This window comes from Vipera berus (assembly GCF_964194415.1).
Source record: "Vipera berus genome assembly, chromosome: 13".
NCBI classification, from domain to species: Eukaryota; Metazoa; Chordata; class Lepidosauria; order Squamata; family Viperidae; genus Vipera; species Vipera berus.
The window spans coordinates 16,206,275-16,343,389 of NC_138216.1; the positions used below are offsets into that span (position 1 = coordinate 16,206,275).

The 137,115-nt window shown below is 45.0% G+C and overlaps 2 protein-coding genes across 2 annotated transcripts; both read right to left on the minus strand.

The window, feature by feature from the left end:
• Nucleotides 1-54,718: 54,718 nt before the first annotated feature.
• Nucleotides 54,719-74,314, minus strand: TEKT4 (tektin 4). Its single transcript, XM_081337846.1, has 6 exons — nt 73,630-74,314; nt 71,547-71,617; nt 64,883-65,026; nt 63,256-63,478; nt 61,997-62,151; nt 54,719-56,461 (listed from the first exon to the last, which is right to left on the minus strand). The coding sequence occupies exons 1-6, from the start codon at nt 74,161-74,163 to the stop codon at nt 56,245-56,247; spliced, it is 1,344 nt and encodes a 447-aa protein (XP_081193972.1). The 5' UTR covers nt 74,164-74,314; the 3' UTR covers nt 54,719-56,244.
• Nucleotides 74,315-78,869: 4,555 nt separating this feature from the next.
• Nucleotides 78,870-111,085, minus strand: HAPSTR1 (HUWE1 associated protein modifying stress responses). The gene is made up of 4 exons (XM_081338114.1): nt 110,632-111,085; nt 109,919-109,999; nt 99,656-99,931; nt 78,870-82,392 (listed from the first exon to the last, which is right to left on the minus strand). Exons 1-4 carry the CDS (start codon nt 110,906-110,908, stop codon nt 82,148-82,150), a joined length of 879 nt encoding a protein of 292 aa, XP_081194240.1. The 5' UTR covers nt 110,909-111,085; the 3' UTR covers nt 78,870-82,147.
• Nucleotides 111,086-137,115: the final 26,030 nt, after the last annotated feature.

A 137,115-nucleotide genomic window follows, 5' to 3' on the forward strand; every position in this document is an offset into this window, starting at 1 on the left:
CAGCGTCACAGCTAGAAGCAACAAGGGGCAACTTACAAGGCAGATCCCTTCCTTAGGTGTCCAGGGTGTGGCGGCCACCACCAACGCTTGGACTGTAGGTTCCAGACAGCCACGTGCCGGGCCTGCAGAAAGACTGGCCACATCGCACCTGTCTGCAGAGATCGCCAGAGGGACCAGCCATCAAATCGCCAGTCGTACATCCTGACCAGGAGAGGTACCGGGGCCCCGGGACAGTATAGCATGGGGTTTTGCTCCAGCCGCAGAAGCATTTGCTGTACAGGAGCTCACCGCCCCATTAAGCTGAAGTTTAGACTTCAGGTGGAGTTGCAAGGGGTCCCCTGCAAGATGGAGCTGGACACGGGCTCCGCCGTAACTATTATTTCACTATAGACATTTAATTTCATCTGTAATCACAGTAAGAGATGGGCCAAGCTGAGGCCTTCTGACATTATACTAACTGATTTCCAGAATGCCAGAGTCACAGTCAAGGGTAAGGCCACACTAGCCATTAAATTTAAGGGGTTTTCTGGGCACTTGGACATTGTCGTAGTAGGGGGTCAGCGAAGGAGCCTGATCGGGCTCGATTGGTTTGATGCATTAGGCATCCAAGTAACCAGAATCAACCGGACGCAAGTCACGAGTCTAGTGACAATATGCGAGGAATTCGCAGATGTGTTTGATTCAGTTCTGGGGACATACACAGGCCCGCCAATAACATTTAAACCACGATCACTCATTTCAAGGAATCAATGCCAGTATGCCTAGCGTGTGACGTGTCTCCATATGGGGTGGGGGCAGTCCTAAGTCACTTAGAGAGAGATGGAACTCAAGTTCCAATTGCTTTTTATTCAAGGACACTGTCCTCCGCTGAGCGTAATTACACTCAAAGAGGCACTGGCTATAGTAGCTGGAGTAAAAAAATTCCACAACTACTTATACAGCAGGGACTTCACGGTCTTCACAAACCATAAACCGCTATTGGGGTTATTCACTACAGACAGACACCCCACATCTTATCCCCTAGGATGCTAAGATAGTCCGTTTTTTTATCGGCTTACAGCTTTAAGCTAATTCACAAACCCAACAAGGATATGGGCCATGCAGATGGGCTGAGCAGGCTTCCACTGCCGCAAATTGAACCAGGTCCAGCCCCAGCGGCCCGCGTTTTGTCCATTCAGGACTTGCCGGAGTTTCCCCTCCACGCGGGGGACATTGCTGTTGAAACGGCAGCAGATAAGAATCTAAGCAGAATGCTATCTTGGGTACACACGCGGTGGCTAGATAAAAGCCCAGGTCCTGAGTTTCAGAGCTATTTCACAAGGAGACATGAGCTCTCAGCTCATAAGGGTTGTATTCTTTGTGGGAACAGGGTCATAGTTCCCACCTCATTAAGGGACAGGGTTTTGCAATCGCTTCATGAAGGTCATCTGGGTATTGTTCGCATGAAAGTTTTGGCAAGAAGATATTTATGGTGGCCAGGATTAGATAAAGCCATTGAGGCTCAAGTGCATGGGAGTTATACATGCCAGCAATCGAGGCCTGAAATGCCGCATGCTCCCGTTCACAGGTGGGAGGAGACACACACTCCCTGGTCGAGGATTCATATAGACTTTGCTGGGCCCTTTCAGGGACAGCTTTTCCACTCTAAATGGCTGGAAGTTATACCAATTGCAAAAATGACTACTGCTAGGACCATCCAGGTGCTTAGGAAACTCTTTGCAATGCACGGGCTGCTGGATGTTGCAGTGTCTGATAACGGGGCCCAATTTACTGCGGCAGAATTTCAGGCATTCCTGAGGGCAAACCTCATTAGGCATGCGACATCGGCTCCATTTCACCCATCTAGTAATGATCAAGCCGAACGTATGATACGCACCACGAAAAAGTCATTGAGGCACATAGTGACTGGGGACTGGCACCACAGACTGGCTGACTTTTTGCTCTGCCAACATTCCACGCCATGCACGGCAACGGGGAAAAGCCCAGCAGAGGTGCGCTGGAGGAGGCGCCTAATCACAAAACTGGACAGGTTGTACCCAGACCGGGTGGCAGCTGAGGCCTCTCACCCAAAACCCCCCAAGGGGGCTGCAAGTGGGCGACGGGGTGTGGGCCAGGAACTATGGGCATGGGAACTTGTGGGTGCCAGGGAAAATCACCAAAACGTCGGGCCCTCTCTCATACGAAGTGGGCCTAGAGGGCGGGCGAGTCATCGGTCGCCATATCAATCAACTTAGAAAGCATTTCCCAGAATGGTCACAAAGTGAGGACTTCGTCTACACAGCCCGGAGGGCAAGCTGGTAGGCCATGAAGTGCTTTCCACGAGGGTTCGCAAGCCTCCTGCATATTTACAAGATTTTGTTCTAAAATAACTGAGCTATGCTGTTGTCTGTATCATTATTGTGCTGCTAGATAGGAGACCCTCTGTATTAGCCAGTATGGAAAACATGTATATTGCACATTACTGTTGCACCTCTGTAAACTCGTATTGCTGTAATTATTCTCATTGTTGTTATGTTTGTACATTCTAAGGGGGAAGGGTGTAATGTATTGGGCTTTGTCTTGTTAAGGGAACATCACATGGGTTAATTACTGGGAGGTTGTTTAAGCAGGGAAGCTGGCTAACGGCTCCCAGCTCCTCAGATAACCCATCTCCAGCGCCGCCATTGGCTGCCTCTAGGGCGGCAATAGGTTGCTTTAAACCTATTGGCCACCACCTAGAGGCCAGGGTATAAATTGCTGCATTCGCAGCCCTGTTTCTCAGTTCAGATACTGCAAGCAATAAACAATGATCTTTGCTGAACTCACTCGCCTTGTCTTGTCATTGAAGTCACGAACCCGGTATCTAACAGCAACATTTATGATGTTTATTTAGCACAATGCAGGTAGTCCTCCATTTACCAAAACAACTTAGCCCAAAATTTCTGTTGCTAACTTAATAACTGCAACGATTCACTTAAGAACTGTGGCAAGAAAGGTTATAAAATGGGGTAAAACGTAATAAGTGTCTCGCTTAGTGATGGAAATTTTGGGCTCAATTGTGGTCATAAGTAGAGGACTACCTGTAATTATTTAAAATTGTTTTAAACATTATTTTTGTCATTCACGTTTCATTCTGTCCCTCCTTTTGCATCCTTTCTTTAATGATTCTGTTCCACCATTTCTTCAATATGAGTGTCCCACAATTCTTGTCTCACAATGATTTGGCTGTGACCCACTTTCTTTGCAGCTTAGAAGCCCCTTTTTTCCTCTCCTTCCTTTCTGCCCTTTCATGAGCTTGATGATCCAAGAACTTTCTGGTCCAGTCAGGGATCTGAGCCCTGCTACTGAGAAAACATTTTTCTAGTCTCCAAAAAAAAACAACAACATTGGGTGTCACAACTCAGCTGCCAGTCACACAGAGAGACTTTCCTGGAGTGTGCTGGTACTCATCCGAAAGTCATTCCTTGCTGGTTTTGGCTCTGAAGAAGTGATAGAAGAAACCAGTCTCAATTTACCAGATGGTGTAAAGGGTGGAAAGATCTTGGAGCTCCTTCTGGAAAAATTCAGATTTGTCTGAATCCAAACCCTGTTCTGTGCTGGTTCAGCACGTCATCATGAGCAAAGTTTCCATAAGAATTCTCAAAAGTCTACAGCTGTTTACCTGGGAGTGGTCTTGCCAGCCACCGGCAAAATTTGGATTCTTGAGTGGACATTGACTCAAAGAGGGATTCAGAGAAGAGCAAATTGGAGTAGCTGATCTCTCCCAAGTAGATTCCATTTTGCAGGATCCAATCTGGTACCAGAGGTTTAGTCTGTCGAGTTTTCAGACTTGGGCTGGAGCCCATTCTCAGGGAACTTCTGGTGAGAGTCTGAAAGCTCAGAAGGCTGAATCTCTGGCCCTGGTGAACAACCCAGATTGGCTCCTCAACATTGTCTTGGGACACATATATTTGCCTTCGTTCATGAGATTCCTTTCTCGTGAAATCTCAAAAGCAGGACAAGATGGTTTTTTGTTTGCAGAGGTTCTGAGCACCACCAGTTTGTGGGGTTTTTTTCAAGGCCCCAGGAGCATTTTGGCCACAAGGATCATCTGAATACTTCACAGGCAGAAAATAGCCCAGAAAGGGGACAATGTGGGAAAATCTGGAATAGAGAAATAATTCTTACTCTTTTATTTGATTGGATTAGATTTGCTGCCATGACTGGAAAACACTAAATTAGTACTAGATTATATTTTGGATGGGTGCCTTCATTTTAAGGGGATCCCTTATTATCTTTTTAAAAGACCGTGCCAGGTTGCGTTCATCTGCCTTGGAGAATGGCTTGCCTTCAGAAGTTGTGGGTGCTCCATCACTGGAGGCTTTCAAGAAGAGATTGGACAGCCATTTGACTGAAATGGTATGGGGTCTCTTGCTCGAGCAAGGGGTTGGACTAGAAGACCTCCAAGTTCTATATTCTAACCACTGGAACAGAGGAACCCAGGAAAGGTCCTCCATGCAACATAATCCATCAATGAAACCTAAACAAACAATGACTAAGACAGTCAAAGCATCTTAAAATCAACATTTACTCTCCTTGGTGGCTTCAAGGTGGCCTGACTGCAACAGAGAAGTGGTTTCATCTCTAAAACCTATTTGCTTGAGCACATCCATCACATGCATACTCACTTCATTGCTCATTATATGGAGTCGTTAGTACATATGGCATTGAGGACATGCCCTTTATCACTTGTGATGTGGTTGCATTTTCCCTGAATGACCAGATAAGCAGTCTGAGGCTTTACCTGGACTTATGGCTCTAGCTTAGAGCAATGGGTGGAGGACAGGAGCAGGAGAGCCTTTGACCAGCTTTATCCTGGGCAAAGAAAGTGACTTAGGAAGTCATCTCCCAAATAGACTGCTGCAATTCATTCTACTTGGGACAGTCCTTTTTTTATTGAAAAGTTTTTCAATACATTTTATCTTTAACAAAACAACCCCTCCCAACCCACCCACCCCTGCCCAACCCAGCCCAACTCTCCCTCCCTCCCCTTCCCCCCCTCCCCGACTTTACTTGGGACAGTCCTTGAAGACAACCCGCAAGGTACAGCTGTCAGAATGCAGCTTGTCATCTACTAGCTGGTGCTAGACAGTTTAACAGTGGGTGCTGAATGGTTGCCCACAAGCTTACAAGCCCAGTTCAAGGTCCTTACCTGTACAGCCTTTTATGACTCGGCTCCTCCCCATCATCAGGAAAATCTTGTCCAGGTGGTATCTCCCCATTCACTGTGTGCCAGCTTGGGACTGTCCTAAAGGCACTCACCCCATGAGAGATTGTGGGCAGCGGTCCAAATATAGTCTTCTCAGTAGCCTTTTCCTCTTCCCTCTGGATCCCTTTGGCCTCTGAGGTTAAGAGAGCCCCAACCTGGTTAAGATTGAAGAAGAGTTTTCTTCTGCAGGGTCTTTGGTCCAATGTGTTGTGATTCAGCGTCAGCCTGTGGTTTCGGCAGCTGAATCGGACAATTCTGAGGAGGAGGAGGAGGGGTTTGGAGAGCCTTTGGTTGCAGATGCATTGCAGAGCTCTCAGCCAGGCCCCTCCCGTCTTGTTCCTCCTCAGACCCAGCTGTGTGAGCCTGAAAGATTAGACGAAGACGATCCACAGCTGGCTTTGTTCAAGGACGCTCGAAGCAGGGGGCAGACAAGCAGAAGTGAACAAAGAAAAGCAATGAGGCACCTTGGGAGGAGGCAAAGAGAAGCCACGCCCTGAGACTGTTGTTTAAAAGGGGAATGTGTGGGAGGTGCCGGTTGCTGAAGGCAACCGTTTGAAGAGCTTTTGATATAGTCTCGGTCTGTATTTGTTTTACTCTGTTTTGAACTGTTTCGTTTAGTTTTTGCAAATAAATTTGGTTGACTTAATTCCAGCCTATGGAATATAACAAAGGTGTTGTCCCTGACATTTCTGCAGTGCCGGTTGTAGGCTGGAAGAGAACACAATGAAAGTCTCAGACCAAATCAAGGAACTCCCTCCCCAGGAAGGCTACAACTATACTTTATTTTTATTTATTTTATTTATTTTAATTCCATTTATATCCCGCCCTTCTCCGAAGACTCAGGGCGGCTTACAAGCTTAGCAGTAGCCTTCATTCTATGTATATGCCTGCTTATTAGGGCTTTCACACACACCCCAAGCGGCACTATTACAAAGTCAGCTTAATTGCCCCCAACAATCTGGGTCCTCATTTTACCTACCTCGGAAGGATGGAAGGCTGAGTCAACCTTGAGCCTGGTGGGATGCGAACCTGCACTAATTGCAGGCAGCTGGTGTTACTTAAGGAGGCATTAGCCCACTGCTCCACCAAGGCTCTTTAATGAGTTAGGCTATAGAAACAGACTCTTGCAAACCTGTTTGTCTTGGACTGTCCCTTCTCCCATTGAGTTAGGGAGAATCCAGACCCAGCTCTTTTTGATCTGATCTCCTAGCGAGCCTTAAGAAATTTTCATTTTCATTCATTTCTCTAAAAGCTTCTGAATATTCCCCTAAAAGCTACCTCCATGGCCCTTCACACAGACAATTAGTCATAGTTTTCGTATTTCTAAGCTGCCTAGCGCCATGCAAAGAGTGGCATACTATACAGATGAATCCTATGTTTGTTTGTTTGCCCACACACATACTTCTATGAAAAGTTGTCATGCATTCTTCCCCTCCTGGTGCACAATGCTTATCGTTTCATTTGAGTTCTTATTTAGTTGGCGATAGTACCTTGCCAAAAAGTCTTCTGATCAGAGGTTGAAATTACATCCCTGTGCATGGGGAGGGGGAACTGCACCTGGATGAAGGAAGGTTAAACAAGGTGAATCCTCAGATGAGGATTAATCCCAGAGCTGTAGATTACGTTAAGTAGATGAAAAACATTCAGGGAAGATGGCAATGATGTCACTAGAAATTGAACTCAAGTCAACAATACCATTGCGGTTGTTTGTTTTTTTTAAAAAAAAATATCTCTGTACAACATTTGCACAACATTGGAGAGGTGCTATTAGTCAAGGTGGAAAAGATGGGGTCAAAACAGCAGTCATGTCTATGGAGATTCTCTGTCATCCCCAGGTCATGGTTGTCCCAAAGGTGCTTTTTCAAGAGGCAACTGGACTTTCCTGTTTTTCTTTAAAGACATTTTTTTCTCATCCAAGAAGCTTCTTCAGCTCTTACTGGATAATGGGGAATGGAAAGATTTTTGTTCCTTGCTGACAGCTGGTCATTTGCATTCTTTTAGAGAGTCCTTGAGGCCATTTGGAGGTTTATCTGTGTCCTCAGGGTCACCTGAGCAGTGCAAATGTGTGCGGAGGGACACAGGGCAGAAATCCTGCAGCCAAGAAGGCTCCACACCCATTTGTACTACTCAGATGACCTTGAGGACACAGGTAAACCTCCTAGTGACCTCAATGACCCTCTAAAAGAATGCAAATGACCAGCTGTCGGCAAAGAACATAAATCTTTCCATTCCCCACCATCCAAGCAGAGATGAAGAAGCTTCTTGGATAAGAAGCAGAACATCTTCAAAGAAAAACAAGAAAGTCCAGTTGCTTCCTGAAAGAACACCTTTGGGATAACAGCAGTCATGGTTTGCTCTTCCACATCTTTGGATCTCCTGTCTTCATGCCATACCCTGATTCCAGACTTTTTCTGTTCTGAAAGCTGATACAGTATCTGCTGTAGAGAGAGCTCTCATGTTATACATGTTTTAAAAGACAGGCAGAATGACAGTTTGTCATGACTACCGTAGCAGTTTCCAGACGAGGACAATTTATTGGAAATGCACCAAAGGTAATTGCATAGGTTTATGATCTATTTGAGGAGCTGTGTGGTTTGGCAGGGGAGAATTTGAAGAGGATTTGCAGAGCTTTACTGACTTCTACAGCCAGGTGCAGATTAATGGTTTCCCTCTTGTAGGTGACCGGTGCTGCTCATTATATTTGTTGGAGATTTTGAAACAAAGTCCTATCATCATCAAAGACATGCAGGTCATAAGCAGAAGATCTGAAATCATGGCACACTTTGAAGAAATGTTTGATTCCTGTCTGATTCCAAAAAGCTAAGTGCAAAACCAGATTATTATTTTAAGAGTAGGTTCCCTCAATGTTCTATTATTTATTATTATTTTATGTATTAGATTTTTATCCCACCTTTATTGCTCTATAAGTAATTCAAGCTGGTGAGCAACTCTATGTCAGAACTAAACAATCCACATTCTGATTTAGTCCTAATACACCTGGCCACAGATTGATTACATTCCACATTTCAGAATAGGTCAGTTTGCTTGTGGTGCACTTTTAAGCAACTGAATTTACTCTTCCTGGACCGTTTGCATTACAGGTAGTCCTTGACTTATGCCCAAAAATGAGCCCAAAATTTCTGTTAATTGAGACGTTTGTTAAGTGAGTTTTGCTCCATTTTATGACCTTTCTTGCCACAGTTGTTAAATAAATCACTGCAGTTGTTAAGCTAGTAACAAAATTGTAAAGTGAATCTGGCTGTCCCATGGACTTTGCTTGTCAGAAGGTTGCAAAGAGTGATCACCTGACTTGGGACACCACAACGGTCATAAATATGAAGCAGTTGCCAAACATTTGAATTTTGATCACATGATCAAGGGGATGTGTTGTGATTCAGGGTCAGCCTGTGGGTTCTGCAGTTGGGTCGGACGACTCAGAGGAGGAGGAGGGGGGTGTTGAAGAGCTTGCTGATGATGGCCTTGAGGCTCCGCAGAGCCCTCAGCTGGGCCCCTCCCACCTGGTCACGATGGAGACCCAGCTGTGTGAGCCTGACAGCGTGGATGAAGATGACCCACAGCTGGCCCTGTTCAAGGACGCCCGACGCAGGAGGCAGTCAATCAGGAGTAAACAGAGGAAGGCAATGGGGCACCTCGGAAGGAGGCAGAAAGAGGCCACGCCCTGAACTGTATTTAAGGGGAATGTGTGGGAGGGCTGGTTTGCTGAAGGCAACCGCTTGGATAGTTCCTGTTTCATAGCTCCTGTTTCATGGTTGGTGTCTTGTCTTGCTCTGTTTTATGTTAATAAATTTGGCAGGCTTTATTCCAGCCTCTTGCCGTTTGTAAAGGGGTTGTCCCTGCTTTTGCTGCAGGGCCGGTAGCAGGCTGGTACAGAACAGGATGCTGCAAAGGTCGTAACTGTAAAAAATAGTCATGTCACTTTTTTCAGTGCCGCTGTAACTTTGAACAGTCACTAAATGAACTGTTGTAAGTCGAGGGCCACCTGTATTTGTGTGGCTTTTTTGTGTTAGATATCTTCAGAAACACAAGGTGCTTTCAGAGGAACCTCCTTCATTTTATCCCTACCGCAAAAACCCTAAGGGGAAGGCTGGGTTGAGAGAGGGTGGCAGTCCAGTGTCACCCAGCCAATCCCCAGGGCTGAACCTGGATCTGATAGTAAAGCTATTTCTATTTGAATGCACATTTTTTGAGTGTCCAAGAGTGAGGTGAAGATGTAGAATTATGAATTAAATTCTCAGCTGGGCCTGAGAAAGTAAGAGACACTGAAAGTCCTGTCAGTTGTTTGGGGCTATTATACACTGGGTTAGTTGCTTGATTGATGAGACGAGGCGAGTGAGTTCAGCAAGAATCATTCTTTATTTATTTATTTATTATTTAAATTTGTATACCGCCCTATTCCCGTAGGACTCAGGGCGGTTTACAGGGAAAAATTAAAAATACATAACATACAAAGTTAAAATCGATTAAAACTAAGATTAAATTAAGTCCCTGAATTTAAACTAAAACCCCATTAATAAATAATTAAAACCCCTCAGTCTGGGCCAGACAGCTCAAAAAACCAGGTTTTCAAGTCCGTGCGAAATGAGCGAAGGTCGGGGGCAGTCCTAAGCTCCGTGGGAAGTTGGCTCCAAAGGGCCGGCGCACCCACAGAGAACACCCTTCCCCTGGGAATAACCCGCTGGCATTCCTTGACCGGCGGTACCCTAAGAAGGCCCTCCCTGTGGGAGCACACAGGACGATGGGAAGTTGATGCCGGCAGCAGGTGTTCCCTTAGATAATCCGGACCCAAGCCATTCTTTATTTGCTTACAGGAACTGAACTGGGAAACAGGGCTGCGAATGCAGCTATTTATACCCTGGCCTCTAGGTGGTGGCCAATAGGTTTAAAGCAACCTATTGCCACCCTATAAGCAGCCAATGGTGGCACTGGAGACGGGTTGTCTGAGGAGCTGGGAGCTGTTAGCCAGCTTCCCTGCTTAAACAACCTTCCAGCAATTAATCCCACGTGATACTCTTTATTGAGACAAAACCCAATACATTACACCCCTCTCCCCTAGAATGTACACACATTATAATAACAAAAGGAATTATTACAGCAATTACAAGTTTTACAGAGATACAAAAAGAACTATGCAAAAGTACACCTTTTCCGTATTTGCTAACACAGAGGCTCTCCTGGCTAGCAGCAATTCAATAACATATAAAACATTATAGCTCAGTTATTTTGGAACAAAATCTTGTAAATACACAGGAGGCTTGCGAACCCTCGTGGAACACCTGGGAGAGCCGGGCACTCCCAGGTCTACCAGCTAGGTAGACCAGGGTCCATAAGTTCAAGCGAGTCTGGCTGACTCGGAAATCTCTGGCTGGCCTTTCGCAGAGTTAGCACAGCGGCTGTAGTGTTCTGGTTGACTTTCTCCGTCAGGGGCCCCATGTTGCACTCCTGGGCTTTGCCCCTCTATGACCACCTCCCCATTGCTCTGACTGCTTGGGACCTCAGAGTATGTGGATTGATCAACCTGGCTGTCGGTTTGAGGTCCATGGATGGGACCTGGGATGAAGTCCTCACTTTGTGGCCATTCTGGAAAACACTTCCTAAGCTGATCAGTATGGCGACGGACGACTCACCCACCCTCTAGGCCCACTTCGTATGACAGAGGGCCCAACATTTTAGTGATTTTCCCTGGCACCCACAAGTTCCCATCCCCATAGTTCCAGACCCACACCCCGTCACCCACTTGCAACCCCCTCGGGGGTCTTGGGCGAGAGAACTCTGCTGCCACCCAGTCTGGGTGCAACCTGTCCAACTTTGTGATTAGCAGCTCTGCTGGGCTTTTGCCCGTAACTGCACAGTGTGGAATGTTGGCAGAGCAAAAAGTCAGCCAGTCTGTGGTGCCAGTCCCCAGTCACTTATGCACTTCAGTGATTCTTTCATGGTGCACACCATTCATTCGGCTTGTCCATTACTAGATGGATGAAATGGAGCCGATGTCGCATACCTAATAAAGTTTGCCCTCAGGAATGCCAGAAATTCTGCCACAGTAAATTGTGCCCCATTATCAGACACTACAACGTCCGGTAGCCCGTGCATTGCAAAGAGTTTCCTAAGCACCTGGATGGTCCTAGCAGTAGTCATATTTGCGATTGGCATAACTTCCAGCCATTTAGAGTGGCTGTTGACCACTATAAGAAATAACTGTCCCTGAAAGGGCCCAGCAAAGTCTATATGAATCCTTGACAAGGGGGGTGGGTGTCTCCTCCCATCTATGGACAGGAGCGTGTGGCATTTCAGGCCTAGACTGCTGATACGTGTAACACCCATGTACTTGAGCTTCAATGGCTTTATCTAATCCTGGCCACCATAAATAGCTTTGTGCCAAAGCTTTCATGCAAACAATACCCAGATGACCTTCATGAAGCGATTGCAATACCCTGTACCTTAATGAGGTGGGAACAATGACCCTGTTCCCCCCTAGAATACAACCCTTATGAGCTGAGAGCTCGTGTCTCCTTGTGAAGTAGCTCTGGAACTCAGGTCCAGGGCTCTTTTCTAGCCACTCCGGGTGGACCCAAGACAGCACTCTGCTTAGAGTCTTGTCTGCCGCCGTTTCTGCAGCTATGTCCCCCACATGGAGGAGAAACTCCAGCAAGTCCTGAATGGACAAAATGTGGGTTGCTGGGGCCAGATCTGGTTCGATATGAGGCAGTGGAAGCCTGCTCAGGCCATCTGCATGGCCCATATCCTTGCCAGGTTTGTGAATTAGCTTAAAACTGCAACCCGTTAAAAAAATGGACCATCTTAACATTCTAGGGGATAAGATGTGGGGTGTCTGTCTGTCTGTAGTGAATAACCCCAATAGCGGTTTATGGTCTGTGAAGACCATGAAGTCCCTGCCATACAAGTAGTCATGGAATTTTTTTACTCCAGCTACTATGGCCAATGCCTCCTTATCAATTTGTGCGTAATTACGCTCAGCGGAGGACAGTGTCCTGGAATAAAAAGAAATTGGGACTTGAGTCCCATTGCTCTCCAAGTGACTTAGGACATCCCCCATCCTGTATGGGGATGAGTCACACACAAGGCATACCGGCATCGATTCCTTAAAGTGAGTGATTGTCAAAGTGATGGATAGTAGAGCCTTCAATGCCTGAAAACTGCTTTCGTGAACACTAGTCCAGTTCCATGCAGTATTTTTGTCCAAGAGCCGGTGTAGTGGCTCTGCCACTGCAGCCTTGTTAGGAAGGAATGCATGGTAAAAATTTAGGAGGCCTAAGAATGCCTGAAGCTCTCCTTTTGTTTTGGGGCTGGGTGCCATCTGAATGGCTTTCACTTTTGACTCAGCAGGGTGGATGCCATCGGCATCGATACGGAAACCTAAGAACTCAGTTGAAGGGACTCCAATACTACACTTATTCTTCTTAAGCTTAAGGCCTGCTTCGTGCAGCCTTTGGAGGACAACTGTAAGCCTTCTTGCCAGCACCTCAGTGGACTCACTGGTGATGAGCACGTCAGAGAAATAGGGGCAAACCTCCTGAATGCCCTTGAGCGTTAGCTCCATAATGCCTTGAAAAATGCCAGGGGCTATGCTGATGCCTAGTGCATCAAACCAACTGAGCCCGATCAGGCTCCTTCACTGACCCCCTACTACGAAAACATCCAGGTGCCCAGAAAACCCCTTAAATATGACAGCCAGTGTGGCCTCCCCTTTGACTGCGATTCTGGTATTCTGGAAGTCGGTCAGTATAATATCAGATGGCCTCAGCTTGGCCCATCTCTTGCTGCGATTGCAGACAAAATTAAATGTCTCAATTGATCTAATGGATACGGCTGAGCCCATGTCCAGCTCCATCTTGCAAGGGACCCCTTGCAGATCCACCTGAAGTCTAAACTTTGGCTTAATAGGGCGGTGAGCTCCCATGTGGCAAATGCTTCTGTGGCTGGAGCAAAACCCTACGCTATACTGCCCCAGGGCCCCGGTACCTCTCCTAATTGGAATGTCTGACTAGCGATTCGATTGTCGGTCCCTCTGGCGACCTCTGCAGATGGACGCGATGTGGCCAGTCTTCCCGCAGGCCCGGCACATGGCTATCCGGAACCTACAGTCCATGCATTCGTGGTGGCCACCACACCCTGGGCACCTAAGGAACGGATCTGCCTTGTAAGTCACCCCTTGTTGCTTGTCGCTGTGACGTTGTTTATTTTATTTTTATTTTATTTTTTATTTTAATTCCATTTATATCCCGCCCTTCTCCGAAGACTCAGGGCGGCTTACAAGCTTAGCAGTAGCAGTTGTTGGTCGTTGTGTCTTTGTAGCTTGTCAACTTCCGTGTTGTCTTCGGGGTCTTCTGCATATTTGGCATCCTCGTGGTGGACGGCTTCCTTGTGCTGTGCTTTTTTGGGTGGGCCACATGGCTCGTACAGCCCCGCCGGCAGCTTCATCTGCCATGATCTCTTTCAGGACGTCTGGGAATGACAGAGTCTCTTTCGTGAAAAGTTTTTGCTGTAACTCGATTTCAGAGACCACAGACAAGCCGGTCTCGGAGCCTCTCCTCTACATCGGAGAACTGGCACAGGTGTGCGGCCTGCCTCAATGCCGCAATGAATTCAGATGCCATTTCACCTTGTTGCTGAACCCTCTGTTCGAATGCGTGGCGCCAAGCAATTACCGACAGCTTGGGCTGGAAATGGTCGCCGAGCCATTTCTTCAAGTCCGCAAATGTTACGGACTCCAATGGCATTGGTGCAAACAAGTTCTCCGCGATGTCAAACATGGCTGGGCCATGCACACACAGGAGTGTAGCAGCCTTCAGGCCGTCCTCGGCAACTTGATTCGCTCAGAGATAGTTCTCGACCCTAGATAGGTACGAAGACCATCTTTCTGTGTGAGCTATATCAAATTCCTCCAGCTTTCCGACCTTTGCTATTTCTGCTGGTCTTCATGGCTGGGGCTCATGGTCTTCTTATCCTGCTCCTCCATATGCCCAGGGACTGGTCCTCTGGGCACGTGATCGCTAGCATGGCTGTGCTAGGCCGACTGTGCTAGGGGCGGGGAATTGCTTTTCCCACCAGGCGTGTTCAGCCTCTCCCCTAGTGACTCTCAGGTCTGTTGGAGAAGCAGGATCCCACCTTTGTCGCCAGTATTATATACTGGGTTTGTTGCTTGATTGACGAGACGAGGCGAGTGAGTTCAGCAAGAATCATTCTTTATTTGCTTACAGGAACTGAACTGGGAAACAGGGCTGTGAATGCAGCTATTTATACCCTGGCCTCTAGGTGGCGGCCAATAAGTTTAAAGCAATAAATAAACAAAGAAACAAGCAAGCAAGTAAACAAACAAACAAACAAGCTAGGCTGATGTTTCTCATATTTAACAATTTTAACATTTGTGGCTTTTGGAAATATATAACTTATCTGGCCCCTTCATGGATTACTGCCTTGTCGTGGCGAAGGGGCTTGTGTAATTCAATGAAGCTATGAGCTATGCCGTGCAGGGCCACCCAAGACGGACAGGTCATAGCAGAGAGTTCTGACAAAACGTGATCCACTGGAGGAGGAAATGGCAACCCACTCCAGTATCTTTGCCATGAAAACCCTATGGACAGTACCAAAAGGCAAAACGATATGACGCTGGAAGATGAGCCCCTCAGGTCGGAAGGCGTCCAATATGCTACTGGGGAAGAGCAGAGGGCTAGTACTAGTAGCGCCAGAAAGAATGAAGCAACTGGGCCAAAGCCGAAAGGACGCTCAGCTGTGGATGTGTCTGGTGGTGAAAGGAAAGTCCGATGCTGTAAAGATTTTTTCTCCATAGGAACCTGGAATGTAAGATCCATGAATCAAGGAAAACTGGACGTGGTCAAACAAGAGATGACAAGACTGAACATTGACATCTTAGGTATCAGCGAACTAAAATGGACAGGAATGGGTGAATTTAATTCAGATGACCATCAGGTATACTACTGTGGGCAAGAATCCTTCAGAAGAAATGGAGTAGCCTTCATAGTCAATAAAAGAGTAGGAAAAGCAATACTGGGATACAATCCTCAAAATGACAGAATGATCTCAGTTCGAATCCAAGGCAAACCATTCAATATCACAGTAGTCCAAGTCTATGCCCCAACCACCAGTGCTGAAGAGGATGAAATTGACCAGTTCTATGAAGCACTACAGCACCTTATAGAACTAACACCAAAAAATGATGTTCTTATCATCATGGGGGACTGGAATGCTAAAGTAGGAAGCCAAAAGATAACTGGAATAACAGGCAAGTTTGGCCTTGGAGTGCAAAATGAAGCAGGGCACAGGCTGATAGAATTCTGTCAAGAGAATACGATGGTCATAGCAAACACTCTTTTCCAACAACCCAAGAGACGGCTCTACACATGGACATCACCAGATGGTCAACACAGAAATCAGATTGACTATATGCTCTGCAGCCAAAGATGGAGAAGCTCTATACAGTCAGTAAAAACAAGACCAGGAGCTGACTGTGGCTCAGACCATGAGCTTCTCCTTGCAAAGTTTAGGCTTAAACTGAAGAAAGTAGGGAAAAGCACTAGGCCACTCAGGTATGAATTAAATCATATCCCTGTTGAATATACAGTAGAGGTGACAAATAGATTTAAGGAATTAGATCTGATAGACAGAGTGCCTGAAGAACTATGGACAGAGGTTCGCGACATTGTACAAGAGGTAGCAACCAAAACCATCCCAAAGAAAAAGAAATGCAAGAAAGCAAAATGGCTGTCTGAGGAAGCTTTGCAAATAGCTGAGGAAAGGAGGGAAGTGAAAGGCAAGGGAGAAAAAGAAAGATACACCCAATTGAATGCAGAATTCCAGAGAATAGCTAGAAGAGATAAGAATGCCTTCTTAAATGAACAGTGCAAAGAAATAGAAGAAAACAATAGAATAGGGAGGACCAGAGATCTTTTCAAGAAAATTGGAGAAATGAAGGGAACGTTTAATGCAAAAATGGGCATGATAAAGGACCAAAATGGCAGGGACCTAACAGAGGCAGAAGAGATTAAGAAGAGGTGGCAAAATTACACAGAAGAACTATACAAGAATGAGCTTAACGTCCCTGATAATCACAATGAGGTGGTCACTGACCTCGAGCCAGACATCCTAGAATGTGAAGTGAAGTGGGCCTTAGAAAAGCTGAGCAACAACAAAGCTAGTGGAAGTGACAGTATTCCAGCTGAGCTATTCAAAATCTTAAAAGACAATGCAGTAAAAGTGCTACACTCAATTTGCCAGCAAATTTGGAAAACTCAACAATGGCCACAGGATTGGAAAAGATCAGTTTACATTCCAATTCCAAAGAAAGGCAGTGCCAAAGAATGTTCAAACTATCGCACCATTGCACTCATTTCTCATGCTAGTAAAGTCATGCTTAAAATCCTACAAGCTAGACTTCAGCAGTATGTGGATCGAGAACTACCAGAAGTGCAGGCAGGATTTCGAAGAGGCAGAGGAACTAGAGATCAAATTGCCAACATACGCTGGATCATGGAGAAAGCTAGGGAGTTCCAGAAAAACATCTACTTCTGCTTCATTGACTATGCTAAAGCCTTTGATTGTGTGGATCATAACAAACTGTGGCAAGTTCTTAAAGAGATGGGAGTACCAGACCATCTTATTTGTCTCTTGAGAAACCTATATGCGGGCCAAGAAGCAACAGTGAGAACTGGACACGGAACCACTGATTGGTTCAAAATTGAGAAAGGAGTCCGGCAAGGCTGTATACTGTCGCCCTGCCTATTTAACTTATATGCAGAGCACATCATGAGAAAGGCAGGGCTAGATGAATCAAAAGCTGGAATTAAGATTGCCGGAAGAAATATCAACAACCTAAGATACGCAGATGATACCACTCTAATGGCAGAAAATGAAGAAGAACTAAAGAGCCTCTTGTTGCAGGTGAAGAAGGAGAGTGCAAAACTTGGGTTGAAACTTAACATTAAGAAAACCAAGATCATGGCATCTGGCCCTCTCAATTCCTGGGAAATAGATGGGGAAGAAATGGAGGTAGTGACAGATTTTATTTTCCTGGGCTCCAAGATCACTGCAGATGGGGACTGTAGCCAAGAAATTAAAAGACGCTTGCTCCTGGGGAGGAAAGCCATGGCAAATCTAGACAGCACACTAAAAAGCAGAGACATCACCCTGTCAACAAAAGTGCGTATAGTCAAGGCTATGGTCTTCCCAGTTGCAATGTATGGCAGTGAAAGTTGGACCATAAGAAAGGCTGAGCGCCAAAGAATTGAGGCCTTTGAACTGTGGTGCTGGAGAAGACTCCTGCGAGTCCCTTGGACCGCAAGGCGATCAAACCGGTCAGTCCTAGAGGAGATCAATCCTGACTGCTCTTTAGAAGGCCAGATCCTGAAGCTAAAACTCAAGTACTTTGGCCACCTAATGAGAAGGAAGGACTCACTGGAGAAGAGCCTAATGCTGGGAAAGATCGAGGGCAATAGAAGAAGGGGACGACAGAGAATGAGGTGGCTGGATGGAGTCACTGAAGCAGTAGGCGTGAGCTTAAATGGACTCCAGAAGATGGTAGAGGACAGGAAGGCCTGGAGGAATGTTGTCCATAGGGTCGCGATGGGTCGGACACGACTTCGCAGCTAACAACAACAACAACAACTTATCTGGCCTGGAAAAGGCAGTATTTTCTACTGATCGCAGGATGTTCTTTTTTGGTACAGATTTTATGGTATTTTACAATAATATTTTGTATCTGATTATGTCCTTGCATTATATGGTATTGTTAGTAATGTTATCTTAATTGTTTATTTCTCTGTTTTCTTTTTGATCATTTTTAGTTTTACAGATTGTTTAGTTTAATTTTGCTATTGTAGTGCATTTTGGCATTTTGCCTATATTTTGTACTCTTCTAAAATAAAATAAAGTAAGAGAAAGGCTTTTTTCTATGCCTACCAAGTGGAAGAATGCTGTTATTGTTCCTTTATACATAGTAAAAAGTAGCGAGTGCGGAAGAATAAAAAAAACTAGAGGTGAATTAGTTTATTAAGATGATATATAGCTCCTATTAGCATAAACAAATATTATTGATACAGTCTATTTAACATTCAAGCAAGAAGCTATGGAAATCACTGTGGAATTAAAATATCAAATTAAATTTATTTTTAATGAGACAAACAAAGCTACATTATTATGTAAAACAAGGTTGGAGATATTAATCTGCATGGGAAAAAACTGTTCTCTATAGAGTATGTGATTATTCTTATTATGTAATCAAAAATTTAAAAGTTACAGAAAGAAATGGGAGGTGCAACTGATAATTTCTGGGAAGATTTAAGAGTTATTTTTAGACTAAAATTCAAAATTTATTGAAAATAGAGTCTTTAATCTTCCAGTTGAAGGTTTGCAAAACCACTGCAGACTTTCACATTTTGAAAACTACTTATCAGGCAAAATGGAAGAAGACAAAATATGCCTCATTTTCAAACAATATTTGCACTCTCTCAGAGGAGAGAAGAGACATGGAAAATAGCTTTTATCAGGCAAAAGACCTTGTTAGCTTCTGATAAGAGAAGATAGTCCTCTACTGTACATGACTGGGAGCACATGAATATGTAGCATTTTCCAACTTTTTCTCTTGTGTATTCCTGTGCTTAGTCTTCCTGAATAAATTCATTTCAGTATCCATTGTGCAAGCTGCAGACTGCCTCATAAAACTGAAAAATCTCACCGGACAAAGTTGTCAATCAATCAGAATAGAATTGGAAGGGACCCTAGAGATCTTCTAGTCCAACCCTGTGCTCAAGCAGGAGACCCTATACCATTTCAGATAGGTGGCTGTTTAGTCTTCTTAAAAACCTCCAGTGATGGAGCACCCAAAACTTCTGACAGCAAGCCGTTCCCCTGGTTAATTGTTCTCACTGTGAGGAAATTTCTCCTTAGTTCTAAGTTGTTTCTTTCCTTGATTAGTTTCCATCCATTTGTTCTTGTCCTAGCTTCAGGTGCTTTGGAAAATAAGTTGCCCCCTCTTCTTTGTGGCAGCCCTCAAATAATGGAACACTGCCGTCATGTCTCCCCTAGTCCTTCTTTTCTCTAGATTGGTCATATCCCATACCGTTTGTTATGTATTGATGTAAATTACTTGAAAACCGTTAGTAATAGTTAACTGCTCTGTCTGTTTAAACTCCAGGCTGCCTGTCTGCAGAATTGTTAGTTTTGTTTTAAGTGGGAAATATTGCTTTAATTCTATTGGCTGCCGCCTAGTGGTGATCCGTATAAATAGAAGTTAAGCGGCAGTTACTGCTGCTTCTGTGTTAACCTAATAAACGTGTTGCTGTTTATACCAATTGCCTTGTCAATGCCTCACTGATCCTGAAACATAACAGTGGCAACAAAGGTGGGATGTGCTGCTAAGGGAGAGAGAGCCAGAAGTCATTAGGGGTAAGACCAGGCATCAGTGCCCTGGTAGGAACCACGTTCCCCCCTCTGCCTGCTAGCAAGCCACGCTGGAGGCACCCACTATTATGTATTAATGTTAAAGTGTTAAAGTTATGAGTTCATGTTGACCACATTGCGTGAGGTAAATAACCATGACAGGAATATACGCGGCAGCTTTTGACAGCTCTCAGCTGTCAGCACGGCCGCCTACTACGCAAGTGCAGCTGCCATGAGGATTCCAAGCTGTCAAATCCAGTCGCAGCCGATTGGACCAGCTTTTCAGGCGGGAGAAGGACGACCAACTGATTGGTCCAGCCAGCCAGTGGCTAGCTATAAAAGAGCTGAAGCCGGCCAGGTGATTGTCCGGTACCTCAATAAACAGTCAACTTAAGCCTGCTGTCTCCGCATGATCCTTACAGTCAAGCCACTTCACTGGCGATGAAGGTGGGATCTGCTTCGCCGAGCTGAAGTCACCAGCCGAGGAAAGGGAACTTTCCGGCGGCCCAGAGCGAGTCACGGCTGAAGTCACAGGCACAGAAGTTATAACTTCCCCAGATGCGGCGAAGAAGTAATACGGACTGAGACAGCATGGTCAACCTCGGACACATCCGAGAGTTCGACATTCGTCACCCAGAGCATTGGGAGTCGCACATGGGTCAAGTTGAGGGGTTCCTGCTGGTCAGCAAAATCACCGAGGACTGGTCCAAGGCGGCAGCCCTCCTGTACCTGAGCAGCCCGGCCATATACGACGTTGCCGTCGACCTCTTCAGCTCGGAGACGGTAGCTGAAGTACCCTACGCGGAGCTGACGGAAAAATTCTGCAAGCATTTTATCCCAACGCGCTCCGAGCTATTCTGGAGGGTACATTTTGCACGTCGGCGCCAGCTGCCAGATGAATCTGCAACTGATTTCATCGCAGGAGTCCGGCATGCCGCCCGAAGGTGCCGATTTCTGGATCTGGAAGACCGGATCAGGGACCAAATTGTTATCGGGCTGAAGGATGAACGTCTACAAAAGAAAATCATCGCGAAGCCCTCCCTAAGCTTAGCAGAGGTCACCTGGGAAATTCTGGTGTACGAAGACAGCCACCAAGGAGACCTCTCCCTGGCCGGGAACGGACAATACGGATCAGTGCATCAAGACGAAATAGCCCACAGTGACAACGGAGAATTTGAAGATCTGACCGATGTGGACGCAATTCAATGGCGACTCGAAAGACTTCAAACCCATCGCAACGATCACGGGGAAAAGGCAAGAAACAAAAATGACAACTACCTGAAGAACAACCCCAAAGAACCGCGGTCCACCTGTGCCAGCTGCGGGGGAAGCCATGCCACAGCCTCCTGTCGATTCCGCAACGCCAAATGCCATAACTGTGGAAAAACTGGGCACATCAGAACCGTATGCCAGAGCCGGAACCTCAAGAATCTCCATGAACTTGAGGCAACCTCCCAAGGTATGAGACCCACATCAGCCTCTAGCAAAAAGCCCCCCGGGTTCCTAGTGCAGGCGGTAGACAGGGACAAGGGATCACAAGGGGTCCACCAACTAAACCCCAAAGTCAAAATTAAAGCCCAACTACAAGGGGTCCCCTGTGAAATGGAAGTGGATTCCGGCTCCTCGGTTTCCCTAATTTCCTTAAAAACTTTTAGGGAAATTTGCCGATATAACTGGAGGCGTATCCCATTAACCCCCCCCCCCCAGATACACCTGGCTGATTACCAAAAAAAACCCCATCCAACTGAAAGGGAGGGCCAGAATTATAGTAGAATTCAGACAATTCCAAGGACCACTTAACGTTTTAGTTACTCAGGGGGACCGAACTAGCCTAATCGGCCTGGACTGGTTCAAGGCCTTAGGCATCGCCATAACGGGAGTAAACACAACACAGGCCGCAAGCCTCGAAGCTGTCTGCAAACAATTTGCAGACGTCTTCGACGGTTCGCTTGGGAAATACACTGGGGCCCCTATCTCCTTAAAATTCAACCCTGAGGTCCTACCTATAAGAATCAGGGCCAGGAGAGTTCCGTTCACCCTCAAAAAGAAAATTGAGGACGAACTGGACCGCCTGGTTAAATTAGTAGTCCTGGAGCCTACTGACAGGGGAAGCTGGGAAACCCCAATTGTCACCCCGATCAAACCACACGGCCAAATTCGGCTCTGCGCCGACTATAAGGCCACCCTTAACCGAGCTTTAAATGCACATGCTTACCCAGTCCCTGCGGTGAAAGACGTCCTCTCTTCCATCCGATCCGGCGAATGCCCTAAGAAAAATCATCAAGGGGAACTGGCACCGAAGGCTAGCCCAGTTCCTATTAGCCCAACATGCCACCCCCTGCACAACCATGGGAAAATCACTGGCAGAACTACGTTGGGGGTGACGGCTGATCACCAGGCTCAACAGAATGCACCCTGACAGAACAAATGCCGACGCAGAACAACCCCTTCCGCAAAGATCCTTGGGGAATGGACAGACCGTTTGGGCAAGGAACTACGCAGGGGGACCTAAGTGGGTGCAGGGGGTTGTCATAGACCAAACGGGGCCCTTATCATATCTTATAGACACTGGTCACAATGGTCACATCCGACGACACATCGACCAACTAAGAAAACGGAACTCACAAGCCCTGCAGCAAGAGGGGAAAGGGCTCTACAGGGACCTGAACAAGAACCCACCAACCAGGCACTACCAGAGACTGCCCCTCAGCAACCATCTCTTCAGCCAGGACAGGGGGAAGGGGAGCCAGGTGCAGAAACACCTCTCCGTTGCTCCGGGCGAACAAGGAAACCACCAGCCTACCTACACGACTTTGAATGGGCAGGCAACAAACTACAACAGAGGGGCAGGGCAGACACCTGTTCAGGGGAAGGGTAAGGGGTGTTATGTATTAATGTTAAAGTGTTAAAGTTATGAGTTCATGTTGACCACATTGCGTGAGGTAAATAACCATGACAGGCATACACACGGCTGCTTTTGACAGCTGTCAAAAGCTGCCGCCAGCGAATGCGCAGGTGTGGCAGCTGACAGCTCTCAGCTGTCAGCGCAGCCGCCTACTACGCAAGCGCAGCCACCACGAGGATTCCAAGCTGTCAAATCCAGTCGCAGCCTAGTGGTGATCCGTATAAATAGAAGTTAAGCGGCAGTTAGTGCTGCTTCTGTGTTAACCTAATAAACGTGTTGCTGTTTATACCAATTGCCTTGTCAATGCCTCACTGATCCTGAAACATAACAGTGGCAACGAAGGTGGGATGTGCTCCTAAGGGAGAGAGAGCCAGAAGTCATTAGGGGTAAGACCAGGCATCAGTGCCCTGGTAGGAACCACGTTCCCCCCTCTGCCTGCTAGCAAGCCACGCTGGAGGCACCCACTATTATGTATTAATGTTAAAGTGTTAAAGTTATGAGTTCATGTTGACCACATTGCGTGAGGTAAATAACCATGACAGGAATATATGCGGCAGCTTTTGACAGCTCTCAGCTGTCAGCACGGCCGCCTACTACGCAAGCGCAGCTGCCATGAGGATTCCAAGCTGTCAAATCCAGTCGCAGCCGATTGGACCAGCTTTTCAGGCGGGAGAAGGACGACCAACTGATTGGTCCAGCCAGCCAGTGGCTAGCTATAAAAGAGCTGAAGCCGGCCAGGTGATTGTCCGGTACCTCAATAAACAGTCAACTTAAGCCTGCTGTCTCCGCATGATCCTTACAGTCAAGCCACTTCACTGGCGACGAAGGTGGGATCTGCTTCGCTGAGCTGAAGTCACCAGCCGAGGAAAGGGAACTTTCCGGCGGCCCAGAGCGAGTCACGGCTGAAGTCACAGGCACAGAAGTTATAACTTCCCCAGATGCGGCGAAGAAGTAATACGGACTGAGACAGCATGGCCAACCTCGGACACATCCGAGAGTTCGACATTCATCACCCAGAGCATTGGGAGTCGCACATGGGTCAAGTTGAGGGGTTCCTGCTGGTCAGCAAAATCACCGAGGACCGGTCCAAGGCGGCAGCCCTCCTGTACCTGAGCGGCCCGGCCATATACGACGTTGCTGTCGACCTCTTCAGCTCGGAGACGGTAGCTGAAGTACTCTCAGCTGTCAGCACGGCCGCCTACTACGCAAGCGCAGCTGCCATGAGGATTCCAAGCTGTCAAATCCAGTCGCAGCTGATTGGACCAGCTTTTCAGGCGGGAGAAGGACGACCAACTGATTGGTCCAGCCAGCCGGTGGCTAGCTATAAAAGAGCTGAAGCCGGCCAGGTGATTGTCCGGTACCTCAATAAACAGTCAACTTAAGCCTGCTGTCTCTGCGTGATCCTTACGGTCAAGCCGCTTCACCCACATCCTAAGGATCCATCCCTAGGATCAACACAAAAGCCCTTAGCAGCACAAGGCATTGAGGGATCGGTAATAATTTACCATAGTGAAGGGCGGCAAGCTGTCGGAGTTTGCCATGTCACAGAGGTGGAGCTCGTACGTTTCACGAGTCGAGAACTATCTAAGGGCTAACCAAGTTAGTGAAGATGGCTTAAAGGCCACAACACTACTGTGCATGTGTGGCCAGGCGACGTTCGATATAGCCAAAGACCTAGTCGTTCCAGCTACACTAGAGTCGGTCGCCTACTCTGAGCTCAAGAAAAAGCTCAAGGAACATTTCGAGCCGAAGCTGTCCGTCATTGCATGGAGACACGCATTCAAGCAAAGGGAGCAGCAACCAGGAGAGTCAGCTGCTGAATTTGTTGCCACATTATGACAGGCATCCCATCTTTGCAACTTCACAGACCTCGAAGAGAGACTGAGAGACTGTTTGGTATGCGGGTTGAGGAACAAGGACCTTCAGCATAAGCTTTTTGCAAAGGAAACTTTGTCGTTCTAAGATGCCCTGAAGGAGATAATGGCTGAAGAAGCTGCCGGGGTAGCCTTCAAAGCATTGCAGCCCTCCAAGAACACTCCCAGCCCAGAAACCATCCACCATGAGGACGCAGAAAGAGCTGATGACCCTGAAAGGGACATTGAGATTGACCGGCTGCAGAAACTACCAGAAAGAGGGCAGCTGCCATTTGAGAAGACAGTTCGTTTCACTCAATGTGCAGGCTGTGGAGGCCGACACAGATGCTCGGAGTGCAGGTTCCATACAGCAATGTGCCGGGCATGTGGCAAACAAGGCCACATCACCGCCATCTGTAAAGGTTGCCAGAGGGACATTCCACAAGAAGAAATTCCCAGGAAAGGTACCAGGGACAACACAGAGTTGGCTATTGCTCCAATAGAAGGAGCGTGTTTAGAACGGGTGCACATCGCCCCCTTAAAGAAAAGCTTAGACTCAAGGTCAAGCTTCAAGGAGTTCCATGCCACATGGAACTGGATACAGGGTCAGCCCTATCTATTGTGTCTCAAAGTACTTTTAACCACATTTGCTGTCGCAGCAGCAGAAGAATTAAACTCAGGCCGTCAAATTTCCTGCTAAAGGAATTTCAAAACTCCCGCATAGCGGTTAAAGGAGAAGTTACGCTCAGAGTACAGTTCAAAGAGTTTGAAGGTCCCTTGACATCGTAGTAGTTGAGGGCCAATGCACAAGCCTCATTGGGCTAGACTGGTTTGATGCTTTGGGCATCCATGTGACTGGCATTAACAGAATGCAAGCAGCGGACCTGTTGGCAGTTTGCCAGGAATTTGCTGATGTTTTCAGCCCTAGTTTAGGCAAGTATAAGGGATCCCTGATAGCCCTCCACCTTGATCCAACCATAACCCCCATTAGGATCAAGCCTCGCAGAGTGCCTTTTGCCCCCAAACCAAAAATTGATGCAGAGCTAGACAAGCTGGTGCAACAAGGTGTGTTGCAGCCAGTAGATAGCAGTGTGTGGGAAACCCCCATAGTTACACCACTTAAGACCAACAGTGAGGTGTGCATTTGTGCAGATTATAAGTGCACTATAAATAGAGCACTTCAACAACATGCATATCCAGTGCCTGTAGTCAGCCACATCTTGGTGTCACTACAGGGAGGTCACGTATTCGCTAAGTTGGATTTGGCACAAGTACAAGCAACTGCCCATGGATGATGCCACGGCAGAAGCGCAGACCGTTGTAACCCACAGGGGGGCATTCAGGGTGTGGCACCTACAGTTTGGAGTCAGTGTGGCCCCAGGGCTCTTCCAAAGCATAATGAGCACACACTCAAAAACATTCCAGGTGTGTGTCCTTATTTCGATGACGTCCTCATAGCTGGGGAGTCAGTAGAAGTATTGGCAGCTGAGTCTGATGATTCTGAAGAGGAGGAGGAGGAGGGGTTTGGAGAGCGTTTGGTGTCAGAGGGAGGCCCTGATGCACTGCAGGACTCTCAGCCTGGCCCCTCCCATCATGTTCCTCATCAAACTCAGCTGTGTGAGCACAAGGTATTGGACGTAGATGATTCACAGCTGGATCTATTCAGGGATGCTAGGAGCAGGAGGCAATCCAGCAGAGTAGAACAGAGAAAGGCAATGAGGCAACTTGGTGAGAGAAGAAGAAGGCAATGAAAAGCCACACTTTGGGACTGCTGATAAAAGGGGAAGGTGTGGGAGGTGCTGGTTGCTGAAGACAACCGTTTGAAGATCCTCTGCTAGAGTCCTGGTCTGTTATTTCTGTTTAACTCTTGTTTGAACTTTTGGTTTAACTCTTGTTTGAACTTTTGATTTCTTTGTAAATAGATTTGGTTGGGTTTTTCCAGCCTGTTAACTATAAAAAGGGGTTGTCCCTGGCATTCAAACAGGGCTGGTCGTAGGCTGGAACAGAACACTGGAACTCAGCCAACTGATTCTTATTCATGTCCTATGAGGTTTCTATAGATCATCTCAGGGACATCCACGGAGTTGGTGGAGATTAAGAAAGTCAAAATGGTGTCCCCCGTTGCATAATCCATGCCGTATCATGCATATGACACATGTAAAAAGGGAGTACAGCATTGCCACAAGATCACAGATACCATCTTGATCCTGTTCACCCATGGAACTTTAGATAACCAGATCCTTGATGACCATGGTCATGGAGAGAAAGTGGCTACGTTCTCGTGGTGCACCTAACTAAGCTCTGCTTACTGGAGCTTTTCTCCTTGGCTACAGTTGATTGAGTCTGGACATCAAGTGGAATCCTGAACTATGGTTGGCAAATTGCAGCGGTTGATAAAAATAAACAAAAAAATAAACAAAAACCCAATCATATTTTGTAGGCAATTTTAAATACAGGAACAATGTTTTAGAACTAAGAACAGTGCCCAATTGCCATATTATTACTATCATCATATAGATAGTCCTTGATTTACGATCATAATGGAGTCTGCTCATCATGGTTGTAAATCATGACAGTCGTAAGCCAGGTCACTCATGTGACCAATCCAATTTTATAACTTTTTTGTGGCAATCGTTAAGCAAACACCACAGTTGTTAATGGTTCACTATGGGCCGGTTTTGCAAAAACCCGGAAGTAAACAAAATTGTCATAAAATGCAGTCATGTGACACTGGGACACTATAAACAAGTGTAATTATGGCCTGGTTGCCAGGGGCCCACAATGCAGTCACATGCTCATGGGGGGAGGAGCAGCAGCTGTCAGAACTTTGAATCGGGGTTATAAGTACCCTCGGAAGTAGGCCATAACTTCAAATGGTTGTTAAGTGATCAGTCACATGTCAAGGATTATCTGTTATAAATCTAGTTTATTCATTTTTGTTTTAATTTTTAAGATGGGGGAGGGAGCAGGAAGCCTGGGAACCTTCCAAGGAAAAGCCTGCAGGTCACTGGACTCGCGGTCTACCAGATCTGGTTTGCAAAATTATGGATCTTTATCTGTTGGCAGGAAAACAAAATCAGAAAACTTTTTGGCCACCTTCTAATGGTCAGTTTTGGCAGCCCTAGGAGGCTATATACTGAAGATCAAGCATAAAGCTCAAAGAACTCTGCTGCATCTCTAGAAGAATTTGAGCAACCCTCCATGAATAAAACCAATCATTTAATTTGGATTGGACAAAAAAAATAAGGACACTCTTTAAAATTAGTTTTAACCTGTTTATCACAATCACTCAAATGCTGCTTGTTGGCAACGGCTCAGTATGCAAGCAAATGAGAGAAAAAGTTACAGCAAATGTTGATTTGTTCACTCAGTGTTTGGGCAAGCCTGACCAGATCTGAAAAGAAATGATCCCTCTCCCCTTTTAAGTTGCTGTCCATCCCTCCAAGGTCTCCAGACCTTCAGATTTGAGATTCGCTTCCTTAAGATATACATAGAACAACTCGATAAACAGAAAGAAGTTAGCCAAGGTAGATTTGCACATGCATACATAGAGCTCTTGGAAAAAAATCCGGAGTTCTTCCAGCTTATGTGTGTGTCCTTAATAAACCTTGTCTTGTTTTTAAATATGAAAAACTTGATTTTGCTAGGGTGTGGATATCTGCAGTTCCTGCCAAAGCATCTGTGAAAGACATCACTGATGGACCAGCCACTTAGACAAACTCTTCAGAAAATTGTTCTCTCCTACACCTGCTGATGCAAAGGATCTATAAAAATGTCAGCCAGACAAGAGAACATCCTCTTTCTTTATCCAAGATGCCTCCGGCTTAACCCACCTCACTCAGTTTTTCCTGTCTCTTTGTTTTGCATGAGAAGTGGAATCATGGTCACACGGCACTCTTCCCCAATTTGACTCTTCCAAAATAGGGCTTAAGGAGTAAGTGATCATTTATAAAGATGATTAAGTGCCAATAGAAATAGAAACAGCAAATAAGATAAAGCAGAAATGGTTAAATCGACTGCTCTATTCTAAGAGGAGAATATATTTATGTTTTTCGTTTCATTTCACTTCTGGATTATGTGCTTGTGATGAAAAAAAATGAAACTTTGACTTTTGGTTTTGCCAATTTGATAGATTTGTCGTTATAGAAATGGCTAGTTGCCTACTACTACGGCGGTCCTCATTGTTTCCAGCCTGGCAACTCACCTGGTGCACGTGAAGCTCCAGTCCACAAGCACCCTTCGCTTGTGTGGTGAGCTTCATGTGCATGTGCTTGCCCATCTCTCCTGCGGCCTGGTTTCCAATAGGCCGTGGCCCGGTAATAGGCTGCAGCCCGGCAGTTGGAGACCCCTGTACTAATATGTAAAAGTAAAAAGTTGAGGTTGTATGATAAAAGTAGTCAGAAGTCAATGCCTTTTTCTTTCTTCCCTTGCATCCTCCTATTTTCTTTTCCCCTTTTTTCTTCCCTTAATTTCCTATTTTTATTTTACTTTGTATTTTATACACTGATAAAACAATAAAGGTTATATAAGATTGTGAGGACATGCAAAAAATGTTTTGATTGGAGGTACAGTGGTGACTTGAAATATAATAATATAATAATAAAGTTGGAAGGAACCTTGGAGGTCATCTAGTCCAACCTCCTGCCCAGGCAGGAAACCCTATACCATTTCAGGCAAATGGCTGTCCAGTCTCTTCTTAAAAACTTCCAGTGTTGGAGCATTCACCACTTCTGGAGGCAAGGATTTCCACTGGCTAATTGTTCTAACTGTCAGGAAGTTTCTCCTTAGTTCCAGGTTGCTTCTGTCCTTCTTAAGTTTCCATCCATTGCTTCTTGTCCTGCCTTTGGGCGCTCTGGAGAATAGCCTGACTCCCTCTTCTTTGTTGGGTCAGATGACTTCCTGCCTACTGAGGGAGCAGAGGCAGTGCAGATCAAGTCAGCTGAGGAGCATCAGAAACGCATCCACAGCCTGGAAACTGAAATATTACTGTCTTGCAGGGACCTTCAAATGTAGCACAGGATGTCTGATGCAATTTTAATTGGAGAAAAGCCAATTTTATGCCTGGAGATCTATGAAACTGCCAATACTGTACTTCCTTTGAGGATCAATCTGATTTTTTTTAAAAAAAATTCTTTTAATTTTAAAATAAAATTTAGAAGGGAGCTGTCCAGTGCAAAGCAAAGCAAAGTTCCAAACAATCCAATATTTCCCATAATGCTTATATACCTCATCGTGGTTTATCAGAGAATAAAAATATCAAATAGCCTTGTTAGGAAGGAGTACCTCTGCCCAAAATGGAAGGTGAGAGAGGTGTCGATCAATGTGGAACATAGTTCAGTGAGAGACTGTGGGAAGGCATGGCTTAGGGCGGGGTATTAGCAGGACCGCTTTCCCCCATTGTTTCTCCTCAGCACTCCAGATCTGGCAGAGGAGGCGTGCTCCAGGCCCCCTTCAACAATCAGTGTCATATTGTTGGACAAGGCATGGTGGCTCAGTGGCTTAATGACACTGAGATGGTTTCTGCTCCAATGGTTCGAGTCCTAGCACTGTGTGTCGGGGTGAGCTCCCATCACTCAGTTCAGCTTCTGTCCACCTAGCAGTTCGAATGCGAGTAGATACAGAGGTACCACTTCGGTGGGGAGATGGGTTGGTGCTCCATGCAGTCGGTCAGATTCCTGCCCTCTGAACTTTCCTGGTCGTGGTACCCGTTTGTGAGGCAGCTCTGGAGTGGGAGGGGCCCTTGGGTGACACTGCAGGAAGAGCTGCTCATCTTTCTCTCTGGTGCAAAGTCAGCTCACCCTCTTGTGGTACATCTTGGGAAGCAAATGTGTACTATAACAGGGCTGGTACTTTGGCAAGCCAAACTATTAATCTGCAACAGCACTGTGATCTCCTGTCTACCGTAACAATGCCATACACTAATAACAATAGCTACAGAGTCAGCCTGTTGCCCCCAACAATCTGGCTCCTCATTTTACCAACCTCAGAAGGATGGAAAGCTGAGTCAACCTTGAGCCGGTGAGGCTTGTCATCATCATCGTCATCATCATTATCATTATCATCATCATCACCACCACCACCACATCTTGTTGGATCTTCTCAAGTCATGCCTTCACAGTCTCCATGCTGGTCCTGCTTGTCTCAGCAGCCTTGTGGGAGTTTGAATGACCCCCAACCTGATAGCCTTTCACGAGACTCTGAAAATTCACCCATTTTCCCCCCCAGGGATTCAGACTAGAAGGTTGAGTGAGCTCTGCTGGAGATGTCATCTTTATGATTTGGACTTTACAGTTTTAATCTTGAGCATCATGGCTTATATGTTGTAGTTATTGTTTTAATCCTTTTTCTCCACCCAGAATCACTGGTGGGAGATCAGCAGCCATATAAATTGAACCCCAGTGTGTTCCCCAAATCCATGTGCTCCATTCGTAGCTGGGGGGAGGATGGGGTATTAATTGCATGCCCACAATTGAAGCCTTTTTCATGTTTGCTATCTAAATGAGACCTCTTTACTGGCAATCAAATTACCCAGCTGCAACCAGATTTTGCTGGGCAGAGAGAGAGATTGAAGAAAAGTGTAAGATCAGCCCAGAAAGTTCAGGCCAAGGTCCATCTCAGTCCAACATTTTGTTTCTCACAAGGTTTCCTCAGATGCCTTTTAGATGCTCACCAACAGAAGATGGAGTCTCGTTGATATTTTTAGAATTAGAATAACAGAGTAGGAAGGGACCTTGAGGGCATCTTGTCCAACTGCCCACCCAAGGTGGAGAGCCTACACCATATATGACAGATGGCAGTCCAGTCACTTCTTGAAAGCTTCCAGTGATGTTCCATTACAACTAGAAGTCATCTGCCCCCAGCTCAGGGGTGACAATGGTCTCCAAGACCTGAGGTCTCCAAACCTGGCAACTTTAAGACTTGTGGACTTCAATTCCCAGAATTCCCCAGGTAGCATGTCCAAAACCATTTGTTATTCATAAACCCATTCTCCATGAATTTATTCCAATATCGTTTAATAAGAATCTACAAGACTCTACTGGATCAAGCTGATGTCCATCTTGATCTGATGCACAGTTTCTCACAGCAGCCAACTGGATACCTCTGGTATCTTCTCCTGTGGATGGAGACCTATTCTTTGTCTCCTATGGTTCTCATGCTCTGGATACTTGGAGACATTTGCCCCCAATCCAGAGCAAATATTAGACCTGTTGCCCATGAATGTTTCCAAGCCCCTTTGAATGCTCTCATCCAAGTCAAGACTTGGTTAAAACAATCACAATCTCATGTTTAGGCAATAGTCTTTCCTCTTGTTGATACTCCAAAGCAATTCTCCACCCACTTTTCATGCATGATGCCACATCACAGACGTTAAGCTGATTCTGGATTGCCAAACTGACTCCATTTTTTTCTTGGAAAAGTCGTTATCTTCCTTGAAAGAAATTGCTATGGTCCTAATTACTTCTGATCTCATATTTCCGATGCTCATTTTTAAATCTCGGCAACTACCTCCAAATTGTATTGCAAGAGGTTTTTTTTCTCTTTTCCATAGAGTTATTGAATATTAAATGGTGGCACTGCTCCTAGACTGCAAATAAGGTGTGATTCAACATGCATACATTAGCTACACCCAGCCTGGCTGAGGTCAACTGTTCCATGATCCTCATACAAAAGTGCATTTTGGAAATAAATTGGATCTGACCATGGCAACTGATCTGTCTATCTTGAATAAATGCAAAGGCAATAATGAAGAGAACTACAAATCCCTCACAGCAAGGCATGATTAGCACAGCAAGAATTCCAGAGACCTCAGTAAGAGGTTTTAATGCAAGGATTAGGAGTAAAATGCAGAATCCGGGACCCTATGCTGGGAGCATGAGGCTCTCTCTTATTATGAAAGTCTCCCAGCAGGCTATTTACATTATGTTACCCATAACCAAATATAGCATTTTTTTCCTGCTGCTAGATTCAACTGTCTCTCATCAATGAAGGCAAATATACATATCTCAGGATAATGTTGCAGGATCCAATCTGGATCAGTCACTGGGACCACACATTCAGCGTTCTCAATTTTTGGAGTCATGTTGAAGCCCATCTTCAGGGAAATTCTCTCTACTAGAATGTGTGCTTTTGGTTATTCTATGCATAATATTTAAGTGGTGCCTGGTTGTGTGTGGCTTTTTAGTTGTTGAGTGGGGTGTTGATGGCTGGCTATTAAGTCGTTGGCTGTTGTTTCCTTGTGCTGCCAAGTCATAGGCTCCTGAGCACCTGATAAGCTGGCAGTAAATAAGCACTCCTGTTGACTGACAAGGCACCCATTTCCCAGGCTTCAATCATTTTCCTGGCTATTTTTGTACCTGCTTGGCCAACAATCTTAGTAGCTGCAAAATTGAATGTATGTCCTTGTTCATTGTAATGTGAGGCTACCAAAGAGTTTGGGTCTCCTTGTCTGACAGCTTGCTTGTGTTCTTGAAATCTGGTGCTTAGCTTCCTCCCTGTCTGTCCTACATAATCACCAGGGCGATTTATGGAGGGGATCCCGTATGTTTCTACACAAGCGGTCACTGGAAGCCATTGAAGAAAAACTGTGAGTATAGGGATCATTGGATCCATTGAATATAGGGCATTGAAATCTACTCTTTATGATAGCATTAGTAATAAATTTATAGGTCTTTTACAGATATTCCCAGGTAGGATAAAAGAGTACATGTTTATTTATTTTATTTATTTTATTAGATTTATATACCGCCCTTTCCCGAAGGACTCAGGGCGGTTTACAGGGTATTTAAAACCAAACCAGTACAAAAGTTAAAAACAATTTTAAAAAGATTAAATCATCCCTAAAAATAAAAACCCCAGTTAAAAATTCTCAGCCTGTGCCAGAGAGCTCAAAGAGCCAAGTCTTCAGACCCCGGCGAAATGAACGAAGGTCGGGGGCAGTCCTAAGCACCACAGGCAGCTGGTTCCAGAGGGCAGGCGCACCTACAGAGAAGGCCCTTCCCCTGGGTGTTATCCGCCGGCAGTCTTTTACCGGTGGCACCCTGAGAAGACCCTCCCTGTGTGAGCTCACTGGACGAAGGGAACTTGATGCTGGCAGCAGGTGTTCCCTCAGATATCCCGGACCCAAGCCATTTAGGGCTTTATAGGTCATCACCAGCACCTTGAATCTCACCCGGAGGGCAACTGGAAGCCAATGCAGCTCGCGGAGTAGAGGTGTTACATGGGAGTATCGGGAAACCCCCATCACAACTCGCGCAATAGCATTCTGCACCAGCTGAAGCCTCCGAGTGGTCCTCAAGGGCAGCCCCATGTAGAGAGCATTGCAGTAGTCTAGACGGGAGGTCACGAGCGCATGAGTGACTGTGCGTAGGGCATCTCAGTCCAGATAGGGTCACAACTGGCGCACCAGGCGAACCTGGGCAAAAGCCCCCCTGGTCACAGCTCCTATATGATCTTCAAAATTGAGCCATGAATCCAGGAGGACGCCCAAGTTGCGAGCCCTATCAACAGGGGGTAACACCTCACCCCCCCATTGTTAAAGGTGGAATAATCTGGTTAACCTGAGATGCCGGTATGCACAGCCACTCAGTCTTGGCAGGATTGAGACGAAGCCTGTTTCTTCCCATCCAGACCTGGACCACCTCCAAGCAACGGGACATCACGGCGAGGGCATCGCTGGGTTGGTTCGGGGTGGAGGAAAACAGTTGGGTATCATCAGCGTACTGATGATACCCCACCCCGAAACCACGAATGATCTCACCCAGCGGCTTCATGTAGATGTTGAACAGGAGGGGCGAGAGAACCGACCCCTGAGGAACTCCACAAACGAGAGGCCTCGGGGTGGATCTCTGCCCTCCAGTCAACACTGACTGCGAGCGGCCCAGGAGATAGGAGGAGAACCACCGTAAAACGGTGCCTCCCACTCCCAACCCCCTGAGACGCCGCAGAAGGATACCATGGTCGATTGTATCGAAAGCCGCTGAGAGATCTAATAGGACTAGGACAGAGGAGCAACCCCTGCCCCGAGCCCGCCAGAGATCATTCACCAGCGCGACCAGTGCCATCTCCGTGCTGTGCCCGGGCCTGAAATCCGATTGGTACGGGTCCAGATAATCAGTTTCCTCCAGGAACAGAGGAAGCTGATGCGCCACCACACTCTCAACAACCTTCGCCAAAAAGCGAAGGTTGGAGACTGGACGATAATTATTTAAAACAGCCGGGTCCAGGGCAGGCTTTTTGAGGAGGGGTCTCACCACCGCCTCCTTCAAGGCGGCGGGGAAGACACCCTCCTTCAAAGAAGCAGTTATTACTGCCTGGAACCAGCCTCGTGTCCCCTCCCGGGCCGCATAAACCAGCCAGGAGGGGCACGGATCCAACAAACAGGTGGTGGAGCTCAGCCTCCCCATGATCCTGTCCACATCATCAGGGGAAACAGGATCGAACTCAGTCCAGATAACATGCTCAAGACCGTCCGATTCCTCCGCGTCAGAGTCCACCCAGTCAGAGTCCAAGCCGGCCCGGATCTGAGTGATTTTGTCCATCAGATGGTGACTAAACTCCTCGACCCATCCCTGTAAGGGATCCTCCCTCACCTCCTGATTAAGAAGGGAGCGAGTCACCCTAAACAGGGCGGCCGGGCGATTATCTGCGGACGCAATGAGGGCAGCGAAGTAATTAGCCCTCGCTGTCCTCATCGCAGCAAGATAAGACCTTATAAAGGTTCTTAGCTGCAATCGGTCAGATTCGGAACGGCTGGACCTCCAACCGCTCTCTAGACCCCATCTCCGACACTTCATCTCCCGAAGCTCCGCAGAAAACCATGGAGACCAGCGGGATCTGCGCCGGGTGAGAGGTCGCAAGGGTATGACACAGTTGAGTGCCTCAGTGGCCGCCTTTTCCCAGGCATCCACCAAGGCATCAACTGGGCTGTGAGTGAGGGTGTGTTCTGTACCAGCCTGCTACCGGCCCTGCAGAAAAGGCAGGGACAACCCCTTTACAACCAGCAAGAGGCTGGAATTACGCCTGCCAAATTTATAGCTACAAAAACAAACAAGACACGAACCAAGAAACAGGAGCTTGAACCATGAACCATCCGAGCGGTTGCCTTCAGCAAACCAGCCCTCCCAGACATTCCCCTTATATAGAGTTCAGGGCGTGGCTTCTCTCTGCCTCCTTCTGAGAAGCCCCATTGCCTTCCTCTGTTTACTCCTAATTGACTGCCTCCTGCGTCGGGCGTCCTTGAACAGGGCCAGCTGTGGGTCATCTTCATCCACACTGTCAGGCTCACACAGCTGGGTCTCCGTGGTGACCAAGTGGGAGGGGCCTGGCTGAGGGCTATCATCAGCAAGATCTTCAACCCCCTCAGCAAGGTCTTCAACCCCCTCAGCAAGGTCTTCAACACCTGTTGTGACTCAGGGCCAGCCTGTGGGCCCGGCAGCCGGCTCAAATGTATCGGATGACTCAGATGAGGGGGAGGAGGAGTGTGTGGGAGACGAACCGGCTGATGATGGCTTGCAGGCTTGGCAGAGCTCCCAGCCGGGGCCCTCTTCTCAGCTGCGTGAGCCCGATAGTGCGGAGGATGATGACCCACAGCTGGCCCTGTTCAAGGACGCCCGACACAGGAGGCAGTCGAGCAGGACCAAGCAGAGAAAGGCTGCGGGTCTCCTCGGGAGGAGGCAGAGGGAGGCCACGCCCTGAACTCTAAATAAAAGGAGTGTTTGGGGAAGGGCTGGTTGCTGAAAGCAACCCTTCCGCTTGAGGATTCAAGTTCCAGTGTTTTTGTTTCTTGTTCTGTTAATTGACTAATAAATCTTGGCAGACGCTTTTCAGCCTTGGATGCTCTCCAGTCTCTACTGTTTGAATAGGGGTTTGCCTTATTACAAGGCCGGTAGTTGGCTGGTTCAGAACAACACCCCCTCCTCCTCTGAGTCGTCCGACCCAACTGCCGAACCCACAGGCTGACCCTGAATCACAACAGTGTGATAGGTATAGACCCAAGCGCCATCTGGAACCGTTCAGGGTCCATTAGGCGCCTGGGGCGGAACCATCTAGTTGGTTCCGCCACCCAGTGGCGGGGGGTGGCATAATGGAAGACCAGCCGCAGGAGATGATGGTCGGACCATGACAGGGGAGTAACGACCAGTAAACCCCCTCCCAAATCATTCAACCACTGTCCAGATAGGAACACCAGGTCAAGAGTGTGACCCCCCACATGAGTCGGGCCTTGAATTACCTGGCTCAGGTCCATGGCCGTCATGGAAGCCATGAACTCCCGGGCTAACTCTGATGACCCTCCCAGGGAAGGCAGGTTGAAGTCACCCAGCACTATGAGCCTGGGGAACTCCACCACCAACCCTGAGAGGGTGTTGAGCAGCTCGGGCAGAGCTGTTGCCACACAGCTGGGTACCAGGTATGTAAGCAACAAGCTCATCTGAACCCGAGAACCACATCTCAGGAGGAGGGACTCACTCCCGCCAATCTGGACAATGGTGGTCTCCTGCGGACATAAAGTCTCCCTGATAAACACCGCCACCCCACCGCCCCTACCCTGATCCCGTGGCTGGTGTAGCACACGGAAACCTGGGGGGCATAACTCGATCAGAGGGACCCCTCCCTCCGAGCCCAACCAGGTTTCCGTAATGCATGCCAGATCTGTGCTTTCCTCCTCGATCAAGTCACGAATGAGGGGAGCCTTATTAACAACGGATCTGGCATTAAGGTAAACCAGCCTGAGCTCAGGGGCCTGATCACCCTCACCCCCGGGCAAAAGGGTGCTAACCGGAGGGTCGGAGCGCGTCACCGCTCGCAAACAGCGGGGGCGCGATCCCAGATGTCGATACGGCCCTCTGTGCACACACCTGCTGCCACTCCCTATCATCATGGGGATTTGAAGCCCCACCCCCACAGATCCAGAACCAGCCACCTCTGACCCAAACCTCGTCTCGCTGGGACCCCAAACCGGCCCAGACTGAGTGCCGGTTAATAATTCCCTCCCCTCCCTCATCCTCCCTAACCTATTAAAATAACCGGCTAAAAAGTGAATTAGAGGCCTCTTAATACGTCTCCGCTCAAGGCCCCTATCTAAGCCCAACCACCTCTCGGGGTCCCAACAATTGGGCCTGTCATTAAGGGGAGTGCAGGAAAGGGCAGCAGGTCGAACCCAGGAGGGAGAAACCCCCCTGAGGGCATACAAGTCGGCTCCAGATTAGTGCAAGGGAACCATACAATAATGAAAAATGTCTGCATAGGGCTGATGTTAATAATGGGTGGATCGATGGTATTGATAGCATAAAGTCCAGTAGATGTATCACAGTCCAATTAGTCCAACTCAGCTCAAACCTGGGTGGAACTCAGAAAAAGAAACCCCAACCGTCCTCTCACTACGGCTGAGGCATCTAGCCTGTCATGGACAAAGTGAGGAATCCCGGGGTAAACCTACCCCAACTGGTCTCTCACACCAGTGGGGCGGTTGATGAACAATCCAAGACCGTCCTCCCACCACGGTCCAGTCCCAGATCCAATCCGGAATATTAATGGGAAGCACTAGCCCCCAACTGGGCATTAAAGCGTAATCCTGGCCGATCTTCGGGCCACAGTAATGCCTGCCAGCCAGCATAAGGAGAAGAGCCAAGCCCTGGCCGATCTTCAGGCCACCAGCCATTACCGCCATTCCAGGGAGGGGGGGCAAAGACATCCCCCCTACAAACACTGTACAACGGCCAGAAGGCATTTCCGTCCCCAAATCCAAGCATCTACCAGCAAATCCAGCAAATCCACGGCGGTAGGATAAAACCACGGCCAATTTCCAGGCCGGGAAGCCACCGCCGCCATTTGGGGGAGAGGGAGGGCTCCATGCCACCGAAACAGCGCCAGCCAGCTGATATAATTCCCAGCTCCAAACCGAGTCCCCGCATCGCTCGATCGTTGCCGCTGCTCCTCCGACGGGGGGGGGGTGTCCATGGCGAAAAGATAGTAGAAGGAGCCTGTAGAACAAGCCCTGGCCGATTTCCAAGCCAGGAAGCCGCCACCGCCACTCGGGGGGAGACGAAAGGCTCCGCGCGGCCAAAAGCAGCGCCCGCCAGCTGATATGAATCCCAGCTCCAGCCCGAGTCCTCGGATCACTTGATCGTCACTGCCGCTCCTCCGACAATGTTCCATTTCTTCTTTCTCATTTTGACAAGGTAGTAAACATATATGCAGCTAAGTATTTTGCTGCCCTTTACACATTTAAAGTGATACAGGTAGTTCTCAAGTTACAAACACAACTGGGACCAGAATTTCCGATGCTAAGCAAAGCGGCTGTTAAGTGAATCATGTCTGCTTTTATGATGTTGTTTGCCACAGCTTGTATGCAAATCACTGCAGTTAAGTAAATCATGTGATCATTAGGCAAATCCAGCTTTCTCTGTTGATTTTGCTTGTTGGAAGTCTCAAATGACAGCCATCAAAAATACATCGCAGTTGAAAAATGCCCGAATTTTGATCACATGATCCTGCAGTGAGGACAAGAATGAGGACTTTTCGTAAGTCACTTTTTTCAGTGCTGTTGTAGTTGCAAACAATCCCTAAATGAATGGTTGTTAAGTTAAACTACCCCTAATAAGCTTTACTAAAGTATTTTTCAAATTGGCAGTTTTAAGATGTGTGGACTTCAACTCCCAGAATTCCTCAGCCAGCATGCTAGCTGGGGAATTCTGGGAGTTGAAGTCCACATATGTGAAAGTTGCCAAACTTAAAAGAAGATTGCTTTCCTGCATCCAGTATTGTGCATACATGTACTGTATGTAAGATCAATATAGTTTATAGGTGGATTCTTGCTCTTTGGGGCTGATACTTCATATGGTTCAGTCTCTTTGGGTTTTAGTCTCTATGAAAGGCTTGTAGGCCAAAATTTAATAAAATTAATGAATATTAATTCATGAAGGATGAGTCTCTGCAAATATACCAGCTCTTTTCTTCCTGACTAAACTGCAATTTCTCTATGAGCTACTAAAAAGCTCCTCTACCATCTCACCACTGTTTTTTTCTAGAGTTCCTCCCCTTTCTTCATCAGACTACCCCCAACTTTTCATGCTGCCAAGATGGCACCCTCCTGCTGGAGCTTGAGGCCATCAAGATCACGAGAAGTGATACTATTGCTTTATAATGCCTTGGAATACTGCATCCAGTTCTGGTCACCACAATATAAAAATATGTTGAGACTCTGGAAAGAGTGCAGAAAAGAGCAACAAAGATAATTAGGGGGCTGGAGACTGAAACAGGAACTGGATATGTTTAGTCTAACAAAGAGAAGGACTATGTAGTGACAGGATAGCAGTCTTCCAATATCAAAGAGGCTGCCAGAAAGAAGAGGGGGTCAACCTATTTTCCAAAGCACCAGAAGGCAAGACAAGAAACAATGGATAGAAACTGAACAAAGAGAGAAGCAACCTAGAAATAAGGAGTGAAAACAATCAACCAGTGGAACGGCTTGCCTCCAGAAGTTGTGGGTGCTCCATCACTGGAAGCTTTCAAGAAGACTGAACAGCCATTTGTATGGAATGGTCTAGGGCAGGGGTAGGCAACCTTGACTCTTTTATGACTCGTGGACTTCAACTCCCAGAATTCCTGAGCCTGCCATGCTGAGGGGAAAGGGAGAGATTTCCAAGCTGAGCCACGCTGGCTCAGGAATTCTGGGAGTTGAAGTCCACCAGTCATAAAGCGGCCTAGGCCAGGGGTAGGCAACCTTGGCTCTTTTATGACTCGTGGACTTCAACTCCCAGAATTCCTGAGCCAACCATGCTGAGGGGAAAGGGAGAGGTTTCCAAGCTGAGCCATGTTGGCTGAGGAAATCAGCCATCAATGGACACATAGACATTAACATCAACAGACTATGGAAAAGAGACAATCAACCAGCCCAAAAAAGGAAGCACCTCTCCACCAGCAATCAGCACCCAGATCAGCATAGATTAACTCCAAGGTTAACATCAGACCAACAATCAAATAAATACCCCAATCAAGAAACTGCCAAAGAAGCCAACAGCAAACATCCCAAACAAAGAATCTCTAAGATCACCCCTCCACCAACGCTGACAGGGCAAGCCACCAGAATATAAGCTGACAGCAAACCACACTCCTTACAAAGGCCTGCAGACTAAAACTAAAACGAAAAACAGCTGTGGGACTTGGGTTTGGCTAGTCTAAAGAAAAGAAGAAATAGGGGAGACATGCTAACAGTGTTCCAGTATCTGAGGGGCTGCCACAAGAAAGAAGGGGTCACTTTGTTCACCAGAGCACCAGAATGAAGGACGAGAAAGAATGGTTAGAAACTGACCGAAGAGAGAAGCAACCTGGAATTAAGGAGAAACTTCCTGACAGTGAGGACCATCAACCAATGGAACAGAAGTTGCCTCCAGAAATCGTGGGCACTCCCATCACTGGAGATTTTTAAGACTAGACAACCACCTGTCTGAGGTGGTATAGGTTCTCCTGCTTGAGCAGGGGGCTGGACTAGAAGACCTCCAAGGTCCCTTCCAGCTCTGTTTTGTTCTGTTCTGTTCTATGTTACCTAGTTTGGGTAATGAAACGTCTGCAAGAAAACAAGCAAGCTCAGAGAGCACCAAGGACCCCTCATTTCAACCCTGAGCTATAAATATTCTCCTTTATTTTTAAAGGGTATCTGAATGTCTTTGATCTTGAACTAAATTCAAAATGATGGCCCTTCCTCAGGTTGACTCCACTATCATCTGACAAATTGCCCCTTTAAATCAAGCAGAAAGTCAGCATCAGCTCTGCCGTCCTCATTCCTTTTTCTTCCTTTTTCAAAAGTTGTCTTTCTGCGTTGGCATTAACCTTTTGCAAAGCCACCTCTGCATGTTGTGGCTTGCCAGCTGCCTGGAAGGACTCTAATCACATCAAACCCCATTTTTCTAGGAAGCAGCATAAGCGGGGGAGGGGGGAACCCTGCTAGGAACTGAGGTGATTAATAAAATTGATGAGAAGCTGCTTTCCAACATTTGCAGGTAATATTTTCCCCCAAACTGCACGGAGCGTGAGCATGAAAGGCCTGCTGGAAAGTGATCTATTTGCATTTATTTATGATATGCAGATTAACCCAGTTGCCATGGCCAAAGCCAATGAATTAAAGCTAGAAAGGGAAGGTTTCCATTATTTGGGCAGAGGTGGGGGTGAAGTATTTTGAGAATCCCAGAGATTGCTTCTTTCTGACCTGCATTTTTGATTCATGGGTGGCCGCCAAAGGGAAAACTGGAGCCAGACGCATGCAATTAATCCCTCCCACTTTTTATAAGTTTGATCACACAGCCATGGCTGCCATCTTGACTTTTTTGACTCTCCCTGCAGACAACATAATATTCTGTTCTGTCTTACATGTATTTCTGCAGCATGAAATTCTGCAGTGGATCTAGCCAATGTTTTCCAACCTTGTCAACTTTAAGACTTCAACTCCCAGAATTCCGCCTTAAAGTTGCCAAGGTTGGGAAACACTGGTTGAAATATTAGCAAATGGGCAAACCAAACCTTTTGAACCAGACACAAGGACTTGCTGTACTTATTTCAGATCAGTTGAGATTCCCATCCAGGGTCTCTGCATGCCAGTAGCTTGTGATACTATATAGATAGTCCCCAACTTACGACCACAACTGAGCCCAAAATTTTTGCTGCTAAGTGAGACATTTATTAAGTGGGGTTTGCCACATTTGAATGACCCTTCTTGTTGCAATTGTTAAGTTAGTCACCCGATGGTTAAGTGAACCTGGCTTCCTGTTAAGGTAATGATTTAAAAGCTAACCAGCTTATGTAATGTATGATGTAATGTTGGAAATGACTCAGCAGGGTCTGTGTCTCTTTAAGAGCCTTTGTATAAAAGGGAAAACTCTGCTGCTGTGTTCTCTCTCTTCTTTTTCCTGCTGTAACTGCTGTGTGTTGGAGCCGGCTATATTAACACGTGTATGTATATTGTTCCTGGTGTATGATATTATATATAGTGTAAGATAAACCACCATTTAATATAGATCACTATTTACGGTATTTACTCCTGGGTTATCTCAGTGCAATAAGACTGTACATACTCTTGACACTTCCCCATGGACTTTGCTTATCAGAAAGTCGCCAAAGGTGATCACATGACCCTGGGAAATCCCTCGGAGTCTGGCCACACAAGCTTTCCAAAATGTCAGAAGGCAAGACAAGAAACAATGGATGGGAGCTGATCAAAGAGAGAACTAACCTAGAACTAAGGAGAAATTTCTTGCCAGTGTGAACAATTTATCAGTGGAATGGGTTCACTCCAGAAGTTATGGATGCTTCATCACTTGAGGCTTTTAAGAAGAGATTGGACAACCATTTGTCTGAAATGGTATAGGGACTCCTGCTTGAGCAGGGGGTTGGACTAGATGACCTCCAATGTCCTTTCGAATTCTGTTATTCTATATTCTGTGTTCTAAGCTGAAAGGAGACCTTAAGTATCAGCAAAGATCACAGTGGATAATAAGAGCCAGTTTGACCTAGTGGTGAAAATGCTGGCCTAGAAACCAGGAGATGGTGAATTCTAGTCAGGCATAAAAAACATGGCTGGGTGATCTTGGGCCAGCATTCTCAGCCCCACCTGCCCACCACAAAAGGTGGTTGTTGTAGAGGGGACAATAGGCTAAGGAAGGAGTATTAGATATGTGCGCTGCCTTGAATTATTTATGAAAAATAATAAAGGTGGGATTAAAAAAAATCAAATAAATAAAAATAAGCCCTACAAAGCACCGAAACCCTCTGCATTATTTATATGCTTCTCCCCACTGTTACATTTGGATGCAAATGTGTTTCTATGAACTGTGAATATTTATCTGCTTTTTTATATTTCACAAGCATTTCAGAAGATTCCTTATTCTTTTGGGAGAGGAGAAGCAAGTCTATGGGGTTTTTTTTTCTTCTGCAAATACACAACATATTTTAAAGGGAAAAAATTGAAGATGGCACCTGTTAATAGCATCTCCAAAAGGACCAGACATTGTTTAAATCAGAAGTAAGTAACCTGATACCTTCCAACAGTTTGGGAATTCTGTTCTCACAAGGGATGTCCATGGCATTATATGTCAAAAGAGTCAAGATGGCAGCGGGGATGGTGCAATTGACACTCCGCCCATTTTTCATGGGCATTAGACACAGCTTGGACTACACTGTGTCTGGGTGTGATTTATTCATGTTAACAAAATGTTGTGTTAAAGGCAAGCCACATAGTGGTGCTCTGTTGGTCTGATTCACTTTGAAAAGAACAATTCCTCTCCCTTAAACACCCAGGGAAGTTCTTAACCAAAAAAAGTTGAGATATGATCAGCCAACACAGAGAATCCTGTTTTGGAAGAAGATGGAAGAGACAAGAATGAAACCTCAGAGGAGATAAATTGTTTTCTTTTGCTTCCTACAGATCTTTTAAGACAACCGCACACTTGCAGAGATTCTCATTCCAGCTGGTTAACCATCAACTTTTCAGGGAAGGGGGTAATTCTCATGGCGCAGACATTCAATTTTGAGGGAAGACAGTTGATGCTTGCAGGTTGCAGGTTCAGCGAATCACCACAGGACAATAATTAATTGCCTCCTTAGTGGATCACTCCCCTCTTGACTGACAGGCATCACAGTGGCTTCCTGGAGGGAGCTCCTAATGTTTAGCTTATGTTCCCAAAATGTATGTGCATGCATACTTTGCAAGAAAAACATGTCCTTTTGCCAGATGCTGTGCACAACTGAAAAATGAGTTGGAAGGGAGAAATACAAAGTTGGGGGAGGGGGAGGGGAGAGACAGAAACCAGATCAACACCCAGAAGGTATAGAACTTGCATGGCAAGGTTCCAGGTTTGTGGCCAAGAGCTAGACCCATGGTGGCGAACCTATGGCACGCAGGTGACATGCAGACCCCTCTCTGTGGGAACACACGCTGTCGCCCCATTCCTGGGCCTTCAGCTGGGTTTTTAAAAACCTTTTCGCTTTAGGCCTCCGCCATGTGCAAAAAAAAGGTTCAATCAATCCAATTTCAGCTTCTCACAGGAAAAAAAAAGATCTCGCAAAGTTGGAATTGATTGAAATTTTTAGTCCCACCCAGTCTGCTGTTACCACCGCAGCTATGCCCACCCAATGAGCCATGCCCGCCCAATGGGTCACGGCCACCCAATGGGCCAGGCCTACCCAATTGGCCACACCCACCCAATGGGCCATGCCCACCCGACACCCGATGATACACGTGGGTTTTGGGTTGCAGTTTGGGCACTCGGTCTCTAAAAGATTCACCATCACTAAACTAGACCCAATTAAACATTGTTTTAAGCCCACTCAGACTCCAAGTCCCAGAGGGCAGGTGACAGAGTAGGAAAGAAACTTCTCTTTCAGAGCAGCATGTGCAAAAAGAATGGATTTGCAAGGACCAGAAACTCAACACAGGAATGGGGGGGGCAGGGAAGCGTCTCTGAGTGCCGCTTTGGCATGCAAAAACTAGGGGTGCAAAAATGGGCCACCCTGCTGCAAGGCGCAAAAATGGCTGCCGCCACATCATGGGGTGCAGATACAAGGCGCTGCACCACGCAAGAACAGGGCAGGGCTAGTTAGTATCATGCAGGCACTAGCCCCACCACATTTGCAGCCCCTCCCTTTTCTTCCAGTCCACCAATCGACAATGGTTGGTGACCTCTGCTCTACCACCTCTACTCGAGCTTGCTAATCGGCCACTTTGCCTCCTTTGTGCTGGATGGGGCTCCTGCTCCAGGCAGCAGTGGCAGCTTGATGGACCTGCTGCTGATGGTGGTGGCACATGTGCCAACAGAGAGGGCTCTGAGTGCCACCTCTGGCACACGTGCCATAGGTTCGCCACCACTGGTATAGAGTCTCATTCTCAAACAGGGGGGTTAACTAGAAGACCTCCAAGGTCCCTTCCAACTTTTATTCTGTTATACTGAACAGTCAAATTTCTTTTCTGTGACAAAGAGGAAAATGTCAAGATGGCCATGCAATCACAGAATCCACCCTTTTTTCATCTGTATCCTGAGAGCTGCCATCTGTAGATATCCCTGCTGACTGTTGACTTAGGGCAAGATTGGTTGACCTAATTGATTGTCAACTGTTTATCTTTGTCTTCTTTGACATTTGCTAGCAACTGCTATAACCGGGGGGAGGGGGCATTTGGGAATGGAAGAGTGCTAGAGGTATGAAGGAATCTTGTGGGAAATTGGGGAATATGAACACTGACAGGAACCAGAGGTGCTAACTGAGTCATCTTCCTGCCTTCAAGGACACCAGCCCTGGGAAAGGAATTTGCTGTGGCGCCAGAGGCACCATGTTCCCAAAACATCAGAATGGGACTTTATTGGACTTGTCAGGACCCACCCCAATCTACAGCTGCCAAATTTGTGCAATGGCTAAGAGGCTGCAAGGGAAATCGCCAGGACTGTTACAACCAGTGGCGAACCCCTCAGCCCCATGGAAAGAAATAGTGGATTTTATAGTGGAATTACCAGAAAGCAACGGGAACACTGTAGTGTGGAGGTCACGGACTTGTTTTCCAAACAAGTGCACTTCATCCCTTGCCAAAAGATCCCCACCACAAAAGCCTTAGCGAAACTTTTCATGCAGCATATTTACAGATTACATGGGGCACCACAACGCATCATATCTGATAGGGGGATGCAATTTACATCGGCATTTTGGAAAGAATTTTTATCACTTTTAGGAAACCACCCAAGGACTGTCATCCAGTCATCATCCTCAGACGGATGGAACGGCTGAATGTTTGAACTCAATACTTAAGCAATATTTAAGATGCTTTATCAATTTCCAGCAAACAAATTGGACGGACCTACTACCTTTCGCAGAAGTGGCATATAATAATGCAGTCCACTCCAGCACAGGTTACACTCCTTTTCAAATAGCTACCGGCCAGAACTAACCCCAAACGAACCAGTAATCCCATCACTGAAGGAATGGATTGCACAATTACAAAACACCTGGCCAATCGTTAGGAAAGCTTTAGATGAAGCTAGACAAGCATACAAGACACAGGCGGACAAAAAAAGAGTTGATCCCAAACCATTCAGGGTGGGAGAGATGGTATATTTATCCACAAAATACCTTAAATCACTACAACCCTGTAAAAACCTCGGACCAAAATATATTGGACCTTTTCCAATTAAAAGAATCATAAACCCAGTAACAGTAGAATTAGGACTACCCAAAAATCTTAGGCAGATACACCCAATTTTTCACTGCAGTTTTCTAAAAAAAAGAACAACAGTCACCCCTACGAACAACCCCCCCCCCACCACCTCCCATCATGGTGGAAGGAGAACAACACTTCGAGGTGAAGGAAATCCTGGACTCTACGAAACACCACGGAGCAATTCAATATCTAGTAGCTTGGAAACATCTCCCCTCCTCAGAAAATGAGTGGGTCAATAAACACCACATTAGAGCACCAAAGTTGCTTAAGAAGTTTCATACAGAATATCCTAACAAACCAGGTTAACATTTATATTTTATTTCCTCCACAGATGGACCTATCTTTCTTTTAAGGAGAGCAGATTGTCAGAATCCATTTATATTCCATTCCTAAACCCCTATCTGTGCAAACCTAAGTCTCACCCCTTACTTGGATTCTGCCATTCTCAAGGAGGGGAAGAGAAGATGTTAATTGGCCATCCCTATCCATTAGATGCAAGGTTGTTTATTCAGCCTGCCTGGAGGCCATCATCAAAGACCAGGGAAAGAACCTTTGAACTGAGAAGAACAAAGAAAGAGGGGGGGATTCTGGTTTGTATCTCCGATTGGAATTTGAAGGGGAGGAAGCAAATGTTGTAAATGCATGGAAGTTCCCTTTTCTACTCTCCCAGCAGGGGAGGGTTTTGGACATTGGGGATTGCTTTCAATATATGATTTTTGACTTGGTTTTTCTTCAGAGCTTGCCTCCCTCACGCTGCACCCAACATCTCTAGTAAAAATGCTTTTTCTCTAACACCGATAGAGACAAGAATCGTTCTTTCCTAAGGAGCGAGTTGGGCCAGTCTGACACTTACTTTCATTTATATAACAGACTGATTCAGTTACTACAGTGTAAATGTAGTGGATCCAGGAGTGAGACTGAAGACACCTCAGCCAATGTTTCCCCCAGCCCCACCCTGTTTGGGGAAGAAAGAACCCAGGGTGCTGGATGAGCTTATGAGTAAGGAAAAGAAAGCCAAATGTCAGCTTGCTACGACCCTCGTCTTCATTCATTCTGTCGCTGCATCCTGCATATTCTTGCTTGTGAACTGGGTACCAGGGAGGAGGGAGCAGGGCATGTGAGCTTCACTTCATTGCTCCTGCTTGGTCAGCTCCAGCAGGGTTTTTGGCCCGTTCTCACCTGTAAGTGCATCCCGCAGCGAGTGAGGTGCTTTCTGCTCTTATGCTGGTCTGCAGGGCCTCAGCACACCTTTGGTAGAAGCTGCTGCTCACCCGCTTGTCCTTTAGCTTGAAGACTTCTTGGTTTGTGTTATAATTCAGCAATTAACTTCCTCATAAATCGCTTCATTGAAATTCTTCTCAGATGGACCTGCAATTTTCTTACATCTAACCAACTGACCAAGGTCACCGGAGGCAAACACAGGAGAAGAATCTCTTTCTGCAGCTCAGAAGTGTTTTGAAAATTTGCTAAGCAGGCTTCTTCTACTAGGTACATGTAGAAAAACAGAGACTACACCTCCCCACCATCCCTAATGAAGTCTTCCCCAGGGTGGGAAGCATTGAACTTGCAGTCCTGCACTTCAAAAAGGACTGACTTGGGAACACTTCTCCAAGCAGTGAACTTTACTGTAAGCATGATTTCTACAAATTGCTCACAGCACCATCCATTCTCTAAATGCCTGTAAAAGAGAGACATTTGACATGGTTGCAGCTGCCATTTTGACTTTTTTGACCTTGCAGCAGATGCCTCCATCCATATGTATGGCAGGACAGCAGAGTCCCACTAAGGTGACCTTGAAGGGAATATTTAGAAGCCACTGCAAAAACAAGAGGGGGGAAAGTTTATTTAGCCCTGTGTCAACATCCAGCTTGAGAATCCAAATAAAACTGCAAGTTCATTCCATTTCCAAAAATCTTACTGTTTATTAAATGCACAGCATGGTTATGTCGAAGCAAAACTAATCCTGAGGTTTCAACACCAATTCATAGACTTAAATAACATTTCTCCCAGCCAAACCCCCAGCCTCTTATGTAATCCATATCAACAAGTTCACTTTGTTATGGGAACCGTCTGCTTCAAATCCACACCTGTTCTGGTGCCCTTGACAAGGCTTCGGGCTCTCACGGTCTTTAGCTGAATTGAAGAAGTTTCTTTTCTCCATCTAACCCACTCAAAATTAACACCTCCCCCCCTTAATCTAAAGGCAAGGCACGCAGAAGCACGTAGTTGCCAAAGTTTCATCCCGGGGGAAAAAAAGTATTAAGAAGAGGCTCAATATGGCCCCTCCCTGATTCAAGGAGGCCTAAGAGGGAGGGCAAGTTAAACACAAACAGACTTGCAAGATTCTGGTACTATAGCTCAATATCTCCCAAATTTGCCAACTTTAAGATGTGTGGACTTCAGCTCCCAGAATTCTCCAGCAGCATGCCATGTAGGGAATTCTGGAAGTTGAAGTCCACACATCTTAAAGTTGCCAAGGTTGGAAAGTCTGCCAAAAAGTATTGCTCCACTATTCCTGTGAAGACATTTTCCTCGTCTGCTCCACCTTGCAGGGTTGGCAAGTGCAAAACGGTCTTGCTGTAGATGTAACTCCACTCTTTTTGGAACTCAGAAAGAAGGGCTGGTGTTACAGGGATGAGCAACACCTTTATGACCGGTGGACTTCAACTCCCAGAATTCCAGAGCCAGCTACACTGGCTGAGGAATTCTGGGAGCTGAAGTCCACAAGTCTTAAAGTTGTCAAGGTTGGGGACCCCTTGGCAGTAGAGCTGGTTTTAGTTCAGCCTAGTTTCTTTGTGCATTGCATTTACCTCACTGTTGTTGTTTTTCTTTTCTTTTGGGAAACAAATCAGGGATTTCCAAATTCACAGTCCACCTCTGCTGTAAATTTATTTGCAGTGGCCCTAGGCTGGGTGGGTGGGGGTCTTCATCAGATGGTCTCCTGCAGGTTCCCCCTCCTCCTTCACACTGCTATTGGATCTTTCTCAGAGATGAATCTAAACTAATACATCTTTTTCTTCCCTCTAGGAAAATAGTTTTATTTTTTCTCTCTCTTTGCATCAAGGACACTTGACAATTTCTTTCAAATTCCTCCTAGTAGCAGTTGTGGGTAATGGAGAGGGCATATTATTCTTTTATCACTAGTGAAGAGTGAGAACTAGGAGGCAAAAAAAATGTAACAAAAAGATTAGCCTTGGTGCTCAGCTGTGCTCTTCTGTACAGATCACTCAAAGGTTGGATTGTATTTAAAACCTTTTGAGAGCTGTTATCTATAATTATATAATTGGTTCCTTTAATAATGGTTGATAGGTTTTTGTTTGTTTGTTTTTTTAAAAAAGCAGGTCACAGCTACCTCTCTAGCTTTTACCCTCATATGCTGTTCCCCACTGAGCTAACGAGATTCGCAATAAAAGCCAATCCATTTTGTTAGCATGAGTAGGACAGACAGGGGGTAACATCTGATTAAGCCACCCAGGGAAGCTGGCATTGGCTTCTCAAGTCAAAGTGCACCAAAGATATGGTGGCTTTGCTAACCTGGACAATTAAATAAAGGAATGAGAGCAGCCCGTCTCTCGGTTGCACAGTATCATAAGTTACAATTCATGTTTGTCAAACCATGAAGAAAGCTATCTTTAGATAAAGCAGGAGTCTCCAATATTTGGGAAGCTTGAGTCCATTTAGAATATTGGGAGCATTTTAGGCATAAGTGAAACCTTCTGATTGGCCTTGTAGAGTCCAACAGAACCTTAAATGGCAGATTCAAACGTGGCTAGCATTTGGAAATGTTGTGACAGACCTCCAAATTCTAGGCTTTAGACTAAACTGTGAAGATGAAAAAAGAATAAAACCATCCTTCCAATCCAAGGGGAGAGAGAGAGAGATGATAGTTAGAGATGATGGATGGATGATAGATAATAGATAATAGATAGATAGATAGATAGATAGATAGATAGATAGATAGATATTAGATAGATATTAGATAGATAGATAGATAGATAGATAGATAGATAGATAGATAGATAGATAGATAGATAGATAGATAGATGATAGATAAATAGATGATAGATAGATAGATAGATAGATAGATAGATAGATAGATAGATAGATAGATAGATAGATAGATAGATAGATAGATGGTAGAGAGGATGGATGGATAGATGGATAGAAGATAGAGATGATGGATGGATGATTGACAGGTAAAGATGATGGATGGATGGATGGATGGATGGATGGATGGATAGATAGATAGAGATAGATAGATAGATAGATAGATAGATAGATAGATAGATAGATGATAGATAGATAGATAGATAGATAGATAGATAGATAGATAGATAGATAGATAGATATAGATCTAATCAATTTCATTTTAAAGAATCTTATGAAATGGGGCTGGGAGCCTGGGGGCCCAAAGTAAATGGCCATTGGCTCAAATCAGGGACATTTTGTGGTTGTTCTTTGTTGTGAACTTGCCGTGATCTCATGATGATCACAGAGTCCCACAGAAGAAAGTCTAAGGAGTTTAGAAAGTGAAATAGTGGAGGGTTCAGAAGGAAAAATATGGCAAGTGATGCAGACCTGGACAGTCTGTTTATCTCCCTTTTCTGAGCTGTTAATGCGATAGGCCTTTACGGAGCTCTGCATCTCAAATGGATGCAGCTGAAACCATCTCCCACTAAGCCTCCACCTCCCCATAAATTCTGCACAGAGAAGTTGAACTGGCAAATCACTCTGTTCACTGAGTTCAAACTGATGGTGGCACATCATCCTGCATAATTTCTAAGCAAGCAACTTTATAGGCGGAGCAGAACCCTTCTAGCAGAACAGAAGGAGCACAAAGATTTTTGCTCCTCTCTGAATCACCTGCGGCTGAGAAGTTGCCCCAATCTGTCAAACACTATAGCAGGAGTAGCCTTGGGAAGAACAGGGGGGTTACAACAGGCTGCTTGGGAAGGGCTTCAGCCCAAGTCAAGCACTGGAAATTTCCCCTGAGATCCAGATTCCGTCCCTGGTGGTGACAGGAGCACCATCAACATCTGCCTTTTTTAAACAGACCTAAGGATGGAAATCCTGTGATAAAGTCTTACACCAAGCTGGACAAAGGTCTTACACCAGCCATGGAAATGGCAGGAGACGTGAACAGTTGAGTAATCAAATGGCATTGGCCTGTTTTATCACGGAAATTATCCTCTTTTTACCCAGACTCTGATGGATGCTGAACTTGATTGCCCCAAAGGTGCTTTTTCAGGAGGCAACTGGACTTTCTTGTTTTTCTTTGAAGACATTTTGCTTCTCATTCAAGAAGCTTCTTTCAGCTCTGACTGCCTGGGGGCGGGGGGGGGGGAATGGCAGGATTTATACTCCTTGCAGACAGCTGATCATTTGCCTTCTTTTATAGAGTCGTTGAGGCCACTTGGAGGTTTGGACAAAGAGGACCACTGATTTGAAAGAAGGGTCAAAGAGATCATCTATGTCAAAATTGAACAGCCCTCTCTCGACAGGCCAGGAGAAGAAGAAATGATGTTACTGTTACAGCTTTCTTTTTCCAAGAGATGGTCCACCTGGAAGAAGGTAAAGGTTGCCCTGCCAGGCATGTCCAACTCTAGGGCATGGTGCTCATCTCCGTTTCTTGGCCAAGGATGCCAGCATTGTCCGAAGGCAATTTCCATGGTCATGTGGCCAACATGGCTATACCAAAGGTGCACAGAATGCTGTTCCTTCCCACCGAAGTGGTACCTATTTATCTACTGGCATTTGCATGCTTTCAAATGATTAGGTTGGCAGGAGCTGGAGCAAGTAACAGGAGCTCACCCCATTGCTCAGAGGCCGGGTTGAGAATCTGGGCTGCTCAGCATCTTTAACCGCTGAGCCATCACACCCGCTTCCTTTATAATCTGAGCATGGGCGTGACTTCCTGGGCTGACTGTTCCCTCCCATGCCATCCTTAGGTCACCTGAGATAATTGCCTAGGTCAGCAGAGATACGTTTCAAGAAGAGCTAACTCTGAGAGGTTTCCGTTTTAAAAGTTGCACTGGGGAGTTGGGGATTTTAAAAAAAGTGAAAAGGAAATGGTTGGTATGCTGCAAAGTTATTGTGAAGTTCACATCACGACCATAAATAAGTGTAGTATGTCTAGAAAGCCTTTTGCGGTATATGGTACAGAAATATATGAGGATATAAATTTCAAAAGCATGTATAATTTTTTTTAAAAAAAACCACATGAGTAGAGAAAAGCCATCGGACTAAGGTGTTGTCTTTCTAATGCAAACAATAAATTACTTCACATGTTAGCAGTCTGCAGATCTCTGGAGAAGTTGAAATTTCTTGGGTCACAGACCAAAAATGACAGTGGAAGGTGTTTGGAGGTTTATTGTTGCGATAATTGTGTTTTCCTTGGAAAAGCTTAATGTCTTCTGAGGTTAGTACCTTGCTTTTTTATTAGCCAATGAATTGAGAAGATTGTGCATTCCAGCTTAGGCTGCACTTCATTAATTCTGCTTCAACATCTGGCATGCTTATATTTTATGCATCATTTTACCAACTGTGCTTTGTTTTGCTGAGCATGTTGGCAGCCTGGAAAGTGAACCGAGTGAAGGTTGGGGTACCTGTGAGAAGATACTCCTGTTGATTATCCGAAAAAGGAGAAAGAGCAGCCTCTCTGACTCTTAATCTAATCTTTCCCCAAACAAGGAATGTGGGGTTTCCTTCTAAAAGTGTCTCTGGCTAATACTAGTGATGGGCCCATTAATAGATAACAGAATAACAGAATTGGAAGGGCCTGGGAGATCTTCTAGTCCAACCTCCTGCACAAGTAGGGGACTCTATGCCATTCCAGACAAATGGCTGTCCATCTCTTCTTTGGAAGCCTCCAGTGTTGGAGCATTCACAATTTTTGGAAGCAAGTTGTTCCACTAATTAATTGTTCTCACTGTTAGGAAATTTCTCCTTAATTCCAGGTTGCTTCTCTTCTTGATTAGTTTCCATCCGTTGCTTCTTGTCCTGCCTTCTGGTGCTTTGAAAAACAGGTCGATCCCCTCTTCTTTGTGGCAGCCCCCCAAATATTGGAACACTGATATTGGCTATGTTCACAAACTGCACAAAACTTCATTCATGCTAAGCTATAAACCCTACATAACAAATCACGATGGCTAGGTTTACACAATGTGAACAGGCATATGCTTGGGTTCTCTAATGGGTGAGCTCAGTTTGCCATGAGGTGGGAGTAAGACTCTGAGTTGAGTGGGGAAGAAGGAGAGGGATGGTTTCAGAAAAGCAGGGCAAGGGTGATGGCACAAGGTAACTAGTGGTTGAGTGTGTTTTGTGTGAACCCGACGGACAATGAAGGATTCTTTGCATCAAGCTCAAGTTGTACTGATGCACTGGCACTTGCACAACATCTGTCCAACAACTTTAACACTGATTCCCAATGGAAAGTCAAATGGGTCACTGAATGCCCAGACACAGGAAGACATATAAATGACCGCACAAAAATGGTGCCAGGGTTTGAACTACCACATCAACAATGGACAATCCTGAACAGGATTCGCACCTCACATGCCGTCTGCCAGGAATCTCTGTATAAATGAATCAAAATCAGAATCAGAATAACAGAGCTGGAAGGGACCTTGTAGGTCATCTAGTCCAAGCAGGAGACCCTACACCATTTTTGACAGATGGCAGTCCAGTCTCTTGATGTCAAGGTTAGGTGCTTTTCTGAACCAACATCCCAAATTCAGAAACACACACTGGAAGAAATTTCAGTTGGATAACAATATTTTTTGTTGAAATTCAAAATGAATGTACTTGCACTGCTGTCCTTATTACCCCTTTCTGTGTGTTTTTTGCACTATTGATTACACTGTGTTTATTGTCGTGCCGTCTTCTACAATCTGTGAGGATGATGGATGGTTGTAGAAAATTGTTTCTGAACAAACAAAAAGAGCGTAAATCTTAAATATTCATAACAAGGAGCAGCCTAGTGTTAAATTAGCTGTAGGACTTTGGAAGCTCTGAAAACAAATTGGCTGATTCTATTTCCCTAAAGTTACTTAGAAAAGTGAATGCAGAGAAGACTTAATTAGGCTCACTTTCAGTTTTTATTTCTTCCCCACATTCTTTAGACACTTCAATAAAATAGTTATTGAACCCTAAGGCAAGACTGTAACATTTTTTCAAAAAGATGGACGTTCCTGTCAATATTTTGTTTGCATGAATACAAGTCTAACCGTTGAAGTTAGAAACTTGATTACCTTCATCAGCTTTGCTGAATCAGAAATCCTCCAAAGACATTGCATTTCTCTAATGCTTCAGCTGTCTAAATTGAACAAAAATTGCCTAGATTTTAATATGGAGAGAATAAAGGACTGTATTTAAAGCAGTATTTCCATCCTGCTATTCTGCCCACAAGACCTGAGGGGCCTCACATGATCAGCAAACTTGAACTAAATTGAACTACAGGTAGTTCTCGACTTACAACTGCAACAAAGCCCAAAATTTTGGTTGCTAAGCAAGACATTTATTAAGTGGGTTTTGCTGCATTTTAATGACCCTTCTTGTTGCAGTTGTTAAGTTAGTCACCCAGTTGTTAAGGGAACCTGGCTTCTCCATGGACTTTGCTTGTCAGAAAGTCGCCCAAGGTGATCACGTGACCCTGGGAATTCCCTCGGTGTCTGGCCACACAAGCTTTCCAAAGTACCAGAAGGCAAAAAAAGAAGCAATGGATGGGAGTTGATCAAAGAGAGAACCAACCTAGAACTAAGGAGAAATGTCTTGCCAGTGAGAACAATTCATCATTTGTTAAGTGAGTTTTGCAAAATTGGGAATTGAAGTCCACACCTCAGAAAACAGTCCAGGTTGAGAAACACTGCATTAAATAAATAAATAAAATTTGCACCAACCAGACTTTCGGTTTCCCGCTACGGCCACTGAGGACATTCAGAAGGTGAGCTCCATCTTCCACATCCACTGGGGGACCCTGGAAAGGGTCAAAAGTCACCCTGTAGGAGCAACCAGCAAGGAGGGGATCCTCGCTTGATCGTGGGAGGTCAGTAGCCCTTCCGATCAATCTGGGGCAGCCCTCCAAACCGGCGGACAAAAGACCAGCCATAGAAATATGGCTCGTCACTAAGCTGCAGACAGCCGAAGTCAAACTTACCACCAGGCGCCTATAAAGCAGCGCGGATGAGACGGGGTGAGATCTACCTCTCTTCCATCCTAACTATTTTTCCCACCTGTATAAACTGCCCAAAGTATTTTCACCCCTGTGAGTGGGAATTCTATCCCTCTCTCTAAAAACAGCAGCGACTGACTATCCAGGGGAGTTTAAAACACTGCAGAAATAACCTGATTCTAACTGGATCTTTATTTTTCTAAAAGATTTCTTATTCTTATTGAAGATTTGAGTTTTTATTTACAATAAAGAAGTAAAATTGGAAAAAGGACTATAAAAAATTGATTTTAAAAAAAACCTTAAAAATTTGCACCAACCAGTTATCTTCCACAACAATTCTATATTTTAATTCATCCCAGAAGGGTTAAGAAGACTAAAGAAGGGCACCTTCAGCCACAAACATTTTTAGGAAAGTAGAGCTTTTAGAGACCAAAACTGGTAGTTCACTTCACTTCCAGCGACAACGTCTTACTGATAGCCTGCCAGTTTCAGGATAGTGGGGTATCGGGTTCGGTGGGCCATGCATTTCTGCCGGTCGATAAAAAGGCTGTTGGTTTTCACAGCGATCTCCTTCTCCAGATGCATCCGGCTGTCCTCCAGATTCCGGAGGCTTTGCTCAGATTCCAGCAGTTTCTTTTTGAGAGATTCAATAGATTCGGTCAGTTCTTCCACTTCACTGATGAGCCTGAATGGAGGACAAAAGAGGAGAGCATGTTGACGGTGTGGATTGAGATCTCCCCGTAGAGAATGAGAAGCTGGGGATGAAACTGGCCTGGAGATAACATTTTCTAGGAAATGTTCACCAATACATCTAAAACAGGAATGCAGGTCTAGCTAAGCCATCTTAGCAAATGGATCTGTCTCACAGTGGTCTCAATAATTAAGAATAAGAGAATAAGAGAATTCTTTATTGGCCGTGTGATTGGACACACAAGGAATTTGTCTCTCAGGGTACATATAAGCAGCAAATGATAAATCATAATCATAAAATACAATCATCATAAATCATAAGATACAACACTCAGTGATAGTCATAGGATACTAAATAAGCAATCAACATAAATCACAAGATACAAACAACAAGTGATAGTCATAAGAAGCTAAGGAAATAGGTAATAGGGAAATTGAGAAGGATAATAGCGTTTTCAATTTACAGAGAAAATTTCTGGCTGATTATAGGAGTGGTAAGCCTGCTGCTTTCAGAACAATTGATTTTATCCAGAGAAAATGCAGATTAGAAAACTGCACCTAATTAAAAAACTTAATTGGGGTGATTCAGTAACAGTTTTGTTCCTTCCAGTATCAACTTTGCAAACTCTCAAGCTTCCTCTTTCCACTATGTATTCAAGATGGACAGTGATTAATATTTATATGTATTCATATGCAAGGGTATATGCATATGACATATATATGTCGTAGAGCATGTCCATATGTGTGTTGTGTGTAAACTTTTGACGCAACAGAATTTCATTTTTAATGTGTGCCACTGTGCCCACAGTAAAAAATGACAATAAAGGTTATCTTTCAATCTAATGAGCATTATGAATAGAATAGAATAGAATAGAATAGAATAGAATAGAATAGAATAGAAGAGAAGAGAAGAGAAGAGAAGAGAAGAGAAGAGAAGAGAAGAGAAGAGAAGAGAAGAGAAGAGAAGAGAAGAGAAGAGAAGAGAAGAGAATTGGAAGGGACCTTGGAGGTTCCTATACCATTACATGCAAATGGTTGTCCAATCTCTTCTTAAAAACTTCCAGTGTTGGAGCATTCAGAACTTCTGGAGGCAGGTTGTTCCACTAATTGTTTTCACTGTCAGGAAATTTCTCCTTAGTTTTGGTTGCTTCTCTCCTTGATTAGTTTCCATCCGTTGCTTCTTGTCCTGCCTTCAGGGGCTTTGGAGAATAGCTTGACTCCCTCTTCTTTGGGGCAACCCCCTGAGATATTGGAATACTGCTATTGTGTCACCCCTGGTCCTTCTCTTCATTAAACTAGACATATCCAATTCCAGCAACCTTTCCTTGTAAGTTTTAGCCTCCAGTCCCTAATCATCTTTGTTGCTCTTTTCTGTACTCTTTCTAGAGTCTCAACATCTGTTTTACATCGTGGTGACCAAAACTGTATGCAGTATTCCAGGTGTGGCCTTACCAAGGCATTGTAAAGTGGTATTAACACTTCACGTGATCTTGATTCTATCCCTCTGTTAATGCAGCCTAGCACTGTGTTGGCTTTTTTATTTATTTTATTTATTTATTTTATTAAATTTCTATACAGCCCTTCTCCCGAAGGACTCAGGGCAGTGTACAGGGCAATAAAATGCAACATTCAAAAGTTAAAAAGAAAATTAAATTAATTAGCCCTAACAATAAATAGTTAAAATAAACCCAAACCCTTAGTCCAGGCCGGCCTGTTCTAACAACCAAGTCTTCAGGTCACGGCGAAAAGAGCGAAGGTCGGGAGACATCCGGAGCTCAACAGGCAGTAGATTCCAAAGGGCTGGCGTGCCCACAGAGAATGCTTTCCCCCTGGGGGCCGCCAGCCGGCAATCCCTGACTGACGGCATCCTGGGAGGCCTTCTCTGTGGGAGTGCACAGGACGAAGGGAAGTTGACGCCGGCAGCAGATGCTCCCGTAAGTAATCCGGACCCATGCCATTTAGGGCTTTATAGGTCATCAGCAGCACCTTGAATCTCACCCGGAGGGCAACCGGAAGCCAATGCAGCTCGCGGAGGAGAGGTGTTACATGGGAGTATCAGGAAACCCCCATCACAACTCGCACGGCCGCATTCTGCACCAGTTGAAGCCTCTGAGTGGTCCTCAAGGGCAGCCCCAAGTAGAGAGCATTGCAGTAGTCTATCCAAGAGGTCACAAGCACATGAGTGACTGTACGCAGGGCATCCTGGTCCAGATAGGGCCGCAACTGGCGCACCAGGCGAACCTGGGCAAAAGCCCCCCTGGCCACAGCTCCTACATGGTCTTCCAAACTGAGCTGTGAGTCAAGGAGGATACCCAAGTTGCGAGCCCTATCTACGGGGGGTAACACCTCACCCCCCCATAGTTAAAGATGGAATGAACTGAATTTCCCGAGATGCCGGTACGTACAACCATTCAGTCTTGTCGGGATTAAGCTGAAGCCTGTTCCACCCCATCCAGACCCTCACCGCCTCCAGGCAACGGGACATCACATCAAGGGTATCACTGGGGTGGTTTGGGGTAGAGATAAAAAGCTGGGTATCATCAGCATATTGATGATACCCCACTCCAAAACCACGAATGATCTCGCCCAGCGGCTTCATATAGATGTTGAACAGGAGAGGCGAGAGGACCGACCCCTGAGGAACTCCACAAACAAGAGGCCTCGAGGCTGACCTCTGCCCTCCTGCCAACACCGACTGCGAATGACCCAGGAGGTAGGAGGAGAACCACTGTAAAACAGTGCCCCCCACTCCCAACCCCCTGAGGCACCGCAGTAAGATACCATGGTCGATGGTATAAAAAGCCGCTGAGAGATCTAATAGGACTAGGACAGAGGAACAACCCCTGTCCCGAGCCCGCCAGAGATCATTCACCAGCGCGACCAATGCCGTCTCCGTGCTGTACCCGGGCCTAAAGCCCGATTGGTACAGGTCCAGGTAATCAGCTTCCTCCAGGAACAGAGGGAGCTGATGCACCACCACGCTCTCAACAACCTTCGCAAGAAAGCAAAGGTTGGACACCAGACGGTAGTTGTTCAAAATAGCCGGGTCCATGGCAGGATTCTTGAGGAGGGGCCTCACCACCACCTCCTTCAAGGCGGCAGGAAAGCTACCCTCCCTCAAAGAAGCAGTTATTACTGCCTGGAGTCAGCCTCGTGTCCCCTCCCGAGCCGCATACACCAGCCAGGAGGGGCACAGGTCCAATAAACATGTGGTGGAGCTCAGCCTCCCCATGATCCTGTCCACATCTTTTGGAGTCACAGGGTCGAACTCTTCCCAGATAAGATCACCAAGACTGCTTGTGTCTCCTCCGTCAGACTCCGTCCACACTGGCCCGAATCCGAGCAATTTTGTCCACCAGATGTTGGCTAAACTCCTCAGCACGACCCTGCAAGGGCTCCCCCCTCACCTCCTGATTAAGGAGGAAGCGGGTCACCCTAAACAGGGCAGCCGGGCGATTATCTGCAGACGCGATGAGGGCAGCGAAGTGGTTAGACTTCGCCATCCTCATCACCGCAAGATAAGACCTGGTGAAGGTTCTTAATCGCGATCGGTCAGATTCAGACCGGCTGGATCTCCAACAGCTCTCTAGGCCCCGTCTCCAACACTTCATCTCCCGGAGCTCTGCGGAAAACCACGGAGCCCACTGGGATCTGCACCGGGTCAGGGGCCACATGGGCACAACGCGGTCAAGTGCCTCTGTGGCTGCCCTTTCCCAGGCTTCCACCAAGGCATCGGCCGGGCTGTGAGCGAAGGCGGCAGGCGGGGACCCAAGCGCCACCTGAAACCGCTCTGGGTCCATTAGGCACCTAGGGCGAAACCATCTGGTCAGTTCCGTGGCCCGATGACAGGGGGTGGCAAAACGGAAGGCCAGCTGCAGGAGATGATGATCGGTCCATGACAGGGGCATAATAGTTGGAAATCCCCCACCCAGATCATCTAACCACCGTCCAGATAAAAAAACAAAATCGAGCGTGTGACCCCCCCCCCATGAGTCAGGCCCTGAATTACTTGCATCAGGTCCATGGCCATCATGGAAGCCATGAACTCCCAAGCCAACTCTGATATCCCCCAGGGATGGCAAATTAAAGTCCCCCAAAATCATAAGCTTGGGGAACTCAATCACCAACCCCGAGAGGATGTCGAGAAGTTCAGGCAGGGCTGCTGCTATGCGACTAGGTGAAAGGTACACCAGCAGCAAGCCCAACTGAGCCCTAGGGCCACATCTCAGGAGGAGTGACTCACACCCGAGTATCTGGACAACGGTGGCCTCCCGCGGACATAAGGCCACCCTCACTGCGCCTCTGCATCTATGCCTCTCTGGAATAATTGGTGGCTGGTCTTTCAGATAGAGTCTCTTCCCACTTATGGCTACTCACAAAGTCATTTTCCCATGGGATTTTAAGGGCTAAAATCAATATGTATACCTCAAGACTTAGGCCCAAAAGTGCCTTTTCAAAAGGCATCTCGCCTTGTTTTCCCACGAAGATACTTCGCTTCTCATCCAAGGAGACGTTTTGCTTCTGATCATTCAGAAGAACTGAGGAAGCTTCTTGGATGAGAAGTGAAACATCTTCAAGGAAAAACAAAGTCCAGTTGCCTTTTGAAAAAGCATGTTTGGGGCAACCATGACCTGGATGATTGAGAATCTCCATGGACACTCAAGAATTAGAGTGTTTGGAGGCATTCATCTATTACAGATCCAAGATGTTAAACTATTTCATTCGTTAACGTCCCCCAAGGCTACCTAAAAAGGCCAAATCCTCACTCTGTTTAAATCTATGCTGTCACAGTATCAATGACATCATCCCACCCTCCCACCGGTATTTGAAGACTCCAAATTATTTATTGTTTTTAAATCAGGAAGTCCTGCTCCTCAGTCACACACTCATATAAAACCACAAGAGAATTATATATTTGTGATTTGAATGGACAGAATGACACAAAGTATTAGCGGGCAATTGAGGAAACCAGCAATATTTGATGAGTGAAATGTCAAATGTCTCCAATTCACCTGGCAAAAATTCCTTTCTCTAGACATTTAAGAGAAGAATTAACCTGAGTTGCCAGAACACACAACTTAATGACTGTTTTTATAACATAGAGGTAAGATTCAGAAATTCTGGCACTCTAAAGAATTTCCACTTGCATCTGAAAGACTGGAAGAATGATTATGTCCGCTCCTTGGATTAATTTCAGTCCTTTGGTTTTATGGTATTGTGGAGGAGAAACACGTACACCCAAAGGCATTCAACAAAAACTAATCAAGGAAAGAAGCAACCTAGAAATAAGGAGAAATTTCCTAGTGGTGAGAACAATCAACCAGTGGAACAGTTTGCCACCAGAAGCTGTGAATGTTCCAACACTGGAGGCTTTCAAGAAGAGACTGGACAATTATTTATCTGAAATGGTATAGGGTTTCCTGCCTGAGCAGGGGGTTGGACTAGATGACCTCCAAGGTCTCTTTCAACTCTGATATTCTGTTAATCATCATCTTCATCAATTAAATTAATCTAGTGCCCAACGACTTACCTGAACTGGGCAGCATCTCTGCACAGATCCACGTTGGGCCTAAAGGAGCGATCATAAAGCCTAGTCTGGGCTACTTTGAGGGGTGTTTCTTTGTCCTTAATGGCTTGCTTCAACGCCTGAATGTTGTGCTCTTGGTGCCCAATCTCCTGGAGGGTCTGTTCAAAGAGGATATTAAAGATAGCAGTTTTTTGAAATAAATAAATAATCAGTAACTGACCACCAATGGTGCATGGACTGACAAATATTTGCAAAGAATTGAATCAAGGTATGTGGAGATTGAGACTCAACTCTTTCCAAGAAGATATCCTAGAAAATAAGGTGAGCCGTGATGTTTCAGAGAAAACGGTAGCAGGCTTCTGAAGTAGCAAAAGGCTGCTATTGATGCAGGCTAAATTTTGCATCAGCTGAGAATAATTCTAGACCATGCAAAACAACTTTGTTTTTCCATGAAGAAATTTCTGTTCTCACCCAAGGAGACGTTCCGCTTCTGATCATTGAAGGCATTTTGCTTCTGATCATTCTCAGAACTGAGGAAGCTTCTTGGATGAGAAGCAAAACGTCTTCAAAGAAAAACAAGAAAGTCCAGTTGCCTCTTGAAAAAGCACCTTTGGGAAAACAACTTGATGTCATAATGACAAATATGTTTTTTTAAGTCAATAGCAGAAGTTTGAATTTGCTCTTAACAGTAAGCCAAGCAGCTCTGGACACTTTTACTGTAACCCCTCTGAAGTATTATACCAAAAATTGCACTAATGCCACCACTAAAAACAAGATCCTTCTGGTGCCAGAGTCTCCTGCTCAAGCAAGGGGTTGGACTAGAAGACCTCCAAGGTCCCTTCCAACTCATTTATTCTATGTTCTATATAAATTTTACAGAGTTGGCAGTCTCAAAATGTAGTGAGGGATGATCTCTGTTTTAAAAGGATATTTTAAAATAATGGTGTATCAGCTGTCCTCAAAGATGAAGGCAAAAATGGCTTCCCTGTCTGAAAACAGCCTCCTTCTAAAGCCCGCAGCTGAAGGTCAACTGCATTTGCTGTACAAAGGAGGATCAAGGTCAACAAGACCACCCTCCTTGGTTTGATCCTCCATGACTACTTCTCAAAGCACATGATACATGTCTGCAATTTTCCCACTCCTTCCCCCCCCCAAAAAAAAATGCTTATGGGCTTCACCCACACTCTCCTTCCCATTCTTTAAAAGCTGCTCCCACGTCAACACTGCAGTCCGTGGGGAGAAGCAGAGGAGGTGGCCCCTACTTTTCGTAAGCTGTGCTCCAGCTTGTGCTTGGCATCCTCTAGCTCCTCACAGCGCTTGGCAAAGGCCTGGTTCACCACATCAAACTGCAGGCGCAGGTCCTCGGCTGTGTCATGGAGGATGTTGTCAACCAGTGCACGGAGGTTGACAGATGCCAACCGTTCTCGCTCAGCCCGATAGATGTTGTCATGACTGTGCTTGGCCCACGTCTCTGGGGTGGAAGCACTGCAGGGAAGATGCAGGTGGGGGCAGGGGGGAGGACATAAATCATATGGCCAGAATTTTAGTGCTGTAAGCTAAATTTACAGGACAGTCTTCATTTCTATAGAACACATCTCAAAAGAAATGTAGAAAGATGGCAGTAGAATGGAATGATATAGGGTTGAAGATCTCCAAGGTCCCTTCCAACTCTGCTATTCTATTCTATTCTATTCTATTCTATTCTATTCTATTCTATTCTATTCTATTCTATTCTATTCTATTCTATTCTATTCTATTCTATTCTATTCTATTCTATTCCATTCCACTCCACTCCACTCCACTCCACTCCACTCCACTCTGTTCATATTTGACAAGAGTATGGAAAGGTGGTCCTTTCAGGAGAATCAGGGGTCAAACCCACTTCGTCATGAAGGTCACTGCTCAGACACCCCCCCCCACACGCATCTCTTGATGAATTGATTATGTGCCATCAAGTCTTTTCAACTCCAACCACATAGATGGATTCTCCTCTCTCTTAGCTATACTATTAAGGATTGTTTCCCTGATGCCAAAAGAAGGAGAGAATCACGATAACGTCTGAAGCTACCCGGAGTGATGATGGGAATGTCAAGATGGACTTACAGAATATATTGTTCAAGGTGATAAAGAGCACCACTCCCTTTCTTGGGTTGAGTTCAAATCTGGAAGTGGCCACACCCTTCTCTTTTTGAAATTATTATTTCCACTCTGGCCTATAATCTGAAATGTCTTGGTGAACTCTTACCTCAGAACTAGCCATGTCTAGTCTGGCTTAGTTTCTGAATCACGTGAGGTTGGCTTGGTGCTACCAGCTGTTAAGTTAAACTACCACCAAAGGTGACAGATACCAGGGAAATGTGCAAAAACCCAGATAGGCAAAGGAGTCCAGGCCCTAATCAAACACAATCACAACAGTCAAGCGAAAAAGCACCTTGGGGAAAAGGCAAAATATCGACACAAAGAGTAAGAGTAAGAAGAGGACTAGTACAGTAACAATTTGAAGCTGGAAAAGAGGCAGAAAAGAGGTTCTGAAATTGCAGCATCATTAATGAAGAAAAATAAGAATTTTGGGCTACTGGGTTTTGTTTTTTTTCTTCATTTAGCAAAGCAACAGAGAAAATGTCAGGTCTTGGTGGCAGAAAGAACAAATCTATCAAATCTATGTATGTCCTATGCTTCATAGAAGGGGCTAAGATTAAAAATTGGTACATGGTGAGAAAGATCTGGGGGTCTTGGTAGACCAGAGAGATTCAGGGTGAGCTAGCAGTGTGCTGCAATTGCCAAAAAAGCCAATGCAGTTTTGGACTGCATCAATTAGACTAGAGAATTTTGCCCCAACAATGCTTCCTTGGGGACCCTGGTTCATCCCCAACAAGGACCTGCTCTTACCTGTCCTCAAACTTGGAGGAGCTGGGATGGAACTGAATGTTGGTGCTCTGGTTGCTGTACCGCCCACATTTCTCATCAATGTTGTAGGTTTCGACCTTGTCAGACCAATCCATCTCACAGACCTGCTTGTGGTCCCGATTTAACCTGGAGGGGGGAGTACCGCAAAGTTTAGTGCCCAGTACTGGTTGAAAGTGAGGTGGACCCCCAGCCTGCTGGCCTTCCATGAAGGTGTAAAAACGTGCCTCCCTAGCTGTACTTGGGGCGCGCAGAGGAACACGTAGCAATGGAGCTAGTGGGTGCCCTGAAAGCCCCAGCACCACCATTTGTTTGTTTACTTGTTTAGCAGTAGCAATAGCACTTAGAGTTATATGCCGCTTCACAGTGCCTTATAGTCTTCACTAAGCGGTATACAGAGACAGCCTGTTGCCCCCCAACAATCTGGGTCCTCCTTTTACCGACCTCGGAAGGACGGAAGGCTGAGTCAACCTTGAGCTGGTGAGGATCGAACTCCTGGCAGTAGGCAGTGAATTAGCCTGCATTGCTGCATTCTTGCCACTGCACCACCAGGGCTAGCTAGCTAGCTAGCTAGCTATTTATGTATGTATGTATGTATGTATGTATGTATGTATGTATGTATGTATGTAATATCTATGCCTCCCATTTTGCTGATACAGTGACTATGGGTGACTTATACAGGGCTTTTCAACCGGTGGTACGCGTACCACTCGTGGTACTTTGCCACATGGCAGGTGTTACGTGATTGCTAGCAAAGTGTAGCAGGGGAGGGGAATGAGCCGAAGCGAGCCAAGCCTAAGGGAGAGGGAGAGGCAGCTGCAGCTGCAGGCCTGTCTGGGCTGGCAGAAGCCCCAGGAGCTGGCAGGGCTCCAGCTGATTGGCTCCAGCTGACTGGCGCTTCCAGAAGCAGCTCAGAGCTGGAGGTGAACTGAAGAAAAAGCAGCGAGGGGGGGGGGAGAGAGGAGAGGCTATAAAAGAACTGGTTTGGGTGGGGGAAGGGGAAAAAAGACAACAGGAAAGGTTTAATCCCTTTAAACAAATGTAATTAGTTTTACCCCATTTAATTGAGTGTCTGTGGCTTTTAGAAAGTTTTCTTTGAAGGTAAACTGGCTTAATTTAAAGCTAAAGCTTTTCGCAATCACTGGAGCCTTTCTTTCTTTGATTGCAACATTGTGACACGTGACATGCCTGAGGCAGCTTGAGGAGAGAAAAAAACTGGAGTTCTTTATTTTCTTGCTTTGCACTTGATTACTGTGTCTTTAAGGGTACAGGGAAGAGATGGGGGTGGTGGTGCATTCTTACTACACTGTGGAAGAGCTCAGAAGGGCCAACCAGCTAGCTCAGGAGTCTACAAACTTAGAAACTTTGGGCTCAGCCCATGAGGGCTGAGGAATTCTGGGAGTCTTAAAAGTCTTAAAAGTGCCAAGTTTGAACTAGCTGGTAGTGGTGCATTTTAATAAACATGGATAAATTCATTACACATTTGTCAGTGCAAAGGGAAAGTGATTCAGCGAAGGAACAGCCACCAAAGAAATTAAAATTGGCACTTTTTTCTTTTTTTCTACAGTTTCTAATAGTTTTTTAGCTTAGATACAAAAATACAAAAGCAACTAGTAGGACACAGTGGGGAGGAAAAAGGGGGGGAAAGTCAGTGGAAGAAGGGAAAAAAGAACAGAGTTCCTCTGTTGCAGGAGAAGGAAGCATTAACATTGAACCTCAACTTTTTACTTTTCCATTTCTATAACAACAAATGAATCTAATCAGTAAAACCCAAAATCCTTTTTTTGTTTTAGTCATCAGGTTTTTGACACCTTGCTAAGCACTGGTGGTACTCAAATATTGTCATGTCCTAAAAGTGGTACAATCTGGGAAAAGGTTGAAGAGCCCTGACTTACAATATAATAAAAGGTTTAAAAGTGCTAAAACAATTACAATTTGTACTAAAGAGTTAAAAATTAAAAACCAAGATGATGGGCATCCTGGGGGTGAGAATCTTCCCTATCCCGTCAGCCATCCCAGGGTAGGGGGAGCCTCTCAGGGACCCAGGCCAAGCAGCAGAGCCACGTTTTTTGGCTCTTCCAGACGGCCCGGGGGGGGGGGCGGATCTCACCTCCAACGGGAGAATATTCCAGAGGGTGGGGGCCCCAGCAGAAAAGGCTCTTTTCCTGGACCCCACCAGCCATTAGTCAATTTCTAACGTTCCTTGCCTCTTTTAAATGTTACAAACAGGTAGCTCTCAAGTTACAACCACAGCTGAGCCCAAAATTTCTGTTGCTAAGTGAGACATTTGTTAAGTGAAATTTGTACCATTTTAATCCCCCTAAATACAGGTAATACTGCAGTTAGTTAATTAGTCAGTCAGTCAGTTAGTTTTAACTTTCTGCAACTCAGAATAATAGAAAAATGTGTTACTATACATACTAACAGCAGCACAGGCAGTCCTCAACTTACAACCACAATTGAGCTCACATTTTTTGCTGCTAAATGAAATGTTTATTAAGTGAATTTTGTCCCATTTTACGACCTTTTGTGCCACAGTTGCTAAGTGAATCATTGCCATTAAGTTAGTAACATGGTTGTATGGGAAGTCAGCCCCCCAGAGAAGGAAATATTAAAAGGGCAGAATATTATATTTCCTCAAAGGATCTTAAAGAGGCAGAAAAGCATGCCCAGTTTTTTCTTAATAGCCCCAAGTCTCCCTCCCCCCAAGCAGAAACCAGCTCTGTAGAAATGCAGAGGTGATAATCCATTCAGGAAGGTTGGAGCCCTCCAGCTAGAAGCTTAGAAAGACAAAGAGACCTAAAATCTACACACCCCACCCAAACTCTAAGTCAGGACATAACCCACAGATGCCAAAGGACACACCCAGACTCAGGTCAGAATACATGACACAGGAAATACAAAGCCTCAAACAGGAACAGGAAACAACTCCAAACAAAAGGCTCCAGAGGGTATAAAAACCTACTCCCTACTATATGTGCTCTCACTCTTTTCTTCCAGAGCCATCTTCCTGTCTGGCTCTCCTCTTCACTAAACTGCAACCTTCTTTCTAAAGCAGTCTCCATGTTGTTTATTCCTGGCTTGTACTGAACCATGATGAAGACTTTTCCTTCAACAGTGAGCCCAGGGACAGTGCGACCGTCCTAAATACAAGTCAGTTGCCAAGTGGCTGAATTTTGATCACGTGACCAAGGGGGATGCTTCAACAGTCTTAAGTGTGAAAAATGGTCATAAGTCACTTATTTTAATCCTTTTCATTAGGATTAGGGTGACCCTCATATAGCCAAGGAAGTAACCCTGGGGACTCTTGATCCATCATTCTCTCTCAGCTCAACCTACCTCACAGGATTGTTGTCTGGAAAAATGGAAATCTTGTATAGTACTGCACTGCATAGAAGCAGATACCAAATAAAAATGTTAGAATACTAATAAATAATGATACGATTTCTGGAAATTAGTTTTGTTTTCATAGGACACATTTGAAAACTGAAAACGTTCATAAACCTGACTTTCCATTAATTTCAGAATAGCTCTCCATGTTGTTGTTTTTAACATATTTTGTACTTCCAAAGCACCACCAGTTTTCAAACAGGGACATGATGAAATACTTCTTCTACATGTCACCTGGTGGCAATTTAAACTGAAAAATAAGAAAGCTTGAAGGGATGTAATGACATGTTAGGAACATCTCAAGAGTGCAACTGAAAATAATTGCAATATAATTTGAGGGATCATCTCTCTCCAATCATTCCAAGTACATGATAATCACCTGTAAGAATTAAACAGTTATGAACTTTGTAAAGAATTTAAGAGCTGCCAGGCAGTGCAAGCGCAGACCAGGAAATATTGTAAGGGACTTAGAAGACAGTTATTTTGTTTGTTGCACAATTACGTATTATTTTTTTTAAATCTGTAATTTACAAAAATACAGATCCATAAAATAACACAGAATCCAAGAATGCAGGAAACATTAAGTTTGTGATTCAAGGCTTTTGCCTGTCTTTTGTTATTCATAATCCTAAATAATTTAATCTGCATTCAGATCTACAGACTCTTTTTGTTTTTCCTGTATTTGGCTAGAAAAATAAAACACAGGGGACATTAAAAACAACATCAACAAACACAGGCTCTACTCTTTGATTACCGTATTCTGACTGTTGTTGTTAGTTGCGAAGTTGTGTCCGACCCATCGCGACCCTATGGACAACGTTCCTCCAGGCCTTCCTGTCCTCTACCATCTTCTGGAGTCCATTTAAGCTCACGCCTACTGCTTCAGTGACTCCATCCAGCCACCTCATTCTCTGTCGTCCCTTTCTTCTCTTGCCCTCAGCCTTTCCCAGAGTTAGGCTCTTCTCCAGTGAGTCCTTCCTTCTCATTAGGTGGCCAAAGTATTTGAGTTTTAGCTTCAGGATCTGGCCTTCTAAAGAGCAGTCAGGGTTGATCTCCTCTAGGACTGACCGGTTTGATCGCCTTGCGGTCCAAGGGACTCGCAGAAGTCTTCTCCAGCACCACAGTTCAAAGGCCTCAATTCTTTGGCGCTCAGCTTTCACTGCCATACATTGCAACTGGGAAGACCATAGCCTTGACTATGAGCACTTTTGTTGACAGGGTGATGTCTCTGCTTTTTAGTGTGCTGTCTAGATTTGCCATGGCTTTCCTCCCGAGGAGCAAGCGTCTTTTAATTTCTTGACTACAGTCCCCATCTGCAGTGATCTTGGAGCCCAGGAAAATAAAATCTGTCACTACCTCCATTTCTTCCCCATCTATTTGCCAGGAATTGAGAGGGCCAGATGCCATGATCTTGGTTTTCTTAATGTTTAGTTTCAACCCAACTTTTGCACTCTCTTTCTTCACTCGCAACAAGAGACTCTTCAGTTCCTCTTCCCTTTCTGCCATTAGAGTGGCAGACTACAAACAATTTTTTGAAAGTCAGCCCAATTTATTCTGTAACTTCGACAACATGCGTGCCTGTCTTCTAGTTTCCTATATTATACCACCATCTGGTGGAAGAACAGGAAATGAACCCCTTTTTCTTGAGTAAAAAACGAAAATTAGTAAGTTGTTTCTCAACCCTGTTGTCTTTCTGGCAAGAGATTTCTTTCTTCCCCCTCCCCTCCCAAGCATGCTGGCCTATTGTTGTTGTTAGTATTTCTAAGTTGGCTTTCTTGGAGGTAGTAAATGAGATAACCACTGGTGGTTTTGTTTATTTTTTTTTAAAGCCTTACAGGTAGTCCTGGACTTACGAACACAACTGAGTCCAAAATTTCTGTTACGTGAGACACTTGTTAAGTGCGTTTTGCCCCATTTTACGACTTTTCTTGCCACTGTTAAGTGAGTCGCTGCATTTGATAAGTTAGTAATAGGTTGTAAAGTGAGTCTGACCTGGCTTGTTAAACCGTCAAACCGTGGGGCAACGTAGTGCAGCCCAGGTTTTTGCAATCTATGCCAGCCAGTTTGTTTCATTTTGACACTGGCATAATAGCAACCATGACAATCTAAAGTATGGATCCTAAACAGGATTTATGATCATTCCTTTAACAACCATTTGAGGTTATGACAATACTGAAAAAAGTGGCTTATGCCCCTTCCACATACATAAAAGAGTCGTAGTGGCACAGTTGATAGAATGCAGTATTGCAGGCTAACTCTGCCAACTGCCAGTAGTTCAATCCTGACCGACTCAGGGTTGACTCAGCCTTCCATCTGTCCAAGGTTGGTAAAATGACAATCGCCCCCAGATTGTTGGGAGTGATACACTGAATCTGTAAACTGCTTAGAGAGAGCTGTAAAGCACTATGAAGTGGTATATTTCTGATTGCTATTGCTATTCTATTCTATTACCAATAGTGGTGCAGTGGTCAGAATGCAGCACTGCAGGCTAACTCACTACCCACCGCCAGTAGTTCAATCCTGACGGGCTCAAGGTTGATTCAGCCTTCCATCCTTCCAAGGCCAGTAAAAGGAGGACCCAGATTGTTGGAGGCAATATGCTGGCTGTAAGCTGCTTAGAGAGGGCTGTAAAGCACTGTGAAGTGGTATATAAGTCTACGTGCTATTGTTATTGCTAAAATTGTCGCCCTATACCCATGGCCACATAATCAAAATTTGGGCTCTTGGCAACTGGCATTTATATACAAAGGTTTCAGAATCCCAGAATCATATCATCACCATCTATGACCTTCCCAACTGGTATCCAACAAGCAAACTCAATAAGGGATGCAGGATTCGTTTAACAACTGCATGACCATGGCATTACTTAACAACCGTGGTGGTTTACTTAAAGACTGCTGCAAAAAATGAAAATGTAAAATTGTAAAATGAATGACCGCCTCCCTCAGCAATGCAAGTTCCAATCCCAATTATGATTGTAAATTGAGATTACCTGTATTTTCAATCACATTTTTTAAAAAACAAGAGCTTGGCAATGGGTGGCAGGACCAGAACTTCATCCAAACAAAATCAGACACAGCCTTGTCTAGTTGTGCAAAGCTGTGCAAAGAGGTTGGGACCAGGGAGTCAAAGATGCAGAAGGTGAGCTGCATCTGTGTACTTCATTTGAGAAAGAGGACCCTCAGGTCAGTTTAGGGCATGTGGCACCCCACCAAAAATAAGAAGCTGGTCATCCCCAAGTACTGAAAAGAGGCCTTACTGCATCTGATTAATAGCTTGCTTCACTGTTCTTTTCAGGAGCTCTTGGATATTTCGGATGAGCTCAGTCTCCTAAATGCAAATGGTAAAAACATTAGTATCAGGAACTGCATGTAAAGGCAAGGAAGGGCAGCCTTTAAAAATGATGGGCCCACTTTCCATTTGTTCAGAACTGTCTGTCTGCTGTGGGTTTCAAAGCAGAAGCAAAATACATCACTAGGCAGAGCATTTTGTTTAAAAAGGTCCATTTTTAAAAATTTCAGAGGCAAGTTCCTAGCCCTCATGGTTGCAAACCTACTGGCAGTCAGGATCTAACAGCAAAATCTCCTGACTGGTGCAGGTTAGAATGTTTGTGCACTTCTTCCTCATTTTGGGGTTCGGAAGGGTCAAGTTGAAATGGGAGGGTTATCTTTTGTAGAGATACTCAGCATCCCTTTAAAAAGACAACGCTAAAAAAGGGTATTTATTTTTTCCCATCTTGGAGAACAAGAACAAAGAACCAAAGAGATGCCTCCCCAAATCCCCAAAGGAGGGTAAAACGGAACCCCCCTCTGTGAGAAAGGGGTGGGGGGGAGATGGGAAGGGAAGCTGCATCTGTTGCACCATTGGCTGATCTGTGCAGGAGCAAGCAAGGAGGGAGAGCTCTCCCATGATGGACAAGGCCATCCAAGGGAAGGGCCAGACAGGCAGCTGTCAATCTACAGCTCGCACCAAGTCCTTCAGCCACCTAACCAGGAGCCTCCACAAGACATGGTCAAAAAAGTCAACATGGCAGTCATGACAGTGCAATCAAAGCACTGCAGATAAAATGATAGGCCAGATGGGCGGCATACTAGATAGATAGATAGATAGATAGATAGATAGATAGATAGATAGATAGATAGATAGATAGATAGATAGATAGATAGATAGATAATGGATGGGTGGATGGATGGGTGGATGGATGAATGGATGATAGATAGATAGATAGATAGATGATAGATAGATAGATAGATAGATAGATAGATAGATAGATAGATAGATAGATAGATAGATAGATAGATAATGGATGGGTAGATAGATATGGATGGGTGGCTGGATGATGGATACTGGGTGGAGTTTAAAATGCATTGTCATGGCCACCATTTTGATTGTTTTGACCACGCTCTGTGGACCTACCTGCATCAGGTGTTTGGTGCTCAGAACCCAGCTACCTTCTCTGCAAAGGTTTCCTGCAGAGAGATCTCACAAGAACACCTGGCAGTTCTCCTTCCCCAGTCCAAAGGCCATTTGGAAGTTCAAAGGTGACTCTCTCACCTCTTTGAACCACTTCTGACTTGTCTTATTCATGGTGGGTGGAGTTTCCAGAGGGAGAACTTCTGGTTTAATCATGCCAACTTTATCCTATCCCCAAGAGAAGCAGGCTGGCTCTTTCCCCAAAGCTCCAGTCCAGCAAAGGAGCAGCTACGTTTTGATTATGAGGGTGGATATAAGCTGCCCCCACCACACAGTGAGTCCCTAGGCCTTTTTTTTAAAAAATGCACACATGTAAAAATCCACAGGCTTCCTAGCTAATTTTTACCCGCAAGGTGGAAAACAGGATGTATTCACAAATGATCTCGCCCAAGAGCATCAAGCCATTTTCTTGGATGGAGTCATTTGTGAATGCATCCTGTAGCAAGTCCACTTCCAACTTTTACTTGCACATGGATAAATATGGTGCAAAGCAAATGAGGTATTTGGTTATGCTGTGTTGAGTCCATCTAGGTCAACGTTGCTTATTCCACCTGGATGCATCGTGCTAGGTGACACTGGCTTTGACCACCACTTGTTGCACAGGCCCCATCTGCCCTGACTTCACACCATCCTCCAAGCCATAATGTGATCGCAGGGTAGCTTTTTTGTGCGAACCTGACTGTGGGCTGGTTTGGGCTCTCCAGGGTTTCAGGCAAATGAACTAGTTTGACTGGAGATAGCAGAGTAGAAACTGGGGACTTTTTGTGCTGCCAAAGAGAACCTCCAGTCTCAGCTCAAGTTCTTCCCTGACTCTGAGAGCGTGCAAACAGCCCTGTACCTGGGCACCATTTATGCAGGAAATGCCCTACCTTGAGCAGCTCTACCTCCACCTGGTCCCTCACCAGGTCAGGATGTTGCCGGCGCTCCCGGCACTGCAGGTTGTCTGTGGCAATGCTGTAGGGGAGCTCGGTGGCATCAATGGCTCGCTCCAGCCGCAGCTTCTGAGCTGCCAGCTGGTCAGTCTCAGCCACCAGGTCCTCAATCTCTCTCTGGAGTTCCGACTTCCAGAAGTGGATGTCCTGGAGCCTCTGGCCCACCTTAGCCGTGGAGTCCTCCTGGGTGCGCTGGGCCAAGTCAGCCGTGTAATTGGCCAGGTTCTGGGACTCATGGCGGCAGCGCTCAGAATGGTCGCGGTCGGCAAAGGCCTCGTGGTATCGGATGTAGTTATTCTGGTGCCATTCTTCAGGCAGGAACTTGGCTGTGCGGAAGCCAGCTGTGGCCAAGCCGCTGGATGAATCAGGACCGGTGTTCAGAGCCGGCTCGTAAACCTTCATGGGGAGCTCAGAGACAGGGACGCTCTGCGGAGCAGGCTCCTTGGTGAGAAGCACGGCAGGCTGAGACATGACTTTGGTGGCAGCTTTGCCAGGCCAGGAAATTCTGCGGCTTGCTCAGGGGCCTCGGGGATGCTCAGCTGCCACAAAAGTTGCCCTGATCAGCGTCTTCCTGTTGCTACAGGCAACACTCCTGGCCAATGAGCAAGCTGATCTCTGCTGCAAGGAAACGGACCAGCCTCTGAACTTTGGTGTTCTCTTGTTGCCCGGGCAACAGGCCAATGAACCACAGGGGAAGTCACAACACAGGTGACGTAATCCCTCATCACCCAGAGAGATGGAAGGGACAAAGAGCTGGGAGTGCACAAGAGTGCACACACACACACTCACACTAAGCCCCCAAGGGGTGCGGCAAGAAACTGGGGCACTAGGGCAACCAAGCTGTGCCTTGTCATGATAAAAATAATTGCACAGTGATAAAGTAAATGTAGACATCGACCTGATTGTACTGAAAACTAAAGAAGGATAACAAGGGCATCCTTCATCCACACTGCCATTTAAAGGGAATGTAATATTATTACAATAATAATATACACTGAAGGCTAGAACTGAAAAATCATCACATGATTCAAAGTTCAGATTGTGCAAAAAAGCAGAAGAAACTCAGCTCATGCAAGAAGATTGCACAAATTGATGATAAACAAAGACATCACCTGGTCATCAAAATGGTTCACTGGAACATCTGCAGAAATTATCATGTGCCAGTAATCCTACAGTTAAAATACTGTAGGATTTCCAAATTCAAACTGATAAAATGTCTTGGTTCATAACGCACCAGATTTACTACGGTTGGAAAGACGAAAGCATGGATAATTCAAGTGGCAGTACCAGGGCGTAATAGAATAGAAGGCAAAGAACTGGAGAAGATTAGAAAGTGTTTTTTTTTTATTGAAAAGTTTTAACTTTTCAATTAAAAAAAAGGGGGAGGGGGAGGGGGGACTGTTAAAGATTAGAAAGTGTTAAGATCTGAAAATCAAAGTTGAAAGTTTATAAATTATAAATCAAAATTTATGGTGATCCCAGTGGTTATTGGTACATTGACTGAAACATAGGAGATGGAAATTTCCATCTGTCAACTGCGACCGGGCGATATGGCAGGAATAACGCAAGAAAGAAGAATAGCAAAAGGCAAGGATCCACACATATCCTATGACCTATGCCAACACATTATGAAATCCTAAGTTCTTAGGAAGAACTCGGTGTGTACGAAGATCAACAGCAGATATAAAGAACTGGCAGTTGTGATTTCACATTGTTGTCAACAGATACAATCTCCACTTTTACAGTTTGCCTATTAGGTTTCTAGACAAGCCAACGTCCTCCAAGCAACAGTGTAAAACAGCCTTGTCCAAGAGGCTAATTGCAAGGCCGAGATAGTTGCAGATATTTAGACATTTCATTCGCTGATTTTAAAAAACCAATCATTACTGTTTCCTGGATTCTGTCACACTAAAAAAGGGGAGAGGGGGTATGTATGGGGAGTTTACTACTTTTACCTCCTGTCTCCACTACAAAGTAACTTTTTGTGGATTCACGTGGGATCTGTTAACAAAACAATGTAGCCATCTCCCTTTCATCCCATGCCTCTCTGAAGCTCTTCTCTTTACCGACAGTGGGGAAAGATGCAACACTTGGAGTCGGGGCAATAAGAGAATTGGACGATCATGCGATCGTGCCGAGGGAGCCGCACTGATATTATTTTTCCTGAAGTTAACACCTAGCAATCTGCTAGGATCACCCAGAAGAACTGTGGGTGGGGTGGGGGCTGCGTGGGAACACTTTAAAACAGGGGTGTCAAACTCAATTTCATTGAGGGCCGCATCAGCACTGCAGTTGCCCTCAAGGGGCCGGGTGGGCGTGGCCTACTGGGTGGGCGTGGCCTACTGAGTGGGCGTGGCTAAAGTGCGTATGGCCTACTGGGTGGGCATGGCCAGCTCTACATCGTTGGCATCAAGGGTGCCTAGGGGGGCCTGGGCAGGAGTGGGACAGATCTGAGGGTCTCTGGCAGGAGGAGGGTCTCTGGGCCAGGGCCAAGGCAGTGGGGGCCGTTCCCTCACTGTTTCCAGGATGGCTTCGCGGGCCACATGAAACCACTTCACGGGCCGAATCCGGCCCCCGGGCCTTGTGTTTGACATGTCTGCTTTAAAACATTGAATGGTGGGGAGGGTTCCCCAGATCTTGTCTAGCATGCCTGCAATCAATTTCTCTTAATAAAGACTCCTGTTGGAAGAAACCACTTCCAAGGGTTCTGTTTTCTTAAGATGTAGATTGAAGTGGGTCCTTACATTATGGCTGTTTTTCACATTACAACCGTTGCAACATCCCCATGGTCACGTGATCAAAATTCAATGCTTGGCAACCGATTTGTATTTATGAGGGTTGCAGCGTCCCAGCGTCCCTTTGGCAAACTTCTTGGTGGAGCAGTGGGCTAATGCCTCCTTAAGTAACACCAGCTGCCTGCAATTAGTGCAGGTTCGAGTCCCACCAGGCTCAAGGTTGACTCAGCCTTCCATCCTTCCGAGGTAGGTAAAATGAGGACCCAGATTGTTGGGGGCAATTAAGCTGACTTTGTAATAATGCCGCTGGGGGGGGTGAAAGCCCTAATAAGCAGGCATATACATAGAATGAAGGCTATTGCTAAGCACATAGATTTGTGCTTAGATTGTAAGCCGCCCTGAGTCTTCGGAGAAGGGCGGGATATAAATGGGATTAAAAAAAAACAACCTTCTGACAAGCAAAGTTAATGGGGAAGCCAGATTCACTTAATCGTATTACTGACTTAACTGCAGTGATTCACTTAACTGTAGCATGAAAGGTTGTAAAAGGAAGCAAAATTCACTTAACAAATGTCTCGCTTAGCAACAAAAATTTTAGTTTCAGTTGTGGTTGGAAGTGGATTAGCTGTAGAAAGACAACCTTAAGAGCCCTGGTGGCGCAGTGGTTAGTATGCAGTATTGCAGGCTGACTCTGCCCGTAGCCAGTTCGATCCTGACCAACTCAAGGTTGATTCAGTCTTCTGAGGTCAGTAAAATGAGGACCCAGATTGTTGGGGGGCAAAATGCTGTGTAAACTGCTTAGAGAGGGCTGTAAAAGCACTGTGAAGCGGTAGGTAAGTCTAAGTGCTGTTGCTATTGCTAAAGAAAACCCCACAAATGTTGAGGACATGTTAAGAAAAGCCACACACAAAAGTTGTCTTAGTATTTTTATCTGTGTGATTTGCAGCTGCTTGTAAAGGGCTCAGCAGGGAGCACTTAGTTTTGCCGAAAAGTTTGAGAACAGATTGTTCCAAGAGGTCCCAGTAAGATGTCATCTTCTCCACCCTCATTCAACTGTCTCCTGAACGTCTTGGGTTTCCATCTTCAGCTCCCGGTGATTGTTTTATGCCTGGCTCTAAAGACCTGTGAATATGTCTGTATTTATGTATGTGCATAAAATATACATCCTATGCAGGATCTCTCTCCCTGGAGCAGTGTTTCACAACTGTGGCAACTGTAAGATATGGGGACTTCAATTCCCAGAGTTCCCCAGCCAGCATGCCGTTCACTTACAAGCTCCCACCTTGCTTAGCTCCTGGAGGTCTGCAAGGATCACAATCACAATACTAGCAATTGTCATAACAAACCCATTTGATATGGCTCACCTTCCCACCTTCAGAGGCTACCTTTACATTGCCCACAAGTGAGGGTCACTGTGAAACGATTGCTCTTTCAAAAAGCTGAGTTCACATCCGTGCAAGTCCTGGAAACTGCCCAAATGCATTGAAGGTGGGCATCGTGCTTCCATTTCCGAAGGTTTTCTAGCTCTTATTGCTACCTAGCTTATAATGCAATTTACCCAGTACTGTAGGCGAAAACCAGAGCCGTGATATTCAACCCCTTTTAAAATCTCGATCCTGGATGGTTGCTGGAATCCTGGGCTAGGCCAAAATCGTTCCTAGAACACACAAAGGTTACCTCTCACAGCAGCTCCTTCTGCTCCATCCCATCATACAGCTAGTGGTAGTAGTAGTCCAGGTAGTAGTCCTGGACTTACAGCCACAATTGAGCCCAAAATTTCTGTTGCTAAGCCAGACATTTGTTAAATGAATTTGGCCCCATTTTACGACTTGTGGCTTCTCCCGTTGACTTTGACTGTCAGAAGATTTCCAAAAGATTATCAATCATGTGACCCTGGGACACTGCAACCCGTCGTAAATGAGTCAGTTGCCAAGCATCTGAATTTTGATCACGTGACCACGGGGGTGCTTCAATGGATGTGTGAAAAAGGTCATCAAGTCACTTCTTTCAGTGCCGTTGTAACTTTGAACTGTCACTAAACGAACCGTTGTTAAGTCAAGGACTACCTGTACTCCAGACAGAGATTTGCAGGCTGCCAAAGTTGAAATTTTTTTTAAAAAGATGCATTCCAACTGGATTTCCCCCCAGAATCAAGTTGGCAGTTGATCTGCCACCCAATAAAAGCTATCACCCCACCAACCCAGGAACAGCCACTGCCCCCAAATATTACACACAGATCTCAAATGACCATCCACTCTGACTAGCTCATGGGTAGGCAACCTCGGCTCTTTTATGACTCATGGACTTCAACTCCCAGAATTCCTGAGTCAGCATAGCTGACTCAGGAATTCTGGGAGTTGAAGTCCATGAGTCATAAAAGAGCAGAGGTTGCCTACCCCTGGACTAGCGCAACAGTAAAGAAAGTAAACAAGCAGGCAAGTGTCGATTTATTTTATTTCATTTTATTACGGTTTTAAAAAGGTATCTATTTCTCCAGCAGAGCAAAGGTCACATTTGAAGATTTGCAGGAATTCCATTTCAAACAAAGGAGGGTGGAGGGAGGGGGAGAATCAGCTTTGCATTACTTCACTATAGCTCAAGTGTTTTAATATTTAAAATTGAATTTTAGTAATATGCAAGCCAAGCTCAGCTTCAATGCAGGATACACTATATGTAAAATCTGCCCCATATTCATGTTAAGTTTGGTTTACAGGGAAAAACAGAATGAGACAAGTATGTTTTATAAGAGTTATAGTCTTCCCAAAGTCACAATCAAGGAGTGACCTCTGGGACTATTCCATGGCCGAGCTTTAAAGAAATTTGCTTGTGACACAACCCACTACTCCAACGAGGGGCCATCATGCAATCGAGAGTATGATTATTTTGGCAGGAGAGTGAACATTTTGACGGCAAATAGTGTTTGTTTGTTTTTTTTAAAAAAGCAGGAAAGTAAAAGTTTAAGCTTTACAAGCACACAGACTATAAGGACAGCTGGCTTATCCAAGCCTGTATTTCTCTTTACCAAAACAAAAAGATGGCACCAAAAATTTTAAAATCCTGAAATAATTTTGTTCGGAGGAACTAGACTGAAAGCAAAGCTTCAAAGCACAGAAGAATTACTCTAGTCTAATTGGTAAGAGGGAAGGGGGGGAATAAATTCCACACACGGAGAGCTACATGCTCCGTTCTTTTTCAGTCTAACTGGGAAGCAATCTTAACCTCCTCATCTAGCATTTTGGGCTGGGCTCGTAACTACTTTGGAGAAACCACGGACCAAAAACCTCAGCAAAGCTCCATACTCATTCAGTGCACCAATGCTTTATAAATCAAGGAGTCTGTGCGTTCATCCGTGGCCCAAGTCCTTATTTCCTATTTCTCCATTCCAGGCCAATTCCTTCTCTCTGAGTATTAGACGGCTCTGCTCACTAGTTGAGTTTTCCAGTTACAATTTCATTTGAAGTACTACTTTGTGTTTGTTTTTTGGCAGAATATTTTATCATTTTGCAACAGTCTTAATCCTGCACCCACAAACATTAAGTGCTTAATTCTCCAAAGAGAAATGCTTGTTTAAACCAGAAAGAACCATGCCACACAGACAATCTGCAGTCTGGATTCTCATTAAGTCAATAAGCCATCCATGAGCTGCACTCGACATTGGCAATCTTTAAAAAAAGAACATCTAAAAGATAATGCAACCTGAGACTTGAGGCCGGAATTAATGTTAAATTCTCATCGTTTCATGACAGGTCATTTTCAGCTGTTTAAGATGCAATTTGCGGTGTTTTTAAAAAGCTCCACAAAGTAAATGAGGATATGCTTCTCCCAGAGAATATCTGTGGCGTTTTAAATTGAAGTATGCTTCACATTGCATTTTTCAAAGGCAAAAAACAAGGGTGCACAATTCAAAAGGCCCCTTATTGCTGCCTGAATCCCTCCTGAATTAGCCCCACCCACCCACCCCCAAATTGCAAGGACTTCTGCTGCTTAGATGGATTTGACACAACCACTCCCAAATTAACAGAAACAGGACGCCTCAGGAGAGAGGAGAGATCTGGGGGAAACATCTGACTGGTGGGGCATGAAGAGGCTCTAAACTAAGGATCCTACAGTGTATTTTGCTGCCCAATCAAGCAACACTCAACTGGAATCTGGTTCCAAAGCTATTTTGAAACACTGCAACTGCCCTTCTGCGGTCAAGGCAGACTAGCGATCCAATCATCCTCAGCCAGAAACTCCACAGAAGGCAAGGGATGAAGGGGCTTGTGGGCACCAGAACAGGGAAGACTACCCTACCACTTTCAAAGCCCCCACCGCTGGTGAGTTATTACTATCCTTTTCATTGATAACAACAGATCTCTGGGGCTACAGAAAGAAGGGGTTGTGTGTTGAGATTTTTGGGGAGGGGAGCAGGGAGGAGAGGGGAATTTGGACCCCAGGTGGAGCAGCCCTCGTCTGCGGACCCCATTCCTTTTACCCCTTTCCCAGAGGGGGCTCAGTGGGCAGGTATGTCACATACCTGACTCGAAAATGGTGGGCACCTTTTTGCTGCACCATCACCCTCTGCTGATGACTCAACGCTTGGCCAGCTCAACCGCCATGCTGGGGGCCGGCCTGGCTTTGCAGCCCTTGGCACCGAGGCCACCCAGAAGAAATCTCCCCCTGAGAGGACAAGAGGCTGACCATCTCACCCGAGTGACCAAGGGAATAATTGTGCCTGAGACACTGGTGGTCCTGCCTTCAAACCTCACCCCCATCACAATGAGGCCAAAACCCTTAAAAAAAAATACATTTCCTACCCACCCAGTTTTCTCCCTGCACACCGAGGAAGTGTAAGATACATACCTGTATAAATAAAAATTACACGTCCTCCCCATGGCAAAACACATTCCTCTGACAATCAAGATACACTGCTGGGTGACTTAAGCAATCGATTCAAAACCTTCCAAGCAGAAATTCCTGGGGCGGGGGGGGGGGGAGGGGGAGAGGAGGGGCAGCTGCTTTAGAGCTCACACACACAACCCCAACAAACAGCCTTCTTGTAACGACTTAGTCTCTGCTGCATCATCACCAGGGAAACCTGTTTACATTGCCTCCCAACTTTGTAATTTTGTTTTTAAAAATGGACACAGGCCAATGCTTATAATGTGCACACATTTAAATAGAAAATTATGTGTCTAGTAGGCTTTAAAAGGAAAATATTAATATATTTAAGAATATATATATATGTGTGTGTATATATATATATATATATATTCTCTCTAAAGGAAGCATTGGGTCTTACTTGCCAAGTCATGGTGTTGACACTGTTGTCAAAAGTGGCAATACTGTTGAAGCAAATATTTAAACACGTCAAGAAATAAAGGACAAAAAGCAATCTATAATCAAATAAATGTCTGATATTTCCTTTCTTCCCTTTAAGAGTACATGTAAGGTCACTTTTAGCCTTGGAATGGATGTGTGATCTACCTGCGATGAGCTTGCTAGCTACTACACGACGTTGGAAATCCTCTGCTAAAGAATCTACTCTGAAGAAAGCCATAGAGGTTCGAGAGGAGTGTTACCCTCAGGATGTGTTCTTTCTTTTTCTTTTTTTATGGCAATTTTTGTGCGACTCGAGAAGAGAGCGCCTCAAATTGGGTTTTCCCAGTGGGCGGGTGAGCACCAGTGGGCTTTTGAGCAAAGGGGCGGGGAAGAGGGGAGGGTGGAAACAAGGTTGCCATTTAGATCATACGGTTGCGTTTATGGGTCGGGGAGTCCGTAATGCCATCACCGCACTGGGCTGAGGTACGCTTTCTAGTTCCACCATTGTCCAAGTGGAGCGCCATTTCTTCAGATATGAAAGTGTTCAAGTCAACATCATGGAGTCCGTTTCTCCTTCGACTCCCGGTGGAGCCGCTGCTCACGTGAGTGGGGGAGCCCGGGGTGCTCGAGCGAACGCTGATGCTGGCCATCGCACCGCTGAGACCTGCAGGAGGAGAAGGAAAGAAGGAAGGTATTCAGACGGTTTGGGAGCCACAAAGCCGGAGGGGCGTGCCGAGGAGCCAAGAAAGGAAAGGCACCCGTTTGCCCTCCGCATCTACACTAACGTGAATCCACAAGCTGCCCTGGGCTACGTGATGGGCGACTCCTTTACAGTTTGGGATCCTTACAAAAGTCGCAGCTCTTCCTAGTGGAGGCAACCTGAGCACAAACGGCAGGTCTGGACCCCTCGCGAGAGAACACCGGGCTTACTCGGAGCTCTTGGGTGCCGAGCGCTCAACTGCGGGCATCCTCATTAGAGTTTAGGAACACGGCTGCAGAGGGTTATGGAAGTGCCCCATAGATTCCTTGGGGATCTGTTCAGAAAGGCCCTCCTCTCACCATCAAGCCAACCTTCTCTAGCAGAAAGATACAGGTAGTCCTCGGCTTACGGCCACAACTGAGCACAAACGTTCTGTCGCTCAGCGACAGCTGTTCAGTGAATTTTGCCCCATTTTATAACCTTTCTTGCCACGGTTGTTAAGTGGATCACTGCAGTTGTTAAGTTAGTAACATGGTCATTCAATGAATCTGGCTTCTCCACTGACTGTGCTTGTCAGAAGGTCACAAAAGGGGATCACATGATAAATACGAGTCAGCAGCCAGGCATCTGAATTTTGATCACCTGAACCATGGGGATGCTGCAATGGTCGTAAGTGTGAAAAACAGTCATAAGCCACTTTTTTCACTGCCGTTGTAACTTTGAATGGTCACTAAATGAACTTTTGTAAGTTGAGGACTGCCTGTACTTCAAAATATGACCACAAAAGGATTAAATCATAGAAGTCATCCTTGTCAATGCCTTTTTCCCCCCCAGCTTTCCCATTCAGTAAGCCAGTTCTGGGAAAACTGGGAGAAAAGGCAGTTCCTCTACCTCTTGGCTATGTAGGATACTGAGAATTGAAGTATATTTCACTAGTTCTTCAGCTGGGGCGTTTGCTCAAACATACAGATCTAAATGCACATGTGGAAAGGGGTGGTGGTGGTTCACGTTTTATCACCCTTCTTAGCAAACTTTGTCATCCAGTTAACTGGACATGGTTATACAATCTGTGATACCTAAAAAACAGAATTTATCCAGACTTAGGTTCCATATCAGCTGTGTTCTGCTCACCCAGAGGCTAAAGGATTGGCTTTGCTCTGGAAATACCTTTCCCCCAGCCTCCCCCATCCCATCCCAAGGCTTAGCAAAGGTACACGAATAAAACCAGATGCTTCAGGATATCTTTCCATCTCCAAGTAAGCTCAACCTCTCCAAGAAATTTGCCAGATAGCCCTTCAGAAGTCACTTGCTAGTCCGAAAAGTGTTTTTTTCCAAAAGGCAACTGGACTTTTTTTTTAATGTTTCGCTTCTCATCCAAGAAGCTTCTTCAGTTCTTGGATAGAGAAGCAAAAAGTCCAGTTGCCTTTTGGGGGGGGAAAGCACCTTTGGGACAACCATGACCTGGATGACTGAGAATCTCCATAGACATTTAGATCTCTTACAAGGGCAAACAAAACTACTAGAACCAACTCCTTGCAGATTGCTTTCAAGAAGTCCCAGTTGTGGAATGGGAAGCTCTTGACACACTCAGGTTTTCTATACCATTTGGGAACCAAGTAAGAGGGTCGCATAACTAGAGCAGAATTCCAGCAAATAGCCCAAATCTGCAACGACGGAGTCAGGAAATCTAACGCTCAGAATGAACTGAGAAATACAAGAAACAACAAAAAATAAAGTTTCTTTCAACATGTAAGGAACAAGAAAAAGTCAAAGATATGACCGGTCCACTAATGGGAGACGATCGCAAGGTGGTGAGAGGCAGAATTTCTTCTTTGCATCTGTCTTCACGCAAACAGAAAATTAGCCCAACCTACCAAAAGCAGCACAGTGGGAGACAGAACAGGAATGCAGGTCAAAATAGGCAAGAAATAGGTAACAATAGGTAACACATATCCACTCTAGATGAGTTCAAATACCAGAACCACAAGGATTACACCCCAGAGTTCTGAAAGAGTTGACAGACGTGATCTTGGAACCACTGAACAGAATCTTTCAAAGCTCCTGGAACACAGAACTGCCAGAGGACTGAAAATGAACTGATGTGGTTCCAATCTAGACAAGAAGGGGGAAAAGTGGATTCAAGAAATGCAGAGCAATCAGCTTCACATCAATACCTGGAAAAATCCCAGAAAAGATTATCAAGCCATGGGTTTGTGAGAGCACCTAGAGATGAACAAAGCAATTACAAGAAGCTAGCATATGTTTGTTATAAACAGATCATCGCCAGACAACCCTTACTGCCTTCTTTGATAAAGTGAGTAAATTAGTGGATCAGGATAATGCCCTGGTCATAGAATACTTGACTTCAGTAAGGAATTTGAAAGTACACCACACTCTGCTTCTTGGTAAGATAGAGCTATGTGGGATATACAGTGGCACCACCAGATGGATTCACAACTGACTGACCAACCGCATTCAGTCCTTAATGGAACTGTGTCTAAATCAGAGGAAGCATGCAGTGAGGGACCTCAAAGTTCTGTTTTGGGGCTAGTGCTCTTTAATCTCTCTCTAAATGATCTAGATCTAGATGAGGGGTAGAGGAATTCATCAATTTTGTAGATGACACCAAGTTTGGGGAAACTGCTAACATTTTTTTGGAGAATAGACTCAAGATTCAGAAGGTTCTTGACAGACTTGTGCACTGGTCCCTATCCAACAAGATGCAGCTCAATGGTGAGAAAAATAAGGTCCTACACCTAGACAGGAAAAATCAAATGCACAGATATAGAATAGGTGGTACCTGGCTCAACAGTAACTAACTGTGAGAGGGATCTAGGAGTCCTTGTGGACAACCACTGAAGTATGACCCAGCAGTGTGCTGCAGCTCCCAAAAAACCCAATACCAGCATCAACAGATGGATAGCACCAAGATCACGAGAAGTGATAATACTACTTTATACTGCACTAGTAAGGCCACAGGTGGAATACGACGTCCAATTCTGGTCACCATGATACAAAAAAAGATGCCTAGAAAGAGTGCAAAGAACACTAAGATGATAAGATATCTGCCGGATGATTTATACAAGGAATAGTTAAAGGAACTAGATAGGAACTAGCCTGCTGGAGAAGACTCCTGCGAGTCCCTTGGACTGCAAGACAATCAAACCGGTCAGTCCTAGAGGAGATCAACCCTGACTGCTCTTTAGAAGGCCAGATCCTGAAGCTGAAATTCAAATACTCTGGCTCCAAGATCACCGCAGATGGGGACTACAGCCAAGAAATTAAAAGACGCTTGCTCCTGGGGAGGAAAGCAATGGCAAATCTAGACAGCACACTAAAAAGCAGAGACGTCAACGAAAGTGCGTATAGTCAAGGCTATGGTCTTCCCAGTTGCAATATATGGCAGTGAAAGTTGGACCATAAAAAAGGCTGAGCGCCAAAGAATTGAGGCCTTTGAACTATGGTGCTGGAGAAGACTCCTGCGAGTTCCTTGGAGTGCAAGGCGATCAAACTGGTCAGTCCTAGAGGAGATCAACCCTGACTGTTCTTTAGAAGGCCAGATCCTGAAGCTAAAACTCAAATCCTTTGGCCACCTAATGAGAAGGAAGGACTCACTGGAGAAGAGCCTAATGCTGGGAAAGGTTGAGGGCAATAGAAGAAGGGGACGACAGAGAATGAGGTGGCTGGACGGAGTCACTGAAGCAGTTGGCGTGAGCGTAAATGGACTCCAGAAGATGGTAGAGGACAGGAAGGCCTGGAGGAACATTGTCCATGGGGTCGCGATGGGTTGGACACGGCTTCGCAACTAACAACAAAAGAAGAGAAGAATTAGGAATAACATGACAGCCATCTTCCAGTACTTGAGGGGCTGTCCCAAAGGTGCTTTTTCAGGAGGCAACTGGACTTTCTTGTTTTTTATTCTCATCCAAGAAGCTTCTTCAACTCTGACTGGATGGTGGGGAATGAAAAAGCACTTTTGAAACAATCATGACATGGATGATTGAGAATCTCCAGATATTTGAGGGGCTGTCACAAAGAAGAGGGGGTTAACTTACTCTTCAAAGCAGCTAAGGGTAGGACAAGAAGCAACAGGTAGAAGCTCGTTAAAGAGACATCTAACCTGTAACTAAGGAGAAATTTTCTTCCAGTGACAGGAATTAACCAATGGAAAAGGTTGCTTCCTAGAGTTGTGGATCACTGGAGATTTTTCAGAAAAAACTGGATAACCATTTGTCCAGGATGATAGAGGGTCTCCTGCCATGGACAGGGGATTAAACTAAAAGACCTCCAAAATTCTTTCCAGTCCTATGATTCGATTCCAGTCTAACAGTTCCATCTGCATCACCTAATGCTGGTGCAGCAATTAAATATAAGAGCAGGCTGGAGCAGTGTACTGGCTGCCAAAGGTGATGACTGAGAGAGGGAAGATAAAAACTGGTAAAGCGCATGTGTGGGGCAAAACAAGGCCTTTTGCCAAGCTGTTTGAAAGGAGGTAAAAGATTCTAAGCCAGAGGTTCCCAACCTTTTCTATACCCCACACCCCTAGAAGGCTTCTGATATATTCTCGCACCCCTTACAAAAGTTCGAAATGACAGCAACAAATTATGCATATACCCTATAATTTTGAAAACCCAATTTTTTTGCAGCCCCTGGAATATCGTCTCACACCCCCAGGGGGTGCAAGCTACAAGGAGTAAACAAGAGACTGTGGGCATTGACTGGTTAATGCATGTAGCAAGCAAGAGCATCTGGTACATTTCTTCAAAGGTGACAGAAGACTCTGTTGCTAGAGACTAAGGCTACCTCCCTTCTGGATTTCAACCCAAGCTCAGGATTTATCAAGAGCAACTTTCAAGCCATTCTTGATTCAAAGCACACTTAGCCATCAGGAGTTCGACCTCACAATGGAGTTTGTGTGAATAGGATTCTAATCATATGATTAGGATTCTGTTTGCAAGGATGTTTCTTTTTCAACTTTTCTGACAGGAAAGCAAAGTATGGGGAATATTGGAAAAAAATTCTGAAGCATTACCTGACAAAATTGCAACATACTTTGAGACAGAGAAGCCACAAAGAACAAGAAACCACATTAGAGCAACGAGTTCATCTCTTCTAATATTGCACCCTCACGACTAGGTCAGCAACGCTCAGCCCTGGAAACTCTTTTTAAGATATCTTTCTATCCCCAAGATTCAAGCATATTGATACCGTTACAAAATTTAATTTAGCAATTTAACTTAGCAAATGCACTGCTTCATCCTTAATACAGTGAGCTGGTGAGATTTGTTCCATTTTGAATGCATACCTGCTTATTATAATATTTGTGCTTCCTCTTTTCTACCTCTGCATGTGTCAGAGGCCAGGAACATCAGGACATCCAGACAGCTCAGATGGGCATAAAGGTTTTTGCAAGTTTAAGCTCTCTACAAGAATCTGAACTACTAACGGCCAAGGGAAATTAGCGGGAGGTAAGAGTAGAAGGAATTCAAGGTGGGCTGCACTTTTGTGGGCGCACAGGAACTCCTGACTTATGACATGTTTGATCCCTCCCTCGGGCCCAGCCTACTCATCTCCTAGAGCAGGGGTCCCCAACCTGGCCACTTGGCTGGCACCAGCGTGCACTGCCCCACTCAACGCAGGCATCGCCACGAGCGTCATGGGCATTTACAGCTCCACTCACTCAATAGGTGTTTGTGCACGCATTCAGCCCCACACACACAAAACCAACCCTTCTTTCCCCCTTCCCCCCACCAACCCTGAAAAGTTGGGGAACTTTCTCCTACAGCATGCTTTCTATTATGAAGTAAATTTGCAATGACTTCTTCTACTATAAAGCCTCAAAAGTAGTAAGAAAAAAGAAACCTAATTCAGATTCAGAAAATGAGGCTGATTAGAAAGTATTACATGTGCCAGGTAAGGCGAGGTACTATCATCTGATGGACATGCACTAAAGCAAAAAAGGTTTTGGGTTAAGATACATACATGGTTGGAAAAGATGACTAAAAGACAGACAGAATTTAAGCCAGAATTGTTTTCGTTAGGAATATTAGGATCTAATTATGAGAAGGAGAATGAATATTTAATATTGCATGTACTGACAGCAGCGAGAATAGCATTTGCCCAAAACTGGAAAAATGAAAACTTACCAACTGAAGAGGTTTTAATTAAGAAAATCTTAGAATGTGCTGAAATGGATAGACTGACATTAGACATTGAAGAGAAAGAAGACTCAGTATTATAGAACATGGAAAATTTTTACCAATGGTTAGGAAAATGAACTACTGAGAAATGAATACATTTTGAATATATATTAGTAAGAAGACTGATATGTATTAACTGACATTGTTTTTGATTATCATTTATTACATTCTCTACAGTTATCTATTACTATATTAACTATTGTTAATTGAACATATGTACCCGGACAATAGCCTGTTTGCTAAAGAATGAAAGTGTTGTTGGGAGATAACCCCAATGTTGATCCCAACCCTGTCCCAACCCCAATCCTGATCCCAACCCCACCCTAAACCCTATTCCCTAACCCAATCCTATTTTATCCCTAACCCAATCCTATTTTATCCCTAACCCTGTAAAATTCAATAAAATCCTTTAAAAAAAAAAGAAGTATTACATGTGGAAGTCTGCAGTCTAACTTTTCCCCTCCCTGTTTCTGAAAGCCAATGTTTCCCCATATCTACTTGATTCATCCCCTTCATGGATTACTGCCTTGTCGTGGCGAAGGGACTTGCGTAATTCAATGAAGCTATGAGCTATGCCGTGCAGGGCCACCCAAGACGGACAGGTCATAGCAGAGAGTTCTGACAAAACGTGATCCACTGGAGAAGGAAATGGCAAACCACTCCAGTATCTTTGCCATGAAAACCCTATGGACAGTACCAAAAGGCAAAACGATATGACGCTGGAAGATGAGCCCCTCAGGTTGGAAGGCGTCCAATATGCTACTGGGGAAGAGCAGAGGGCTAGTACTAGTAGCGCCAGAAAGAATGAAGTGACTGGGCCAAAGCCGAAAGGACGCTCAGCTGTGGATATGTCTGGTGGTGAAAGGAAAGTCCGATGCTGTAAAGATTTTTTTCTCCATAGGAACCTGGAATGTAAGATCCATGAATCAAGGAAAGCTGGATGTGGTCAAACAAGAGATGACAAGACTAAACATCGACATCTTGGGTATCAGCGAACTAAAACGGACAGGAATGGGTCAATTTAATTCAGATGACCATCAGGTATACTACTGCGGGCAAGAATCCCTCAGAAGAAATGGAGTAGCCTTCATAGTCAATAAAAAAGTAGGAAAAGCAATACTGGGATACAATCCTCAAAATGACAGAATGATCTCAGTTCAAATCCAAGGCAAACCATTCAATATCACAGTAGTCCAAGTCTATGCCCCAACCACCGGTGCTGAAGAGGATGAAATTGACCGGTTCTATGAAGCCCTACAGCACCTTATAGAACTAACACCCAAAAATGATGTCCTTATCATAATGGGAGATTGGAATGCTAAAGTAGGAAGCCAAAAGATAACTGGAATAACAGGCAAGTTTGGCCTTGGAGTACAAAATGAAGCAGGGCACAGGCTGATAGAATTTTGTCAAGAGAATACGATGGTGATAGCAAACACTCTTTTCCAACAACCCAAGAGACAGCTTTACACATGGACATCACCAGACGGTCAACACAGAAATCAGATTGAATATGTGCTCTGCAGCCAAAGATGGAGAAGCTCTATACAGTCAGTAAAAACAAGACCACGAGCTGACTGTGGCTCAGACCATGAGCTTCTCATTGCAAAGTTTAGGCTTAAACTGAAGAAAGTAGGGAAAAGCACTAGGCCAGTCAGGTATGAATTAAATCATATCCCTGTTGAATATACAGTAGAGGTGACAAATAGATTTAAGGAATTAGATCTGATAGGCAGTGCCTGAAGAACTATGGACAGAGGTTCCCAACATTGTACAACAGGTAGCAACCAAAACCATCCCAAAGAAAAAGAAATGCAAGAAAGCAAAATGGCTGCCTGAGGAAGCTTTGCAAATAGCTGAGGAAAGAAGGGAAGCAAAAGGCAAGGGAGAAAAAAGAAAGATACGCCCAATTGAATGCAGAATTCCAGAGAATAGCTAGAAGAGATAAGAATGCCTTCTTAAATGAACAGTGCAAAGAAATAGAAGAAAACAATAGAATAGGGAGGACCAGAGATCTCTTCAAGAAAATTGGAGATATGAAGGGAACGTTTCATAAAATGGGCATGATAAAGGACCGAAATGGCAGGGACCTAACAGAGGCAGAAGAGATTAAGAAGAGGTGGCAAAATTACACAGAGGAACTATACAAGAATGAGCTTAACGTCCCTGATAATCACAATGAGGTGGTCACTGACCTTGAGCCAGACATCCTAGAATGTGAAGTGAAGTGGGCCTTAGAAAAGCTGAGCAACAACAAAGCTAGTGGAGGTGACAGTATTCCAGCTGAGCTATTCAAAATCTTAAAAGACGATGCAGTAAAAGTGCTACACTCAATTTGCCAGCAAATTTGGAAAACTCAACAGTGGCCACAGGATTGGAAAAAATCAGTTTACATTCCAATTCCAAAGAAAGGCAGTGCCAAGGAATGTTCAAACATTGCACTCATTTCTCATGCTAGTAAAGTCATGCTTAAAATCCTACAAGCTAGACTCCAGCAGTATGTGGATCGAGAACTACCAGAAGTACAGGCAGGATTTCGAAGAGGCAGAGGAACTAGAGATCAAATTGCCAACGTACGCTGGATCATGGAGAAAGCTAGGGAGTTCCAGAAAAACATCTACTTCTGCTTCATTGACTATGCTAAAGCCTTTGATTGTGTGGATCATAACAAACTGTAGCAAGTTCTTAAAGAGATGGGAGTACCAGACCATCTTATTTGTCTCTTGAGAAACCTGTATGTGGGCCAAGAAGCAACAGTGAGAACTGGACACGGAACCACTGATTGATTCAAAATTGGGAAAGGAGTCCGGAAAGGCTGTATACTGTCGCCCTGCCTATTTAACTTATATGCAGAGCACATCATGAGAAAGGCAGGGCTAGATGAATCAAAAGTTGGAATTAAGATTGCCGGAAGAAACATCAACAACCTAAGATATGCAGATGATACCACTCTAATGGCAGAAAGTGAAGAAGAACTAAAGAGCCTCTTGTTGCGGGTGAAGAAGGAGAGTGCAAAATTTGGGTTGAAACTAAACATTAAGAAAACCAAGATCATGGCATCTGGCCCCCTCAATTCCTGGCAAATAGATGGGGAAGAAATGGAGGTAGTGACAGATTTTATTTTCCTGGGCTCCAAGATCACTGCAGATGGGGACTGTAGCCAAGAAATTAAAAGACGCTTGCTCCTCGGGAGGAAAGCCATGACAAATCTAGACAGCACACTAAAAAGCAGAGACATCACCCTGTCAACAAAAGTGCGTATAGTCAAGGCTATGGTCTTCCCAGTTGCAATGTATGGCACTGAAAGTTGGACCATAAAAAAGGCTGAGCGCCAAAGAATGGAGGCCTTTGAACTGTGGTGCTGGAGAAGACTCCTGCGAGTCCCTTGGACTGCAAGGCGATCAAACCGGTCAGTCCTAGAGGAGATCAACCCTGACTGCTCTTTAGAAGGCCAGGTCCTGAAGCTAAAACTCAAATTCTTTGGCCACCTAATGAGAAGGAAGAACTCACTGGAGAAGAGCCTAATGCTGGGAAAGGTTGAGGGCAAGAGAAGAAGGGGACGACAGAGAATAAGGTGGCTAGATGGAGTCACTGAAGCAGTAGGCATGAGCTTAAATGGACTCCAGAAGAAGGTAGAGGACAGGAAGGCCTGGAGGAACGTTGTCCATAGGGTCGCGATGGGTCGGACACGACTTCGCAGCTAACAACAAAAACCTGATTCATTGGAGGATGAAGTCGAAACTATATTTTTATTACATACACCTGGTGGTTGCTTCCATTTCACAAATTACCTTTTTGCCTACTTACATTTCCAGACAAAAATGAAGATACGGTATATTCCTTAATACTCAGAAACATATAACTTCATTTTGAGTAACTGAATTATTTTAAATTAAAATCAATAAATGTATCATTAAAATGTCACCCAAAAGACCTCTTCCCTACTGCTTCAAAAGATTGAAAACCTTGCACTTTTATCCAAATTAAATGCCTCTGCTTTTTAAGGCTTACTAAGAAATAAATTGCAATTACTAAACAATAAGTCTAATTGTGAAAAATTAGAACATATCAGCAAATATGCATAGAAATGTATTATTAGTTTAAAAAAACTTATTTTTTTTCCAAATTCAAGAAGTGCAAGGCAGTTCACTTGCCCACAAATTATTCTCACATTCTTGACACGAGCAAACCTGCCAAAAAGTTTAGCTTCCAATGCCTCCCATTAACACCTCTGTCTACAGAAATTATTTCTAGACAAAAAAAGGCATTTCACTTGTCAGACGCAAACCATGTTCATTTGGAACATACATTTAGCTAATTAACTTTTTTTTCTTTGATAGCCTGAGAGATCTAAGCTTGAAGCAACCTTGTCAGATGTCAGTTACTTAGAGCAGCCATTTCTGCATTTCAAAAATCCTATTTCTTTAGTTCTAGCAAACTTAAAAGAGAGAAATATAACTGAGGGCAATCTCAGATAGGCAACCTCAGACCTCAGGATGCAAGAAGTTCAGAAAACATCACTTTGAAGAGGACAACCCACAATGAGATCCTAAAACAGGCTGAATGTTTTTAAGATAAAATAGTACTTCCCCCCCTCAGCACACGCGCACGCGCACGCGCGCACACACACACACACACACACAGACAAAACATTCAAAATCAGGACATTGTTGTCCTACCTACTGAGGCTCTTATCCATCCAAAAATATGAAAAGCCCCATTTCTGCCCACCAGAAAGTTGCCTGGCCTTATATTTGCCACAGGAAACCAAGTCACACTCTCCTCTTCTAAGCCAAGAGGTTCAATCCCACAAAAACATTATACTAAATCCAAAGAAGATGAGCGACTGCTTGGACTTAGCATCTCTCACTGACTAAAAACTACAACAGGCACCATCAGGTTTTCCTACCAGGTCCTTTGGAAAGCCCTAGCCTAGGGGTAGGCAACCTCGGCTCTTTTATGACTCGTGGACTTCAACTCCCCGAATTCCTGAGCCAGCATGGCTCAGCTTGGAAACCTCTCCCTTTCCCCTCAGCGTGGCTGGCTCAGGAATTCTGGGAGTTGAAGTCCACGAGTCATAAAACAGCCAAGGTTGCCTACCCCTGCCCTAGGCAGACAGGTTTGTTGCAGCCCTTGACTGCTCTAGAATCTGGCACTGCAAGGCAAACCAACTCTGCACAAGGAGACCACGTCGAGCAATCAGTATTATCCTGCTGCCAAGAGTTGTGGTTGCAAATTCTGTAACACTGGTTAAGCACTTAGGGAAATTCTTCCTTTTATTGATCTGGAATACTATTTAACTTCAGCAATGAGGCCCAGCACTTATCTGCCAGGAAATATCTTCACCTTCTTGAAAAATATCCGATGTGATGTGATATAATACAGAGGTCCCCAACCCTTTGGCACCAGGGACCAGTTCTGTGGAGAAAGGTTTTTTCGTGGATCGGAGGGGGGGGGGTGTTGCGTGCTGCCTGCATCCCCCGGATGGGGCTTTGCTTGCTTGCTTGCACGGACTGGTTTCTGGCATGCTGCCGCCCGCTGCCAGTCCACAGACGGGGGTTGGGGACCCCTTATGTAATATTCTATTCTATTCTCTCTTCTTCATTCCTCTCTCTTCTTCATTCCTCTATCCTACTTTACTTTACTCTCCAGTTTAGTATCAAAAAATTGGTGGCATACACAGAGATTAAGAATTGGACTTTGATGAAGAGAATCCAAAAGCCTTCATTTCACTGGCTGAACACTTTTTTTTCTATCTTCAAGGTGAAAACAACTTTTTCTTGATATATGAAGATACTGGTGATTTCATTACATTCTCATAAACAGGCTGAAATTCACACCTAATCTATAAAATGTCAAAGTCATTTGAAAAAGCTTCTTACATTGAGCTTATAGAAAGACAAACCTCTGGCATCTCTCTAGCTAAAGGTTTCACAGAGGCTAAAGGACATCCTAAACAATTTCAAATTCCAGTTCTGTGCATTTGTCAGGCATTAACATTCACATCCAGAAATCAAAGCTAGGTGGTCATGGCTGGACTGCAGACTTTGTGGGCAGCACCTGAATCAAAGTGACTAGTTGCCACAACCAGTGTTAGAGCAATACAGATATATAGCTGTTGGCCCAAGATGCAGTGACCCTCTATTCGTCCACTGAAAATCCTGACACACAGGAGCATCCACGTCAACGCTGTAAACATCTTGTTACTTTAACTCCCTCGCCCCATGACAGGCAAGCAAACTTGTAAAACTTGAAAACTAAGCAATACCAGCCTGCTCTGGATCACCCCAACCAGTCACCTGCCTAGCAAAAGTACCACCTATCCTGCCTCACAGCAAGTCCCAAGAATCAGCGCCAGGCTTTGGCACTTTGACAAGTATGGATGTGGAAACTCAAGCATATGCCTTGTGAAGCTGGAGTACAAATCACACCTCTCTCCTCTGGCAGCTTCCCTGGCAAGAAGGGAGCAGAAACCTGAAGAGAACCAGGATATCCTCAGCCATTTTGATTACTTCCAATAGCAAAGCAATGTTCAAACCATTGGGGGCAAAATGCCATCTTGGCACTTAGAATAGATTTGTCCACCGAGCTAACAAGAGGAAAACAATCAGGGTTTTTCCACATGAGACAGTTTTCTAATCCCAATATGAGTTACATGCTTACCCACAGATTTAAACCAATTAAAAAGGTATCCAATTGCAATTTAAATTACTCCTGCTGCAGCATCGCTAGCTCACTGAGCAGGATTTAAAACCAGCAACTTATTGAGTTACAAATGAAATCTCCACCACAGGTTTGCTTGCAACACGGCAGGAGCAGCGTTAAAAAGGCTTCTACTTCACTTCCAGAGATCTGTGTCAGAAAATGCTACCTGACGATTTGGGGAATTCCCGGAAACGCGATAGAAGGTGTATCTATGGGAGTGAGTTTGGATATGTTTTCCTATAAGGAATTACTTAGACTGGAAGGGAATAATTGGCAACTTAAATCATTAGATGAGTTAAGACAAGAAAACATAAGTTACTCTTGGTTCCAATACACCCAACTGAAAGCTAGGTGGAAGCTGGATCAGAAGGTTGGCATCACAATTACAGATGAAAAATTAGTAAAATAAATTAGAGATTTAAATTGTGCGCATATAAAGGGGATATATAATGTTTTAATTGAATTGGACTCGGAAACGGAATTGGTTAAAGATTGTATGATAAAGTGGGCACAAAACATACAGGAACCAATTCCGTTGGATACTTGGGAGGTAATCTGGGTCAGAAGGTTGACTCAGCCTTCCATCCTTCCCAGGTAGGTAAAATGAGGACTCAGATTGTTGGGGGCAATAAGCTGACTTTGTAATAATGCCGCTTGGGGGGGGGGGGTGAAAGCCCTAATAAACAGGCATATACATAGAATGAAGGCTATTGCTAAGCTTGTAAGCTGCCCTGAGTCTTTGGAGAAGGGCGGGATATAAATGGAATTAAAATAAAATAAATAAAAATAAAAATAAAAAAATGTTAAATTTACTCAGGCTCAAAATTTAAGAGAAAATTTTTATAAAATGTTTTATAGATGGCATTTGGATCCCAAAAAGTTGTCTAACATGTATCCTAACCTACAGTCTAAATGCTGGAGATGCGGTAGTTTAGATGCTACTTATTTTCATATGTGGTGTACTTGTAGAAATATAAAAGCTTTTTGGATTAAAATTTGGTGGAACATTCAAAAGATTTTTAAGAGAAAGATAAAAGTTTTCTCCACAATTGTTTTTATTGGGTATTGTTGTAGTTTATGACAGTGTTTTTCAACCGCTGTTCCGCGGCACACTAGTGTGCCGCGAGCTGTTGCCTGGTGTGCCGTGGGAAATTTTTTTTTTTACCTCCCTCCAGAGAAGATGGCCGTGGCCCGCGGCTGAGCTAGACGGGAGGGTGAGTTCTGGCTGGCTGAGCCCTGAGGAGGCTGTTGCCTGTTGCACGGCCTCGGCTGGGCACCGGGAGTTCCCGGTGCCGTAACAACTTGCAGAGGCCGCGGGAGATGTTGGTGTGCCGGTCCGGGTCCGCCGGGCCTGACCCACGGCGGCGGCAACGCCGAAGATGAGTCGGGCAGCGGGGAACCTGGACCTAAAGTGGCCGGGCCGTTCCGAGCGACGGGGCGCCTGGGGCCTGCGGCGGAGTGCCTGGGAACGCCTTCTGAGCCCGTTCGGCATTTTTACCGAACGGGCTGAGCTAGACGGGAGGGTGAGTTCTGGCTGGCTGAGCCCTGAGGAGGCTGTTGCCTGTTGCACGGCCTCGGCTGGGCACCGGGAGAGGGAGGGAAAGAAAGTGGGAGAGAGAAAGGCAGGAAAGAAAGGAAGAAAGATAGAAAGAAAGAGAAAAGAAAGAGAAAGAAAGAAAGAGAAAAGAAAGAAAGAAAGAGAAAGAAAAATAAATGAAGGAGAAAAATGCAGAAAGAAAAATTAAAAAGAAATGCAAGTAGCTTCCAATTTCCACAACAAGTAGAAAGCAAGAAATTGAGAGAGGGAGGGAAAGAAAGTGGGAGAGAGAAAGGAAGGAAGGAAGATAAAGAAAGAAAAGAGAGGGAGGGAAGAGAGGGAAGGAAGGAAGGAAGAAAGAAAAGAAGAGAAAAAAGAAAATACAGAAAGATAAATTAAAAAGAAATGCAAGCTTTCCTTTTCCTTCACAGCAAAAACAAACAAAAGCCACAAAATAAAATAAAATAAAGAGGCTAATAATAATAATAATAATAATAATAATAATAATAATAATAATAATAATAATAATAAGTTGGAAGGGACCTTGGAGGTCATCTAGTCCAACCCCTTGAGAACACAGGCCATCCTCAACTTACGACCGTTCGTGTAGCGACCGTGGGGAGGCCCAACGGTGCGGAAAACGGTGGAGTGCCTCGTGATTTTTTTCATGAAACAAGTGTGCCTTTGCCCAAAAAAGGTTGAAAAACACTGGTTTATGATACTAAAGAAATCAATTTGATGTTGAACTTGATAAGAGCAGCACGGTTACTGGTGGGACAATATTGGAAGAAGGATAGTTTGCCTACTATAGAAGAATGGGTACTTAAGGTATCGAATCTTGCAGAAATGTCTAAGATTTCTGCTTATTTGAAGGATCACTCACAAGAAAGATATATTTCAGTTTGGAGGAGATGGATAGATTATATTCAGAATAAATATGGGACTAAAAAGTTCCATTTAGCTTATGAGTAGATTTTAGATTGTTATTAATCTTAGTATTAGTATTTATTATATTTTTAAGTTATTATGATGTTTGTAATAATTTGAATGTATCTATGTTAAAGGGGAATTAAAGCACATTATGAATTTGGTTAATTTTATAATGGATAATCTTAGTTAGAATATGATTATTATATCTATAACCCTGTATTCAGCTCTGGGAAGGGGGGGGGAGGGGGGTGGTTTGGGGTGGGTGGGTTTTGGGGATATGTATTGTAAAAAAATACCTGACATGCTTCTTCAGCAGCCTTCATCACAGCCATGGTCAAGAATTCTGAAACTTACAGTGCAGCAAAAGCTGCACTATACAAATGTTTCTTCCTAAAATTCTGTATTTTGTATTATCCATCAGTTCTGCATAATTTCCAAGCCAGATATTTAAATTCAGTATAGAGGTGGTCTTACAATTACCACTGAGACCAGAATCCCCACCGCTTGCAAGGCTATGAGTCAAGCCCAATTTTACTTTTTATTGCCCCTGTTGTTAAGCAAACCACTTCAGCTGTGAAGAGAATCTGGCTTCCCCCATTGATTAAACAATAATAAAAACATCCACAAATTATGCACCCACTCTTTCAATTGCACCAGACTATCTTCACAGTCTGGGTAGCTCCACCCAACTGGTGTGTTTTGAAAGGGAAATATCCAATTGAATATCTTGTTGCTTCAGAACAGAGGTGGAGAACTATGGCCCCTTTATGACTTGTGGACTTGAACTCCCAGAATTCCTGAGTCAGCACGGGCAGTTCATAAAATCATAAAGGGGCCATAGTTCCCCCACCCCTGCTTTATAAGAATGAAACGGTACCCCCTCAGCCAGAAAAAATAATATTTTTCTTCTACCTGAAGGATTTTCTGAAGCAACCAAACAACTAATTGCCAACCTGGAGCAGTCTACAGTCATGTAAGCCATGAAGGCTCACAGATCACATTACCAAACAAACATGCCTGCTGCTTCCATGCTACATACAGCAAGATCAGCCTCCGAACACAATCCTATCAAACTACAGCTATTTCTCTTCCCCTCCAAAAAAAACCCCTCCCTCTTTGGTAAAAACCCAAAGGAAAGAAGACTGAAACCCGACCTAGAGGGCCACAGAAGCTGTGCTGTTCCACCAAACTTTCTTAAGCCCTCTTTCCAAGGTCTGGAAAGTTCAGCCCTACAAGGTAGACCAGCTCAAGAAAGCAGCTCCCCAAGAAGTCTCTAGCTGTATGTTAGGCTAGGACTAGGTTAACCAACTGCTGCAAGTCTGTATGCATTTTACTTTCCCTCTCTCCCTCTGAATCTGGGAGAAGCCAGACTCAGCTTCCTAATAGGTACGATGGCCTTTCCCAGGTCGTAAGCAATGTGTTGGCCCTTGTTTCCATAGCAGCATCTGAAAATTCCCTTCAAGGCTCTCTCCACCACCCAGCTTTCTCCATCAAAACACTCAAGATAAACTGCTTTTCCTTCTGACTTAACCATGTTTCATTCGCCCTAGCCTATTATGCTCTATGAAACATCTGGTTTTTCAGAGCATTTGAGGTCACAAGAGGAAGGAACAACCCTGAGTCACCCCTGCAAGAAATGCACATCTGCAAGGAGTTCCCAGGCCTGGAAAGGAGAATCCATGAGCCCCACCTCAGTCACTAACATACCGAGAACCAGTTTGATGTTTTACTGTTTGTTCTCACTGGCCATAAAAACATGAGCTATGAAATGGTCCTGAGATAGGCACGTGCTTCTTTTAAATATTTTTTTAAAAAATGTGGCGGGGGGGGAAGGGGGGAGAGGGAGAACCATTACCATGAAGAGCTATGGCTTCCCGGAAGGGCTGCAAGTCCGTCTCGACCGAAGAACTAGTTTCTGTTGACGTCGCCCGGTTAGGGGATACTACAGACAGTCTTGGGGGAGGTCTAGAGTTCCGTGGAGGAGGCGCTTTCCCACACAGGAAACTGATTAAGTCTTCTCTGCGAATAGTTCTTCTGCGCTTTTTAACCCAAGCCAAGACATCCTTATTACGACGCTGATAGCCAATATGGATTCCTACATCAAAACTCCGTTGATGAGCATCCACACTTTCTGGAAGAAAAGAAATATGTGTTAGGAGTTGGCCCAAACCCAGACAGCAGCAAGTTCAGATACAACTGGTCTTCTAGAAGCAAAGGCAACTGCACTGCTGAGCTTCCCCCTGTGGACAGCGTGAATTAATGGAAGATAAATTAAAAACTGATTTATGAATTGCAATTATTTCTACCCTGTCTTCACCACTTGGGGGGGGGAGAGAAAGGGGAAGGGAACCACACAAATTCTACCCAACAATCATAAATAAAAACACAATAAATGCACTTGCCAGCCCTATCTAAACTCAGATTGGAGCCATCTGCTAATATCAGATACCAGCTGTTATGACTACAGGTGGTCCTTGATTTATAATAATTGAGCCCAAAATTTCTGTTGTTAAGGGAGACATTTGTTAAATGAGTTTTGCCCCATGTGTGTGCATATGTAAGTATGTGCAAAATGGTGCAGTTTTTTTGAAAGCTGAATGCAACAAAATTTCCTTTTAATATATGCTGATTAGTGTACATTTCAAGTGACAATAAAGTTTTTATTCTATTCTATCCCACTTTTGCAACATGTTTTAAGTCTACATGGCAGGAGTCCGGAGTACCTGAGGGAACACCTGCTGCCGGCATCGACTTCCCTCCGCCCTGTGCGCTCCCACAGAGAGGGCCTCCTCAGGGTGCCACCGGTCAGAGAATGTCAACTGGTGGCCCCCAGGGGGAGGGCGTTCTCTGTGGGCGCGCCAGAGCTCTGGAACCGCTTGCCGGTCGAGCTCCGGACGGCCCCCAACCTTCGCTCCTTTCGCCGCGAGCTAAAAACATACTTTTTTGAACAAGCTGGCCTGGCCTGACGAGGGGATTGGGGGGGGGGTGTTTGTTATTGTTATTTTATTAGGTTTTAAAGATGTATTTTAGTATGTGGGCATTTATTTAATCTTGTTTTAACTTTTGTAGTCTGTATTTTTATTCTTGCCCTGTTCACCGCCCTGAGTCCTTCGGGAGAAGGGCGGTATAGAAATATTATTAAATTAAATTAAATTAAATTTGGAGGGGAATGACAGGACATCCAGCACTGACTGAAAAGTTTAATGTGTCCACCTTCGATCATTTCGCCGAGACCTGAAGACCTGGCTCTTCGAGCTTTCCGGCCCAGGCTGAGTTTTAATTGGGGTTTTATATTTTTTCAGGGATTTAATTTAATCTTTTTTAATTGTTCTTAATTTTTGTATCGATGTTTTATATACCCTGTAAACCGCCCTGAGTCCTACGGGAAAGGGCAGTATATAAATTCAATAAAATTGAAATTCCATTTAGGTCGAATTTATTTTATTTTATTTTATTTTTTATTTTAATTCCATTTATATCCCGCCCTTCTCCGAAGACTCAGGGCGGCTTACAAGCTTAGCAGTAGCCTTCATTCTATGTATATGCCTGCTTATTAGGGCTTTCACACACACGCCCAGTGGCATTATTACAAAGTCAGCTTAATTGCCCCCAACAATCTGGGTCCTCATTTTACCTACCTGGGAAGGATGGAAGGCTGAGTCAACCTTGAGCCTGGTGGGACTCGAACCTGCACTAATTGCAGGCAGCTGGTGTTACTTAAGGAGGCATTAGCCCACTGCTCCACCAAGGCTCAAATTCTTACACTTAAGTTGTAAAATGGGGAACAACTCACTAAACAACTGTCTTGATTAGCAACAGAAAATATGGGCTCAAAGGTAGATCAAGGGCTACCTTTATTTGATCAAGGTCAAAAGAGCTATGTTATCTTTAGTGACCCTTAATGCAGAGGCCCCCGACCTTTTGGACACCAGGGACCGGTTCCATGGAGAGAGGTTTTTCCGTGGACGAAAGTGTGTGTGGTTTTGTGTGCTGCCTGCAGTACCAGTCCACAGACCGGGGGTTGGAGACCACTGCCTTAATGGACTTTTGCTGATAAGGTTTTCAGGATTTGTTTATTAATAAGAGGCAGGATATGGGAAGAAGAGATTGCCTCTTATCTGCCATTTGCACACAATGGCTGGCCTGAACACAGACAAAATGTTCTGCCCACAAAAGGCCAGTTTTGTGTTGATCATGTCACAAGTTCCAAGCATCAGTGCCTTGAGGATGGGAGAGGAGATCACCAGATGAGCAGATCTAGGGAAACAAAGTACAGATAGCCCTCAACCTACAACAATTCATATGGTGACCATTCCAAGTTACAATGGCACTGAAAAAAATAACTTATGACCGGTTTTCACACTTACGACCATTGTAGCATCCCCATGATCATGTGATCAAAATTTAGATGCTTGGCAATTGACTCATACTTGTGACCATTGCAGTGTCCTAAGGTCATATGATCACCTTTTGCAACTTTTGACAAGCAAAGTCAATGGGGAAGCCAGATTCACTTAACAACCATGTTACTAACTTATCAATTGCAGTGATTCATTTAACAACTGTGGCAAGAAAGGTTGTAAAATGGGGCAAAACTCACTTAACAAATGTCTCACTTAACAACAGAAAATTTGGGCTCCATTGTGGTCATAAGTCAAGGACTAACTGTACTGGAGAGATCTGGCACACAACCCATGTGGGTAAACCTTGCCCAAAGCCCTGTAACACCATTCTCGATTTTATTTTGGCAAAAACTCAGAATATCCACTTTCAATCCTGCTAAATTACAATCCACCCAAATAGTTTGCTGAATTTACCGTATTTTTCCTACATTAGCCACATACCTATTTGTTTTTCTGCAAACACACTAATCTTTTGCATTTATTTTTTCCTTATGCCATGTAACAAAATTAATGTTGACTACGTTGAAATTTCTGGGAAAGCAGAACGTAACTGTCTCTCTCTCAGCCCAACTCACCTCAGGAGGAGGAGGGGGGAGTATTGTGTGGGAAGGAGTGTTGTGTGTCTTTGCCACCTTGAGTTATTTATTAAAAAATAATAAAGGTGGGATATAAATAAATAAATGGGCTGTATGGCGGCTCAGTAGTTAGACGCTGAGCTCCCATCCTCGCCCCAGCTCCTGCCCATCTAGCAGTTCGAAAGCATGCAAATGCAAGTAGATAAATAAGTACCACTTCGGTGGGGAGGAAATAGCACTCTGTGACATCATGCTGGCCACTTGACTACAGAAATGTCTTTGGACAGCACTGGATCAATGGCCTTGAAACAGAGATGAACGCCCAAGTTGGAAACAATTAGTGGAGTAAAATCTGCAGGGGGACTCCTATAAATGAAGAAACAAAGCAACCTGCCCCAGCTTCAACCTGCCTAGATTTCCTGTGCTGGACAACTCTGACTACTTCCATCCACCAATGGGATGGCCAAGGACCCCAACCTTCTCTTGAAGAGATCTGCTCAAGCTGCCAAATGACAATGGCAGCATCAGATTTAAAAGAACTAGTCAAGCAATTCTTTAGTTCTTCAGTTCTTTGATTTGCCAAGAGGTTTGGGTGTAGGCAATACAGGTCCTGATGGGGGTGCGGGCAATACAAGAGGTAGGTGGAATAAGAGAAAAATATTTGCCCAACAAACGTGGCATTACACGTTTCCCATACATTTTTTAAAGATACTTTCTTTTAAATGCAATGCCTATTGACATCAGCCATTCAGAGCGACAACTTCACAAGTGACCAAATCTTACTCTAATGCTATCTTTCTATCAATGCTACAGGGACTGGTTCAACTCCCAAAAACTTGCAACGTATAACAGACATCAAAAATGAAAAGGGAGAGAATGGGAGACAAAAGCAGAGCACAGTTATTACTTCAGCTGGACATACTATCTACCTTAAGAACCAAGTGGGTTTTCCAAGATGGTCTGCATCTGGAGGGAACAGGCGGGTGGCCTAGAGGCATTTCCATGCAAGGGAAGGAACACGGATGATGGCACAGCAACATGAGGAACCAAGCCAAGGACAGCGCTGAAAACAAGGCCAAGCTTGCTCAGAATCCAGAAGTGGAGTGTATGGCCATGCAAGTCAGTGGCACCTGACTTGCAAGGTTCTGGATGAGCATGAAGAAACAGCAACAATGTGAGAGGTTAGCAGGGAATGGATTGGAAGATCGGCTTTATTCTCTTTTATTAAGGTGTTTTTTTTTTGTCCCACCTTATTTTTACGAATAACTCAAACATGCCAATTAATCCAGAATGGCCAATGGAGCTGCAGAGCCTTGCTAAGTGGGGAGGGAAGGTAGAGAACAACAGTGCTCTTTGACAAGAAATTATGAAAGGAAAAACAAGCCAGCAGGATTAAGAGTTATGACATATGGGGAGTGCAATCAAATGGATTTAAAATGGTAGAAAGGAAAACTGAATAAAGACTTTAGATCGGGCTGTTAACTCAAGGGAAGTTTCAGTGAAGTGAAGGTGATCAAAAATAGAGTCAGAAATTAGACTGCAATGAATTTAGAAGACAGTAGAATTGTTCCTCTTCCGGGTGGAAAAGTAGGATAAATTAATTAATCCACTTTTAGGTGAGGCAGCCATTTCTCAAGAGTATGGGAACTTTAATTCAAGTATTTGGCTACATAAGGCTGGTGAGGTTAACAACCTCATTTCTATTGCTGAATTAGACTATCAAGTCCAACAAAGCCCCAAATCTCCCTAAAGCAGACATGTCAAACACAAGGCCCGGGGGCCGGATGCAGCCCGCAAAGTGGTTTCATGTGGCCCGCGAAGCCATTCTGGAAACAGTGAGGGAACGGCCCCCACTGCCTTGGCCCTGGCCCAGAGACCCTCCTTCTGCCAGAGACCCTCAGATCTGTCCCACTCCTGCCCAGGCCCCCATAGGCACCCTTGATGCGAACGATGTAGAGCTGGCCACGCCCACCCAGTAGGCCATACGCACTCTAGCCACGCCCACCCAGGCCACGCCCACCCAGTAGGCCACGCCCACCCAGGCCACACCCACCCGGCCCCCTGAGGGCAACCGCAATGCTGATGCGGCCCTCAATGAAATTGAGTTTGACACCCCTGCCCTAAAGTAATATTTCTATCCAGCTTTATTCATCAGAAACAATCTATTCTACTGCCGATGCACAGCTATTAATACTTACACATCACATATTTGTACTGGACATCAGTATTTTTTCAACAAAAGATTGCACAAAGCAATTTTCTGTAGAACCTTGAAAATATAATCCACATGTTCAAACTGTACTTTCTATAACTACTCACCAACACTTTGTGCTCAAGAATGTCCCTCTACACTGCAGCCTTAGCTGGTGGGAGTGAGCTAGCTTCCAAAATAGATTCTTGAGAATATGATACCACATTCCACAACATTAAGCGCAAGTAAAACTTACACTATTACGACAGTCAAATTGTCACATGTTGCTTTGAACTGAAAATAAGTCTTTGACTGTTTTCAACAGACATTACTGAGACATTATGTAAATGAAGACTCAATCATCCAGGCCAATAGTATCTAAAAAGGTTAAATCATGGCAACTGGACCAAACCTTCAAACTTTAATACAGTTGCCATGATTTAATCATTTTAGATACTGGGATAATACCTAACCATGGGCATCTCCCTTTGACTGGGCTTACCCACCTATGCACAAATTATGTGACAACTCCTTCAGCCAATGCTATGCTTATAAAGAGAACATCTGTAATAAATGGTCAAATTGCGTAATTTTGCAACAAATAGAAATTGGCCCAATTAAAAATGTTGCCAATCAGTTTTAGATCCTTAGTGTGCCAAGACCTACAACGCATTCCAAGTTCAAAAATTATAACAACCATTATTTTATCAAAGCGAGTTACAACATTATTAACTAATATAGTTGGTTGTAGATGTTCCTATTGTGATGAGCTAATAGTCATGTCCTTAGTATGGTCCACAGTGGAACTCTTCTCCATAGGTGTTACTCAACTAGCTTCCCCTAGGCCTCAGTGAATCATTCTGATCCTCATGGGAGCTAAGTCAGACCAAGAAAGCAAACTGTTTAATTTAAAAAGCTCCAGGCCAAAACTTCAGTTCCTGAATACTTTTATCCAAGGACAGGATTGTTAAGAATTCATAAAGGTTGACAATTCTCATATGACTCTCATTATGTTACTATATAATGTGTATTGTATATACATAGTTAGCAGAAACATCTGTAACAAAACACAACCCTGCCATGAAACAAACTTACTGGCAGTTAATTTGATATTGTTCTGACTCTTAATTCATCTTTACAATGGTGATTTTTCTTTATTCAAGAACTTCAATTCTGATAGGGTGAAAGCAGACTTTTTGCCACAAATGCTGTTTGAAGTTCCACTGGAACATAAACCATCTTAGTGAGTCAACAGTAAATCCAGATCCAAAACCATTAAAGATAGATACCTTGCAAGCAGATCCACCTCACAGCTCATCCAACAAAAACTAAGAACAGTATCTCAAACATATGACTTTGGCTGTTCAGTTTTAGGCAGGTTATAGGAAGGAGCCAATAATGTAGTTTGAATTAAACAAGGATTGGGGAAACCCAAGTTCTGCTATCCAAGCTTTTGGGATGATTTTCGACCAGCCATCCTTTCAGCTAAACAAGCCATTATTAGGGGAGGAGGGAGCACTATATGGTTGCATCTATCTTTCCCAGATGTAAGGTGGGATTGAAACTTAAGAGGGTGCCATAATAATTTCATCACTGCAAACATAATATTTGATCATCCATATCAGTTCACAGAAACGGGATCTACCAGTATCAGGACATTCACAATGTGGCATGTGGATTCTCAAAATTAAGTTAAAATTATATATACACACATATTCAAGTATACAGAAACCAAAAACAAGATAAGACATTTAGAAAAGAACATATTTGCTTTGATGCTCGTTCCTGGAGCGGGAGTCAATCTCATCCATGTAAGCTCTTTGGAATATTTACATTGCTCCATAAATTCTTCTCAAAATATAGGTCAACTCTTTTTAAAGGTGAGAGAGCTTGGAGTGGAAGCTTTTAAAGCCTTCCACTGAAATGATTGCTATTGTAGAGTTCACACAAGCTTTTTTTTACACCTAAAAAAGTGAAGGTGACACAACTTTAAGCTAAGAAGCCTATTCCTTCTTTGCTAAGCGTAGTGCTGCCACATAAACACCTGAACAACACGCTCAAGTAAGACCAAAAGCCCACTGCGAGGGCCACATTCTGGTCCCACAAGGGCCAGTTAGATGACAACAGGGAGCATGTGCAATCTCTCATACCCATTGTTGCAGCAGCTAGGTTCACATGTCACATTAAGTCATAGACTATACAACCACTGTTCTTAAATTGGACTAAAATGACTCATTTCATATAATATGCCAATCTTCAAACAAGCCAATTACCACTTAGTTTGATGTATCAATCCATCAAGTTAAGTCCTTTTTACCTACCCTGACTTTGTCTCTCATAGAGAGACTTCTCCCATCACTAGATTCTAAGACCAAGGGAAGAAAAAAACTAATCTATACACTTTGATATCAGGACTGTACTAGCTATAGAGCAATTTATGCCCCAATGTCTTGCACAGTGGAATTTTCTAATTTTGCAGTTCTAAAATGTATTATAAATATAGGTAAGGTTGGAATACGCAGACTCCGATTCTCCTCTTTACTTTCACAAGATTATAAAATGCAGCATCAAGAGACAGCATCCCTTGTGCTCCTTGCAAAACTAGATTACCAGTACATTCTTTCCCAGCTAATTCCATGCACTGCTTGGATTTCTAGCAAGAGGCACATGCACAGGGTGCTCACAACCCATCTGGCTTTGACCCAGCAACTGCCAAGCGATAAGCCATCAAAATGGCAGCTGGCACCAATTAGAGAAAGAGAGCTGACTAATACTATTGGCTGAGCTGGCAAATACCTCCCTCGATGACTAAAAGGTGGCTGTTTTCAGCACTACATTCCATTTGGCCACTTCAGATGGCATCATCTAATTACATCAACTGCTTGCTCCAAAGTAAGTTATTCACATGATATAGAAATGGTGAAGTCCAACAAAATATTACCTTTATTTACTGGGTCACCAAACTTGTTATCAAGGCAACACAGGCTTTAGCTGAGCTAGCATTTGCCAGTTAGTGCTGGTGTAGTTATTATGAGTAACTGGAAGCACTTTAGGATATCTAAGGTCAAGCCAGTAACATATTCTTGAGTCTGCTCTTTTCCTCCATGAGCTGAAAGGAATTTCTGAGCGCTCGTGGAGTTTTTAAAAGTGTGAACCACCTAAGAATAGTCCTTTTCCAGATACTTATGAATTAGTATAGAACTATAATATTTATAGAGCTGACAGTCTTTTCCTAGGCCATCAAAAATATTTTAATAGTTTAATAGACAGAAAAAAATGATTGACTGAAAGTTAACACAACATTTAAATCCAACAAATTTTCTCTCTCTCTACTCCAGAGTTAGAAATAAGTAGATTAGAAATAACAAGACATGAAGTAGGTAATGAAGTAGGTTCATTACCACTGGGGGGGGAGGAAGAGGAGAGGAATGTTGGTTTATAGAGAAGGGATGCGTTGCAAATGGACAATTGGACAACTGGGCAGCCACTTGTCTGAAATGGTATAGGGCAGTGATGGCGAACCTTTTAGAGACCGATTGCCCAACTGCAACCCAAAACCAACTTATGTATCATCGGGTGCCGGGTGGGCATGGCCCACTGGGTGGGCGTGGCTGCAGTGGTAACGGCAGACTGGGTGGGACTAAAAAGTTCAATCAATCAATTCCAACTTTGCGAGATCTTTTTTTTCCCCGCGAGAAGTTGAAATTGATTGATTGAACCTTTTTTATTGCACACAGCGGTGGAGGCCTAAAGCGAAAAGTTTTTATAAAACCCAGCTGAAGGCATAGGACTGGGGCGACGGCGCATGTGCCCACAGAGAGGGCTCTGCGTGCCACCTGTTGCCATAGGTTCGCCACCATGGGTATAGGGTCTCCTGCTTGAGCAGGAGGTTGGACTAGAAGACCTCCCAAGGCTCCTTCCAGTTCTATTCTGAAAGATCTAACCTTATCTAAAAGTCAGTATAAATAGTACAAAGTCAGTATAAAAGGTATCTCTAATATCAAACCATGCACAGCCAAACAATGAAGACAACCATTTATTCCCTGAAAAACTACATTTTTCCCATGAAAAGCTAATTAAGCTTACCTAGAATTTCCTGAATATCCCAAAAATTCACCATTAAGATATTGATCAACTATTTTGTAGTATACAATGATACATGACATAGGACAATGAACCATAGATGTGGTTAATATTGCATGCTATGCACATAGGAGTAGAATCCGTCAATTTAAATGTTACTTGAATATCCGAACCCCACACAAAATAGAAGTCCCAGCCTGAACCTGCCTTATAAAGGTAGTTCATTCTAAGCTGCTTGACTGGCAGAAAAGGCGCTCTTGGTCCACCACAAAGGTTCTACAATTTTCTGCCAACTCTCAATTTCCAGAGACATCTCCTAAAAGATTACTGAGGACCCTTAAGTGATCTTAATCCTTTCAGTGCCAGAAGTGCCCAGCGGCACCTGGCCTTGGGTGACTGAAGCCACGTGCAGAAGTTGAAGTCGGCTGGCACCAAGCGCGTCCAGTCTGGAGGCCAGGAAGGTCCCAAGCATCAAAACAGCCCTGACCGTTCCTTCCTCTCTCAGCACCGGAGGCTGCCAAGGACACACGGAAGGGTCACCTTCAAGAGCCGCTGGACCCTTCCAGGCAAGGGCCAGAGGGCAGCTTCCTTAGAAGCCCCTTCTAGGTGTTTCCTGGGACTCCCAGAATCCCCCTGAAGCAGTGGGCCGGGCTTCCCTGGGGGCTCCCTCCGCCCCGCTCCACCGGCAGCCCCAGGGCCGGGGGCCTCGACCGAGCCTATTAGGAGCGGCAGCCGGGAACAGCCACGAACTGCACCCCCCTCCAAGACCCGGGGGGGCCCTGCGGAGACGCCCGAGGCCTTCAGGGGACTCCTCAGACACGCCCAGGCCGCGCCCCCACCCCGGCTTCCCCCCCGGCCCCGCTCACCTTTGTAGAGGTTGGTGACGGCGGTGGCCGCGTTCTGGAAGGGCACCCAGAGGGAGAGGCCGGGCTGCTGGCACACGCGGTCTGCGGGGGGGAAGAGAGCAAAGGGGAGAAGTGAGCCTCGCGGTGGCCGCCCGTCCCCCCCCCCCCGAGGACCGGCCATGTTGCGCTTCGCCATTTTGTTCACCCGCCGCCGCCGGGACGGAAGCGCAGGAAATGGGAGGGCGGGGGGGGAAGGGGCCAAGCGGGACGGAAGCCGCCTGGAAGCGTCCAAGTCGGCAGGGGTAGGGGGCGGAAGGGAGCGGAATCCACCACTTGCCCCAATGGGTGGGGGGGAGGGAGAGGAAGAAAGAGCCTTTAAAGGGGGACTCCGCGTCCCGCTCGTCGCCCCCCCCACCCGCCATTTTGTTGGTGGGAGGGGCCGAGGGCCCGGGCGAGCCCACCCTCCCTTACGGACGGACGGAGGGGGGGCGGGCGAATCCATTCTGCCCCCCCCGGCAGCCGCTTCCTTCACCGACGGGGAGCGAAGAAAGAGAAGCGGCGGCGAAGATGCGGCCTTCCGCCATCTTGCGCGAGCGCCCGGCGGGGGCACCGGGCCGGCCTCGGACGACCACTCCCAAGATTGGGGGGGGGGGGGTGAGAGCCCCTTCCGCGGGGCCTCGCGCCCGGCGCGGACACGTGTCCGGGCATCCACACGTGCGGGCCCCTCCGCTCACCCTTGTAGAGCTGCGCCACGGCGGTGGCCGAGTTCTGGAAGAGGTGCCAGAGCTTCTGCTGCTTGGGCTCCGGCTGCGGGGTGGCGGCGACGGCCGCCTCGTCGTCGTCCTGCAGTTCGGGCGGCAGCGGGCCGCCCCCGCCGCCGCCCAGGCCGCTGCCGTCGTCCCGCTCGGCCTCGGCCAGGCACTGCCGCTCCCACTGGCTGAACCAGTGCTCGGGCCCGTGCAGCTCCTGGATCTCGGCCTCGCCTTCCTCCTGCGCCGCTTGATCCTCCATCGCTCGCTCGCTCGCCCGCCCGCCCGTCCGGGCCGCCTCGGCGCGGCTCCGGCTACCTCCGTCCGGCCGCGCCCGGCAGCTGCGGCGACGCCATCAGGAAGAGCCGCTGCCGCCGCCGCATCCCCGGCCGCTGCCGCCGCCCACACTGAGCCCGAGACGCCGCCCCGAGCGCCCCAAAATGCCTCACCCGAACATGCTAGGGGGAGGGTACAGAAAACGACAACCCCACCCCGGCAGAGCCCGCCTCTTTTCCTTCGCCGGCGCCGCTGTCCAGCGATTCTTCGGCGCTTGCCGCACGCCCATTGGGCGGCTGACGCGCCCATCAATGTCATAAAGGAGGAGGCGGCGAGACGAGGCCATCAAGGTTGGTTACGCTAGCAAAATGGAAAGGAGGAAGACAGGTTGGGAACCGGGGGTGGGGGGCGAGGGAAGAACCCTTCCGCGCAAGCGCAGGCGAGGAGACGGGAGGGGGAAGGTATGCGCGCGCATATCAGCCTCGCTGCGCCTCCGCGCACGCGCAGTTTCGCCTCCGTGTTCCTGATGTTGAGTTCGCCGGGCGTGGCTCAGCCTCGCCGTTGTGGCCGCAATAAAACCCGGTTTGCAACGGTGGGTTGATGCAGCGGGTCAACCGGAGCCTGAAGAGGCCTCGGTGCTCCGTAGCGTCATGCGTGCGCCGCTTACATTCGTGTAGGAGACCATAGTTTAACCATGATGCGTAGATTAAACCATACAATGCAGGCTGTGCCATGTATGCTAAACTCTCCAGAAGCTAAAATCTGAATTTTGGTTTCGTCAACCCCCGGCCTGCTTTCTCAGCTCTGCTGACCCAGCAGTAAATGTCATGGCAGCGCCGCATGCCTGACTCCGTCGCGGTGCACTTTGACAAGGGGAAAGCCAACCAAGGATGGCCTGTACAGGTGGTCCTCGACCTACGACCACAGTTGAACCCAACGCTTCTGTTGCAAAGTAAGACATTTGCTAAGTGACTTTTGCCCTATTTCACGACCCTTCTTGCCACAGTTGTTGAGTGAATCAAGGCAATTCTTAAATTAGTAACACACTTAAGTGAATCAAGGCAATTGTTACATTAGTAACACAGTTGTTAAGTGAATCTGGCTTCCCAACTGACATAGTCCAGACATGTCAAACACAAGGCCCGGGGGCCGGATCCGGCCCGCGAAGTGGTTTCATGTGGCCCGCGAAGCCTTCCTGGAAACAGTGAGGGAACGGCCCCCACTGCCTTGGCCCTGGCCCAGAGACCCTCCTTCTGCCAGAGACCCTCAGATCTGTCCCACTCCTGCCCAGGCCCCCATAGGCACCCTTGATGCGAACGATGTAGAGCTGGCCACGCCCACCCAGTAGGCCATACGCACTCTAGCCACGCCTACCCAGTAGGCCACGCCCACCCTGGCCATACCCACCCGGCCCCCTGAGGGCAACCGCAATGCTGATGTGGCCCACAATGAAATTGACAGCCCTGACATAGTCAGAAGATTGCAAAAGGTGGTCACATGCAGAGCTGAAGGACATACCAGCAGTTTTTCCTTTTTTAAAAAATATATTCTTACAGCTATAAGGGACGCGGTGGCTCAGTGGATTAGGACGCTGAGCTTGTCGATCAGAAGGTCGGCAGTTTGGCGGGTCGAATCCCGAGTGCCGCGTAGCAGAGTGAGCGCCTGTTACTCATCCCAGCTTCTGCCAACCTAGCAGTTCGAAAGCACGTAAAAATGCAAGTAGAAAAATAGGGACCACAACGGTGGGAAGGTAACAGCGTTCCTGTTACCTTTGGCGTCTAGTCATGCCGGCCACATGACCACGGAGACGTCCTCGGACAAGCGCCGGCTCTTCGGCTTTGAAACGGAGATGAGCACCGGCCCCTAGAGCTGGAAACGACTAGCACGCATGTGCAGGGGAACCTTTACTTTTACTATTCTTACAGCTAGTTCTCAACTTACAATAGCTCATTTCGTCACTGTTCTAATGGCACTGAAAAAAGTGACTTATGACGGGTAGCATCCCCATGATCACACGATCAAAATTCGGAGGGTCAGGCAGCTGACTCATATTTATGACGGTTGCAGTGTCCCAGGGTCATGTGATCAACTTTTGCAAACCTCTGGAAAGCAAAGTCAGTGGGGAAACCAGATTCACTTAACAACTGTGTTACTAAATTAACAACTGCAGTGATTCACTTAACTGGCAAGAAAATTCACAAAATAGGGCAAAACTCACTTAAGTGTCTCACATAGCAACAGAAATTTTGGGCTTGATTGCGGTTGTAAGTTGTGGACTAGTTGTGTTTTGTTTTATCAACAAGAACTAAATACAAAACAATGAACAGTAAAATATACATCCAACACTAACAAAAAAAATGTACAAAAAAGGGAAAAAAATGTCCCGAATGTCAAATCTAACACTAAACGTACATCACCCCACCACATGCTGGATCTGAAAGGAAAAAAAAACTGATAAGATTCTGCTCCCCTTACATGACAGATCTACAAATAGTTATAAGCCGTCCCATTCTTAATGAAAATTACTATATTAAATAAACAATTATCCCAGATGGGAAAATCTCTGTCTACTAATCAAGTCAACTCAACATCTAATCATAATATATATGTGAAGAATAGGAAAAAAAGCAATTAACAGGTATACCCAAACATTACACTAATCTTCAAATCTCTGTTAACCATCTGTTACTGCATCTAACATGTAAAAGGTCCACAAATAGCATTTTTCCCTTTAAGATTAAAGAATCCGAAAGAATACAGTGAATTTTGTTAATATAAGTGGTGGTAGTTTATAAGTGCAAACAGCAATATATATTATTTCCACAGCAAGGAAGTTAAAGCAGAAATGGTTAAACTGATAGCTTTATTCAAAAAGGAAAATATATTTATTTTTTTATTTGAATATCACTTCTGGGTTTTGTGCTTGTGATGAAAAAAAATTGAACTTTGATTTGGTTTTGCCGATTTGATAGATTTGTTGTTATAGAAATGGCTGGTTATAATATTGTTGAAGCTGTAATATTGTTATCTTGTACTGTGCTAAAAAGAATCAGAAATCAACACTTTTTTCTTTCTTCCCTTGTACCTTATATTTTCTTTCCCCCTCTTTTTCCTTCCCTTAGTTTCCTATTTTTATTTTTCTTTGCATTTTATACATTGATAAAACAATAAAAATCATGAATTTTCCCGCGCCTCCCCAAAAAACTCCACAAATGGCTTTGAGTCTTTTATAAAGTTGTCCATGCCGGCAGTTATTTGTGAAACAGAGCGAAACTGGTAAAGGTGGTTCTCGAATTACAACCTTAATTGAGTCCAAAATTTCTGTTGTTAGGTGAGACATTTGTTAAATGAGATGTGCCCCATTTTACGACCTTTTTGGCCACAGGTGTTAAGTAAAATCACAGCAGTTGATAAGTTAGTAAGCCGGTTGTTAAGTGAATCTGGCTTCCCCCGTTGACTTTGCTTGTCAGAAGGTCTCAAAAGAGGATGATGTGACCCCCGGGACGCTGCAACTGCCATAAATATGAACCAGTTGCCAAGGATCTGAATTCTGCTCACGTGACCAAGGGGATGCTGCAAAGGTGGTAAGGGTGAAAAACAGCCATAAGCCACATTTTTCAGTGCCGCTGTAACTTTGAATGGTCGCTAAATAAACTGTTATAAGTCAAGGACTACCTGTAATTTGAGCAGCAGAGGCTGGGGATACCAGGGGAGGGGGGGCAGAAGGAGGGGGAAATGTGAGGAATACTCAGTCCCCACACCTGGTGGGATTCTGATCCTCAAGGCAACCTGGCCCGGCTTTTGCCCATCCAGCTTAGCTGACAGTCACCTTCCTCCACACATCCTAGGCAACGCCAGTTGGGAACGGCCGTGGCAGAGGAAAAGGATGGAGTGGACTTTGTTTGATTTGTATTGAAGTGTGAGTTTATTTATTTTCATGTTTTCAGACCACAGTGCAAATTGAAATACATTTGCCCTTTAAAATCTGGACTTTTTCCCCCCGTTTTTCAATGAAGCTCTCAAATTGAAAACAGTTGCCTTCCTGAAGCTTCTATCGTAATTGATATTATGGGGAAGAACTAACAAAATGTGAGTCGGGTAATATATAAATGTAATAAATTATTATAATATTAGTAAAAGGGCTCGCAAAAAGGAAAAAACAGCCCACGTTTTTTTGCAATAAATTAGAAGAATTACACATGTAAATTTTAGAATTTTTTTTAAAAATACAAACGAGTAGAAAAGTGGGACAACCTGAATTAAAATGGAACAGAAATGAAGTTGAAGTCAACAGATGTAGCTGTCCTTACCAGGGAATAGAGGTAATCCTCAATTTATGACTGGTTGCTTGGCAACCGTTTGAAGATACAACAATGGGCCTATTTGGAGGCCACATTCCACCCAGATTCAAAGTTATGACAGTCGCCTCTCCCTCTTGCAGTCCCTGCTTGAACTTCAGGATCTTCCCAACCGGTCTGCATTTATGACCATTTTCAGTCCCGCAGTCACCTGATCCTCCTATCTCCTGGGCCGCTCGCAGTCGGTGTTGCTGGGAGGGCAGAGGTCCACCCCGGATCCTGTTCAAGCAATGCTTCTGTGCTACATCCTGGAAAGGAGGGAGGGAACTGCCAATGATCTTTTCGGCCATCCTCACCACTCTCTGTACCGCCTTCCTGTCTGAAGCAGGGATGCTCCCAAACCAGACTGTGATGCTGTACGACAGGATGCTCTCAATCGTCCCCCTGTAGAAAGTGGTCAGAACAGGGGAAGGAAGATGAGCTTTTCTCATGCGATGCAGAAAGTGCAGGCGCTGCTGTGCCCGCTTCACCAGTTTCTCACTGTTGAGCGACCAAGCCAGCCTGCTTGTTAGCTGCACACCCAGGAATTTGATGCTGGTAACCATCTCCACAGGTGAATCATTTATGCCCAGAAAAGTGTGGCTGTGCCTGCCTTTTTTGAAATCGACAATGATCTCTTTGTTTTTATTGATATTTAAAACTAGACTGTTTTCTTTACACCAGTTCACCAAGCCCTCAACCTCCTTGTGGTAAGCTTCCACACTGTTATCATGAATAAGGCCCACTACTGTTGTATCATCTGCAAACTTTACAATATGGTTGGTGGCATACCTAGCACAACAGTCATGGGTCAACAGGGTGAACAGCAGCGGACTTAGGAAGCAGCCCGGAGGAGAACCTGTGCTCAAGGAAATGGTATTAGAAGTATTTGTTCCAGCTCACACATTTTGGGGCCTGTTGGTAAGAAAATCCAGAATCCAGTTGCACAAAGTGGTGTTTAAGCCTAAAAGGCCCAGTTTGTCTATTAGATGCTGGGGAATGATTGTGTTAAATGCCGAACTGAAGTCGACAAACAACAAACGCACATGAGTATTTCTTTCCTCTGAAAACGAGCATTTAAATAACATTTATTGTCATTTTTTTACTGTGAGCATGACAGCACACATCAAAAATGAAATTTAGTTGCCTGCTCCCAAAGTGAAATACATACATGATGGCACATACCTAAACATACTATATACCACGGGTCGGCAACCCGTGGCTCCGGAGCCGCATGCGGCTCTTTGAGCCGTCTCCTGCGGCTCCCAGCCGCCCAGTGCGCGCGCACCTCTTCGAACGGGCAGTGGTGCGCGCGCACCTCTCCAAATGGAGAGTGGCACTGCCCGTTCCGAGAGGTGCACGTGCACCTTTCCGAAGGGTGGAGGTGCGCGCGCACCTCTCCAAGCCGCCGCCCTCCCGTCCGGAGACCTGCCGCATTCGTCAAACATTGACGAACACGGCAGCTGTGCAAATGGGATGGCGGCGGTTTGGAGAGTGCGCGCGCACTCGCCAAACCACCGCCATCCTGTCCGGAGACCTGCCGCGTTCGTCAAACATTGATGAACACGGCAGCTGTGCAAACGGGATGGCGGCGGTTTGGAGAGTGTGCGCGCACCTCTCCCAAGCCGCCGCCGTCCGGAGACCTGCCGATGTTTGGGGAGGTTTGGGGAGGTGCGCGCGCACCTACGGTCGTTCGGAGAGGTGCACGCGCACCTCTCGGAATGGGTAGCGGCGCCGCTTCTTGCAAAAGCTGCCGCGGCCCGTCTGCAAAGCTGCCGCTTTCAGCAGCTTTGCAGACGGGCCGCGGCAGCTTTCCCAAGAAGCGGGGCCGCTGCCCATTCGCGCGGAGGTACGGAGACCTGCCGACGTTTGGGGAGGTTTGGGGAGGTGCGTGCGCACCTACGGTCATTCGGAGAGGTGCGCGCGCACCTCTCGGAATGGGTAGCGGCGCCGCTTCTTGCGAAAGCTGCCGCGGCCCGTTTGCAGGCTGCCGAAAGTGGCAGCTTTGCAGACGGGCCGTTGCCGTCGTGCAACCGGGAACCGGTTCCATCACACATAAAAAAAAGTCAAACGCGCGCGTCCGCGCATGCACAAGAAAAACCCATTTTGTGCATGCGCAAAATGATTTTTGCACATGTGCGTGCATGGACGCACGCACGCGGCTCCCACTTTTTTTTTATGTGTGATGGAACCAGTTCCCAGTGGTTCTTTTCCTTTTTCGGGTTGCCGACCCCTGCTATATACTATATATTTACTCCCAGCCTGGGGCAAAACCAGGTCAATGGAACCACAGAATATTCCATCGCTAATTATGGGGGGTGAGATATTACCCCCCGTAGATAGGGCTCGTAACTTGGGTGTCCTCCTAGATTCACAGCTCTCCTTGGATGATCATATAGGAGCTGTGACTAGGGGGGCCTTCGCTCAGGTTCGCCTGGTGCATCAGTTGCGGCCCTATCTAGACCGGGATGCCTTGCGCACAGTCACTCATGCACTCGTGACCTCCCGTTTGGACTACTGCAATGCTCTCTACATGGGGCTGCCCTTGAGGACTACTCGGAGGCTCCAGCTGGTGCAGAATGCAGCCGTGCGAGTGGTGGTGGGGGCTTCCCAATACTCCCATGTAACACCTCTACTCCGTGAGCTGCATTGGCTTCCAGTTGTCCTCCGGGTAAGATTCAAGGTGCTGGTTATGACCTATAAAGCCCTAAATGGCATGGTTCTGGGTTACTTACAGGAGCACCTGCTGCCGGCGTCAACTTCCCTCCGTCCAGTGCGCTCCCACAGAGAGGGCCTCCTCAGGGTGCCGCCGGTCAGAGAATGTCGACTGGCGGCCCCCAGGGGGAGAGCGTTCTCTGGGGGGGGGCAGACCTTTGGAACCATTTACCGGTGGAGCTCCGGACGGCTCCCGACCTTCGCTCCTTCCGTGACCTAAAAACATATTTATTTGAACAAGCCGGCCTGGTCTGATGGGTTTAGGGGTATTTTAACATTTTGTATTAATCTATTTAATTGGGCTACTGTATTTAATATTTCTTTTCATTTTTATATATTGTATTTTATTGTACTTTATTGTATTTTATTGTACTGCCCTGAGTCCTTCGGGAGAAGGGCGGTATAAAAATTAAATAATTATTATTATTATTATTATTATTATTATTATTATTATTATTATTATTAATAATAATAATAATAATAATAATAATAATAATAACTGCAGCGTTCGCTTTACATTCTCTGTGTGCCCTTAACAACTGCCGCAAAAAAGCCATAAAATTGACTTGGTCACATTACACCATTTTTAGACCATCACAACTATGATGGGCAGGCTCCATTAAGGGTGTTGAGGTCTACTTATAGTCAGTTAAACCTTACATTTTAGTAGGCATCATATATGTTGTGTCAGAAGCAGATGCTAACCAACCATTGAGAATACAGAATGGCCACCCTGAATTCCTAAATCCCTTCTTTATTCAGCCAGTTCACCTTGGCCTCACCTGAGAAACACAGGGCAGGTGATCCTCCAGGCTCTCAGCTTTCATGCAGGACCAAATCAATCTGCAGATGAAACTGGCAGGAATAGCCAACACCCCAGGATCCAAAAAGATCTTGACAGACTTGAACAATGGGCCCTATCCAACAAAATGAAATTTAAAGTGGAAAAAGCAAGGTTTTACACTAAGGCAGGAAAAAACAAAGGTACAAATACAGATTAGGCAAAACCTGACTCAAAAACTGTACCTTTGAGAGGGACCTTGGAGTCCTAGTGGATGACCACTTAAATATGAGCCCACAGTGTTCAGCTGCAGCCAAAAAAAGCTAATACAATCCTTGTTTGTATAAACAAAGGCATAGAATCAAAATCACATGAAATACTAGTATCCCTTTATAAAGCCCTAGTAAGACCACACTTGGAATACAGCATCCGATTTTGGTCACCATATTACAAAAAAGATGTTGAGACTTTGGAAAAAGTGCAGAGAAAAGCAACTAAGATGATTAAAGGCCTGGAGACTAAGAAAAATGAAGAAAATTTTTAGGAATTGGGAATGGCCAGTCTAGAGAAAAGGACTAGGGGTGACAAGATAGCAGTGTTCCTGTATTTGAGGGGCTGCCACAAAGAAGGGGGGGTCAACTTATTTTCCAAAGCACCAGAAGGCAAGACAAGAAATGATGGATGGAAAATAATCAAGGAGAGAAGCAATCTAGAACTAAGGAGAAATTTCCTGACAGGGAGAACAATCAATCAGTGGAAGGGCTTGCCTTCAGAAGTTGTAGGTATTTCATCACTGGAGGCTTTTAAGAAGAGACCAGACTGCCATTTGTCTCATATTGTATAGGGTCTCCTGCTTGAACAGGGAATTGGATGAGAAGACCTCCAAGGTCCCTTCCAGCTCTATTCTGATTGATTGATTGATTGATTGATTGATTGATTGATTGATGATCAATTAGATGATAAACTATGTTCAGGATGGTAGCTTCTTTTAGGCTAGATCAGCACCCTAAATCTTCAGCCAAGCTTCTCATTAGTTCCAGATATTGGTGGGTCTGTCCTTAGCATTTTCCAATTTTTGAGTTTATTGCACAAACACAGTCAAAATGTCTTGTGCTAGCTTCATCCTAAGAGGAATTTTTTTGCTGAAAATGGAAACAAGATTCTAAGGAGGATGTTTTGAGTTTGGGAGAACAACACAGTCAGAGGGATTTGAATGCCATTAGCAAGGCCCTACGAACTATAATATGTCAATTCTTAAAATTACTATCCTTTGCTTTGTGCTTGATTTTTCCTATTTTTCTCCCATACTTTTTGCCAGAATGAGAAAGGAGTGGGACCTGAAATATGAGCCCAGCAGAATGCAAAACGTGCCTGTTTTCCTGCAGAGTTGGAAAACATAGGAATACAATATAAAGAATTGGAAGGGACCTTGGAGGTCTTCCAGTCCAACCCCCCCCCCCACCCCCAGCTCAAGCAGGAAACACTATACCAGGGGTCGGCAACCTCGGCTCTTTTATGACTCGTGGACTTCAACTCCCAGAATTCCTGAGCCAGCTGTGCTGGCTCAGGAATTCTGGGAGTTGAAGTCCACGAGTCATAAAAGAGCCGAGGTTGCCGACCCCTGCACTATACCATTAAACAGGAGACCTTCCAGACAAATGGTTGTCCAGTCCTTTTTTCAAAACCCTCAGTGATGGAGCACCCACCATTTATGGAGGCAAGCCATTCCACTGGTTAATTGTTCTCACTGACAGGAAATTTGTCCTTAATTCTGGATCTTGGCTCTCTCTCCTTTGTTAAGTTTCTATCCTCAGGAGTACATGGGCTGCAGAAAACCCTAAGCATTTGCTGCCATCTCATGGACATCTGGAGCACTGAATGTGTGACACCAAAATGTTCCTGAACTAGCTTTTTCAACAGCTCCAGCTTGTGTGGCCAAAAGTCAAGACACTTGGTGACTTCCCCACTTTTGCATTCCCATAGCTCCTCAGTGTGCCATCCTGTGACCTTCCAAGCAAAGGTACATAAACCCTGGTGGCACAATTTTCAAAGTGTAGTATTGCAGGCAAACTGTGCCCACAGCCTGGAGTTCAGTGCTGACGGACTCAAGGTTGACTCAGCCTTTCATCCTTCCGAGGTTGGTAAAATGAGGATCCAGATTCTTGGGGGCAATAGGCTGACTCTGTAAAACTGCTTAGAGAGGGTTGTACACTACTGTGGGTCAGTTTATAAGTCTAGATGCTATTGCTATCTATCTGTCTATTTGTCTGTCTGTCTATATGCCTATCTATATGCCTATCTATATGCCTATCTATGCTTATCTATCTGCCTATCCATCTGCCTATCCATCTGCCTATCCATCTGCCCATCCATCCATCCATCCATCCATCCATCCATCTATCTATCTATCTATCTATCTATCTATCTATCTATCTATCTATCTATCTATCTATCTATCTATCTATCTATCTATCTATCTATCTATCTATCTATCTATTTATCTATCTATCTATCCAGCCAGGCAGCCAGCCAGCCAGCCAGCCAGCCAGCTTGTCTGTCTGTCTGTCTGTCTGTCTGTCTGTCTGTCTGTCTGTCTGTCTGTCTGTCTGTCTAGTGAATCTATCTATCTATCCATCCATCCATCTATCTATCTAGTCTGTCTAGTCTACCTACCTACCTATCTATTTTCCTATCTGCCTATCTCTCTCTCCATCTACCTCTCTCTCTCTCTCTCTCTCTCTCTCTCTCTCTCTCTCTGAAATATGCAAATCCCAAATGTTGATAAAGATCCTGAAGAGCATGGATTCTCAGTGGCAATGAATGCACCATTGCATCAGTGAAAAGCTGAAGGATGAGTGAGATGACTAAGAATTCCCAGAGACAGATATTCCAAAATGACAAATTGGCTCCAAATACAGGATAAAATGGATTTGATTTAGGAACAATGAGGGAAAGAGAACTAAGAATATCAGAATGATATTTATCTCATCTGTTTTGCTCTGACTCATGGCTAACTATGTATAGAATTAAGTCAGGAATCTAGGTTTATGTGAGCCACTGAAGCATATAGAAACCACCCTGGGTTAAAATATGTTCAATCCATGATGCAAACTAGACAACTGACTGAATTCAGTAAACAATTGTCCAAGAACAATGAGTTAGCATTTGTTTACACAAATCTGAGAATTTCCTTAATCTCAAGGGGAAGGAAAACAGAAAAAACATTGTCATATACTGTACTTGCCACAAGAGGGCAACTTTACAAGCTACAACCAGACAAGATTGCCAATTATCTGTTATACTTTATGCTCAGACAGTTTGAAAACAATCCTGGCAATTCACATATTTTATTTGGGAGGAAATTCCCTTCAGCCTTTCTCGTGTTTAATGCAGTGTGAATGAAATTCATAAGCATAGAACATTGCCTTGTCTCATCCTGGAACCTCCCCCAATTTTTAATCCACGGCAGTATTTCTGAATCGTATCAAGTTTAAGATGCATGGACTTCAGTTCCCAGAATTCTCCAGCCAGCATGCTTGATAGCATAGATAACACTTTATTTTACACAGTTTCTTACCTGAAGTCTTTCATTTTATATATTTCTGTGTTGTTAGATGTTTTTGTGCCAGCCATGGCAGTTCTTTAAAAGGTCACCAGATGGGAGCAAAGAGGCACCTTTGCTCCCACTGGTGGGTCAGGGATCTCTGGCCCCTGCAGCCCCATTGGAGAGAGTTAATGGCCCTCCAGCCCCCTCACTCTCATTGGTAAGGGAGGGGCTGTGAATCCCTATAAAAACCCCTGCACAGGGGCTGCTCTTTAGCTCTTGATCTAGCTCCCTTTGGGACTGATCCATGGGCTCAATCCAGGCATGGATGCCTCCATACCATGGAACTCTTTTTCTTTGCTTTATATTTAAATAAAGCTTTCACCTGATTGCATCCCTGTGTGCTGCCTTTTGCTTGGAAGCGCCTCAGCGAACCATTGGCCTTGTGAGGACTCTCACAGTCTCATCCTGGAACCTCCCCCAATTTTTAATCCACGGCAGTATTTCTGAATCGTATCAAGTTTAAGATGCATGGACTTCAGTTCCCAGAATTCTCCAGCCAGCATGCTTGATAGCATAGATAACACTTTATTTTACACAGTTTCTTATCTGAAGTCTTTCATTTTATATATTTCTGTGTTGTTGTTAGTTCCAAAGTTGTGTCCGACCCATCGCGACCCCGTTGACCACTTTCCTCCAGGCCTTCCTGTCCTCTACCATCTTCTGGAGTCCATTTAGGCTCACGCCTACTGCTTCAGTGACTCCATCCAGCCACCTCATTCTCTGTCGTCCCTTCTTCTCTTGCCCTCAACCTTTCCCAGCATTAGGCTCTTCTCCAGTGAGTCTGTGTATTAAGTTGTATTTTTAATGTTCCTGGTGGTGATACTGTATGATCATATGACGATCAAAGTATGTAATAAAATTTTATTCTTATTAAAGCATTATTTCTTATTATTTCCTGCAAAATTGCAAGGAAGGAATTGAAAACATGAAGATTTTCAGCACAGCACAGACACCCAAGCCTTTTCCCCTTTGATCAGGAATCCAATTAAAACAAGAAATTTGTATTTGAATCTTCACTCAACACTCACTAGAATTTGGAATTTGGAAACAATAAATTGCTCAGCCTATTTTCCCTTGCAGAGGTATTACTATATAGTAACAAAGGAGAGGGAATATTTATATTTTGGGATAGGCATCTTGTTTTCTTTTCTTAAAAAAGAAGCAATTCCACACTATTTATTTAGAACATTTGTATGCCATGGTTTCTACATGGATGCTCAGCAATTTTCAAGGACATACAAAAAAAGGAGGGGGGGGCTGAAAGTGTCATATTTAAATTTTGCATCTTCCACTTCAAAGGGCTACTTTAAAGTGGAAAAGGTCCAGGAAAAGATTTAAGGGCATTTCCCTGCTGTTATTTTTCCCTTTCTGACAAATTAGCCATTAATGGAAAGAAAGATACGAACAATATCTGTAGACTACGCAAGAGACAATCAACAAACGAAAAACAGAGCAAAAAGACCAAAACACCTGGGCACCAGCAATTGGCATACAGGTAAGCAGAGGTTAACTCCAAGATTAACATCAGACCATCAATCAAGTAAGCCATACTCCAATCAAAGAACTGCCAAACAAGCCAAGATTAAACACCCCAACCAAATAACCTCTTTGAGCCTCGGTGGCACAGTGGTTAGATGCAGTACAGATAGTCCTCGACTTACAATAGTTCATTTAGTGACCAACACTGAAAAAGTGACCTATGACCATTTTTCACACTTACAACCGTTCCAGCATCCCATGGTAACATGGTCAACATTTGGACGCTCGGCAACTGACTCACATTTATTTTTATTTTTTTAATTCCATTTATATCCCGCCCTTCTCCGAAGACTCAGGGCGGCTTACAAGCTTAGCAGTAGCCTTCATTCTATGTATATGCCTGCTTATTAGGGCTTTCACACACACCCCCAAGCGGCATTTTTACAAAGTCAGCTTAATTGCCCCCAACAATCTGGGTCCTCATTTTACCTACCTCGGAAGGATGGAAGGGTGAGTCAACCTTGAGCCTGGTGGGACGCGAACCTGCACTAATTGCAGGCAGCTGGTGTTACTTAAGGAGGCATTAGCCCACTGCTCCACCAAGGCTCTTTATGATGGTTGCACCGTCCCAGGGTCCCGTGATCCCCTTTTGTGACCTTCTGACAAGCAACGTCAATGGGGAAGCCAGATTCACATAACAATCATGTAACCAACTTAACACCTGCAGTGATTCACTTAACAACTCTGGCATGAAAGGTCATAAAATGGGGAAAATTCACTTGACAAATGTCATGCTTAGCAAGAGAAATTTTGGGCTCAGTTGTGGTTGTAAGTTGAGGATTACCTGTATTGTAGGCTGACACTGCCCACAGTCAGAAGTTCGATCCTGACTGGCTCAGGTTGACTCAGCCTTCCATCCTTCTGAGGTCGGTAAAATGAGGACCCAGATTGTTGGGGGAAATAATGCTGACTCTGTAAACCGCTTAGAGAGGGCAGCTGCAAAGCACTGTGAAGCGGTATATAAGTCTAAGTGCTATTACTACTGCTATTCCTCTAAGACAGGGCTTTTCAACCAGTGGTACAGGTACCACCTGTGGTACATTGGCACCTGGCAAGTGGTACGCGACCATCCTAGAAAAGTGGTAGCGGGGGAGGGGAATGAGCTGAACCGGTGGCAGCACCACACATATCCTAAAAGTGGTACAATGGCTGAAAAGCTTGAAAAGCCGTGCTCTAAGACCAGCCCCACCAACACTGACGGGGCAAGCCACCAGAATATGAAATGACAGCAAACCCCACTCCTTACTAACCCCGATGATGTTACCTAGTTTGGGTAATGAAATGTCTGCAAGAAAACAAGCAAGCTCGGAGAACACCAGGGACCCCTCATCTTGACCTTTTCTTGACTGCACCCTGCTTGGTACTGAAAAAAGGGAGCTTCTTGGATGCCATTCCTTCTACCCCTGCAGATGCCCCCCTAACAGGGATGGTAAACTGAGAGTCTCTTGGTTTGGCAAGCGGGCATTGCAGATTACTGTGTGGTGAAAGAGGGAACCTTGGCCAGATCGATTTCTGGGACAGCCAGGAAGAGTCTGGCAGCCAGCACAGCTGAGTCAGCAGTTCTGCCCCTCATGCCAGCAAGAGCAGCAGCATCTGATGGGAGCCAGAGACGGGGCCTTCTCTGACACAGCCAATCCCTTCCAGAATGCCTGGGAAAAGGCAGCCCAACCATGGCTGGCTTTGAAAGACCTGGGGATAGGAAGCTACCACTGTCTTGGTTGTCCACCTCAACAGGTGCAAAGCTCCAGAGTGCAAATGTTCACACCAGTTACAGAATATGGAATAATAGTGTTGGAAGGGACCTTGGAGGTCTTCTAGTCCAGCCCCCTGTCAAGAGGAGACCCTATACCGTTTCAGACTAGTGGCTGTCCAGGCTCTTCTTAAAAGCCTCCAGAAATTTCAGTTCGCATTTCAAAGTTGCATCCCAACGCAGAAGGATTATTAAGGTTAAAAAATATGTGTTGATCCTGGTAGCTCTTGATGGGACTTTTTTGAAAAGGACTGAATGCTGAAGCTTTAAAGATTTGTTTTATTTGTTGTTGTTAGTTGCGAAGTCGTGTCCGACCCATCACGACCCCATGGACAACATTCCTCCAGGCCTTCCTGTCCTCTACCATCTTCTGGAGGCCATTTAGGCTCACGCCTACTGCTTCAGTGACTCCATCCAGCCACCTCCTTCTCTGTCGTTCCCTTCTTCTATTGCCCTCAATCTTTCCCAGCATGAGGCTCTTCTCCAGTGAATCCTTCCTTCTCATTAGGTGGCCAAAGTATTTGAGTTTTAGCTTCAGGATCTGGCCTTCTAAAGAGCAGTCAGGGTTGATCTCCTCTAGGACTGACCGGTTTGATCGCCTTGCAGTCCAAGGGACTCGCAGGAGTCTCCTCCAGCACCATAGTTCAAAGGCTTAAGTTTTTTGGCGCTCAGCCTTTCTTATGGTCCAACTTTCGCAGCCATACATTGCAACTGGGAAGACCATAGCCTTGACTATACGCACTTTTGTTGACCAGGTAATGTCTCTGCTTTTTAGTGTGTTGTCTAGATTTGCCATTGCTTTCCTCCCCAGGAGCAAGCGTCTTTTAATTTCTTGGCTGCAGTCCCCATCTACACCCTGCCAGCCAAAACCCTTTGGCCAACGGCGTCCACAGCTTGCCCCTTTCGCCAGATTGAGTGCAGCAGAATCGGGGAAATGCAGGAATAATAGTAAAGGGAGGGCTGGTTTTAGCTGGCTCCAGAAAGATTTGTTTACATAGTCCTCGACCTACAATCACAATTGAGCCCAGCTTTTTTGCAATAAGCGAGGTATTTGTTAAGTGAATTTTGCCCCATTTTACGACCTTTCTTACCACAGTTGTTAAGTGAATCACTGCAGTTGGTAAGTAAGACGGTTGTTAGGTGAATCTGGCTTCCCCATTGACTTTGCTTATCAGAAGGTCACAAAAGGGGATCACGGGACCCCGGGACACGGCAACCGTCATAAATATGAGTCAGTTGCCAAGTGTTTGAATTTTGATCATGTGACCAGGGGGATGCTGCAACAGTTGTAAGTATAAAAAACTGTTTTTCATAAGTCACTTTTTCGGTGCTGTTGTAACTTCAAGTGGTCACTAAATGAATTGTTTTAAGTCGAGGATTACTGTATTTATTTCTCCAGTAAAGGCCTCCTCTCTGTCAAATATCAAACATGAAATGAAGGAAAATTCAGGGCTGGAGAATGATAAAACAATTCAGCATATCCAAGTACATCTGAAAGGTCCAACTCACATCCCAGGCTAAGCAATGATTTGTGAATAAATCACAGTTGGCAGGGCTTACGCCAGGACCTGATTTACACACCTAAGTGAATTCACACATAGAGGTAAGTGTAGGAAGGGCATAAAAAGTCACAAGGACAGCTGTAAGTGTGCGGTCCAAGCCTATCCTTTTGGTACAATAAGCCACAGAAAAATAGGTGGGATTTTGATTGCAGAATTGCCTTTTTGGACACCTTCCACAGGTGTCCCCCTTCACACAACACACTAGGCCAAAACCATCCAAATCATAATGACGGACCAATATCTAAATTCTTTTGGACATGGGACAGTCACCAAGGATGGAGACCCCTGCTTTGGGATATTTTGTGGAAGACTCTTTCTTCCCGTTCTGCACTCGTTCCCTTGCCAGCAGCCCGTCTCCCTCTGTGTGCCAACCTGGTTGCCATGCTGGGCGTTCTGTTGACGGAACTTTCTCTTCCTTAGCTGCGCTTTGGCCAATGGGGAGCCAGCCTTGGATCTGGACATTCCACCCTGTTTGTGTAAGTTCTCCTTTTGGAACTTTGAGGCCTCACACTCCCAGGCACCCTTGCCAATGTGCTTGGCCTGGCTTGGAGAGACCAACAGCGAGGGACGGAGGAGTTCGTTTCCTGAGACCCTGGTGCCAATTATACCCCAGGTATGCAGCCAACACCAAGACCCAACCCAAGAGGCATATCAAAGTTTTTGCCAGGCAGAGAAAAAATTTCTCCACCTATTCTGGTGAATGAAAGGGTGCTTTCTTTAGAAATTTCTTCTGAAAGACAAGTTCAAGGACTTCTGCTGGGTACAGTGGGGTGCTTTCCCACTAATGGTATAGGGAATCTCCTTTCTCCTTCTGTCCTGGCCACTTTTTAGGTAAAGGTAAAGGTTCCCCCGCACATGCATGCTAGTCGTTTCCGACTCTAGGGGCCGGTGCTCATCTCTGTTTCAAAGCCGAAGAGGCAGCGCTTGTCCGAGGACATCTCCGTGGTCATGTGGCCGGCATGACTAGACGCTAAAGGCGCATGGAACGCTGTTACCTTCCCACCGCAGTGGTCCCTATTTTTCTACTTGCATTTTTACGTGCTTTCGAACTGCTAGGTTGGCAGAAGCTGGGACGAGTAACAGGCGCTCACTCTGTTACGGCGGCACTTGGGATTCGACCCGCCAAACTGCCAATCTTCTGATTGACAAGCTCAGCGTCCTAACCCACTGAGCCACCGCATCCCTGGCCACTTTTTACAGTGGCACAATTGAGAGCATCTTAACAAACTGCATCCCTGTCTGGTCTAGTGGCAGCAGTGCCTCAGATAGAAGGTCCATACAGAGTGGTAAGGACAGCTGAGAAGGTCATAGGAAGCTCACTTCCCGTGATTCAGGATACTGCTTACAAGTGCTTAGATGTGCTTAGCGCTCGGAGCATTGTTAGAGACCTCCACACTCACTTCACGGTTTGTTCCTGTTGCTCCCCTCTGGGAGGAGGGTTCGAAGTATTTCTAATAGGACTATCAGATTCTGTAACAGCTTTCTTCCTTATTTTAATTTAATTTAATTTAATAACATTTATATACCGCCCTTCTCCCTGAGGACTCAGGGCGGTTCACAGGGCAGAATAAAATACCAAATACAAACATGTCTGGTAAACTCTCAGGATTCTTTTTTCTGGCCATGTACATGTATACATCTGAACTAAACTGTGTTGTTTCTCTGGGCTACATATGTGTGTGTATGTGGGTATATGCAAAATTTATTTTATTTATTTATTGTCATGTTTGTGCAGTGTATATTGGAGGTGGTTACCCTTTGAGAGCTGTGTGCAATCTCATTTAATGTATGCTGATTAGTGTACATTAAAAGTGACAGTAAAGTTATTCTACTGTACTCTACTCTATTCTATTCTATTCAAAGGATGGTGGCCAAGAAGACATTTTCCTTTGTTGCATAATGTTCTCTGCAGCCTCAATGGCTTCCCACCCTTCCATGCCGGTCCCATGTGACTCCTTCCAGAGATCTTCTTCAGGTGTGCCATTCCTGGGTTGTCTACATTCAACACCCTCCCAGTCAAATGGCTGCCCAGTATGTTTCTGAAAACCTTCAGTGATGGAGCACCCAGAACTCCAGGAGGCAAGCCATCCCACCGATTAATTGTTCTCACTGTAAGGAAATTTCTCCCTACTTCCAGTTGGATCTCTCTTTGGTAATCTTCCACCTATTGCTTCTTGTCCTGCCCTCAGGGGCTTTGGAGAATAAGTCAATCCCCCTCCTCTCCATGACAGCCCTTCAGATTACTGGAAGACTGCCATCATGTGCCCCCTGATCTTTCTCTTTGATAGGGTAACATACCTCAACCATTCGTCAGTTTAATCATATTTATTGCTCTTCTCTGCACATTTGTCTCAACAATTTTTTGTGTGTTGTGATGACCAGAACTGGATGCAGTATTCCAAGTGTGGCTTCCTAGCACTTATAAAGTGGTATTATCACTTCTTATTATCTTGATACTATCGGTCTTGTTGATGCAGCACAGGATTGTGCTGGCTTTTTTGGTGGCTGCCACATACTGCTAGCTCATACATAAGTGATGGTCCGCTAGGACTCCAAGATCCCTCTCATGGTTACTACTGTTGAGCCAACTCCTGCCTATCCTATACCTATGCTTTTGGTTTTTCCTGTTTAAGTATAATACCTTACTTTTCTCACCACTGAACTACATTTTGTTGATATGGCCCAATGCTGAAGTCGGTCAGGATTGTTCTGAATCTTGATCCTATTTGCTAAAGGATCATCTGTAAATTTCTTAGTCTAAATTATTTATGATGATGTTGAAGAGTACTGGGATTGAGACCGAACCTTGGGGTACCCCGCTGCATGCTTCCCTCCATGTAAGTATAGTTCCATTGAGGACTACCCGCTGAGTGCGGTTGGTCAGCCCCATATTGTTTTATATTACCAAGAAGTAGGTTGTGGTCTACTTTGTCAAATCACTCTTTCACCTTTTCCGAGTATTTGGTGGAAATGTGAGTCCAGCTCTGATTTTGCATAATCAAACATTTCTTTGCTAGCTTCTTGGAACTTCCTGATGATAGCCAGAAAACTATCAGGATTACTTTCCTGGCTAACCCTACTTGTTACTTACTGTGTATTCCGGGTTTCCACATATCCAGCTCACCCATCGTAGGCTGTACTATGACAGGCAATAGCATCAACCAATTCATTATGAAAAATGGCTATGAAAAATCAAAATACTTGCTCCGCTTTGCAGTGGATCCATTTGGGGTTTTTTTGCTGTACATCTGCTTCACAACATTATTTGGCATAAGAAAACAAAACAAGCTTTATTACAAAACCACGAAGCACTTACAACATATACAAATTTCATTTTGAAAAGGATTAGATCGCCCCTGCTGGGAGGGTAATTGTTTCTGTAGGGATGAAGCCTCCTTGACCTCAGATAAAAGGCTGGACACCTTCAGGGATGGTTCAAACATTATGCTAAGCCACAGCTGGGCCTTGTGTGTTTTTGAAATTAAAACATTGCAATTTATGTTTTAATGTGTGAATCAGGACACACAGAGCTGTGATGGGGGCCACATGTGTGTGCTTCATCACATAAACAAAAATAATAGTAACAATGCTGCAAAGAGAATCAACATTTTTCCTTTTGCATGAAAATATTAGAATCATAGAGCTGGCCGGGGCCTTCTAGTTCAACCTCGTGCCCATGGCAAGGGACCTTATATCATCCCAGACAAACGGTCATCCAATCTTTTCCTAAAAACCTCCAATGATAGAGCACCCACAACTTTGGGAGGCAAGCTGTTCCACTGATGGTTCTCACCATTACAAAATCTAAGGTCCTGCACTTAGGCAGGAAAAAAACCAATGCACAGATATAAAGTAGGTGGTACCTGGCTCAACAGTAGTTAGTGCCTGTGAAAGGGATCTATGTGTCCTAGTAGTGGGCCAACATTGAAGTATGAGCCAGCAGTGTGCTAATACAGTCCTAAGGTTGTTCAACTGAGGGTCAGTATCATGTGGAATGATAATACCAGAATAACAGAGTTGGAAGGGACTTTGTCCAACCCCCTGCTCAGACAGGAAACCCTATACCACTTCAGACAAATGGTTGACCAATCTGTTCTTAAAAACCCTCCAGTGCTGGAACATTCACAACTTCTGGTGGCAAGCTGTTCCACTGATTAATTGTTCTGTCAGGAAATTTCTTAGTTCTAGGTTGCTTCTCTCTCTGATTAGTTTCCATCCGCTGCTTCTTGTCCAGACCTCCGGTGCTTTGGAGAATAGGTTGCCCACTTCTTCTTTGTGGCAACCCCTTAGATATTGGAAGACTGCTATCATGTCACCCCTTGTCGTTCTCTTCGTAGTCTATACTGCACTAGTGAGGTTACATTAGGAATACTGTATCTCCAACATTTGTGCCAGAGAAATGTTCAGGTTCAGAGTTGCCATCTTCTGTTATTAAGGATAGATAAGCTAAGCTAAGGATCTGTGGTGATCCTGGTTCATTAGAGGACCTACCCAAATTCTTCTTCCAGTCCAAAAATGGGCAAAAAGCACTTGCATCTGCACATCAGTTGCTTTTTATTTCCTTTGTTCATGTACATTTTGCAGACAACATCCTTCTCAAGCAACCAACAATAACACAAATCATAGGATGGAGGGAAGAATTATTGAAATATTTAAAATTAGTTTTGTATTATTCCAAGTCACGGTCAGGTTATTGCAAACCTTTTGGTATGGAGGTCAGCTCCCCTTTAAGGAAATTATTTTGAGTGGGTCAGAGAGTCTGTGCTGTCATTAGTAACCATGGAACCCAAAACACAAAAGTGGTCAAAAGGAAATAACTATTTTATTGCCAGCTATCATGTCACCCCTAGTTCTTCTGCTTGTTAGACTAGACATACCTAGATACCACAATCATTCATTGTATGTTTTAGCATGCAATCCCTTAATCATCTTTGTTGCTCTTCTCTGCACTTTTTCTAGTATTGTAGAAACAGTGGTGTATTGTATTGTGGTGACCAAAACTGGACAAAGTATTCAAAGTGTGGTCTCATCAGTGCAGTATAAAGTGGTACTAACACTTCCTTTGATCTTGATGTTACCCCTCTGTCAATGCAGCCTAGGATTACATTAGCTCTTGTGGCAGCTGCAGCACACTGCTGGCTCATATTTAAGTGGTTTTCCACTAGGACTCCTAGATCCCTCTCAGAGTTGCTGCTGTTGAGCCAGGTACCACCTATTGCACACCTGTGCATGGTTTTTCTTCTTGCTTAAGTATAAAACCTTACTTTTCTCACCACTAAATTGCATCTTGTAGGATAGGGCCCAGTGCTCAAGTCTGTCAAGATCCTTTTGAATCTTGCATTTATAGTCTACAGTCTTACGACTGTACTTCAGGGCTCAATTATAGTTGTAATTCAAGGACTTGCTGCACTGTATTCATCATAATAAAGCCAGAACAAGGGGCCCAAGTTTATAGCATTCACTGAAGTCAAAATCTAGTGGACGATCATTTGACTATGAGCCAGCAATGTGCAGCAGCAGCCAAAAAAGCTAATACAATCCTGGGTTGTATAAACAGTGGCATAGAATCAAGACCATGCAAAGTATCAGTACCACTTTATAAAACCCTAGTGAGACCACACCTGGAATACTGCAACCAAGTTTGGTCACCATACTACAAAAAAGATGTTGAGACCTTGGAAAAAGTTCAGAGAAGAGCAACTAAAATGATCAAAGGCCTGGAGACTAAAACATATGAAGAACGGCTGCAGGACTTGGTTTTGGCTGGTCTAAAAAAAAGAAGAAATAGGGATGACATGATAGCAGTGTTCCAATATCTGAGAGGCTGCCACAAAGAAGAGGGGATCAAATTATTCTCCAAAGTACCAAAATGAAGGACGAGAAACAATGGTTGGAAACTGACCAAAGAGAGAAGCAACCTGGAATTAAGGAGAAACTTCCTAACAGTGAGGACAATTAACCAGTGGAACAGCTTGCCACCAGAAATCGTGGGCGCTCCATCACTGGAGGTTTTTAAGAAGAGACTGGAAAATCATTTGTCTGAGATAGTATAGGTTTTTCTGTTTGAGCGGGAGGTTGGACTAGAAGACCTCCAAGGTCCCTTTCTATTCTATTTCTATTTCTATTCTAGCTTTAAATTTAAACCAAGAAACGAGTGGAATTGAAGATAAGCAGCAATAACCACTAGAAAAGCTTTCTTCCCTAAGTCCAACCAAAACTACAGGAATATCCCTGGGGTGAACTCATGCATGGTTCCTAGAACAGTGGTCTCCAAACTCTTCAGTTCATCATGAAGTTTCAGATTATTCACTGATTCCAAATATATATTATATGAAAATAATGTAATACACCTTTCAAGTAATAGTATTGTAGACAAAAATTCCATCAACAATTACAAAAGGCCAATGTTTGGATCCTCACATATGTTATGGTGATAGATTATGACATCCTATGTTGTTGGAAAGAATGTGATGTGCAGCTAAAAATACTGGCAGCTGTGATATCACATTTTAGTGCATGTAATTAAAAAAATTATCATAGGCCAGTGATGTAAACTTGGTGGGAATATAGAGTTGAAAAAATAATAAAAAATCAGCATATTAAAATATTGTGGGAGTTTTCAGACTGATAGTCTTAGCTCATAATAAACCATATACAACATTGGTGGGAAAGAAGAATTTGTGGATAATTTATACAAGACAAAGAATTGAGGATTACAAAATAGTATGAGTTTGACATATTATGGCATAAACCAATTGTGGTGGTCCCAGTGGTTTGACACTAGGTGCTGCACCAAAAAATCTTGGGCACCACTTAAAAAAAATGTGCCTTGACAAAATTTCCATCTGACAATTGCAAAAGGCCACACTGTTTTGATCCACACATTTACTATGGTGATACATTATGACATCCTAGGTTCTTGAGAAGAACCTGATAGATATGAAGACCAATGCCAGCTGAAGAACTGGCGGCTGTGACTTCACATTGTTCTGTATATAAAAATTCCAAATCCAATCCAAACATCTGGAAACAACAAGAAGCTATAATTACAATAATCCCCCGGTGAGGCACTACCTCGATGGGATTGTTGGGTTTGTCTGAGGAAGGTTAGAGCTATGCCAGAGGTTCAACCCTACTAGACAGCTGTCACAAGAAGAGCCAGACAAAGAGCGTCTCTCCCATAAACCATATGGTGAGAAATAAGTTACAGAATCCCAGACCAAATTGGTTATCACCCAGGCCATCAAAGACTCTGCTACTTATTGGACTTTCTGGATATCTCAGGGCAAATGGACTGAGAATTCAGGACTGTTATTATAAACCAAGTCCAGTGAGAGGATAACTGAAAAGAATGCATCATTTCTGGAAAGAACAAAAGTCGGAAGCAGAAATAACAGAACAGAGACTATCAGATCAATGTCAATTTATAATACAAAATAAAGTATTCACAGAAGCAGAATTGGAAGAATCGCAAAGGTCAACCTAGGGCAAAGAAATCAAAGTCTTGCCAGAAGCAGCTCAGAAGAGGGAGAGTCAGCAACAGAAGATATCAAGCGTAGCTATTGATACATTTTCCTTCCCAAACCAGGGACCCTTTCCTCTGTCTTTTCCTCAGAAATGACAAAGTAACTAGAAAAGAAGAATTGAAATAAACAATAACTGAACCTCCAAAACCGCAGAAGAACAACAGAATAAGGTTGCCCGACATGAAGCTTGTTCCAGAGAAACAGTTAGCAGAACAATTAAAAGATGCCAATATTTTAATATCAAATATAAGCACTAGCTCACTGTAAGAAACAAGTCAGCTAACGTACTGCACAACTGCAGTACTAACTGAATACCTGGGGTGCAAAAGGAAGAAGAAGAAAAAGCCATATAGTGCACCGCCCTCATGGAAGATAAGATCAGCATGCTAAGATGAGATGCAAGCAAGCTAGAACAGATGAAACAGAAGAACCTCAAGAACAAGAAGCCCAAAGAACACCTGGTCAAGAAGTATCCGCTGGAAAGAAGGAAGATCAAGGAAGATCAAGGAAACAACAAAGCAGCAAACAACGGCTACAGCCACAAAGATCAGCAGATACCGAGCTCAAATTGCACAGTATGGGCAGAATCTCCCCTTTCAATCCAGCCATAAATGATTCTACAAATCCATCAACGGAGAGAGAACCAGTCAACACCTGACAAAGAAGAAACTGGGTGAAGATGAAGTGCATAGTCTTTGGCCGAAAACATCTGACTGGTTTAGATCCACTCGTGGCCAAGCAATTTAACAACATACAGATGGTTCCTGACTTACAAAAGTTCATTTAGTGACCGTTCAATGTTACGATGGCACTGCAAAAAGTGATCATTTTTCACACTTACGACCATTGTGGTCACATGATCAAAATCCAGACAATTGGCAACTGACTCCTATTTATGACAGTTGCAATGTCCTGGGATCACGTGATCAACTTTTGCAACCTTCTGACAAGCACTTAACAGTCACGTCTCTAATTTAACAAGTGCAGTGATTCGCTTAATAAATGTGGCAGACAAGGTCATAAAATGGGGCAAAATTCACTTAACAAATGTCTCACTTAGCAACTGAAATTTGGGACGCAATTATGTTCGTAAGCCTGTATTGCAAGAAGGTGGATTTGAAAAATGGCTAACATCTGGCAAAGCCTACCTAATAACCAAAGATCCAGCAAAAGAGAAAGCAGCAGGCAACTACAGGCCAATTAAGTTTTACCAACAACGTTCAACTTGCTAACTGGTGTGGTAGCTGATAAAGTCCAGCAGCAGCTATTTGAAAACAAGCTATTTGCACCTGAGCAGAAAGGAAACTGCTCAAGCAGCAGAGGAACAAAACATGAGTTCCTAACCGGCCAGATGATTTTGGAAAAACTGCAAGAGAAGGAAGACCAACTTGAATGCAGCTTGGATTGAATACAAGAAGACATTTGACTCCGGCCAAATGATTGGATAATCAAGTGCCTAGAAATAACAAGAGTCAGTAGAAGCATCAGAAGCTTTGTGCAAAGATCGATACGGAAGACACAATTGCTGGATAATGGTGATAGACTGGGGAAGGCTAGTATCAAGAGAGGAATCTTTCAAGGAGATTAACTATCACCATTACTGTTTGTTATTACATAAATTCCTCTGTCAACAATATGAATAATTCAAGCCATGGCTATCAAACATCAAAAACATCTGCCAGGCTATCCCATGTCCTGTACATGGATGATCTGAAGCTGTAGGGAAAAACACCATCTGAAATAGAATCACTGCTCAAGAGTGTCTATATATACAGCAAAAATATTGCAATGGAAGCAAGAAAACAAGCAAGCTCAGAGAGCACCAAGGACCCCTTATTGCAAAGGAGTTTGGACAGGACAAGTGTCCCAACTTCACATCAACAGGGGGAAATTAGTCAAAATTGAAGGAATCAAGACGCCCTTGATAATAATAGAAAAAGTCTGGAAGAAGACAATCACTACAAATAGCTGGGCATCCTTCAAGTTGATTGAAGTCAAGAAGAAGGTTAGAAGGATATTATGGGAGTGAAGAAGGTATTTGAAATTTAGAAGATATAAAGAAATTACATAATGGTGAGAGCAATCAACCAATGGAACAGCTTGCCTTCAGAAGTTGTGGCTGCTGCATCACTGGAGGCTTTCAAGAAGAGACTGGTAACCATTTATCTGAAATGGTATAAGCTCTCCTGCTCGAGCAAGGGATTGGACTAGAAGACCTCCCAGGTCTCTTCCACCTCAATTATTCTATGTCCCATGTTCTATATTAAAGCCCAAACTTAGAGGAGGAAATACTATCAAGACAATGAACACCTGAGTAATTGCAGATATTTGATACACAGCTGGAATAGTGGACTGGACTCAAGCAGAACTAAATGT

Excerpts from the sequence above, each read along its gene's own strand:
- TEKT4 (XM_081337846.1), bottom strand. The coding sequence starts at position 74,163 with ATGTCTCAGCCTGCCGTGCTTCTCACCAAGGAGCCTGCTCCGCAGAGC. Across the intron at positions 65,027-71,546 it reads CAAGCTATTAATCAGATGCA|GTTAAATCGGGACCACAAGC; the intron begins GTAAGGCCTCTT and ends TCCCCCCTCCAG. Across the intron at positions 62,152-63,255 it reads TGGAGCACAGCTTACGAAAA|ACCCTCCAGGAGATTGGGCA; the intron begins GTAGGGGCCACC and ends CTCTTTGAACAG.
- HAPSTR1 (XM_081338114.1), bottom strand. The coding sequence starts at position 110,908 with ATGGAGGATCAAGCGGCGCAGGAGGAAGGCGAGGCCGAGATCCAGGAG. Across the intron at positions 110,000-110,631 it reads CGTGGCGCAGCTCTACAAGG|ACCGCGTGTGCCAGCAGCCC; the intron begins GTGAGCGGAGGG and ends TCCCCCCCGCAG. Across the intron at positions 82,393-99,655 it reads GGAAGCCATAGCTCTTCATG|GTCTCAGCGGTGCGATGGCC; the intron begins GTAATGGTTCTC and ends CTCCTCCTGCAG.